Genomic DNA, 144,179 nt, shown 5'->3' on the forward strand with positions numbered 1-144,179 from the left:
GTCTCTTATGGTCAAAAAGGCTGTATTTATTCAATCAAAATACAGTAAACCAGTAATATGTTTTAAATATAAGTACAATTGTAGATAACCGTTTTCTAGTTGAATATATTTTTAAAAGTATGGTTTCCCTGTGAAAACTTCTCTCAAACACTTTTATGTGAAACCCATAACAATGAGACCCAAGGTTAATGTTTGTCAAGTGATGTAAATGTTTTATCCACAGTAGAGACCCCTGTCTCTGGCGGAGAGGACAATATGGAGACCATCGAGGCAGCTGAGGCCCTGCTAAACATGGAATCTCCCAATAACATCCTGGATGAGAAACGCATGAGTATGTGATGACTCACTGTCAGTTTACAGTGTTATTTTTTTATAGAAATGATTGTGGGAAGACCTCTTAAAGTCACTTACAGGTCCTTCTCAAAAATTAGCATATTGTGATAAAGTTTATTATTTTTCATAATGTAATGATAAAAATTAAACTTTCATATATTTTAGATTAATTGCACACCAACTGAAATATTTCAGGTCTTTTATTGTTTTAATACTGTTGATTTTGGCATACAGCCTAATGAAAACCCCAAATTCCTATCTCAAAAAATTAGCATATCACGAAAAGGTTCTCTAAACGAACTATTAACCTAATCATCTGAATCAACTTATTAATTCTAAAAAACTGCAAAAGATTCCTGAGGCTTTTAAAAACTCCCAGCCTGGTTCATTACTCAAAACCGCAATCATGGGTAAGACTGCCGACCTGACTGCTGTCCAGAAGGCCATCATTGACACCCTCAAGCGAGAGGGTAAGACACAGAAAGACATTTCTGAACGAATAGGCTGTTCCCAGAGTGCTGTATCAAGGCACCTCAGTGGGAAGTCTGTGGGAAGGAAAAAGTGTGGCAAAAAATGCTGCACAACAAGAAGAGGTGACCGGACCCTGAGGAAGATTGTGGAGAAGGACCGATTCCAGACCTTGGGGGACCCACGGAAGCAGTGGACTGAGTCTGGAGTAGAAACATCCAGAGCCACCGTGCACAGGCGTGTGCAGGAAATGGGCTACAGGTGCCGCATTCCCCAGGTCAAGCCACTTTGGGCTACAGAGAAGCAGCACTGGACTGTTGCTCAGTGGTCCAAAGTACTTTTTTCAGATGAAAGCAAATTTTGCATGTCATTCGGAAATCAAGGTGCCAGAGTCTGGCGGAAGACTGGGGAGAAGGAAATGCCAAAATGCCTGAAGTCCAGTGTCAAGTACCCACAGTCAGTGATGGTCTGGGGTGCCATGTCAGCTGCTGGTGTTGGTCCACTGTGTTTTATCAAGGGCAGGGTCAATGCAGCTAGCTATCCGGAGATTTTGGAGCACTTCATGCTTCCATCTGCTGAAATGCTTTATGGAGATGAAGATTTGGTTTTTCAGCACGACCTGGCACCTGCTCACAGTGCCAAAACCACTGGTAAATGGTTTACTGACCATGGTATTACTGTGCTCAATTGGCCTGCCAACTCTCCTGACCTGAACCCCATAGAGAATCTGTGGGATAGTGTGATGAGAAAGTTGAGAGACGCAAGACCCAACACTCTGGATGAGCTTAAGGCCGCTATCGAAGCATCCTGGGCCTCCATTATCACCTCAGCAGTGCCACAGGCTGATCGCCTCCATGCCACGCTGCATTGAAGCAGTCATTTCTGGAAAAGGATTCCCGACCAAGTATTGAGGGCATAACTGAACATAATTATTTGAAGGTTGACTTTTTTTGTATTAAAAACACTTTTCTTTTATTGGTCAGATGAAATATGCTAATTTTTTGATGGTTTTCATGAGCTGTATGCCAAAATCATCAGTATTAAAACAATAAAAGACCTGAAATATTTCAGTTGGTGTGCAATGAATCTAAAATATATGAAAGTTTAATTTTTATCATTACATTATTGAAAATAATGAACTTAATCACAATGTGCTAATTTTTTGAGAAGGACCTGTATATGCATTATAGTACACATACAGATACAATTTCTCATTTCAGTTCTGTTGTGAATGTTTAAGCAAACAAGCCTTCTAATTCTTGACCTCTGCCCTTCTGTAGTTCACACATATGGAACTATGCTGGAATCAGACCTGAGCTACATTTCCTTGCGTCCAGAGCAGCTCTCAAACGGCTGCATGGATGGTCCACTGGATGAGGAGACGTCTTCCATGGATGAGATCCCACAGAGGAACCTTTCAAAACCTGTCAGGAAAAGCAAAGGTACCACAGTCCTCCAGTAGAAGGCAGTCTACACCTTTTTTGATTTGTTTCTTTTTTGCTGCATTATATTAAAAACCTAAAGATTAAAGACCAAAGAATGCAAAAATGTTTTAAAAAACAACAACAACCAAAGATAAAAAAAATATTAAGTAGGGCTGTGCAATATTGAAGAAAAATGCTATATGCAATATCTAGTTAAATAATGTGATATTCAATATGCGATACGATATTGCTATTAGTGTGTAAAATCTATTTAAATTATATAACAAATATATATATTTAAAAACTGAGACTGATACTATTTATGCATTTCACATTGTTTCTGGGAAAGGAAAACGTCGCTACAACTTCTGAAAATGTCCAGCAGAGTTTCAAATCTGACAATATAATTTTAACATCAATGTAAACAAACAAAAAATGTAATGCAAATATTGAAATACCAAAAACTCTTTGCTTGACTTGGTAGTAATATCAACATAAGACTTAACATCAAGTCACCTGAACTAGGGATGGAGGAATATTTTTGTTATTATAATTTATCTTTGTTATTAAAAAAATAAGAACTAAAAACAGTAGTCTTCACATGAACAGGAATTAAATATACACTGATACATAATAAAGCTACAAAGGTTATTCAGCCAATAGCACTGAGTGATTTTCTCTTGTTCTTCTGTTGTTTGACAGACAGCGGTAGGTTTATTGTATTAGCTGCCTGTCACTTTAAGATCTAATGCATGGATCCTATTGACACACATTCGGTTTCTTTCCCCAACTGATATCGTTCACTTCAAGCATAACCGACTGGGTTTACATGAATACTCAAGACAGCCATTTTGACATAACTGTGTGTGTATTTGACAGTTCGAGTGTGTAATAGACACAAAACAGAACTGAGGGGATCACTCTTTCAGAGAGGCGGCTTGTGAGCACGTTTTGGTGTGTGTGTCTGTCAGACAGCACAAGTCTGCAAGGAGTGGTTTTTGCAAGTTATTGCATTTAATAACTCTTTTTTTACATCAAGTAAATCACATAAGTAACAGTCGGGTGCCCAGTCTATTCTCTGCTATATGCGTCGACCTAAAACGTACACTTTTCACAATGTTGAAGTAGCCTATTAAAATTATTCATATATTGCATGCCATTGCGATATGCATATTGCGATATGTACATTTGTGATATTTCGATATTTGCACAGCCCTATCTTAGAGGTAACTATTTTCTTGCAATTATCCTGCAGTGCGCAAACCAAGACCAGTGCGGCCCTGCTCTCCCATCACCAATCCAACTCTCCCACTTAAGAAGAAGAGCAAAGAGGGCAAAGGTAAGCGCAATATCGGATCACCGCACACTAGTAAATGATAAAAAGTTGGAAACTATTGCTTTTCTCTCTCCTGAATGCATCATGAGTCACTTCTGCCAGAGAGGCAGCGCTGCGACTGCTTAATTGATGAGGTGCTCTCAAAGTGCTGCGTTTGAGAGGGAACTAAAAGTGATAGCAGGCTGGAGGGCACATCGATGCTGTCCTGATAGAGGCCCCTTATGCATGCACCCCATTCCCAGCTCAGAGAGGAGGCTGGCCGCATACATATACATCACCTTGACACGCCGGTCTGTTCTCTCTCTGGCTCTCGCACTGCCGGGATAGCTGTTTTTAACCACTTCTGGCCAAAGCACATGACAAACAAGAATAATCTAATGCCAGGGCCCTCTAATTAATTTCCAGCTCAGTGTAAGGCTACCATGAAGGGAGAATTGATTTATTAAGGTTATGAGAAAGAGCATAATAATTGCACCTCTGCCTGTTCTGCTGGTTAAATAAGACCTGTGGATTTGCGTGTGAAATATGAAAGTTGTTTAAGCTTTTTATAAGTCTAAACTTTTAATGAGTCGACTGAGGAATATAAAAAAGACCCTTATTCTTGTAGGTAACACTATCTACCTGTGGGAGTTCCTCCTGGCCTTGCTGCAAGACAAAAACACCTGTCCCAAATACATCAAATGGACACAGAGAGAGAAGGGCATTTTTAAGCTGGTGGACTCCAAGGCTGTTTCCAAGTTGTGGGGCAAACACAAAAACAAGCCTGATATGAACTATGAAACCATGGGCAGAGCACTCAGGTGAGCCAATGGCTACAAACACTTCACCCAGAGGGACCAATTATGCCAGCGGAATTGCTTTTCCTGACCTCTTGCTTCCGCTTGTTCTCTTTTAGGTACTATTACCAGAGGGGTATACTGGCCAAGGTTGAAGGACAGAGGCTTGTTTACCAGTTTAAGGAGATGCCCTCAGATCTGGTTATTATAGATGAGGATGATGGCCAAGGGGACGATGCCAGTTCTGGCTATGGAGGGCATAGGTCTGCTCCTCACGGACGGGCAGTGGGCCGAGGTTCCTCGCGTGCGCAGGGAAAGAACGCGCCGTTGAAGTCAGTAAAGAGAGAGATGAGTCCCGGTCTGAACAGCAAACAAGCAGAACAGCTGCTGCAGACGGTCCATGTTCTTCAGCCAAATCAAGGAGCTGCTGTCCCAGCACCTACACACTCCATAAGGTGTGTGTGTGTGTGTGTGTGTGTGTGTGTGTGTGTGTGTGTGTGTGTGTGTGTGTGTGTGTGTGTGTGTGTGTGTGTACAAATACATAAACAGACAGCGTCACACACAAGCAAAAGCTAAAAACAAATGATAAACCACTGCTGAAACACTAGCTATCTAGTAAGCTGCCTTGTTATCTTTACTGCCTACTAAGGCAGCAGTATCATAACTAAAATTGTGATCATTTGTAACACTTTTCCACGGCAGTAACATGGATTGCAGAGCCTTGTACATGACAACAAGATATTGTTGCCAAGTATTAAGAATTTGTTCTCTCATTTATTTTAATCATGTTGCAATTTATCTAAAAAGAGGGAGCAGAGCTTTACACAGTGGCCACGATTAAACTAATATGAGGGAACAAATTAGCACATGGTCACAGTTTACCTAAATTAAAACGAGAATGATTTTGTACATCATAGCCATGATTTATCTAAAATGACAAACTAATGATATGTGGCCTCAAAATAATTATTTTTGTGAAGTTCTTATTATCTTTTTTTTCCACCTGTCATGTGTTAATTATCTTTTAATTCATAGCTACCATATTGAGTATATAATATCATTTCTCATAAATGTAATCTCCTCTATACTGTCTCTGGTTTCAGCAAAAGTCTTCTCGCTTTGTAACCCCATGCCCATCTCTCTCTCAGGACTATAAATATGCCAGGGTCAGTTCCCATGGTCCTCACATCAGGAGCTCAAGGAGGAGGTTCAGTCACCCTGCAGACCCTGCCGCTGTCCTCTGTTCTGACCAATGGAGATTCCTCCACTCATACCGCTCATACCACTCATACCTCACCGCCTCGGGTCATCCTACACACTGTGCCTTCCTCCAGCCCCGGGGGTAAAGATGTGCTCACCATTCAGACGGCCTCTCTGACGACAGACAGCATCCAGCACCAGCAGCTCCTCATGTCCACTCTGGGCTCATCTGGTGGAGGGGTCACCACAACACAGCAAGCCGGATCTCTTAACGGCATCACCCGCTTGGTCACCCTCAATGCCAACGGGCAGCCTGTAGTGGCCCAGCAGCCCGGAACGGTCATTGCCACTGTCCTGAAGCCCAGTGAACTTCAAGGCCTGCAGGTGAAGGAGGAAATCCTAGACCCACATTACCTCCAATCTCTGGTCAACAGCAACCCAAGCCTGGCCTCATTCTGCAAAGAGGAGATCGAGGATGGAGTGGCAGAGCTGAGCTACAGAACTGTGATCATCAACAATGCAGGACAGGAGCTGGGCCAGACCCTAAACGGACACTCAGACGTGGGCTTGCAGCTGGCCAGCAGCCCCAGTGAGGGCCTCACCCCTGTGGAGGAGCTGGAAGTGAGAGGAGAAGTGGCTCTGCATCCAGAGCCTGAGGACAAAGAGCTGTTGGAGGGCTCTCAAGGTCTGCAGGAACTGCCGGTCACCATACAGATACCTGCCTCCCACTTCATCCAGGTAAAATCGGAGCCGGCTGAGACCTAAACTGTCAGCCAAACAGGGGAATGTGGACACAATCGACCAACAAATGGAAAAAAAAATACAGGATATTTTCAGTGGAGCAGATGATCTGTAATTTATTGCTCTTGATTGTTTAGAATGAGCGTTTACTCAAAGTAAACTCAAACTTTTTTTGCAAAAGTTATTGTGATATTGTGCCTAAATTTGAACCTTAAGGGATACCGACCATGATGTCATGATGAAAGCTCTTTGGTTTGCTCTCCATCATCCCTAAACTTCCAACAGGAGAGCAGCCATTCTCCAACCAGGGATATTCCCACCATATGTGCCAGTTGAGATGTTTCTGTCTCTTCTCATCTCCACGGACAAATCCAAAGACTTGATCCAGCAGAGGGACCAAAGGAAGAGTTGGTGAGAAGCCAAAATGAAACCAACAACACACCATTGACTTTTGGATTAAAACAAACACACATACAAGATGGAGAATCATTTTAGGTTTTTTTTCCTATGCAGCCATCTCAATTGATTTCAAAAGGATGCCTATTGAAATAAGACTGAAAGAGTGCATAGGTGGTTAATGCTTTGTTTTGGAAGTGATGTTTTGATGGGGAAGATTGTATGATTCGCTCTGTTTTTAATACAGATTTATGACATTATCTCATCCCCTTCATACCGGCAGAACAGACGAGGTCATTATTTGCCCATTACACACAAATTTAAAAGCACTTCGCTTTTATGGAAATGGGCATTGCCTGTCCGAGAACACAGTTCTTGTAGACCTTGATTGTATATAGTAACAGTCTACAATATAGTGACAAATTCCAAGATCATTTGCTAAAGTATTTCCCCATTATAATCTTGTGCATATGAAATGGCACGCAGTATATATAAATATATTAAAATAATTATATATATATATATATATATATATATATATATATATATATATATATATATATATATATATATATATATATATATATATATATATATATATATATATATATATAAAACTGAGATTAAATTTATGGCCACAAATTTATTTATTTTCTAAATTCTGTATACAGTCTTTTTTAAACAAATGCAAAAATGAGGGAAAATATGCAGTATGTAGAGCTAATATTACCCATAAGAACCCGTATGTGTGTTTATTGCTGTATTTTTCCAATTTAAAGCGTTCCATGTAATCCGCACACCTTTCATATTTTATCTATTTTTCAATATAAGGGGATCCGAACGTAGCTTTATGAGATTGAGCTATCATGCTGTTCTTATTCACTGTGATGTGTTTAAAGCCATTTTTTTTACAGAACATGCTTTAATGCGATGTCCTTTGGTTTCTGCCTTTACGCTGTCATACTTTTACCCTTTGTCAAACATATCGTTTGATTGATGCCTTACACGTCAGTTTTCAGATCACAGATTGTCTCAGACACAGCCTGTGTGGTTTGTGACATTTAAGTCGATTTTTTAAATGTATTTATTTGTAGTTTATGTAGTCGAGTCTGTTTGTGGCCTCCATTCCCTCTTCGACCTCATTTATATCCAATGAATCCAGAGCAGAGTCTCCTAATAGCTGCATCTCCACAAGTAAACAGAGTGGATGTTGTAGCTATGTTGATCCGAAACTAAATTTGTGCTAAATTGGAAGAAGTGACTGAAGTTGTGGAGGGTAAATGTGGACCGCACTCCCTGAAGGCAAGCCGCTGTTCATGGGCATCAGGCCTCTGCCTCTAATTCACTTTGACTAACACCAGAGCTCTGATGCTGCTCTGACAATCATGGCTACAGCTTGAATTATGCAAGATTACGTCAATAAGACAATCGGTCTTCAGACCTGAAATTGTTGACTGCAGACTTTACACTTTGTAGCTTTGGGGTAAAGGTATGCCAGTGCTCTTCCTATAATTTCAGCTTGCCTTTTCTTGGGGCTTTCCTATTTTTCCAATTGTCCTAAAGTAGACTAGATTTTGTTTTTCTAAAAAAAGAGAGAGAACCAAAAGAGAATATAATAAAAAACAATTTTGCCTTAACGTAAACGTGTGATCTCCTGTTACCTTTTTGCAGTGGAAATTGAAAATTGGTACTGGTTAAACAACACAAAGCCCATAAGGCAGATGCTATCATTGTTCCACCGTATATTAACACCAGTACACCTCCCGGTGCATCTCTTCAAGCGTTTCTTCAGTTAACGTGAATTAACAGAGGTCAGATGCACTCCCAGGTATCTCACACATCTTGCTGTGAATGGAGGCTGCTGTGGGGAGCTCTGTTTCCAGCCATATGCGCTCTTATTCAGATTGTCTGCTCCTTCTGGAGACTACAGACGCTGCAACTTCGGCAAGGACGGAGTGAGTGCAATCTGTTAACTCCAGGAAGCAAAGCGCCTAACAGTTATTGACCAATCAGGCATGGGTAGCTAAATTATGCCTTTGTTTCAGTGTCCTTTGTGTCCCATGAAAAAAAAAAAAAAAAAAAACTGCATCACAGATTTGAAACGACATGAAGTTGTGTAAATTATGGGATTAACTATTCGTTTAACATATCCACGAACCCTCTATGATTTAATTTTTTGCTGCTGTCTTGTGGAAAAAATAATCTTTAAACAACTAACACTCACTGCAAGAGAACACAAAACAGTTTTCTCTCCTGCAGCTCTGTGTGCGTCGGGCTTGTGGTGAGGATAGAAATGATTGTGTGTGAGAGATTACTCTGTGGTATGGGTTTGGAGAGGCTTTCTCTAAGGTCTTATATTGTGTGTGTGTGTGCGCGTGCTGATGGAGCCATCTGGCAGCGGGTACATGCTGGAGCTCTTACCCCCAAGTCCACTATTCACACACAGCTGCAGATTACCCTACAGGCAACACTGAAAAATAAAACAATAACATATACAGAAAAACACAATGTTAAAGCTGTTAGAGGTTACTGTAGTATAGAAGGAGCAAAATGGCAACTGAAAGTGGTTGTTAAAATGATCTGCACAGGCTTACCTGTAAGAAAAACTTTTTTTTGACAACCACTACAAATTTTACGTGAATTGGAGTAGATATGCTTGTATGAACATTCGAATTCAAATACAGATGAAGGGGTTACAGGTACAATTTGTTTTAGAAAAGCAAAACAGTCTCGTGTTAGATATTTTTTTAAAGGCAATTTTTGTACTCTATGGTACTAATGCTCAATAAGCATAATGCTTACAGTCAATAAGCAGTCTATTTATAGCATTTTAAGTACACTGTAAAAACATATTTAAAAAATAAGTTACCTGTTTGCCTTAACATTTTGTGTTCATTGAAATGAAAAAAATGAGTTAGTACAATGAACATTTTTGAGAATTGACAAGCTTTATTCAAATATTATTAAAAGATTTTGTAAGCATATGGGTAATTGTTTTATTTGTGATGACGCGGTAAATATGCCAAATTGTGCTGTTTTTTAATGATTTAATCACATTTTTTATGTTATATAGATATATATATATATCTATATAACATAAGATATATATATATATATATATCTTATGTTATATAGATATATATATATATAACATAAAAAATGTGATTAAATCATTAAAAAACAGCACAATTTGGCATGTTTACCGCCAGGAACCTTGGAGTTGTGATTGATGACCAGTTAAACTTCACTGACCACATTACTGCAACAGCCCGGTCCTGCAGATTTGCTTTATACAACATTAGAAAGATTAGACCCTTCCTATCAGAACAGGCTGCACAACTCCTGGTTCAAGCTCTTGTTCTCTCCAGACTGGATTATTGTAATGCTCTTCTGGCTGGGCTTCCAGCATGCACTATCAAACCCTTGCAGCTGATCCAGAATGCAGCGGCGAGAGTGGTCTTTAATGAGGCGAAGAGAACGCATGTTACGCCTCTCTTCATCAAACTGCACTGGTTGCCAATGGCTGCTCGCATCAAATTCAAGGCTCTAGTTCTCGCCTACAAAACAACCACTGGTTCTGCACCATTATACCTAAACTCAATTGTTCAGACTTACACACCCTCCAGAAGCTTGCGTTCTGCGAATGATCGGCGCCTCGTGGTTCCTTCCCAAAGAGGCATGAAATCGCTCTCACGGACATTTTCCTGGACCGTTCCCACCTGGTGGAATGACCTGCCGATCTCAATTCGTGCTGCCGAGTCTGTAGCCATTTTTAAAAAACATCTTAAGACACATCTTTTCCAATTGCACTTTTCCTATTGCACTTGACCAATACAGAATAGCACTTACTGATCATATCTACGTCTCTCATCCGGATTTGTGCCTTCAGGCGGGTATGTTACATAGTTATCATAGCTACCAAAATCCAGTGTTCTGTATTTTGCGTACGTGAGTTTTTGCTGTCGATGGCTATTGCTGCGCGTTTAGCTAGAATGCCATACAAACCCAACCCATTGGGCCACTGAATCCGCATTAACGACAACAGTTGGGGCATCAGCCTTAGTCCTAATGGGTTGTTATCTTAGCTATCCAAATCCAGTGTTCTGTTTTTCCGTACGTGAGTATTTGTTGTAGCTGGCTATAAAAAAAAAAAAAAAAAAAAAAAAAAAAAACAGTTGTGTACTGTGCTAATTAATTGAGATTTCTTACAGCTCTTACAGGTTGTTGGCTTTGTTTGTTTCGTTGCTTCTATTGCTCTACCCTTTTTTGTAAGTCGCTTTGGATAAAAGCGTCTGCTAAATGATTAAATGTAAATGTAAATGTATATCTCCCCAATATATAATAATTTCTTAAATATGTTTAAAAATGCAATACAACTTTTTAATAATCTAAAATGTATTTATATTATGCTGTATAAAGAGAGAAAAAGGGGTACTTTATAGGGGGTTTTGGCAACCGGAAAGATTCGCCCACATTACTCATCTCTCATCCACCCACAATTAATTGGAATGTTATTTTTGAATTACTTGCCCTCCCGTGGGCCAGTGGATATAACCACGAACCGTGCATCACGAACACAAACGCTAGAGAATTTAAAACACAAAATGCAGACAGTTTTGAATTAGATGTTTAAAACCAAAAAAATGTGGTAGAGAGGAAACATCATACAAGTCAAAATTAAAGTTTCTTACTGAGATAACAGGCTATAGCTGTTGTGACAACTAGCCCCTCGTCTACTGTATAATGTGCATTTTAGATGCTGTAACTGGTCATCCTTTCAGTATTTTTTTTTAAATAATGCTCTTTGTAGTCTCTCAGTTAATATCATCATAAATGGATGTATAATAATTATACAAGAAGAAGAAAATGTTGTTTAACATAAAGCTGAAGTATAGCATATCATGCTGCAGAAAAAATACATGTAGCTGTTTGACATGTCAACTCTCCATTGGTAATCATGCAGCATTAAAAAAGACAGCTTGCTCAAACGTTTCACTGCTGAACATCATACAGGCTATATGACTAACCATAAGCTTCTCAACAGAAATAACACTTGTATAGATTATATATATATATATATATAAGCTGAATTTCTAGGCAACCGTGGTTCACCAGTGTCAAACTACGTCTTTACATCCACACAGCTGTACAAAATCAGCTCAAGGAACATTCTATTTTTAAAGCAAGACGACAAGTAGCTGGGGGCCAATGACATGCTTGAAGAGAGCGAGTGTTTATTGCATCATGGTGTCTCTAGTGAGGAGTGGCGGGACGGCTGAGGGATGGCGGTCATTAGAAATGTGCCTCTAGTCAGGGGCTGCACTAAGATTACTCACACACCAGGATACTGCCACCACACACGCGCACGCACAACAATGATTTTGTTCTGTTGCTGAACTAAGACTAATGACATCCACTCCAATTTATGTCCTTTGTTCATCACTTTATATTTACATCAAATTTTTAAAACAGCAGTCTCACAGCGGGAATTTATAGAAGCTAAAAGCAATACACTTACAGCCATTAAACTTCTCACCCTACATCTCTCAAATGCCTGAATTGATAAAATTCTTCCATTGACAAATGAAACAATAACCATGATTTCATATTTCCCAGGTCATAACCATAAAGTCAAGGTTTGGCTGATTATTATGGCCCCATTAGCCCCTGTTGTTTGCTGTGATCTACATCATCTGACTGAAAAACAGATCTTCCTCCAATTCAGAAATATATGGATATTCTTTACACACGCACGCACGCATGCACGCATGTGTGTGTGTGTGTGTGTGTGTGTTTACATACATGTTTTTACATTGTACTTATATTTAAAAAAATACCTGCATATAATTATGTCTGTATTTAATTTCAGTAGTTACATTTTTAATTACACAGTTGGCACTTCCCTTACACCTAACCCTACCCTTAAACTGACCCATCCCACCACACCTGTCCCTAACTTTACCCATATCCACCTCAATATCAGCAAAAGTGTTTTGCAATACAATTTGAACATAGTAAGTACATACTTATTTTTTGATGTAAGTACATATTCTTTCTAATTAATTATCTAATCAACCAATCACACAATCACATGGCAGTTGCTTCAATGCATTTAGGGGTGTGGTCCTGGTCAAGACAATCTCCTGAACTCCAAACTGAATGTCAGAATGGGAAAGAAAGGTGATTTAAACAATTTTGAGGGTGGCATGGTTGTTGGTGCCAGACGGGCCGGTCTGAGTATTTCACAATCTGCTCAGTTACTGGGATTTTCACGCATAACCATTTCTAGGGTTTGCAAATAATTGTGTGAAAAGGGAAAAGCACCCAGTATGCGGCAGTCCTGTGGGCGAAAATGCCTTGTTGATGCTAGAGGTCAGAGGAGAATGAGCCGACTGATTCAAGCTTATAGAAGAGCAACTTTGACTGAAATAACCACTCGTTACAACCGAGGTATGCAGCAAAGCATTTGTGAAGCTACAACATGCACAACCTTGTGGCGGATGGGCTACAGCAGCCGAAGACCCCACCGGGTACCACTCATCTCCACTACAAATAGGAAAAAGAGGCTACAATTTGCACAAGCTCACCAAAATTGGACAGTTGAAGAATGGAAAAATGTTGCCTGGTCTGATGAGTCTCGATTTCTGTTGAGACATTCAGATGGAATTTCAGATGGCGTCAAAATTTGGCATAAACAGAATGAGAGCATGGATCATCGTCCATTGTTACCACTGTGCAGGCTGGTGGTGGTGGTGTAATGGTGTGGGGGATGTTTTCTTGGCACACTTTAGGCCCCTTAGTGCAAATTGGGCATCATTAAAATGGCACGGCCTACCTGAGCATTGTTTCTGACCATGTCCATCCCTTTGTGACCACCATGTATTCATCCTCTGATGGCTACTTCCAGCAGGATAATGCACCATGTCACAAAGCTCGAATCATTTCAAATTGGTTTCTTGAACATGACAATGAGTTCACTGTACTAAAATGGCCCCCATAGTCACCAGATCTCAACCCAATAGAGCATCTTTAGGATGTGGTGGAACGGGAGCTTCGTGCCCTGGATGTGCATCCCACAAATCTCCATCAACTGCAAGATGCTATCCTATCAATATGGGCCAACATTTCTCAAGAATGCTTTCAGCACCTTCTTGAATCAATGCCATGTAGAATGAAGGCAGTTCTGAAGGCGAAAGGGGGTCAAACACAGTATTAGTATGGTGTTCCTATAATCCTTTTGGTGAGTGTATATATATATATACTAAATTGGTGAGTGAGCTATATTTCGATAGCACATAAAGGTAATGGTTGTGCAATTCCTGTATATAGTTTTAACATCAACAGTAGACTGCAAAGCATATAGCCTATATAATATATATGGATTTATGTGTGTGTGTACACGCGCACGCACACACACATTATATAGGCTATATGCTTTGCAGTCTACTGTTGATGTGAGTGTTAAAACTATATACAGGAATTGCACAACCATTACCTTTATGTGCTATCAAAAGAGTTTGTTGCAAGTTCTTTGTTCTCGGAATGAACAGGAATCACAGAGGAGACCAGGTTTATTCTTGCCTATTTATTGGGAAAAACCAATAGTCCTATGTAGTGTCCCATGCACTGACAACCATATAAACATTCCAAATATATCAGATAAGATCTCTTTCTGCCGATTCTGTAATTTCGGTCAAATACAGGCTATATTCGCTGTGTAGAACAATGTGATGGCTTTAAATGGTCAGCCGTATGTAAATATGAACTACATTACTGACAAGAAAAGATGATCTAGCTGTTTTGGGGAAAAACAAAAAAATCATATCCTACAGTAGTTCTTCCCGACACCATGTTTAAAGTTTATGGTACGCCCATCTCGGGAATTTGGGTATGACTATTATTTCCCATCTTCCCAGTGGTAAACACTACATCAGAGGGAATTCAGTGCAATTTTTACCTGGGAAACTCCTATTTATGATATTCCGATAGCATGTGAAGGCAGCATATAAGTGTGGTCAATTTATTAACGAAATCAATATAAATACTCTTAGAATATACTTTTTTTTTTTTACATCATTGATTTCCCGTGTGTATATAATGACATATAATGACTGCTGATATCTGAGTCCACAGATATAGACCTACTGCAGCTCGTATTAACAAATCACTGGCAGCTGTTAATGGCTGATTCAGGGTCCTGGCAGCTGTTAGTTACAGCGAACAGGAACCGTTAAGCTGAACTAAATTAATATTATTATAGGCTACCGGACATTTTATTGCCGGTTCCCAACTCCCAGCATGCACATGCACACACATCAGATGATCTGTCTAACTGTCATTGTACTGTAGCCTACGTCCGTGTTGAGTTATCTCATTCAATCTCACCAACAGTATTATGATACTTACTCGCACATGCAAACGTGGTCCGAGAAGGGCCTCATCTTCTTTCCGATCGAGTGATGTTCCGAAACGGCAGTCGCATCCTCTCAAACGGCCTAATGAATCACTCAATTCTCATTGGTAGATTGAGAGTGTTACCCGGCAATTGCAAATTTCACTTGCATTTGATCGTGGTCGGGTGTGTAACATGCTAGCGGAAATGTCCTATTTAAGAAGTTATGATTATGAGCTTGTTGCATTCAAGTGCTTTGTTGTCATGCAGGAAACCAGAGGGCTAGCCAGAAAAGGCACGGCTTGACCTAGTTTAATCAGCACATCCCGGCTTAGTCCGTTGCATGTTTGCTGAGCCTGGATGAGTATGTGCAGCTAAGTCAAGCCGGGTATAGTTGGGATAAAGTGCACATTCACAGCATTCTTAACCAGACCACGGGATCAAACAAGGAATCAATTATGCAAAAGTGGATAAATCCTGTGCGGCATACATCTTGTCACCTGAGAAACAGATTACAATGGAAAAATAATACGAAGAGGTGAAACCTATAATATGTAGGCTAAAAAGGGAAATACGACTGCTAGCTATAATAAAACAAAGAAAGCCTGGCAGACAATAGCAGACAGATTGAATGCATGACTAGTAAAAATAACCAGTGCTGAAACCATCATAATTACTTATCAAGGAGTTACTTGTCATTTCCACAAATTAACATCTGTACACTTTGTCTTAAATGTGACCAGTGGACATGCATGTTACTCGGGAAATGGGTCATGAAGATTAATTGCAAACACTTATCCACTATGCACATCTATTTTAACTCTATTATCTATCTATCCTTCTTAAAGAACACGCATGTGGCCAGAAAAAGACCTGGCAGCAAGTCAAGATTAAATACAAGAATACAAGGTAAGTGACTTGATTGCTGAAAAAATAAATAAATAAATAAATAGGTGAATAATGTCTGCTGACATATTTTATTGTGTGTACTGATTTTAGCATTAAAAAACGGCTAACTAATCCTGCACAGGGGTGGCTCTCCAACCCAAGGCTTCACCACAGCAGAGGAACTAAAGGTGAATAAAGGGAGTTCAGTGATGGAAGGGATCCAGGGAGGGACAGCCACTGACCCTGGCCCAGCAAGAGAAACTGGCCTCTTCATACAAGGTACATTATTGCTGTACTACTGCATATGGAAAACAATCAAATAATTATATTTTGTTATGTGGACTGACTGACTTTGCCTTACCCTGCAGTGTCTGGTAACACACTTCCACTTCTGGAGCCACCAGACTATGCGCCACTGGTGAGTACTCTTTATTAAAATCATAGACTTGACATGTCCTGTCAAAACTATCAATACAAGTTTTATTGAATAGGGCAGAGGGAAGGCACATCTGCAACAGTGGAGTTCACTTCTGCCGATGATGAGACGCTGTCGCTGGACTCCAGAAGGCTTGACGTGTCATGGCAATTTTGTGGAAATAGCCAAATTTTTAGTCCTAATGGATAAGAAGTTGGCGATGTGGTTGTGCTAATAGAACATACCATATTTGTAACAGGATCCAGATACTGTGCAGTCAGTGTTTTACAGAATTCACAAACTATCATACGTACACTATGCATCTGGAGACAAATTGAGCTGGCAGAAGTCAAGATCGAAGTGAACAAGAGAAACCTGCAAGACATGGACCTCGTGATGGAAATTAAATACAACACATTGATGAAACTGGACTTTGTCCAGTACTTTCACTGTGTAGTTATAAAACATACAATACAGTTCAAATGATTACTCGGATATGTAAATATACACTTCATTAATGACAAGAGAAAAACAAAACAAAACATACCTGTCACAGGCAGCTGTAGTTCTATGTTTAAAGTTTATGGCACGCCCATCTCAGGAATTTGGGTATCAAAATTATTTCTGAACTTCTCAGTGGTAAACACTACATCAGCGGGTGTTCATGTGCTTTTTTCCCCATAGGGAACTCCTATTTACGATAATTAAGATAGGACGTGAAGGCAGTATAAATTTCAGGCCCTGCTGCGTTAGATGTAACACACACGGTTTAAAACTTTCCAAACATGCTAGGATGACAAAACGCAGTTGCCATATCATTATTTAAAGAAAAAATTGCTTCACATTTTTTTAATAAAATAAAAAATAAATACATTTGGAAGATATCACTGAACATTTATTTAACATATAACGTTTATTTTTTATCTCATGTTGTCACATTTCACTTCCATTCTTTTGGGGTAAATCAAGAAAAAAAATACACACTGTATTAATGAAACAAAACCACATAATTGTGAATTTACACAGAGAAAGTCAAAAAGAGACAGGGTCATGGGCAGCCAAGGCTCATTGATGCACGTGGGGAGCGATGGCTGGCCTGTGTGGTCTGATCAAACAGACAAGCTACTGTAGCTGGTTAATGCTGGTTCTGATAGAAATGTGTCACAATACACAGTGCATCGCAATTTGTTGCGTATGGGGTTGCATAGCTGCATAGCTGCAGACCAGTCGGGGATGGCCACTGACGACCATGTTGATGGCCACTGCCGAAAGCGCCAACAGTGGGCCATCTTTGACATGTGAGCATCAGAACTGGACCACAGAGCAATGGAAGAAGGTGGCCTGGTCTAAGGAATTACATTTTCTTTTACATCACGTGGATTGCCAGATACATGGGCCTGTGTGTTACCTGGGAAACACATGGCACCAGGATGCACTTTAGGAAGAAGGCAAGCTGGTGAAGGCAGTGTGATGCTTTGGGCAATGTTTGCTGGGAAACCTTGGGTCCAGTCATCCATGTGGATGTTACTTTGATATGTAACACCTACCTAAGCACTGATGCAGACCATGTGCCATGGCCTCTTTTAGCAGGATAATGCACCCTGCCGCAAAGAAAAAAATGGCTCAGGAATGGTTTGAGGAGCACACGCACACACGCGCGCACACACACACACACACTCTCTCTTTTCTATATATTTGGTAAAACAGCCTACCGTTACAATGCTCCGTCAACCTGGACCGCACTACAAAAAGAACTGAAACTAAACATGTTTATCCCCATCTCTGATTTTAAGTTGTATCTTGCAGACACTTTACACTTTACATTAAACATGTGAGTGTGTCTAGACTTTATTGTTCACAGCCTGCATATTCTCACTGGTCAATTGTAATAATGTTTTTTATGTTTTTTACGCAGTGTTAATTGCCAACTTAACAAAAGGTTTGTTCAACTTGAAGTGGCGCTGTGGAGACAGAACGATGCTTGACCTCAAAGTACCTTGAGAGCACGTTGAAAGCATACAGGCTGCATCCGAAATTAATTATTAAGAATAATTAATTACTTCCCGATTGCTAAAAGACTGTTTTATAAAGTATTAATGTGTGTAGTGTAATGTAATCCGGATGCACTACATTCTCCATGTTGTCATCACCATGTGACCTATCAAACACAAAATCTTTACGATTTAAATCTCATTAAGGATCCAGACAGGCTCCGAGATGGCTAGCTGCCCCACTCTGAATCCACACCCTGATGCAAATTCACGCATTTCAAAGACACTTGGGCTGTGTTCTCAAATGAGAGAACAGTACAACCAACAGACAATCAATAATATCCTCTAATTCATTGACAATCTGTTTAATGAAGGAACATGATTTCTCAAAAATAATTTTGTTTATAATTTGTTTGTATAATGTTTGTATATTGAATAATGTTATACATGTTTGATGACATAATTACTAGCTAATATTAGCCCATCTAGCTGGTGTCGCCTGTCAAAATATTCCTCCTTTTGATGACAAACACTTTGGTGGACATCACTTTCTTATAGAATGCAGTTTTTTTTTTAAAGTTTTTTATAAATCAGAATACAAAATGAACACACACTTTCAATGCGAATAAGTCAGCCCTTTTGTTCAAAACAAAGAACTTCTCCAGCTGACAAGTGCACCTTCCTCTTCAAGACAAAACTCAAAGGTGTGTCCTCTGGAACTTAAGACAACACAAAGTTCCCTCCAGGAAATAGACGGCGTAGGCCTACTTGCTGACATTCCTTTCCCGAATGCTGTTTACGCAATACCTCCTCTGGACAGCCACACACACCAAGCCATGTGGACCTTCTTGTACATCTCAAAGTTTCAGCAAGTAAACCATCAATTCTTCACTCAATGCGGAAGAAATTGATCACAACTTTCTTCTGGCTATACAATCATGGGAAAGACTACTGACTTGACAGGTGTCTAAAAGATGACCATTGACACCTTCAACAATCAGGGCAAGACACAAAAGGTTATTGCAAAAGAGGCTGGCTGTTCACAGAGCTCTGTGTCCAAGTACAATAATAGAGAGGCGAAGGGAAGGAAAAGATGTGGTAGAAAAAAGTGTACAATCAATAGGGATAACCGCACCCTGGAGAGGATTGTGAAACAAAACCCATTCAAAAATGTCGGGGAGATTCACAAAGAGTGGACTGCAGCTGGAGTCAGTGCTTCAAGAAGCACTACTCACAGATGCATGCCAGACATGGATTTCAACTGTCACATTCCTTGTGTCAAGCCACTCTTGAACAACAGACAGCATCAAAAGTGTCTCGCCTGGGCTAAAGAAAAAAAGGACTGCTGAGTGGTCCAAAGTTATGTTCTCTGTTGAAAGTAGCTTTTCTATTTCCTCTGGAAATCAGGGTCCCAGAGTCTGGAGGATGAGAGGAGAGGTACACAATCCACGTTGCTTGAGGTCCAGTGTAAAGTCTCCACAGTCAGTGATGGTTTGGGGTGCTATGTCATCTGCTGATGTTGGTCCACTGTGTTTTCTGAGGTCCAAGGTCAACGCAGCCGTACACCTCATTTTAGAGCACTTCATGCTTCCTGCTGCTGACCAACTTTATGGAGCTGCAGATTTCAGAACAGGAATTATTTTCTTTGTATTGGTCTTAATATCCAAATTTTCTGAGATTTGGGATTTTCCTTAGTTATAAAATATATAAACATTTGAAATATATCAGTCTGTGTATAATGAATGAATATAAGATACAAGTTTCCCTTTTTGAATGGAATTAGTGAAATAAATTAACTTTTGATGATATTCTAATTATATGACCAGTGCTTGTACACTTCAGAATCTTGTAGGTAATTTGGGTACGTTTTGCTTACTCTTTTATGAGTACTGTCAAATTCAGACATACTACTTTTGTCACATACTGTTTTTCGCCTACAGTATAGTAGGGAAGTGTGCTATTTCGGATGCAGTCGGAGACGAATCGCTCTCACGGTTCTTTGATATCATACACCGATCTGTCTGCGAACATACTGTACCTACTGCTAAATCCGGGGCGGATGTGAGCCACTGTCCATGTCCATTTTCTCATGCAAACAGTGGGAAATACAGCATAGAGCAAAGAGGCTCTAAAAGAAAACACTGTACCAATCATTGTACCACATAAACATTGTAACATGGTCAGTAAACCAAATTAGATTGTGTCTGTCCCCTTCCCAGTGGATGCGGCATTCACCTTTTAATGTATGGTATGAGCTAACTTGCAAAAGAAGCCAATTGAAAACATCAAATGAGTCCTACATCTGCCGGGACACTCCAGTGAGTACTGTAGGCTGCACATTCTCTCTTATTTCATTTTCAATCTTTTAGATGCAACAGACCCCCACATATTATCACTCTCATGTGAGGGACACCCATCCTAAAATGTAAGCGATTTGTGTAAAACATCATAAGCAAAATATTTAGTTGATTGTTTTTTTTCTTTCACTACTATGTGTTATATTTTTATCCATGTATTAATATCAAATTTGAATTTCAAATTTATTTATTTATCTTTTAAAACATTTTTACACACGCCTTTCTCTAAACATTCCAAAGGGGCCCCTTGGGGGTCCCCGGACCCCAGTCTGAAAACCCTTGCCCTAATGCACAATGATATAGTTATATCCATGTAGCACCACTTGAGGGCAGTAGTGTCCCACCTCAGTAAAATACATTTAACAAGCAATTTGCTCTCTCTTCTTGTACATGGTGTACTGCTTTAAAGCAGATAGTCTGCCTGTAAAACACTGACTACCTGCTCCATGAACACGAATCTGCGAGTTAAATCCAGAGAACTAAAACAAACAGCTCGGAGGAAAATTACAATGCACTTTTGATGTGCTAACAAAAGGAATTAATTCACATGCCTACCTGCAATCTGCAGTCACCCTGCCTCCTTCACTGCTCCAGAATCACTGAATTTTTGCCCTCAGTCTTCTGCAGTCACTGTTGCTGCAGGCTCACTTTCTGCGTCTCGGCAATGAAATACAAGCAGCTCTGAGCTTTCGCAAATGAAAATGGCACTGTTAGGTTGTTTTAAAGCTAAAATCGTTATACAAGGCTCAGTATGGATCTGGCTCGGTATATACTATTCTTTAGTTAATTAAATTTATTGTCCTGAATCAGTGGTATATTGCTTATAGTTCTTTGGGTTCCTACAGGTTATGCATAATATACATGACTTGTTTTACCTGTCATATGAAATGTACATAAACACACCAGCTTAAGTATGTGTCTAGAAATAGCAATTAAAAACACACATGTATATGGATACAATGTGCGGGTGCAGTGACATTGTAAACAGCTTGGTTGAATTACATCAGTTTATTTTTACATCTGTTTCGTCGGTTGTACTCTTACTCTTTGAATATTATACTAGAAATACAATTATAATTTTGCTCAGAACATGCATATTAATAAAACATCCAAGAAAGTATATCAAGGCAAATTAAGAGTTTTAAGAACTAATAACATATCTTTTTCTTCCTCACACAAAGCTATCATAAGACTTCAGAAGTCTTGGAATAATGTCACATGGATCACTTTTATGATGATTTTGGTCTGTTTCGGAGCTTGATAGCCAATCGGTCCCTTTAAGGTAAGGACAAAAGCAATACGCAAAGAGAGTCAAACAGGATTTTAACAACATCAGAATGTGCAAATAGATGTTTATGAATTACGGTCTAAAACTATACATGCTAAATTAATTTGAATAAGTGCAATGATTTTTTTTGTAAATAGGTTATTTTACCCACAGTGGCTCTGTTGAGATCACTTATTTTAGCATTGCATCAATATAAGTGCTGGTGTATCACATGATTTTGGGTATTGTGATAACAGGATCCAATTTAATAAGCTTTCTATGTAGTATTGGAGTTTGTGCTTTGATCATTTACCTCAGGCTTCTAGTAAATTAGATCTTAGCATCTGCAGACGAACGAAGTGTTTTGAGGAAAGATATGGCTGATGAAGATCACATTTAGACAACTGACCATGGAAAACGAAAGAGATAAACATCAAGGTGAGTTTTAACTTTGATTTGTGGCTTTGCGTGGTTGTTTGTCACATATGGCTTCATTTGTTTCAAGATGAAAGCCCTGTGTTTTGCTCTTTTGTTGGTTTCTCAGAAAAGATGCATTTCATATGCTTTCAGTGTAATATCTTCCAAGGTTTTCTTTATGATAATTTAAAATAATGTACTGTGCCCAACTGTTATTAGGTCTTATAGCTCAGTCATGTAGTTGGCCGTCTTGAGATAAACTGGTAGAGCACGATGCTATCAATGTCAAGCTCATTGGGTTTGAGTCTCAAAGAACACACACTAAGAAAACGAGAGATTTAAATAACAATTGTGTCAGTGTCCCTCATTAAAATGATCAACATGTATTTCACAGTGTCTTTTTAAGTCCCTTAGCACATGTTTATTCACAGCAGTAAATTAGTAGCAGACACTAAAACTTTTACCAGTTTTATTCAGAAGTAAGTTGTTGGAAAAACACAAAGGAGCATTAGATTACATAGTTTCAATTTATAGAGCACCCATTTTCTTGGATGAAAGAATTGATTGAAACCGTCCCAGACCTGCAATTATGGTGCTAGCAATGTCACTTCTTAAATATAGCCGTGTGCTATGTGTACAGTATAGTTCTACGCCACATTCAGTTCACATAACAGCTTTTAAAAAGGCTTATTTTCAAAGCTCTACAGGGACTTGCTTAAGTGTACAGCAAATACATTAAAAATAATAGTTCATAATATAAACATGCAAATTAGTGTAAATGTACTTATGTTAACCTGGTTCCTCATAATGCCTCTGATCCACTATAAAAAAAGACAAATAAAGGGCCCCCAGAAAGGGTAACAATGTCATGCAGAACTTGACACGCAAACACCCAAAATCAAATGAAAACATTTTGAGTCATGTTTCATATACCGTGCAGACCTTGTTTTGAAAAGGTCTGCAAGGAATATGTAGACTACAGTAACCGCTTCTAGTTAGTATTAATGTATAGGTCAAGGATAGATCAAGAGACTGTTCATTGAAAAGAAGTCTTACTGAAAGCATCCATTTAAGGGAACACACGTGCACACGCAGTATATGTGGATAGTTGACATGAAATACTTTCTGCAGTTTGCCAAGATAGACTCCATTTTGTACTGTTTTAAACAGTTAATTATATAATAACAGTTTTTAAAACCATGATAACTGAGAGACTAATATTCCATGTGGTTTCAGAATTATTATGCTCATAAAAACTGCATGGATAATTATTACAAGCAAAATGCTCTTAAGAGGAAGTGTATTTGTACTAATAGAAATCCATTTGATGTGCCACAAATTTAACAAATGGGGGCAAAAACGTGAAATTGTGCAAAAAAGGACCTCAAATATGTAATTTCTCTTATGCATAACCTAAAATCTTGAACTTGATTATGTTATCAACTACCCACATATAATATGAAAAATAGTAATGGCAGTGACCAGGTCACTGAGGATGTTTTGAGCTATTGTTTTGCCTCACTTATTGTACATGAAGAATGGAAACCGTTGAGCACATGTGAAATTTCGTACAAATGAAGCTGGTCTACGCGTACCCCTGAGCAGCATAGCACCATTGGTCCCCCCTCCCGGGATCCTCAAATTCGTCCCAGCATCCGCGCTATCCACCAGTTGCAGGGCATGACAATCTGACAGATGACCCGTCCTCCCTGGTAATAGTAAGGATATGGCCAAAAGCCGCCCAGGGGCTCGTAGTATCGCCGACAATAACGGTACCCACGACGACAGTACTGGCAGCAGTAGCCCTGCTCATCTAGGCTGTTGTCCAGCTCCAGCCCCATTTCTCTCTGCGAAGAGAGTGAGTCAACAGGGTCAAATCCGCAGCCAAACAATACCTGCAATCTCACCACAGGGCGCGTGACTTATAGCTTGATTTTAGCAATAAAAAGGTGCACTGCTCTGAAGGGGGAATGAAGAGTAATTATAGGGTGTAGACATTCAATGACAAAAAACCCTGTCATGCTCGGATATGTCAAAAGGATCAGAGTGGCATTTAAAATAGATGCTTTTGATATGCCAAGCCAGGGTATCAGATATGATCTAACGCCCTTGACCTTTCCATTACACCGCCGGTGGCATCTCATGGCTTTGGCATCTCCGAATCAAGTCCCTTAACCCCACTGCCTGTCTGTTCTCAGTCAGAGCGAGTTTGACACTGGCAGACGCTGAGATAATTACACTATTTCTTTCATCCCAGCCCTCCCACTCCCATAAAAGCGTAGCATTGGTGCCTCGGTCCGAGCAGCGACCCTGGCCTCATTTGAGCTCGGAAATGAGAACCCTCCCCCACGCACTCTCGTGCCCTACTTTGACTTTGGCATAAAGCGAATGGCACGTTCCTACAACAATTAGTCGGGTAATGATCGCCCAACAAGGATCGCTTTATTTGCTCTCGCAGGCAGGGTGTGAATTGGTGTAAGGGCTAAATGAAAGCAGAGTGAAAGGTAAATTGGGTAGAATTAATGGCCCTTGGCCCTCTCCATTGTGATGGTGTACGCATGCCCTCTCCAGATTACCCAGGGCTGAGTGCCATGCCTTTGATCAGCCGCTACGGCGAGATGGGTTCCGAGAAGTGCCACTTAACGTTCTATCTCCTATAACTGTTGGAGCAGATAGCACCCTCGACTCACGCAGTTTCATTTGACTGCATTTCGATCTCTCCTGGCTTACGACACAGACAATACGACGTTATCCGGCTGATTAAAAACACCATCGTGGACCAAGTCACCTCTGATGATCTCACATTAGATCGGCAGATGAAGCCGTGCCTCTCTAGGCTGTCTGGCAACGCTTCAGAGTTCCTGTTTTGAATGACGCATATAAACACGACAGCAGTAATAGCTTTGAAACGTGTTGCCCGGAAGAAAACGATATTTATTCATGGTCATATGTGATGTTTGTATAGCATAAACAGGTATATTATTATCATTATCGATCTTTTTGGTTTTGAGATGAAGCGCAGTGAATTTTAATGTGCCGTGTGTGTGTGAAGATGCGTAATGGCGTGCGTTTCTCCTCTGGAGTCCCATCTCTCATTATGTTCTCCATAAATGAAGCATGTATGAGTTTTCATGAGCTCACTATGCAATGATGAATGGAGTGAAAATTGCATTCTCTTAATGATTGGACTAGTGCAAGAGAAAGAAGGGTGATGCCTGTACTCTTTGATTTATTACTCTCACAAACGCACAAAGACAATTACTGATTAATAATGTTTTTCAGGTTTAGGGTCACGAGTGTTGAGACAACAATTCATTTTGGTAACAGCACAAAGCCTGTCAGTGTAGCAATGTTTGATTTATCAGACTTGCACAGAAAAACCCACTGCCAGCATGAAAGGTGGATGTTATTTGGGAAATGAGTGAAATGATGCGTGATTAGTATAAAACAAGGAGACTATGAATGGTATTGTTGCACGGAGGCATATTAATCAAACTGATTAACCTGTTGCAGAATGTGAGTGTTCATTTTTGAGACTTTATGTCTGTTGCATGTGGTGATGACGAGAAGTGAAGTACTCTGGGACATGATGTCAGTCATTCATAATGTACTAAGAGTAATTAAAGGGTCTCTCATTAATTACTTACCCCAATGTGTTTTGACACCTGTAAAACCTCTTCAGACACTGATGGAGATTTTTGTGTTCAGGGCTCAGAAAGACCTTCATTGACACCAATGTAATTTCCTCTCTCAAGACCCATAAGGCACTAAAGACGTCATTACAAAGCCCATCTCACTACAGTGATTCTACAATCATTTTATGAAGCGACGAGAATAGTTTTTGTGTGCAAAAAAACTAAATAACGACTTATATAGTGATGGGCTGAATCAGAATGGTCATGAATCAGCGTATCGATTCAGGATTCGGATCGCGTGTCAAACTGCTGAAATCACATGACATTAGTGAATCCCGAATCTTCAATCGATACACTGATTCATTACCGTTTAAATCTTTGTTTTGAATTCGGCCCATCACTATATAAGTCATTATTTAGTTTTTTTGCGCACAAAATCTATTCTCGTGTCAATGAAAGCTTGTCTGAGCCATCGGAGTTCAACAAAAATATCTTAATTTGTGTTCTGAAGATGAACGGAGGTTTCACAGGTATCGAACGACATTAGGGTAAGTAATTATTGACATAATTTTCAATTTTAGGTGAGCTAACTCTTTAAGAACAGGTACCTATAGCCTTTAGCATTTTATATTAGCTTCACAAAGCCTGTCGTCGTTTAGTGTTACAGCCTGTCAGTGTTGTACTTGCGTTTAATGTGTGAAAGTATGAAGAATCCTCATTTATTATGGCATGGCACATCATAGAGCTGATTCTCAACTTGGCACCCTGTGGTATCATTTCATAGACTGTGATTGCAGAAGGCATAAATTATCTCGATGCTAACCAAGACACAAGAGAAACACTTTTTCCCAAACGATTTGTATTGATCATAAATTAATTTTGAGTAAAATCTTCATGCACTAAATTATTATAATTTTAAGTTAGTTAACTATTTGACATATTAAAAATAATTAAATATGATTAACACATTATTTGTTTATTTATTTATTTAAACTGTAACTGCATTTTATTTAATTTGACATGCTTTGTTCTGTTCTAAAAACTGACTGGAACATTTATAGCGATTGAAACTGCTAAGAGCACAGTTAAAAAAAGTCTTATGGTGAGAACCTGTTTATCAGTACATGATGGAGAAAGACCTCTTTACAGGTTATTTATTTATAAATCAAACCCAGACATACTATTTAGAACAAATGTAAAGCATTTGCATTCATTGTATGGTGGAATTTAATTATCGCTGAAGCTGAACCATCACTTATTTTAATGTGAACACCTGCAGAGGACTGCATCTTTATGCGTAAGCGATTAAGTAAGAAGAAAGTTGTTTTATTAAGTTATTACAAATTTGCATTTCCGGTGTGTATTGATATTCACTACCATTCAAAAGTTAAGGTTCAGTCATTTAAAAAAAAAAAGACGTCAACACTTCATTCAGCAAGTGGGCATTCAATTGATCAAGAGTAACATTTTAAATGTCTTTACTGTCACAAATAAATTCAAATAAACGTGCTTTTGAGCTTTATATTCTTCAGAGAATCCTGAAAAAAGTATAGCTGTTTTCAACATACGTATGTTAATAATAATAAGATTGTGTTTCTTGAACACAAAAAAGATCTTTGACACTTTGCCATCACAGGAATAAATTACATTTTGAAATATATTAATTGTAAAATATAAATTATATTAACATTTCAGAATATTACTGTTTTTAATGTACCGTTTTATATTTTTGATCAAATAAATGCAGCTTTGGTAAGCATAAGAGACTTCTTTCAAAAACAAATCTTATCTGATTGATAGTGTAGTTATAGAGAAATATATGCTATGTATTTTAATCTTCTTCCCTTAAAGGGATAGTTCACCTAAAAATGAAAATTACTCATGCTCAAGCTGTCCTAAGTGTATATATGACTTTCTTCTTTCAGACGAATACAATTAGCGATGCATTAAAAAATGATGATATATTAGCCCATAAAATGCATCCATTATAAAAACTATATTTATCATTTTATAAAATAAAATAACTAGCCTCCGGCAGATGGCCTACGCAAGTTGATTACAGCAAAAGAGTAACCCTTGACATGATGTAGGAGTAGCATAAGCTTTGACGCCTCTCGCGGTACAAAAACATTTTTGACTAGTGTTATGTTTTGGTCTATCCTCTGCGTTTCTGCGTTTGTCAATAGACCATGTTCCGGGCCAAGGGTTACTCTTTCGACGTAACACGATGCATACAGCCGTCTGTTGGAGGCTAGTATTTTTATTTATAACGTTTTAAATGTGGCATCGTTGAAACAAGTTTCAATTTCAGAAGGCCTTTATTAACCCCCCGGAGCCATGCGGATATGTTTGATGATGGATGGGTGAACTTTTTGGGCTTCAAAATCATATCCTCTATTCACTGCCATTATAAAGCTTAAAGAAAGAACCAGGACATTATTTAACATACACCTAGGATTGCTTGAGGGTTGAGTAAATCATGGGGTATTTTAAACTTATGGGTGAACTATCCCTTAAAAAGCAACTGCCTGTGTTAATATGTTAATTTTACACCACTTAATTGACTGACACCCCTCACTTTTTGTATTTATTTCTTATCACATATTTAAAAAGAAACTTGAAACTTGCATTTGATTCATTTTAGTATCCTAGGTTTAGAGTGAATTTATCTTCTTTGGGTCCTTGACTGGAAAGTGCATCTTAAGTTCAGACTTGGGGAGGGCGGTTCAATCGGCGATCTGCAAGCCAGAACGCTTTCATCTAGAACGCGGGGTCACAATGCCTACCATCAACAACTGCGACAGGAGCACAACTCTGAGATTCGACTGGACCCAATCATCAGAGGCTTATCCTTCCAATGTAGGTCAAGGACCATGATGCAATTTCTCAGCGCAGCCAGATGATAGTTATTCAGTTTGAAAGATATCCAGAGCGGTGCTGGCACACAACGCATCAGCGTGGCAGGACTGGGGAAAGGTCAGCCTCGTATATCTCAGGCCTTCTGTCACAGGAACTTTGATGATTATTTATAAAAAAGTGCACAACAGGAAGAGACCTGTAGCAAAATATGAATTCCCTCCTCAAGCTGCAGACGCCTGCCGGCGGGAGAGCTAAAAGAAGGAATTGCGTCTAGGATCCTCTGAAAGGTCTGAGATATCTGGCTTCCCAGCAGCATCTACATGACTCCAGACTCCAATTACCGGGAGCCACATCCCCTCTGACGTTCACAAAAGCCTTTGTTATCGCTCTGCCCACAAACACAGCCCGCCTGTGCTTAGCCTTGGAATTGGCTGGATGGGTATGTATTAACCAGCTGATATAAGGAGAGGATTTCAAAAGCGAAAGGTGGTTTCATCTGGGTTTGCTTTAATTATATGGAACGTTGCAGTCCGTATTGCTGGATGAGGTGGGCAGGCAAGTCGTTCCTGGACCTCTGCAGATAATGGTGCCTTTCCCCCCCAACCAAATGTCTTTCTTTGCGCCGTCTTCTCATCCTTGTGCTCAGAAACTAGAGGTTGCATACTAGATTGGGAGGTGTATATCGTAGGTGTGCAAAGCATTAGTGCGTATGACATCAGGATAATTAATCATTGAACATATGCTTCACATGATTCTTTATGTCTTGATAATTAAAGCATGATTAATACATTTATCTATTCATTAATAAGTGACCTTGGGAGGCTGTCTTTGTACATCACTAACTACATAAGAGAGGCAAGAAAAAACTGTGCAAAGCAAACTTGCTTCCTTTGAAGGCTAAATACTGCTCTCCATTAGCTGCAAGACATTAAGGGAGTCTTGGCCTGATTTAAGCAGATATATAGAGCAATTTCAATGCCCTGTGGTCCACATGGTCTGTTTTAAGTTCTGAAAGGGAACTTCGATTAATGAACGATTTATACCAAAAAGAGAGCATGACTATCCGGCTCAACCGCAGTCGAACGTGCCTTTTAGTAATGAACCTTAGGCTTTTACTTACATAGTCGTTGACTGGTAACTGGTCCATGACGTCACGGGTCTGACGTGGCCCTCTTGCCTCCAGCTCTGGGGTCTCCTCCACGTCTTCTACATCATGGAAGTCAGCATCTGCATCACAGAAGGAAAGACCCAGTCACGCTGCTAAACACCTGCTGCTACAAAATGGATATCGTGAAAGGCCCCTTTGATCTTCCTTAAGAACTTAAACCCCTACAGTGCTAAAATGCCCTCATTTAGAAAAATCAATAACAAGTTTTGGCAAAATATTTCTTCAAACATGGTTTCTTCATATCTTTGAATAGTTAATCAATGATTGCTTAGGATAGTGTTTCTTAAACTTTTTATACCAAGTATCACCATAATGACCAACATTAAAATACAGTAGCGTAGTAGGAATAACTATTCCGCTACAGCTTTGCACAGTTCAAAAACAAGCCAGTTTTTTTCCTAATAAGATTATTTATTGTTGTCAGCCACTTTATCATTGGAAAAACACAGTTTGTACATTGACACTACACTGTGCTTACCAAAGGTAAGAGGCTCCAGTGAATTATGAATTCACTGTTAATTCATATTAAATGAAATAATAAAATAATATTTTAATTAAAATATGTACTAAAATGTATGTACCTAAAATATGTACCTAAAAGTTAAATTAAAACGGTACTGTACTTGAATGCTAAAAAACTTTACAACTTTAAAATGTATTGCTTTAACCTTAATTTATATTTAAAGTCAAAATTAAATATTTGCTCTGAGCTTGTCACACCAAAGAAAAATGTGTTAACCACCCAGACAAATTTGAATTATAAAAAAAGCGGCAAGCAAAATCTTGAAAAAACAAAACAGCATTCTCTGCTCTCAAACGCTGGGTGCGTGTCCACTGTCAGCGCTGAAAATGATCGTAAACACAAGTTTCTAAGGTAAAGATTGCATGTGAATGCCCTCCCATTTCAACATTTGAATGAGACGAGCTCGTAATCAGGACTTCAGAAGTGGGAATTATCAAATTTCCGATAGCACATGAAGGCGGCATAAGCACTCAAGAAGACAACACTAGTGGGCACCTACGATGGCGGGACAGGAGGATAAAGGCCGAGGTGGGAGGTAGTCGGTTCAGCAGTGAATTCTGCAGTGGATCAAACTATCTGGAAAATCTGTTCTAAAACTATCACTACAGAGGCAGGTGTTGGTATTAATCAAGGTAGCTGTGCACAAAATAAATCCACCTCTTCTTGATATAAGTGGGTGCATTTACATGCACGTTCTTAAGCTGATTATGCCTAATAAGCCGACAATGAACATAGTCATGTAAAAGCGGTAACCCGTTTTCTTTTATCGGAGTAAGGTCATAAACGGCGTAAGCATAAACCGGTTGGGACAGGTAGTTTTTTGCTTCTTACCTCGATTTCGCGCGGCATGTAAACACATTAACCTGCTTTCTGTTGGCTTATTGAAGTGCGCGAATGTGTGATAGGTGACAAAAACCAAAACTTAGAGCAGATTTAAACGCATCCAGACAGAGCGACACTTTTAAGGCCCAGAAAATTGTAAAGATGTGTTCTTCTCATCTCAGGCAGCAGAAGTAGAATAGGTTCAGTCAAAACGCTGCATCTGTAACTGCATGAGGGATAATATGAGCTGTAAATCACCCGCTGATGCACGCTTTATTTAACATCACAATTGACGTAACATTTGAAAAACTCAGAGTCAGATATGGACATTATTATTTTTGACGTCACTACAAAGAAATAACCCGGTTTATTAATAAAGTCATGTAAACGCGGTTTACTTGCGTTGTCAGTTTACTGGTTTGCATGTAAACGGGGAAAACTGATTTTTTCAATAAGCTGATTTTTTGGAGTTATTAGCTTACTGGTGTGCATGTACCCATTGATTTTGTTTTATACGCTGATTTGTAATTTATCGCAACTTTATTGCGTTATATGGACTTGTGACTTATGACGAAGGCATAATATCTGTAGTCTGTAGTAACTAACGGTAGTGACAGTAACGTACGAGCACATTCGCACGTGCGATTGAACTGGCGAACTGATGCGAATATGCTCGTTATCAAGCCACCATTTTAGTACTACACAGTTCACAGCTTTTGTAATGTGATTTCTAACATTTATAATTATAATAATTTAGAAACAAATTTAAGAATTGCTTTATAGGGACTTTAATTTAGTGATTCCTCTGCGTACCACACTTGAGAACCACTTAGGACATTTTTAGCGCATTAGCCACACAATTCTGTGTTTGAAGGGAAAGGGTTGAATTGGATTTCGAGTTAGTAAGCCCCTGTTTTAACCTCTGAGAGGTGATGGGTGGATCCAGTGGATGGGTAGATCTTGGCAAATCTCCCAGATCTTGGAATTCAACAGGAATGTTTTGTTGGATATGGGCTCCTCAGCTGGGATCCATATCTGAGAGTCCACCATCTGCATATCCACTTCACCCGTCTCACTCACCTGTGAAAAGAAAATGCATTTTAATGCCTTAGTGTGTCTGCACAAAAATGCTTCGTCATAGATAGATGGTCTGACAAAGATACTATGCCAGGATTTGCCCATATCGATTCGTTGTGGATTTGCACAACAACTGCCTTTTGGATTTCCACTAAAATGTCAGTGCTATGTTAGCTTTCAGTATAGTATTTTCCCATAGCTGTCATATTTCTAATAACTGTCAATAACAACTGTATAATACTATGAATATATTTTACAGTCAAACAAAAATGTATTCTGACACCTTCAACATGTTCTCATATCACAGTTTATTTGCTTAAAAAATGGTAATACAACGGCAAGAACTTAAACTGTGTCAGAACAAATTCATCTTGATAATGTCAGATAACTTTGATAGAAAGGGATGTAATGGATTACAATCAACCAACAGCTGTCAGCTGTTACATTTAAATACACAATTAGATTATACAATTAAGGTCAACCAATGACCAAGCAATGCTTCATTTAGTTCAGTATGTGGTGTAAAAGGTCACAAAAGCAATTCAAGAAAACACTTAAGCAAAACACGGTCAGGTCAAAGTGCCTGAATAATTTTGGTTGCAAATTTTGAAATACATGTTACTGGTAGTCCACTGTATGAAGAATTTTTGGGTATAAATGTCACTGTTTACTTGATTTTGCTGTCCACACTTACATAAATGAACTATATTGTCCTGCATCCACCAGTAATATTTTATATACATACACACACACACACTTTTTAAATATAATTTAATAACAATTATAAAAATCAGTTTAAACTTTAAAATAATTTAAATCATTAAACAATCATCACACAAACCGATCATAATAAATGTCCCATTTACACTTTGAATTGAATGTGAATGATGTTTCTTTGTCAAAGCCTCAGTCTCCGTTTGATTGATGGCTGTGAGTGAAGTGTTAGCAGCGTGAGAAGTTTTGTGGCTGCTGCTTGGGTCTTTCAGCAGTTCTGTGTATAGTAAGATAAGAAATAGTAACACTTCTTATAATCTTACACAACTTGCTTACACAAGTCTGCATTTTCATTTTCAGAGTCCATTTTATGCATTTCTTTTTGTGCAAAAAAAAAAAAATGATTAAAACTAGTTAAACAATACACTTAGGCTATGTGTGGATCAAGAGAAAAGTACTTATACTTAAAGGGGTCATGAACTGCATTATTTTATGTTTTAATGTTTTCTGGGGTGCACTTATAATGTTAGTATTATTTTTACACCAAAAATGTAGAAATCTCATACCATACAGAATGTGTTGAAAAAGGTGAAAGTGAAACCAGAATATTTGACTGTACATGACTCTTTACTTCTGAACCATTAAACAGAAATTAGTAAAACACGTACACATAATCAGTATATATTAAATAATCTGTAACAAATAGTAAGATCTTTTTTACTCTCATAAGTGTTTTGCTTCGTTCCTGTTAGATACTGCAGTTTAGAAGGTTATTTTGGAAATGTAATAGGTTACAGATTACAAGTTACCAACACTTAAAAAAAAAAAAATCAGTTAAAAAACAGAACAGAACTGGCAGCACAGTTGCCAGCAAGTTACTGTTACTAATTTCTCCCTTTCTTCCTGTTGGTGAAATGTACAACTTCCTACTGGCTTTGCAACTTCTTAGTGCAAACTACAATACAATATACTGCATGCTATTGTATAAGTTATTGAGTAATACAGCTGGCAAACAATAATTTAATAAATAGCCCTAATGCAGTCTTGCTTAAAACACCATGTTTTAATGCAGTGTAAATGTACCCTTTGAAATAGTGACTTAGAAATGTAACAGAAGAAAAACAGCTTTAAAGCATGCCTCTTTATTAAACTTTTGGAAACTTTCTTGGGAAAAAAAAGCCTAAAGGATATTTACGGAAAAAACAAAAATGTAATCTAAGAGGTAGAAATGAACAATAAAAAGATTCCCAAAATAAATGTCTTACTTATAGACAAAATTAAGACAATGGTAAAACAAAACCCAAAGCTTATCATTTTTTTTAAAATTTCATTGGCAATGCATGTACATTTCGGCTGTTTAAAAGAAGAAGAAAAAAATTATAACAAGTCTTTAACAAATGACTCAAATAAATATTGCAGGATGTCCAAAATGTAACTCTGGACAAGAAACTATGTGTCTGTGTGTGCAATAAGGGTGTAACGGTTTGCGTGTGCACTCATCCAAAGTGCGCACATGGAAAGCCACATATCAGACAGCATGCAATTATTGAGTCCTCTTTCAAGTCTTTCACCTGAATGGACAAATTCACATAAAAGTTATGTCAATGTGCCCGTCTTAGCGAGTATCCTAGCAGACATATTAGGTTATGTCTTAAGTAAAATGTAAAGAGTCGAGAAAGACAACAGTGTGTATATGTATTTTGGATCCGTACATTACAGTGTGTCTTAAAGGGACAGCAGCCTAATATTCCTGCTGATGAATTAGGTGTTGATCTTCTGCCAAGGCAGTCTTTCACCTATCTATAACATCATGAATAGACATTCCAAAACGACTTGGTTGAAATAAAAGCTGCTTTTGGACTAACAAGGTTTTCAGTTCAGAAATTTACAGGATATTCTTAGAATGATGGCCTCTTATATGTCAAGAGAAAATTTGATCTCAATTTATGACCACTTTAAGTTGTACTTTCAGAAGCCCAATTGGCTTGAGTGAAACTGACCCAATTCCTTCCTTACCCTTTAAACTCATCTCTGTTCGTCGGTGCTTTCTTTCTATTGCATATCCTAAGTCTCTTTCGCACAAACCAAGCAAGCTAAAGCTGGGGTTTCTGCTTTATGCTATTGCTTTGGAACATTTCACTCTCTCTGCAGCCAGGGAACAACTAACTGCTGACCATGGCTAAAATCTTTATTTTGACCTCTCTAAAAGACCATAGAGGTACCTTCTTGTGAAACAGACTTATTTCTTCCCTGGCTATGAAAAAGTGCCCTTTTCTGCAGGCACTGGTGGTGTTGCATTTTAATTTTTACAGCAATAGGAGTGCAAAAATATAACTGACTTTAAGATGACTAAGACAGATTTACTGCCTGCTGTGTTGGTCTAAGGAAGGACTTAGGCGTTATTCAGTCCTGCAGGTACGATAAACGATAAAGTACACTGTGTTGCACTTACTCCATCACAATTATACAACTAATTATACAACTCATAATAATGTACTTAATTTGTTAGTTCTACAGTTCATAAGCTATTATGTAAATTATTGTTGCCTAATGATAGCGTTTACATGTCAGTGATCTAATTGAGATCCAGAAAGCGTCTTCGGGTAATATAATCATGTGAGGTATATGTTTGTTATGCTGTAGTTATGTGTAAACAGAAGTACAAACAAATTCTACCACGTTCCCTTGTTAATTAGCGCAGAGACCAGAGAAATGGCTCACATGACAAATATTTTTACAAGGTGATTTTCTCCCAGTCTAAAGCTTAATTGCACATTAGTTAAGCTTGATGTAGAATCCTGAGGCTATTGTCTGAATTACTATCATTTATATTAGATTCCCCTCTTTCTCTTTTATTTGCTCGTCTCCTCAACCCTCTTTTTTTTCATCCCGCTGCTCTTGTTTTATTAGAAGTCATTTTCTGTGCCATTTCTTGTTTGTTGGGAAGCGACACCGCACTGACCTGTAGCGGTTCCAGTTCCGCCTGATTAAAAGCTTCACTCTCTGCGCCTTTGAGAGTTTCTTTGCTCCAGCCCCCTCTCCCTGAAATCACACTAAACTAATGATGACTAGGAGGACAGCCTGCATGACTCAAGCAGTGAAGGATGCTGGTTTAGCCTAAAATTAAAACTCGAGCCAGCGGTGCAAGCAGACCGCTTTAATTGACCATCTCGCCTGCTCAAGTAAAGCGTGCCTTTCATATGAGTAAACAAAGGTTAGGGCACTGATCCTGTAATATTTTATAACAGTCTTTGAGAAATTAGCTGTATAAGTTTAAGGGTGGGTTCTCTTGAGACATCTAAAGGTTGCAGAAGAGGCCCTGAAAGGAAAAGTGCAAAGCTGAATTATGTCTTGACTGGTTAGCATGTTTGGCTGGTTAGCATGGCCCAGTTAGCATGACCCTAGCTGGTCGACGCTAAAAATACACCATCAAAATGGCTCTTTCTCCTTTGTTGGAAACATTTAATTTTAGGAAAGACTTATACACTCTAAAAAATACTGGGTTAAAAACAACCCAAGTTGGGTTGAAAATGCACCGACCCGACAATTGAGTTGTTTTAACCCAATGGTTGAGTTGTTTTAACCCAGTGGTTGAGTTGTTTTAACCCAGTGGTTGGGTTAAATGTTGCTTAAGACAACCCAATTGCTGGGTAAGAACAACTCAACCATTGGGTTAAAACAACCCAATTGTTGGGTTGGTGCATTTTCAACCCAACTTGGGTTGTTTTTAACCCAGCATTTTTTAGAGTGTATATACATGGTGCTTTCCGATTACTTACGAATAATATGGCGAATAAGCCCTGTCTTTTAAATGAAAGAGCCAATCACTGATTAATAAAAGCATTGTGTCCATGCAGCTGCGGTTAGAAGCTCCGGATGCTATAGAAACCGGCATTGTTCTGAGACGTGCATTTAGGAAAAAAATTAAATAATAATAATTTAGTCATGATTCAAGCATTTAGAAACAAATTGTTTTGGGTGATTTCAAATATAAAATTGAATCATAAGCTTGTTGAACAGTTTTGGAGAATGTGAAGTTTCCCCATTTAAAGAAATAGGAGCTGCACTTGCATGCCTGAGAGGCGTTCAAAGATGGCCACCGAGGTTACTTGTCTTAAATGTGCTATAAGCGATGTCATGCATTTTTTAAGGCAAACACATTTTTTTGTCACATACAGCAAACACTATCCGCTAGCTGCCTGTCCCCTGAACACACTGTAAACAACAAAAACAAAACCCGGTCTCTTTAGTCAGCACAAGCTCCACAAACAGCAACAAAACAAACTTGGGCAGTCTGGACAACGAAACATAATAAACAGTGCACCAGCCAATAACCGACAAGAATGATTGGAGGGGGGGTGGGGGGTGGGGGGGGGGGGGGTGGAGGTTGTGGGTTAGTGTGCGTGCACATGGGGTGTGTGTAGAAGAGGGAAGCATAAAGAGGGAAGTTTGAATTATATGATTTTGATATGGCCGAGACATGACCAAAGAGGCAATGTTCTGATGAACAACTTGCAACAAAAAGGAAAAAGCTTTGTTTTAAAATCGACCAATCACCATATAAGTGATTATTTATTTATTTATTTATTTATTTTTTTTGCCACAAAAACTATTCTTGTCGCTTCAAAAAATGATTGTAGAGCCACTGTAGTGAGGTGGGCTTTGTAACGACGTCTTTAGTGCCTTTTATGGGTCTTGGGAAATGACATTGGTGTCAATGAAGGCCTGTCCGAGCCATCGAATTTCAACACAAATATCTTAATTTGTGTTCTGAAGATGAACAAAGGTCTCATGGGTGTCGAACGACATGAGGGTGAGTTATTAATGACAGAATTTTCATTTTTGGGTGAACTAACCCTTTAAAGGGACTTTGATTTTAGCTGCCATCAGCCAATCAACACTGTCAGGACATCACTTTCCTGAGGCTCCAAATGAATGTAAAGTCACATGGTATGTGTGCCTGATTAAAAGCTTCATTTTTTGCACCTTCTTTCAAAAGTTTAGTGTTGGTAATATGTTTTAAATGATTTCAAAAAAAGTCTTATTCTCACTAAGGAATAGCATATATTTGATCAAAATTCAGAAAAACAGTATTATTGTGAAATAGTATTACCCGTTATTAATAGATAGCTATGCAGGAAGTAATGCAGGACTAAATAAGTAGCACTACATTAACACTTCAGCTACTACTATTAACTAATATAGAAACAAGCTTAACTAATCAGTAAGTATCATTCCATTTAGGAGATAGTTCCTTATTAAGTAATCAATAATTACTGACTGAGATTAGCTTCATTAATAACTATTAACTAACTGACCAATTATCACAGCATTATTGTGTCTGAGATGTAATTAATCATATTCTTTTTTGTTTACTCTGAATAAAGTAAGAAAATGCATGACTTATTACTTAAGTGTTACCTAGTCAATATGCAGGAGCTACTAGTGATCTGGACCATTATTTTAAAGTGGAAAATATGTTTTTTCACTTTATAATAATGGTCTAGATCACCAGTAGTTCTTGTAGAGTGATGCATTTTATTACTTTATTCAGAGTAACAAAGGGAGATTTTTAAGAACTACTAGTGATCTAACAATGTTTTCCTCTTTAAAATAATGGTCCAGATCACTAGAAGTTCCTGCACAATGACTAGGTAACACTTAAGTAATTAGTGATGCATTTTATGATCACATTGAGAGTAAAATAAAGAAAATTTCTCACATCTCAGACATGTTAATGTTGTGATTAGTAATTAATTAATAATTCTTTATATTTTTTCCTTGTTACCTATTAGTTATTAGTGATGCCAGTCTCATTCAGTAACTATTAATTACCTAATAAAGAACTTAGACCAGTGAGAACTTTCTTGGTTTGAGCCCTGATGTAACATCTCTGGTGTTTGGCAAAATGGATGCCCATGATGCCCTTGAATGACACAGATAATAATGACTTTATTCCACATTACTAAAAAAATTAGCTGTTGACTTTAAATATGTAAATATGTCTGACACCCAACAGCATCTGTTGTAATGGAATAATGTAAATGTCAGCAGTCATTACTGATTTGGTGATCAAGAATCATTTATTATCAATGTTGAAAACATTTGTGCTGCTTTTGTGGAATCTGTGATAGTTTTGTTTGCAGTTTTTGATAACAGCATTTATTTGACTTATACATCTTTGTTAATATTAAAATGTCTTTATTTCACTTTTGACTGACTGTCTTTACTGAATGAAAGTATTCATTACTTAAATATAATAATAAAAAAGGCTTGGTGACCCTAAACTTTTTAATAGAACTGTGTGCCTCAGGTTATTGGCTCATGTGTTGCCCATGAGCAAAAGGCAAATTCAAATCATGTTCTTCCAAAGAGATCCTGCAGCAGCTGGGCAAATGCCTTGAATGGGAATGCTAATGTATAAGTTTCTTTGGGCTAGACCAGGGGTTTTCAGACATTTTAATGCCAAGGATCTTAATGGATTCGATATTAATGCCAAATATGATGATTCACTTGCGACGGTCCCTCTTTCCAAAATATAAAGACAGCCATGTTGTCTTATCATGAAAGTTTTTACATTGTAAGGAGAGATTAACACTTATCTTCCCCCCCACCCCTCAATGTCTGTTCACACCGGGGCGATAATCTTGCGCGTTTAGGGTGCCAATGTGAGTCATAAACACCAGACGCAAAAGTGTAATGTAAAAAAATAAACGCCTCGGGTACTTTTTTTTTTTGGGTGATGCCCTGTTAAAAACGCTTTTGTTCACATGCCTAAAGCTGCTGAAATTACAGTAAAACACGACTTGGTGGCACTCAAGCACAAAATGGTCTTGCCGAGCACACATTTGCGAATGCCACAGCGGCTACAATAACCTCGATAAGAGGTAGCTGCTGCAGATCAAATAGGATTCAAAATCAAATCAAAAGGACCATCTACTCCTATAGGGAGTGATTTTGCTGAATTTCACTGTATTTGGACATTTCAGTGTGTACGAGGATTATGATTAAAACATGTTTTTATTATACTGTATAATTTTTTTCCACCTTGCACATCCCAGTTTGAAAACCCCAGGTCTGTAAGAAAAATAATTATAAAATTAAAATAAATACATACATTTTACAATAAAGCAATTAGCAAGAATTTTCTCTTTTTTTTAAGGGAACAAAGTATAAATAGCAACAAAGAAAGTGATACCAGGAAAGAGAGGATGCACAGAGTTACCAAAAGACCAAATGAATCCTGAGACTCAAGGGCTGTGTGCGGAAAGACAGGCCGTGATTTCATCTGAGACATTTGGGCAGTTGGAGACCAGTGGGAAGTTCAGGGATTACCGCTTTCATCATCTCCCAGACTGAATAAATTGAAAATGGTAAACAATCTGGCAGCATACAATTTATGCTTGTCACCTGGTCGTGCTCGCATGCTGCTTTATTTCCTTATCAGTGGCATGCAGTTTCTCCTCAGCCAGCATTGTTTTGTGGTGAAGCGTGTTAAGGCAGCTTGCTCTGGGACCACAGTCACATGCCCTGCGGCTCAGCTGCACTTGGAGCTAATAATGTGGATTTTAACCTCTACTTCCTTTACATGCTCACAACCTTGGAAAGAATGGCCCCTCTCTCTCTCTCTCTCTCTCTCTCTCTCTCTCTCTCTCTCTCTCTCTCTCTCTCTCTCTCTCTCTCTCTCTCTCTCTCTCTCTCTCTCTCTCTCATATCCACACACAAGTGGTCTTTGGTTTCAATAGCATCCTGATTTATCTCAGGCCTCCATGCTGGTATGTTTATAATCAAATCAAAGATTTAAAGAAACCAGGAATGTAAATAGACAGTCAGGGAGCCTGAATCATTCTATCGCATTCGTGTGAAGCCCACAGCTCGCATTTTTAGCATTTTACACTCCTTAGTCTGTTTATCCAATAAATGAGAGATCATTTGTGTGAATGTTCTCCTGGTTAGCTGCGTCTTTATGGTAGGAACAGCTTGCTCCATCTTGCACCATGTGTCCCCGTCCCCCCTCGAGAACCAGGCGCATCGCTCGTTCTCTTTCCATCTACCCTCTCTCTCCAGCCCCACTGCTTCAGCCCTGGCCAACTCTGATTGATTTCACATCTGTGAAATAAAGCTTAGCCGAAAAATCTAATTAGGTTTCACAATGAGCAAAAAAAGGAGAAATGGCAGCGACATATGGCGTTTGCTTCGCAATTAGTATCTGTAAACATGGATTAGACATTAAAACGATGAGGGAGAGAACATGCAGGCTGTTTCTGCCTATAATACCTTCTGTTCCAAAAGTCAAAGAGGATGTCTGGGAACTTGCGACAACAATGCATCTGTGTGTTTTTAATACAATTCAGAGTGGCGCAACACTTTGTCGCACACCCCCTTTTCAAAATGAACTGCGACGGAAAGAGTTTAGCGCATGCGAAACCGCCTGCCATTCTCCATGACACCGATAAATTGGATGTTTGATTGATAGAATTTTGCCCATCACTCTTGCCGAGCATCACAGACAGCCATTAGAGCAGGAGAACAGAGATGAATCACTTCAGCCCTGAGTCAAGTGAAATTTACGGAGCAAACATCTTCAAATACCATTTTAATGGCTTACCTTTCCCAAGGACCCCTCTCTCTCTCTCTCCTTAAGGCTATTTGGGCTGAGGCTTCAGAGGAGATGATTAAAAATTAATATTAGTTCAGGATTGACGGCAAACACCATTTGATGTGTGCCACAAAGGGGTTATGGGATTGTGGACTTTCGGATGGATTCACGGCCACAGGAGACCCAAGTTTATACTTTTGTGGAATATGCTGGAGGGGATGAGGGAGGGAGGGAGGGAGGGAGGGAGGGAGGGAGGGGGTGGTTGGTTAGTTTGATTGAGGATGGTGATGGTTGGAGTAAGTGTCATTTTCACAGTCTGATGAGCTCTGCTGCAAAAAATCATGATGTTTTTATCCCCTGTTTTAAAGGGTCATGCAACCCTAAACTAAATTTTCTGAGATTTTAACAGAAGTATGCATGTTGAAGATCATTGAAGGCAATGTTATAATCCATTAGTTTTGAATGTTTTAGAAAACTAGTTCATTTTAAACCTTTTTGCTCTAATTCCAACTTCCTGGTTTAAATTAGTCTTCAAATCAATGTCATAGGTTGTGACGTTTTCTTGTACTAGTATGCCGATGACTCATCTGTGTCTCATAATTATTCATGAGACTGCGTGTCTTTATCCTATGAGAACATGCATTGCTTAATTTACAACAGCATGCACTTAATTATTCATGACAGCACACGATAGGGATTTTCCTCTGATTGGCGCTACAAACAGTGAGATCACATACAGTAAGTGAGAGATGCATTAATGGATCAAAAACGAGTATGAGGTTCTGCGTTACCTACGTTCTCTCTTCAGTAGATCCTGAGTCTTCACACTAGCCTAATGTTGTCATGATACCAACATTATGACTTCGATACGGTACCAGATTAAAATACCTCGATTTCGATACTAAATTGATACCATGGTAAAAAAAGAAGAAAAAAAAGAATAATACAACAACATCACTTATTATTCATTGTTTTATTTTTTAAACTAAAAATCCACATGGCCAGCATGTTCCTTAGGGTTGGGCATCATTTTGATTTTAGGGATCGATATTCAATGCTATTTTCAATACCACAGGGGAAAAAACGCTGCATATACTTAATAGATATTTTTAATATAAGATTTCTTTTGTCATTCTATTGAAAGTCTAGGCAATCGAAAATTTCTTCTGAAGAGATCACTTAATATGATAATGCTTAAAAGCTTTTTCTCATATAAACATTGATCAATTACTATTAAAATTCTCACAAATATTTGCTAAATCAATGTATTTTTTTACAATGGGGTAATTGTGTTGTGCAATACCTAACACACAGTACAAAGAAGCTTTTTTTTCGAATAGTAAATTCAATTTAAAAAGACGAGTAAACAGGAGGCGTAATAAAATAAGAACAGATAAACAGATTACAAACAATAGCACAGAAAAATACAATATAATAAAAGATACAAATGAAATAGACTGCTTTATTTTTTCAGGTAGGTCTAACATTCAGGTAAGAAACTGAATTCAAAAAAATGCATAGTAATTAAATTTAAAACAACATTGGATAATGTTCTTTGTAAAAAATGAAATAGCTTACAGATGAAACCATTAAAGTTACACAAGTTGATCAGTCAAGAGCAGTGTGATCGTTTGTCTTTTTGTAGTTTGAATAACAAATAACTGCTGTCCCTTAAGACCTAATACACACATATGAATTCTAAACACTGTTCCTGTTTATGACTGTGTTTACGTTAATACTCTTCAAGATGTGCACTGAGAATTTTTTTGAGTGCATTTGACCAATAATAGGCTGGAAAAAGAAGCAAATTTGTACTTGTATGTCAGAGGCGGCTTTACGGTGCACTTCAGGTGTGAGCACGAAATCTGCGGGGATTAGTAGAATTATTTGCAATCCCGTTCGAAATTCAGACCGATCACACACTAACACGCTGTCATGAGAAGAAAAATCCAGCAGAACGCGCGTTCGCCGTGTTCAGAGGGTTAACCAGGCTGAATGAGAATGCGGGTGCGTGTCAACTCGCTAAACCACGGCCACTTTTATAGCCTTTTTCAAAACAGTCGTGAGAAGTGACGACTGCTGAAATGGGGTTTCATGACCCTTTAAAGAAGCAAATTGTTAATTAAGATTAGAATACCTCTACATCGATGGTCTTCGAGTCCAGCTTGGGCAGCTCCTTGGTTTGAGCCCTGATGTAACATCTCTGGTGTTTGGCAAAATGGATGCCCATGATGCCCTTGAATGACACAGATAATAATGACATTATTCCACAATACTAAAAAAAATAGCTGTTGACTTTAAATATGTCTGACACCCAACAGCATATTTTACAGAACAGCACATATAAATAGCAAATGATTGTTATATACAGTTACTAAAGCAACAGGAATCATTTCCTAGCCAATTCAAGATTATTGGTCTACAGCCCCAGACAGTATAGAGGGATACCGCCGAAGCCATGATTATATGTAAGCAAAGCCCATTGATTTGCAGCACTTATGGTCTGTGTTGCGAAGCTAATCTGTTTGGTGAAGTGAGGAGCTTTTTTCCTGAAAGCCACAGCTGATGGTCTGCCATACAGAATTTGTTGCTTTACACTTGAAAAGAGAAAAACCCATTTTAGAAGGAGCATCTGAAGAAAGTTTTCAGTGCTTTACTGTCTGAAAGTAGTCTTCGAAGGGAAATAAAGGCTATCGCGTTACAGACTCTTCACTCAGAAGGATAAAAAAACAATATCTCCTTGCATTCGGGAATACATTAAGTAATCCACAGTTGCTCTCGTTTTGCTGTTGTAGCATAAGAGCAGTGAGAGCGAGTATGATGCTGAATTATTTCTGCAATATTAATGAAAGCATCTTTTGCAATTCCATGTGTTTGTCCCTTCATAACTACAGTTAGACTGCATGCTAACAATCGTCATTTTCACCCAAGCTCACCGGTTAGTAAAGAAATGGTTATGAGAGTAGTGCATTGTTTGTGCCGAAAATCATTGTGACAAATTGCTCTTCAATTTCTGGTAATGGCTTGCTTTTGCACGCAAGAAGGACCTATCTCTTGATGAAATGCATTTATAGCTGAGCCTGGTCAACTGGAAAATGGAGAGACTCTTCATTACAAGGATAAAAAATAGGAAAAGAATGTCATTTAAGAAAGAGTGTTGAAGTACAGCTTTGCCATTAGCCAGATTAAATGTGTGCATGCACTGAGAAATTATTCGAATGGAAGCAATGAATGATGCAATTGGCAGAGAGCAAAGAAGTGCTGCTCCAATCATTGGCACATTACTTGCATGTAGATGCCCACACCTGTTTCCGCCAGTTATTGCTTTAAAAGAGACAACAAATACTGCTTCCTGAATGCAGGTGAAGTCAAAGCCTGCCGCTAAACCTAATTAGCACCAAAGAATCGCTGTTAACAACATTACCAGATCTAAGATCAGACTTAATCTGTGTCTGGGAAGCCGACCTTAGCAGTATACTATTTCTGTATTAGAATGTTATAAACGGACTTTGACTTTGTTAAGAAATTCCCCCTGCATCTTTACCGACCTCTTGTATCATCAAATGGGCGGTAAGATAGCTCATCTTGTCTTCCTGTAGGACAAACTAATCATTGTTATTCTCCACACTGATGGACAGAGACGGTGATTATTGGCAAAATCATTTGAAGCCTTTCTCTCAGCCACTTATGTAACTGCTTTTTACAAGACTACGATTGGAGACAAATGTGCCATTTGAACATTATGAAATGCTTATGTTATTGTCCAGCTCTTTTGCACTTAGCCTAATTTAAAATTAAGGTCACATTGACTTCATCAGTTACAAGAAACAAAGTTGTGCAATTGTTGAGATATACGTACGTGTACAGTTTAAAAATGTACTGTTTGTAACATTACTCCATTCTTCAGTGTCACACCATCTTTAGAAATCTTTCTAATATACTGATTTGTGGCTTAAGCAATATTTCTAATTATCAAGTTGGAAAGTTGGAAATCGTTGTGCTGCTTAATTTTTTCCCAGGATCTTTTAGTAAATATAATCTTTAAAAGAACAGCAATTTATTTGAAATGACAATCTAAAAGTCTTTACTGCCAGACAAAATCAAATCCTTTCTAAATATGAAATACTCAGAAAATAAAGTCTTACATACCGAGTCTTTGAACAATGGTGTATATGCAGTGGACAATAAATAATAATAAAAAAAAATATTAGAAATTCACTGGTACCTTGCTTTGTAGTCAAGTATATTACGAAATTATTCCCTATTCTCAAGCTGAAGAACACGTTAAGGCTTTTGGTTCATAAATATCTATACGCCGTGTCTCCTTAGCTTTCTCTGTAAGCTGCTGTTGTGGAATTCTCATTATTACTTTTACGTTTCTGGAGGACACTCTGAGAACTTGACTAAAACAATAGAGAAAGGATTTTGCTTGTGTTTCTGTTGGCATTACCGCTAGATTTCCATTCATGGGCTGTAGCCTTCAGGCTCTGTGGAGATGGTTTGTAGTTTTAGTGTGTGTAATGACTTGCAACATCCCTCCTTCACAAAAATCAATTCCAAAGTCTGCCCTAAGCCAGAAGTTGCAAGAAGTGCCGAAGAGGGCTCGGTGCTCAAACTCCCCTTTCATTTATATCAACATGTGATTTGAATGATTTTACCTATTCACTTGTTTTCTGCTTTCCCATGGCAATGCCTTGAATGAAACTAATCTCTTTTGTGGCTTTGCTCCACTGACCATAGTAATTTAGAAAGAAGATGGGGCCAGCAACAAGTGTGTCTGAATGCTGATGCGAGATGTCATCGCTGCCAGTTTGCTTTTGCTTAGCACAGTGTTTTTCAGAGATTCAATATCATCAGTCTGAGAGAAAAAGAAAAACGCTCTGTCTGTATTTTGACAGCAGTTCCTAGGCTGAGAGTCAGATTGCAGGAATGTGAGCTGAATCTATCACATCACAATGAAAATATTTCACTTGTATGTCATAAACCCTTACATTTTTGAAGTCGTGCACCTCCAGGACCTCGTTGGTGCCATTTCCCATCCTGAAGATCTCGATGCGTTGCGCTGGATGGATTTCCATCATGCTCTCCGTCTCCATTCCATCCAGCACAGCTTTATACTGATGATCATATACCTGTTTAGACACATACAACCCAGCATACAGAATTTAAAAAAACAGTTTTTTGCATGGGATAAAATATCAAGTGACATCTGCAAACAAATGACACTAAAGCTTCTTTTTTTTTTTTAGCTATGGAGCCCCAGACCTATGGGGACCTATAGTTGTGTGCATTCCCAGAGAAACTTTGCGTTTCCTCGCAAAATGTTTTAATGTAACTACATAAAACAAGAGGGTAACAAATAGCACTTCAATTTACAGCCTGCAGATGTCACACTTACCCTGCAACTACACTCTAAAAAATGCTGGGTTATTTTAACCCAATGTTCGGTCAAATATGGACTAACCCAGCAATTGGGTTGTTTTAACCTAGCGATCGGGTTGTTTTAATCCTGCGGTTGGGTTAAATATTTGCTTAAAACAACCCAATCGCTAACAGTCCAAATGCTGGGTTAGTCCATATTTGACCCAACATTGGGTTGTTTTTTACCAAGAATGTTTTAGAGTGTACATGGAATAATAAGCACCACTTACCCTGTAACTACATGGATAATTAACCCTTAATTAAAAAATGATTACAGTATAAATAATAGAATGACTGGGTCTTTATATTGCAATAATTGTGTATATGTCAACTAGTTGGGTTAAAACAACCCAGCGCTGGGTACGTCCCTTTTTGACCCAGCGCTATGTTGCCAAAACAACCCAATTTGGGTTGATTTTAACCCAGCAGTTTTTAGAGTGTAGCTACGCAAAATATTTGTTTTACAAATTATCCTCAAAGCGCTTTACATTTAGAAGGGGGAATCTCCTCAACCACCACCGATGTGCAGCATCCACCTGGATGATGCAGCGGCAGCCATATTGCGCCAGAACGCCCATTACACACCAGCTGATTGGTGGAGAGGAGATCAAGTGATTAAGCCAATCAGGAGAGGGGGATGATTTGGAGGCCATGATGGACAGAGGCCAAAAGGCGAATTTGGCCAGGATGCTGGGGTTATACCCCTACTCTTTTCAGAAGGACATCGGGAGTTTTAATGACCAAAGAGAGTCAGGACCTTGGTTTAACGTCTCATCCAAAGGACGGTGCTTGTTACAGTACAGTGTCCCCATCACTATACTGGTGTGTTGGGACCCACACAGACCACAGAATGAGCCGCCCCTGCTGGCCTCACTAACTCCTCTACCAGCAGCAACCTAGTTTTCCCAGGAGGTCTCCCATCCATGTACTCACTAGGCTCAGCCCTGCTTAGCTTCAGTGGGAAACCTTGGGCTACAGGCTGATATGGCTGCTGGCTAAATGATTTCTTCCTAGGCAACCAATACAGCAGATAACCAATACATAACAAACACAATGCAAATAAGCAAGCTTGAAACAAAGAGCCATAAAATCTCCAACAGATGAATCTTCCCGTTTGGAAGATTTGGCCTTCCTCATTGGTCAAGTCAGAGGTATAACCTTTCCCAGCCTTTAAAGAGAGATGCACAGATCCGCTCTTTCTCTTGTCCTTACGGCCATCATGTGTGGCATCTGCTGGCTCCCACCTGGCCAACGACATGTCCAGACATTCTTCAAGCATTCAGGCAAATGCAAGTAACGTACGATATACTAAATTGCGGTTTAGTTAAATTTGTGAAATCTTTTGTTCAAACAAATGAGCTTGCAGTAATAACTGATGGTTCTTCCAGGTGTTAAGACTCTTTTTCCATAGCTTCATTCTTTTTACTTAAATGATCGACTATTGTTACACGCTCTAAGCGCTAAGAATGCTAAGGAAGAATATTTTTTCTTTGGCCATGAAAAATACCCTATCCTTTAGTATTAATTAACAATCAATACTGAGTGTTCACAGGATGAACTGGTTGATTGATTGATTGTACTATTAATGTAGCTACATCAACTGGTTCAAATATTCATAATTAATCATAATGAATAATGAGTTATGAATAATTATTAATATTTCCCCTTTGAGCTAACTCTCTACATACGTTATAGTTACACCCTAATTACCGTATGTTACAGTGTAAATATGTTTTACTTACACATAACTTTCCGGGCTGCAATCTAAAGTGCTGATGAATAAAATTAATATTTTTTTATATATTTTGTTATACACCGTTTGGGCATAATATTATGTGTTCCTAATATAGTGTTGGTCCTTCTTTTGCTGCCAAAACAGTCCTGACTCATCGAGGCCTGGACTCCACAAGACCCCTGAAGGTGTGCTGAGGTATCTGGCACCAATATGTTAACAGCAGATCCTTTTAAGTTCTGTAAGTTGTGAGGTGGGGCCTCCATGGATTGGACTTGTTTGTTCAGCACATCCCACAGATGCTTGACTGGATTGAGATTTGGGGAATTTGGAGGACAAGTCAACACTACAAACTCATTGTTGTGCTCCTCAAACCATTCCTGAACTATTTTACTATGTGGAAAGCCAGCAGGGAATACTTTTGACCCTTTTGACACATAAGTGATATGTGTCAATGTAACATCCACATGGATGGCAGGACCCAAGGTTTCCAAGCAGAACATTGCCCAAAGCGTCACACTGCCTCTGCTTACTTGTATTCTTCCCATAGTCTATATTGGTGCAGTGTGTTCCCCAGGTAAGCAATGCATATGCACGCGGCCATCCACATGATGTAAAAGAAAAGTGATTCATTAGACCAGGCCACCTTCTTCCATTGCTCTGTGATACAGTTCTGATGCGCACAAGGCCACTTTTGGCACTTTCAGTAGTGGACAGAGGTCAAAATGGGCACCCTGACTGGTCTGCTGCTATGCAGCCTCATATGCAACAAAGTGCAATGCAGCCAATGTTCCAGCCTTTGCAGCCTTTGATGTGCATCAATGAGCCTTGGCCGCCCATAACCCTGTTGCCGGTTCACCACTGTTCCTTCCTTGGACAACTTTTGATAGATACTGACCACTGCAGACCGGGCAACCCCCACAAGAGCTGCAGTTTTGGAGATGCTCTGACCCAGTCATCTGGCCCAGAGTCCTGCAACCGCGGGTACCCGCATAAAAGTGGCTAAAACGGGTGGATTATGACATTTATAAAATTCACGGGCGGGGATGCGGGCGGATAATTAACTCTGTGCGGGCGGGTAGTAGCGCGGATGGGCGGATGAAAAATATGTGCAATATTTCTGTGGCAAAGTGAACGCGAGAGCGAGAGAGAGAGAGAGAGAGAGACCAGGGCGTGATTGTGAATGAGCGTCACCTGCGAGCCACACCGGTCTCGAGTCCTCTGAGGGAGCTCGGAAGCATATAAGGACGAGAGATCACCAGACCTGGATTTGACGTTGAGTTGTGTTTATGTTTTATTTTGCGTGTGCGCATGGGAGATGTCCATGAAGGGCTACTCACGTTACTTTCGTTTTGTTTGGTTAAAGTCTTTTAAATGTTCGCCGGTTCCCGCCTCCTTCTTCCCCCATCCAACATATTGTAGGCTATTACAATTTCTATGTCCAAATTACCATTACACATACACGCAACAATGATATACCATTTGACCCATCACGTCACCACCACTGCGACATTGAAACTTTAGTTGATGCCTCTCGTAGCACAGATGGAGCGAGCGTTGCAGGGGTAGCAATGGATGAAGTAAAAGTAAAGCTGGTGAGTGGAGTAGCTATATGAAATTGTTGACAATGAGTCTTTAAAGGCACTTTTGCCTGTTTCATTAGCCCATTCATGACGCTGTTGATGTTGAGAGAGGTGTAGGATAAAAAAAAAATAAAGCATTTTAATTTGAATGTTTTAGCGTGTGTGATTTATCGCGGGCACGGGTCGGGTAACGGGCCAAATATTAACGGGTCTGGGCGGGTACGGATTTAATTTTGAAATTTTCACGGGTCACGGGTCGGATCTGGTGCTAAACATTGCGGGTACGGGCAGGGGCGGGTCTCCAAAAATGGACCCGTGCAGGACTCTGATCTGGCCATCACATTTTGGCCCTTGCCAAACTCACTCAAATCCTTACGCTTGGCATTTTTTCATGCTTCTGCTTATTGATGCAAATCACAGACATTTTTACTTTAGTGTTCATCTACTGTCTAATATATCCCACCCACTAACAGGTGCTGTGATGAAGAGATCATTTAGTTATTCACTTCACGTTAGTGGTGTTATGGTGTATAATGCAATGCCATTTATACTTTTTAAGTGTCATCAAGATGATGCTGTATATAATCAGTCTGATCAAGTCTGATCAATAGGTCTGATCAAGTGTTCGTTGCCTCTTAATTGCCACTTTTTAAAACTTTTTTTATGTCAGTGCAGTCCATGATTGTTTTAGATATATTGAAAATTGTTATTTTCAATATATCTTCTTTTATGTTGCACATAACTACAGTAAGTCATACATGTTTGGAATGACATGAGGGTAAGTAAATGATAAAGTCTATTTTGCAGACATTTGCTTAGGCTTGATGGGCAGCATGACTATAACCTCTATTAATGGATGCGATCGGGCAGTTGCCCTTAGTTGCCATACATATGCTTTAAGAAGACTCAACAAATGTCTGATTTGTCTGAGGTCTCGGAAGCATTATATGGCTTTTCACTGTTGCCAGGCCTTGCAGCGCTGCTGTTTATCTCAGCGCTTTCTTAAATGCTGTTTTTGAGCATGCATGGGTGGCTCCTCTCTGTCTACAAAAATGATTCATGCCCACCAGCCAAAAACCCTGCTATTAATATTTATGTATGTGTTGTGTTATGATGAGAAATTACACTGCTGAGCTCACTCTCATCTGTCTCAGTAGCATTTCTGAGTAATATGTTATGCTTAGACGCAAGGCAAAAGATGCACACACACAAGTATTACATTACATTACACTACTACATTAAGATTAATGTCACAAATCAACGCGTTTTCTGATTATTAAAGTGCTTTATGCAGTGTAGCATAGAGCAGTAAACACATCATTTAATATCGACTTAGCTCTGTTGTGGAGAGTGTATTGAAATTAGCTTGATTAACTTCTGCACAGATCTGAATTTGTATTCATCCATATACAAAGAGGAAGTTATGTAGACATAAACATGTGAGTATGGTTATAGCAGAACTGATTGGACTAGTGTGTTTTAAATATGTTTAAATCCAGTACTGAAGTATGAGCAATACTTTATTCCTGTAGATTGGGTTTTATTGTTTGAAATGAATTTAAATCTGTCTGTCTGTTCACACACAATGGTACTAATAAACTTCAGAATAAAACTTCAGAATTGGAATATAGTGCACCAAGTCATGGAATATAGTGGAATATAGTGGTCCACTTATATTTAAAAGGAACTTTTGCACTCTTTTTGAAAAGTAACTACCACAGTTGCCTTTTTTATTATATGAAAACGAGCAGTCGACATGTTCTTCAGAAATTCTCCTTTTATGTTCAACAGAAAGAAAGAAAGTCATGGAATGACACGATGGTGAGTAAATAATAAATAATGACCTTTGACGAGTTAATTAACTGGTTGCCCTGTGAAGGTCCTCGTCGGTGTCAATCCAGCTCGAAGCTTCTGCAGGTGTTCTTATTGATTAAAAATCAGATCTTTTTAAAACCCCTTCCCTATTTTGTTGTTATTGCTCTTCTATTTTACGACAAACCTCACAAGACATTCCCCTTGACCTTTAACCTGTCTAATATTTTGCCTACTCCGTGCTTTGTTGAATCCAAGTTTCTCAAAATACATGACAAATGGGGCTAGATATTACTAAGAAATAATGATAATGAAAGTACATTTGGTCTCAGCACTACAGCAGAGTACTGGGGTTCAAGGCAAAACACAAAGAGTGTTTTCATTAGCACTTCATCATGGATACCTTGAGCATAGCATTGATTTGCGTGAGACAATGTTTGCTTTTTCAAATTTCAAAACTCAATAAGCCTACGTGATCATGCTATTGCCTGGCAGGTTTAAATATGATTTAACCATTGTCATACCAGAGTTTTCAAATAATACAAAAAATATCTGCAAACTGTTATTCTCCCTTTATATAGAAAAGATTAAAAGTGGCAACATTTCGGTCAAAGACCTTCATCAAGTGCGTCAAGTTTTTGGAACGTTCAGAAATTTAGCCACTTTTAATCTTTTCTAAATAAAGAGACACAAATGACAATGATCCAGCACAGGACTGCAAAGAAAAAGAGAATAAATAGGGAGCAAACAATGCAGGTAATGAGGGTGGACAGGTGGGGCAAATCAACAAATAATCAAACATGGGTGGTGTCAAGTCAATAGACATGAGAGCACATGGCACAAGGAAACATGACAAGGCATGTGCTCACAACAAACGTGACAAACACACAAGCATACGGCTAAGAGGGTATTCCAGAAAGCAAGGTTAACTAACCGTCACATATACCTTGAACTCTCGGTTGATTAACCCAAACCTTGCTTACTCAAGGTATGCTGGACCCAAAAACACATCCGTGAGTAAGTTCAGACAACTCAGAGTATGTTCCCAGTTAACACACAAGACATTCTCAACAGAGCAACGAATCAATGATTCACCATGGAACAGATGCTAAGAAAAAACATGCCGCTCTACTTCCTCTTCTTCTTTTGTTTAATGGTGATTTACATAACCTACTTAGTGCCGACGACGGTGGTTGTGCAATCATTTTTCAATCTTTTTATTTAATTAGTAATCTTCAAAAAAATTATATAGTTTGTTTCATGCTAATTAATTGAATGCAGGTCCATGACAATAATAATAAATATATTTTAATCAAAATAACATTTAAACACTATCTTGTTATAATAGTTATTTAGAATTAATATATAATAGTATGTTTTACAACTGTACTCTTTTTTCTAGAGATTTGGTTATATCAGTATAATCATTAATTATATAACACGTCTGAATAGTACCTCTTAAGCAAACTAACCCCGGAACATAACCTGCTCTGGAGATGTTCAGAGAGTGAAATGCTATGGCTACTTGAATACCCTGAAAGTTACCTTTTTGGAACCGATAGTTGAGGTTATCCGCTTACTTACCCTTAAACATACCTAGGTATGTCACATAACCTGCTTTCTGGAATACAGACTAGAAAACACAAATCACTAGTTATGTGCTCAAACAAAACATGACATGAACACACAGCCAATGAGAACTAAGCCGCATGTTCACACAGAACGGGACAACATGAAAGCACGCAGCCAGTGAAAAAAAAACAGCCGACATAAACACGAGCCATGTGCAACACAGAACACAACACAAACATGGACAAGAGTGCACGCCCATACGACAAGCTCACGACAGAAGACAAACACGTGAGCATGAATATCCGAATCCCAACACAAAACTGAAACCAAACTACAAGGACAGAAAACCACACAGCTCAAGCATGCTCAAACCTGCGTGATCACACAAGACAAACAATACAGGAGTGTCAGGGCTCTGTCACAAAACCAAGCATAAGCTAGACAGAACCCTGACATAAATGCTTTGGATGTACGTACCTTGACCCTTTTTATACCAGAGTTTTCACACAATATGTGACCCTGGACCACAAAACCAGTCATAAGTTGCATGGGTATATTTGTGGCAGTAGCCAACAATACATTGTATGGGTCAAAATTATTGTTTTTTATGTCAAAATTCATAGGATATTAAGGAAAGATCATGTTTCATGAAGATATAAATGTATTATTAGTAGTAATATGCATTGCTAAGGACTACAGTCGGACAACTTTAAAGGCGATTTTCTCAATATTTAGATTTTTTTGCATCCTCAGATTTAGTATTTATCTGAAATAAAAAGCCTTTGCAACATTGTTCTACCATTTAAATGTTTTGGGTCAGTAAGATTTAAAAAAAAAATACATTTATTTAGCAGGGATGCGTTACATTGATCAAGGGACAGTAAATATTGATATTTGTCAGTGATTCTCAATCTTGTTACTCCAAGGCTCTCCAAATAATACTCTGATCATTTTGCAGTCAGTAGTGAAATTATTAACTGTAATTTATTTTTGATTCCTGAAGTTTCAAGAACTGTTCAGTAAAAACAACAGCTGTTGAGGGGACAAATTAAATTATAATATTAAATTAGAAATGTGTGTTTCCATGCTGAATTAATTTTTAGTGATGACTTGAATGACAAAATCTTGTGGCTCATTAATTGGAATGCCATGCAATTAATTCAATTATTATTGTTTGGATTGACAGTCCTAGTTAAAAATAAAATAAATCAACTGGTCTTGTGCTTTGTCACTATCTCCTAGACATTTTTTGCCCATAATATTGATTTGCTTAGTTTGTCTCAAAACAGCACAAAAAAAGGACAAAAAAACACCTGTATTACATGGACAGAGAAAATTTAATAATGTATACCTTGGAGATCACAAGAATGTACTGACAAGTTCAGGGTCTGCTCAAGATATATTGTTAAAATCGCCCCTAGTGCCTAGGCCTTGATCTCTCAATTCCTGCCAAACTCATTACTTTATAAAAGAGGCATTTGAGAAGCGCAGTCTTTTGTTTACATTTTTGCAGGTATGTCATATGGCCACCACAGGAGCTTTTCAGACTTCTGACATTCTACACATTCAAGATTACCAAGTAATCTACTTCCCAGTGATGCCACCTGGCTTCAATATACTTCAAGTACTCATTAAAGATAACATGTGTAGAAGTTTTCAGAGTTCTCTTGTTTACTTCCTTTCATCTGCTGCGTGTCTGATCTCTAAGGTGGCTCTTGTCGTCCAGCTTACAGAGACTCTCCGAAGAGACCCACCTAGAGGAGAATTAATAACAGACAAGGAAGCCAATGAAGTCTGAGAGTGTTTTGCATCATCGTGCCCTACTGATCCCCTGAGGACGTGCGTTAAAGGTCGTCCAGACACTGTCACAGGTGAGTGGAGGAGAGAGGCTAGTATGCTCATGACAGCGTGTCCCCTTGTTGTCCTTAAGGGCCTAGAGATATGACCGGCCGTCAGAGCGCAACATGATGGCTGTCATTCAGAAGTGAGACGATGACTTCACTTGTGTCCTTACCCTGCTGAGAAGACCCGAGACGTACCAGGGTCAGTAGCACCGCCATGTTGCCAGCCTGTCTGTGGAGGAGTGTGATAAACTCAGGTAATTGAGCTGTTTTTCAATGTGTGCCTCAGGAATATCCATATTCCATTCAGAGTTGCTATTTTATTTCTGTGCATTATGGGTTTCGTATAGTTCTAGGCGTACAAAGTGAGTGAAAAAATCTCCACACTCGAGGGCTGACAGATGCCACCCGACACAATAAACACTAACTGGCTTTCAGTCGGCACTGAAATATAGTACTGTGACGTAGAAAGTATGAGTACAGCTGTAGAAATAGTTCTGGTTTGGTTGCAATACGTGAAGTACCTGCAGGGTGTGCGGTCGTCTCTTCTGCTCTGCTTCTCTCGAGCAACCCTGTTCTCCGCATGCTCCCTGAACTCCTGCAAATGATGATTTAACAACTACTATTCACATGGGTAGTCACATGTGCAGAGCAAATTCCTCCCTGGGGTTGAGCTCGCCTCTGAAATGTTGTTATGAGAAAAGTTTTTTCCAACCATCTTCTATATCTCTTTCCACCCCCACCCCACCCCCCAAAAAAGAAATACATGGGTGAAAAAGAAGTTCATTTTTCATACAGATTCGAAAAGAAACACAGCTGCAACTGTCACAACAGCCCCCACAGCAACACTGCCACTTTTACAATTTCCCTACTTCTTTTGCCTTTAGGAAAATTAAAGACACACTTCATTCGATCGACAGCTTGGCTTTCATCTCATAGAAAAGATGAAGAGACACTAGTGTATGAGCTATAATGAAAGCTGGATTCTCTAAAAAATGAGACACCCTAAAGAAAGAAAGAATAAAGAAACTCCAGGGTATATTGCTGTAAAATAAAGATCCCCTCAGGAAATAACTTCTCCAGATCAGCTGGAGACAGCGGTGCAGATGACATTCACATGTGCTCAATGCATGTCAAAAGCCACTGTGTGAGCTACTGTGCAGTTATTATTCTAGGAATTAAATGATATTCTCATTTCAATGTGCGCTAAAGATAACAATTCGCTCAATGATGGGCTCTTCATTACCACCCTGATCTGGTCTGACTCTATTTTATCTGCCCTGAATGGTGCAGATAACAGCGGGTTCATTTCCATCACAGGTTCATCTCTATGAAATGCAAATGGTTTTCCTGTTCCATTTATTTCTCCCATCAAAAGCCTCAGATATTAGATATTAGCTGCAGACCTCTCACTATTTTTTTGTTTGGTTTAGGGACAAAGGCAAATATATATATATTTCTGAGACAAAGGAATTATAGAAGCAGACACCGGTGACAAGGCTTGTCAGGCTGTATGATCATTACAGTTAAGATAAATGCGAAGGGAATGCTTTCAGGGCTGCCAGATGCATTTAGTACAGCATCTGGAGATGTCCGATGAAGACAAGCAGTTGCTTTCTCGACAGCAGCCTATTTTGAAAATGGGGAAAACGACGGTCACCAGCTAAGAGGTGACATTTATTCCTCAAGGAGCTCCATCCACTTTCGTTCTCAGGTTATAGTTCAAGAAATACCTCCAAAAGTTGGTCTACATCTGGCTCAATATCAACGCTAACCCAAAGGTCTTGTTTGTTAAAATGAAAGGCCCAGCATCAAGAGCACATCTGAAAATAATGGCTACCTCAGATGAGACTTTAGAAAACATGCAGTGCAACTACATGAAGTTGTTATTATGGTATGTTTAATTACAGCCATTTACATAAGGAACAGAGGCCAAGAGCATCTTGTTTTTAAGGCTCTTTTGTGCCTCGTTCAGTTCTTATTATAGCTCTGTCAACAGCAACTTTTACTTCACCCAAAGCCACAGCAAACTATTAAAAATAGAAGTGAGCTCCCTTGCGGACATTTTGGATGCAGAACAGAAGGGGTATGAATCACTGCCTGTCTATAACTAGCTACGTTTAATGTGCACCGCAAATAATAAACAATAGAGAGTGGGCTGGCACTCATCGCAGTACAAATCACATTAGTGGACGCAGAGTGATGCAATAATGCAGGACATATTTCTTAACGCTGTGTGCACTCTGATGCAGACAATACAAATGCAATTACTCACACGGTACACTACACATCTTAGAAGAAAGGCACTGTAAATTGTTCAATTGACTAAAAATGCCTCTTTATAGCTAGAACTGGACTCTCAGTGGAATTTTAAATGCATAATTGCAAGCAATTATAGAGAAGAAATTTCAGCAGCTCAATTGTTTGAGAGCTGCAAGCTCATTCCTCTATATTTATACTCCAGAGGTTCGCTGAGAATTCTTTCACAGACGAGGGCCTCTCCACGAAGGGAGTGCAATGACCCATTTTCTCTGCCTGGATCCCCTGCGAGTCTCTATCGTTTGCCACGTATGACCACCTTGCTGTGGTTGACTCGCATCTGCAGCTGCTTTTAATTTGCTGGGGCACCCCGGTCCCTTTCTTCAGAGCCAGCGCATACATGACTAATCGCACTAGCCATTTTAAACAACTTGAGCTCTCACTGGCGATAAATCACTTTGATCTGAGCTACTGTGTGGGTAATAGAGCTATATTCAGGAGGGAGGGGGGCCGTGGAGCATTGGGAGCAATTGCGTTTTCTCCCTAGTCAGCATGCAATTGTAAGTCTGGCTAAGGGACTGGGACATTGCACTTTGAATCATTGTTTGCTTTTATGATCCGTAAAAAATCAACATGCAAGTGCCATTTAATACCCATCTGGTTGGGTAAACTCTGGCTTAAAAGTGATATCAGAGTCTAAACTTGCAATTTCTGTTAAATTTAGACATTACATAGGTTGAAAGAGATCAACATGCATATTTTAATGTGATTTTGAACACTGTTATTCTTTGCAGAATTTTTAAATGTATCTGTTTTGCTCGGAAGCTTCCAACATTTGTCCCCTAGGAAATAAACGAAAGCCCTTTCAACAGGACGAAAGAACATTTTCAGGACATTGGGTGATGCAACACTCCCAAGCTTCTGCTCACAACCATGATTGATATCTCTGTGCTGAAGGGTGGAAACAACTGATGTGGAGTTTATAAATAAAACCTCCAAGAGGTGACAAAAGACCTTTGCCTAGAATACTAGTCTCACTTTTTTCACTCTTCCTCTTTCTCTCTTTTTTTTTTTTGCAAGGTTTGAGCGACTGCTGTTCGAGTGAAAACACACAATGATTCCAGTAATTGATCGTTTCTCTGAATGGCCTCGCAGTGTAAGAATGCAGGCCAATCTTCCGTCATAATAGAGTACAGGATACCACATGAAATATTCATCAAACACTGCTCAAAATGCCGGGACACTCTGGAACATCTTTGTGAATGTATAACAGATTTTGCTTGGCATATATAGAGCTAAATACCCATTGAAGCACCGGGTTTAGAGCCATGTAGCCGCAAAGGAAGTAACCTCTCCTGCAGTGAGAGAGGACATTACAACCCTGATTGTTACTCAGAATCACTAAAAATGACTAAATTGACTGAAGACATTCAATACTCCTGTGGCTAAGTGGCATTCAGACCGCTTGTGAGAGCAAACACTGTGTTTTCAAGCTTTCAGATGCACAGGATAATTTGATTAACAGCATTAGCTGCTAATGAGAAGAGAAATGTAGCTTGGCTGAGGAGAACTATTAAGGAGCTGTTTTCATTTAAAACCATTGAATAAGGTCCAGAAAGTAGGTTTTAATCGAGAACAACCATTTTAGTTCACTAATTTCTATGAAAAGGTTCCCAGCGAATGCAAAATATCTTTGATATGTGTAGCCAGCACAACAGCTTGACTGAAAATCTAACAAAAAAACTTGGAATTTTTAGGGGTAGATAATAAACAATGGTGTTTAGACAACATAATTTCCCCCCTAAAAGCATTTATTTTGTAAGCCTCTATTCAGTCAAAGTAGATCTCATAGGAACTCTTGTCTTGAAAGCAGAATTTTACTTATCACTCCATCCAATGTGGCAAGCAGGGAGACCTGAGGCAAGTGTTGACCAGAGAGCTTTAGAATCGCTCTCCTCTTAAAGTGTTTTTCAGGCATTACTGCTGCTGCAAAGCCCCAGTGATGGGAGTCATCATGTATCGCTCGCATAGTAACAACATTCTGGCCTCTGTGCTTTTGCCTTGGGTGAGCGGAGGGGCAGCGGTTTATTTTGGTCTCTAACGCTTAGCTCAAGATATAGATCTACATAAAAAGGATGGAATGAATGCTTGCCAAGTTAGCCCACTAAAGCTTATAATGTAAATGTACCAAAAGTTGTGATCTGAAGGATAAGTTTAGAAGTGGACAGAATAAAAACTGCAATAGAATGTCAAGATATTTGTTACAAGTTATTATCTTAAGCTCCTTATCTAGCCAGTGATTGGTTTTCCTTATTTCTTACATGGTAACCATTGTGGGTGGGCAATATACCGGTAGACACGATTAACCGGTAGAGATTTTACACAGTCGTCTCTATTGTGGTTATGGGCTCATGTGACGGTGTTGTGCGGCACAGTCACTAAAGCTTTATCGTGTGTTTTTAAGCCTTGCGGTTTAAAAACAGGTGATTTTAAACTGATGAATAGAAAAAGACAACTTATTTCAGCAAATGCGTGCGCTGTCTGAGAGATGTGACATGGAGCGCATGAGAACTGAACGGAATGCTTTTTGCCACCTAACATGGTTTCGAACGGTTAAATACTCATAACTATGTTAAAGTGGCAATGTATTTCCAAGTAAAGTCATTTTTCTCTTAAGTAAATGTTAACCGTTGAGAGAGAAAACACTCAAAGTTTCTTGGATCAGGGCAGTTGGTCTTAAAGTGATGGTCTTAAAATGTACCTGCAGTAGTTATCAACAAAAAAGAGAGAACCTCTCATTGCTCAATCACTTTTGTAACTATAATAAGAATTGTTTTTTAATTGCAATTTATACATCAAACACAGGCACCTTTTTCTACATTTGATTACTTCTTACATTTTATTTAGTATTTATAGTGCTTGAAGCTTTAAGGTAGGTCTTTGTTCTATTATAGCTTGTTTTATTTGCTCTTTCTTTATCACAGTTTACTTGTCTTCAGTAAGCTTAAGAGTTTTTTGGACTTAATACGGCATCCTCGCACCAACAGGGGAGGGAGGGTGGGCGCCCTGAAGCCTGACGAAGGGCTGGTGAGCGGTGTGACCAGGGTTCTGGTAAAACAGGAAGCCTCCAGGGTAGGATCGGCAATACAGGAGCCTGGGCATTGCTGGCATCACAGGAAGCCAGGGAGGTGCTGGTAGTATAGGAAACCGACAGGGCTTTATAGTTAGTACCGCTCAGCCTTCTTGGTCAAGACAAGGGAGCGAGAGGAAACCTATGTGACGGTAGCCAACTCTGGCCTGAGCTCTGGGGCGGGAGTGGATGTGGCCCAGACAAACATAGCAGCTTCAATATATAGGGAAAGGACTACATCTTTGATCCAGCCAGAACAGACAGGAAGAGTTGGCTCTAGATTTTCCCTCTCTGGACCCTGTAATTTTACTCTCTGGAGCGGACTCCTTTGGATCTTGAACATCTAGTCGACTAGGTGGCACTTTAATTGCAATTTGGCACATTTGCTTTGGCAGTGCTGCATTCAACTGGTTTCTGTGCTCAGGATCTGACTCTGGACAGTGCTCTGAGGCAGGAGCCGACATCGGATTTTGCTCAGAAAGGAGCAGGTTCTTGGGATGGAACAGGCTCTTGAATGAGTTCTGGGGTTGGAGTGGAACCTTGGAATGACTCCATACAGAAATGAATGTATTCTCTCCACAATAAATTTCTCATCACTGGTAAGTCCACTAATTGGTCACCCTGTGCGTCTAGGTCTTAGTTGGAGATTGATGAGGGGTTGGAGATTGATAAAGCCTGCTGCTCATGGTAATGTGACGGTCGGCACAGAGGCTTCAAAGCTTGTATAAAAACCACCCCGAAACATCTCACAAGGAAGCACTGTAGCAGAGCTTGATTCGTTTTTTGCCATAACCACATGAGTGAGATCTGTGAGTTCCAAAACGTCATTGTTTTTTTAGCGCACAACCACTTGACTGCTTCATTTTCTGCTTAAAAAAATAGCATGAACCCCTTGTGCTGCACAAGTGTCATTCGCTTCTTTGATAAGAATAAACAGTTATATGAACATTTGTGTCGTTTTGTGCATGTTCGATTTCAGTATTAATTCCCAGTTCACAGGCACGTCAACTGACCGTTTCAAAATGATCGTTATTTATATTGCTTATTTATTCCTACATAAGCCTTAGGTTTAGGACTAGGACAAAAGTTTATGTGAATAAGGCTGCTTGTGTTGATCGAAGCAGAACCCCACAGTACACAATTCGTTAATTTTATTAATTTGTAAATACTTTTTTTTCCATACATTTATTCACATTTATTAATACATTATGTAAGTAATGACACATGAAAGACTATTATTTATATAGATTAAACAGGTTGTATTCCCTTATCGTAGCAAAAACGGATGTATCATATAAAACATTCAATTAATGGCTGAGTCGTGAGGGCAGAAAGGCAGATTTTCCACCTTTTGACCACAAGATGCCGTTAGAATGAACAGTGTTGAAAAGCTGGACTAAATGAACTAAATGAATCAGACAATGCGACAAACAGGCAGGGAATGGAAGATGAACTGAACTAAATTACCATGCTAGAAAATCTAAAAATGAAACTCATGAACAGAAAAGAAAAACTACTTGTACTAAGATCAGAGTAAACCATATATATTGCATTACATTGTAAGATAAAATTAATTGCTATGAAAAAACTTTCAGTTTGCAAAATACAATATTACTTGTAAACAAATATTTATAGATCTAATTAGGACTGTCAATGTTAACACATGTGATTAATTAAAAATCGATAGCACATTATAATAATTTAATGCAGATAACTTGAAGGAATTACTGAACCATGCAAAATTGTCATTAACATAGTTTACATCACAGTTAGATGATCATAGAAGTTGAGAGCATCTACAATAGTGCAAGCACCTCAATTCAGAATTGCAATCAGGGTAGAAAAATGCAGTGACGTCAAGCGGCAGTTTCTCTTGAAGCCAATACAAAAGTGAATTAAACTGTAATTCATCAACTGACCGCTAGGAACAGGCTCCAGAAGAGAGAAGAATCGAAATGAGCGCCTTGTTAAATGCCCAAATTAAAGCAAAAAAAAAATAACTCTTTATTTTAAGGTTCAGATATTAACTATTAACTAGTTGTTTATTATCATGCATATTACTAGGATATTGGCTGTTTATTAATACGTATAAAGCTCATATTAATGCCTTATTCTACATTACCTTATTCTACATCCCTTAATCATACCCAATGCCTAAACTTAAATGCTACAAAAACTACCTTACTAACTATTAATAAACAGGTAATTAAGACTTTATTGAGGCAAAAGTCATAGTTAAGTGTTACTGAAAAAAACAAAACCCTTTGTTCAAATGTACAAATTGTGGTCTTGGTCTATATATTTAATTTTGCCCTTCATGACAATTGTGAGGGGGTGATTTTTTTTTTTTAAATAACTCATCTGTTTACATTATATAAAGCCTTAAAGTTCTGCATGATTAAGGGCGTGGCCACTTTGAGTGACAGGGGGATTGTCGTTTGTCTGCTGTCTGTTAGCCATCACGTCACCTCAGCTCTGCCCACATCCCGTCTCTTTGCCCATTGTCAGTTAACCCGGGAGTGATGCACGACCCTATTTTACGCTTCAAAATGGCTCTTCAGAATCCTGGGTGACGCCATGGACACTATGTCTATAGTCTTTTACAGTCTATGTGTGACGTACAGGAGTCGTACAGTAAGCACACGAGTCCGTTATGATGATGCGCAAACACGGTCTTGTTTGGATATCGCAACTTGACTTTTCTAAAATGTAAAAAAGCTCTTTGTTGTTACACTGTACACAATAAACTGTAAATTCTGTAATGTTTTATTTTTATTTTTTAAATGAGTGCTTTGGTATGCATAAATTCTTAAAGGATATGGACTCCTCATATAATTTGGTAAGTTGGTGGCCTTTTGGAGTCTCCAGATGTCCTTTTTTTAAAGACACGTACATTTACCTTGAAAAATGCTTACAGAAAACATTTTGTGAGATTATGATCAATATAAATGAATAAATAAATAATTTTTTATGCGATTTGGACTCAAATCTGATATTTCTGCCAAAATGCATAGTTTCTATAGTTAATGTTTGCAAAATTAAAGACATTTCTTTATTGATGCCTGTATTTAGTAAAACATTCATGGCCTACTTTTATCTTCATGATCACATACAAGTATGACGCATCCATTAATGTTTTCCCCTTTCATTTCTGTTTTATCTTTCAGTAAAAGCAAGGATTTCTCATATACTGACTATGCTTTGCATACCGTGTCACAGTCCTCCCTCAATGAGTAATAAGAACACATCTCTCCAGTCTTGACGATCAAGTGTTTGTACTCTTGCTTTCTTTTCTCGGTATTGGCTCGCGCCTCCGTTTGGCAGCTAGTTTTTTCCGGTATCATGGAGAGCAAGTAGGTTCAGAGCTTGGAGGTTTGTGTCAACAAAAAAGTTCTCAATGCAGAGATGGCTTTGAAGTTAACAGTGGCAAAATGGTGTTAACTTTTGGTGTGTAAATGGAAACACAAAGTATTTCAAGTGGATAAGGAAGCAGAGGGCTCTCTAAATGTTGCTTTATCACATATAGCACATATAATGTATTATACATGCATGCAGCTATTTTTCACATTCCCAATGCAATCAGATATCTTTTAATGTTTCATCAATTTGCCCCATTAAATTCTGTAAATTACATGCCCAGTTATTAATTGACGAGGCGTTTCAAAGCATGTTCAAAGCTTATTGAAAATAAGCTCTCAGCCAAGCTTTCTGGAGAGCTGTATTCAGTTGTAACCTTGGCGTGCCGAATACATCTGTGTTTACTGCAAATAGCGACACTGTCTGAGGGTTTTTTAAATTACTTTCTTTTAAGAGCTATATTGACTTGATTTTGCTGTCTGCCTTCAATGCCTCTATAAGCAGAGAGCAAAATTATAGACCTAGGTATAGTGCATGAGTGAATCAACACTTCATATTTACTCTTCTTACAGACTTTGGCTGTGTCATTAGTAGATGAATGAGCTTGACGTAGCTGATGAAAATCATTTCACATTCCAGCAGCTTGAGGAAAATATCTGCAAGGTCATTGGTGCTATTCAATGTACCTCATCTTTGCTATTCCACAAATCTAATTTTCCCTTTACCAGAAGCTCACTGGTGAGGAGTGAGATAAAAGATTGACATATTTAATTAAATCAATAATGTGCTAATCAAGCTTTTTGTGCATTTTGACTTCTTTATATAGCTTATTAGAATGCACACATGCATGCATGTAACAGTGTGAGTTATTATGTGCGTTTTGGTGTTTTGGAGCGTTTTATCTATGATTTGATGAGATGACACACTTGATATTATTTCCTGTATGAGCTCAAGGGCCCTCTATCATACACCCAGTTCAATGCTACACTAGACATAACGCAAGTGTTTTTTGCTAGTTTCAGCCTGACGCAGTTTTCCTTTTCGTGTTTGTTTAAATAGTAAATGCACTAGAGCATTTTCATTTTGATGCGTTTCAACCTCACTGCTGCTATCAATTTTACTACATTTTTCACTCTTTTTGAAAGTTGTGAAATACCGATTCTGGAGTTTTTCTTTTGCTAAATGAGCAAATAGGGACACAAACAAATATATTTAATGCATACTCTTATTTACTGCTTTAAAGGTTAACCCAACTATGACGACTTTCGCTCTGAGAAACCCGGAAATGTGAAATGATGAGAGAACGATGTGTTCAGGTGCATAGTTGGCGTGTTGCTATTTAGAGGAAACTGAACACGCCTGCACCAGTGACCAACAAAAATCTTGTCTAAAGTCAATGGCGCAGGATTTTTTTGTGTTATTTAAACGGTTAGTAATATGAGCCTATAGACAGGTGCACAACTGGCATACACTCTGCTTGTTACACACACAGGGATGCGCAGCAGCACACAAACATGGCAAGTATTAAAAATAAAAGGATTCTTCTCTGGAGAAGCATTCAGTCTTTCCTGCACGCAAATTGCACCATGTAAGTAGCGAATCCAGCATGGTGCAAGCGCAACTCCCAAAGTACACCCATGACTCATTAAGAGGTACAGCCTTGTTGGACCATGTGCCTGCCATGCAGATGTTTTTTTTTTTCCATCGTTAAACTAGCAAAAGTGGAATCGGACACAAGCCTAAGTGCACCTGCGCCATGTGCTTTAAACCATGTGTTTAGATCTTTAAAGGCCCACTGAAGTGCCTTGAAACGCGCCGCATTATTCAATGTGTTGACGTGATTTACCCTGAAAACAGCTCCAGCTGTTAGCAGCTCCTCCCCTTTTTTGAAACAGCCAATAGCGTTTCATTAATATACAGTTTGACTAGAGCGCAAGAGTGGACCTTCTCTCTCTGTTTTTTACATTTCTTAACTTATTTTGATGAGTTAAAACAATGTAAAAACAAATGTTGTCATAACTTATTGAACATATAATTTTTTACAGTGCAAGTATGTTGCTCCTGGTGATCAGTTGAAAAATGACTGTCTAGTATTTTAATGTTTGCAGCTTTATCGTTTTACCTTGTAATGAAAATATATTATAAATGTACTTAATATTTTGTAATAATCATTTAGCATTTAAAAAATAAGAAGAATGTGCATCGTTATGGTAGTTAACTCATTTAAAATAACACCACAACTGCACTAACAATTTTTGTAAGAAAAAAACATCTGAAAAGAGTTAATTGATTGAATGAATTTTGTTTATATACAAATGTTTGAATATTTGGTTTCTAACTAAAATGTTATGAATGAATATGACAACATATTGAACACATTTCTAATGCATTTTCATCACATCTTGTCATCATTATTGTTAAGGTAATCATCCTTTTGTTAAACATCACTGGTGTGGTCGTTTCTTTGAAACAAGCTGAACACATCCCCATTTCTTTAAACATTAAACAAGAATGAAAGTAGTTCATTGTTATGTGATAGACAGTCGCTTCTGGTTTTCTGTTTCATTTAAAAACTGTGGCAGTTTGCCTCGTATACAACATGTGTTGATATAAATTATGCACTGATCAATTTCAAGGTGTCTGTTGGTGAGATTGCTGCTGTCATGTGAAAAAGCTAGCTATGTGATGTTTTATTTACACACTGAGCCAATTTGATGCCCTTTGATGATGTCCGTTTTGTTTCTCTGGGTGTCATATAAATGCTTCATGCTTTCAACAGGTCAAGGAAATTCCATTATTTGCCAGCATTATGAACATTTTCTTATGCTATAATTTCGGTGTTGGCGATTTGAAAGACATGACTCTTAACAACATGCTGACCCCCGACCAGTATGCAGGTCAATACTTTGCAAGCATCGCCTCTCTCATTGGAAATCATTCAGCTCCCACTAGGAGATGCCAATCATCTTAGTGTTTAATATTTTATCACTGAATCAAGCAGGATCCCCCCAAAGGGCTGTTAACACTGAAAGCCTAACAGAAGCACATCTGCTGGGGTATTCTGGGAAGCTACCTATGACAATCGCTACGTTTAAGCAACACAACAGAACAACTGGTTGAGTCCAGTAATGATCGCATCACACTGATAGGTGACCGAGTTCATTTTTAAGCTTGTTATATTGATATAAATCAGAATCAGATCAAAATTCTCCTCAACTACGGTGTCATCTCAATGACTGTAAATTTAACTCCATATCTGGCTGATAGATTTAACCATTAATCTATTTGAAATAATGAGGCACATTCCGTGGATCTGCATGGTGTTAAGAGCATTTTCAGGAAAGTTAATCTGATGAAATTTCTTTCTCTTGTGAGAGAACTGTGTGGAAGGACTAGTTCTTGGCACCCTGCGTAGAATCGAAACAGGATGTGAAAGCTCAATCAGAATCTAAATTGTGCAAGAGAAAGAGAACTGATCTCTGTTCTTTTCTCTGATTTTCAGGGGACAGGGTCTTGATGGGAAAGAGGAGGAGGCAAAGGAGGGTAAGGGAAATGGGTCGCACACGTCCATAATGAAGTAGAGAATATTTTATGTGTTGCTTGCAAATACCAAGAACCGTCATTGTAATTGTATGTGTACTTTTAGAATCTCTATTTGTCTATCTAAAGTTCTATTTGGAGAATGATTAAATTTTACTGATGTTAATATGACTTTGCTATGGAGCTGCTGGCAGTCCGGCTGTTGCCAGAGCAACGAATGACCATGACATCATGCAATTACTGTCCCCAACCCCCCTTTTTATTCCTTTTCTCTGTTTGGAGCATGTGAAATTGGTATGAATCATCATAAAGAACAAGAAAATGTACAGTGAATAATATGCATGTGATAAAATTATGTGAATTAATTCGCCTCATGCATCAGCAGCTGTCTGCAAATAATGAGTTTAACGTTTTTATAAGAAGTTGCCAGTCAGCAACAGCGTTTTTAATAATTTTCACAAAAATGTAATGCCCCCCCCCAGATTTTTATTGTATGAACATGGAATATCAAAAGAAAGAACAGACAAAAAGAAAGCTATTCTTTTTTACCAAGACTTGAATATGGTTAAGTTTAATTTAAAAAAAGCAACATTTTGAGCAAAAAGCGGAGACATTTTTTGTCAAAAACTACATCCAGATCGTATTCAGAACGATGATCAAAAACAGATGGAGTCCATCAACACCCCTAAAGCTTCACAGTTCTACACTGTAAAACATTTTTTTTGGTTTAACTTAAAAAAGTAAGTAACCTGGTTGCCTTAAAATTTTGAGTTTGTTGAAATTAAAAATTTGAGTTGATACAATGAAGGTAATTGTTTTAATAAATAGAAACTCAAAATATTATTGTATCTGAATCACATAATTTTTTTTTAATAAATCATGAAAATAGCACAATTTGGCTGCGTCATCACAAATAAACACACACAATTACCCAATACTCTTTTAATAATACAAAATCTTTTAATAATATTTTAATGAAGGTTGTCGATTCTCAAAAAAAAAAAAAATATTGTATTAACTCAAAGTTTTAATTTCAATGAACTCAAAATTTTAAGGCAACTTATTTATTTATTTATTTATTTTTTACAGTGTATAGCTAGTCTTATAGTTTTGATTTATTTTCTGTTTTCTGTTTATTTTCCATATGTATCTGCTTACATAAGGGATTGTTCATTTCTGCATCTTCTTCGTCTGTATTTTGATCAGCAGATTCTGAACTCATTCAGAAGGTGTGTAATACTGCCCCCTAGCGCATAACAATAAAAACAAGGAAACCTGGAAAATTCTGTGTTTGGCAGGGAAGTGTTTTTTCACAAATAACAGAAAATTCCATGTTTGATGGGGAAAGAGTTACGGTTGAACCACTGTAGTCACATGGACTAGTTCATGTGCAATTTTTTTTACATAGGAAACTCGTATTTATGATTATTCCAAAAACACATGAAGACAGCATAATTAATGACAGAATTTTTATTTATGGTTAAACTAAAGCTTTATTTTCAAATTCAAAATGCCATTCTGCATCCTGTTTTCTACCTCAATTCAACTGTAATTGCCACACAACCACATTTGTTGTTTGAAGTGAAGCTGTTGAAAGAATTAATTGCATGGCTTTTAATGAATTATATGCTCTGCTTCATAAATTTTAATTTTAATTATTTTTGCTTGTCTTTGTCTATGAGGTCATTGTTCCTGATATAACATGTGCTAGCTTCAGACTTATTACCTTTGCACAGGCTCTCACTTTTTGTTCATAATAATTCACAGGAATCCTGGGGAGCACCTGAAAACATATAAAACACTTCCAGAGGCATTCACAGTCCACCTGAGAGCCCCTGACTGGGTCGAGCGTATGTGTCTTGTTCCCCTGCCTCTCCTTTACATGGGAACAGTTTGTTTCATCCAGGTGGAGGTCAGAGACTATTGTGCAAGCCCAGTAAAAACACAAGCTCATAAGTGAATAAATGAGTCTGATGAGTGAAATAAAAGAAAATTGCAAACTCGAAAGCACCACCCGTGTGGAGGTTCTTCCAAAGACAACTGCACGGATTGGCCAATCCGCTTCATTACTGTAATTATTCTAAGATCTGAAGACCTGAGGATTTTACATGTAGAGGGAGAGAGGGGGCACACAAAGATTAGAATTTTTCGAATGCAGACAGTGCCACCATCATGCCTTCCTGAATCTACCCATCTTTCACGTGAGGGGACCAACATGCATGTCCAGATTTTGCAGAATTAGACGTATTTCTGGGTCGACATACTTTGTTAACCCTGTCCAAAAATATGGTCATAACTCTATCCCTTACCCCTGAACCTAACCTATAAGTTATCCCTAAAATTAAAGAGAAATGATAGGTGAATAACACTGATGTAGAAGCACCTAACCCTGGTCGTAAGCATAACCTTGACATAAGCTGTAAACTTGTCCCTCAAATCTGATCTGTTCCAGGAACAACAAAGATGTTCATCCAGGAACATGCTGCATTTGGTAAAATCAGGTTCTGCGAGCAACACGACAGTCCAAAAGAAAAAAAGGCTGGTTGCTGGACATGGCTGGTAAACAAAGCTGCTCGGGGGGACCGTTCTTTGCCCTGCACCTGCCACTATTACTGGAGAGCAGGTGCAACTGTGTTCATTAAGATACACATCAGGACACAGAAGTCCTTAAGAGGCAGTTGGGGGCACATTTTGCAAGGCTGCCTTGCAAACACAACATAGCAACAAGGTGAGCAAAGTAATTTCAGCTTGAATAATGGGGGGCGTCTCGTGAGTCTGACAGACGTGTGCAGCGAAGGCAATTTCACAGCCCCTCTCCGTCGCTGTTCGTGTGATCTATATGAGGTGTTCTCCAACACCGCGGTCAATATGACAGACGCCAGTGGTTCGGGCATGATAAGGCAGCCTGAAAGAACGCGGCTTGGGTGCTGCACGTGTGTCTGACAACCACGGTTCCTTAAGCGACATCAGGCATTCAGAAAGGTCAGAAAAGTAGATAACATCAGTTAACTGCAGCAGATGTTTTTGGACATAGTGCAGCAGTGCTTCAATGTGCTTGATTTTAAAGGCATTTGCTTTACATTCGGTTCTTTTCGGTGATATGACAGGCGTCTAATCCCACAGGAACCAGGAGAACAATAATTAGGACATGAAAAACATGATGGCGACGTTGGACAACATACAGTCACACAGTTAGACGCGTACACGCCCTTCTTAAAGTAAAGAGTGATGGCTAACTCTTTATCTTCCCCGGGCTTCTGTAACAACATATGTTTGTAAGTAATTAAAAGAAGTTCCCATGCGGTTACCATGTCATATTGAAATACAATATGGAGAGCAAATTACCTTTCCACAACAGTTTATGCAAAAGCTAGACACAGGAGACCGCTTTGCCTCTCCCTGCTGCCACATGGGGGGATTGGCAAAGACAATCTCCTGCTCTATTGATGTATTGACTTCTAATTAGTTTGTCAGGAGCTGTACCTTTTAAGAGCATGGGAATAATTGATGATGGCTTACCTAACAAAATAAGGAAAGCGAGAAACATTTCATATTTCATCAAGTCTAAATAAGGGGAGGCGGGGCTTATGAAATATGCAGTGTTGGTCTGAAATATTCATATCTAAGCTGCAGAATTGTGATGCCCGGAGCTGCAATAGTTGCACATTCAGGTTTCATTGTTGATGTCAGCACTTGAGGCATAGTGTGTGGGTAACACACACACACACACACACACACACACACACACACACACACACACACACACACACACACACACACACACACACACACACACACACACACACACACACACACACACACACACACACACACACACACACACAGAGAGAGAGAGAGAGACAGCGAAGAGACCCCCTTACAGTTAGGCCTATCAATGTGTTTTAAAGCACCATTATATTGCTCGTTGCAGGATATCAGTGACTACACCAGCCTTTAGTTATCCGACCGCAGCAGTTTAAGAGTGTAAGCACTCGCTCTCGATCTCCACAGCCCAGACTTTCAGTGTCATTAAGCCCATTACATGCCCTGTGAGAATCTTCACTGCTTCGGCTGCTCAAAGTGATGACTCCTCAAGCAGGAGCGTGAAATATCTGATGCAGAAATTAGACTGGAGCTTCAGCAAATGCGCTAAAAGAATTGGCTGTTAAACAAGTTATATCCTGTGGGAGAATTTATGCATAATGTAGTATACCAAAGCGTAAAGTTTGCGTGTTTGTTGACACTCCGGTATTGCCAATTACTTACATGCTGTCCATTTCTGAGTATCAACCAGAATTGGGGAATTACGATGTTTAATATCTATGTTTTGCAGTTCTGATTATTAGAGCAGTCTTATTATGTAAAACGTACTATGCATTTATCTACTCATTCTGACATTTTCTCAAAATCTGTGATGTTATTGTTTATGCCAAGGAAATCAAGATTGGATTCAATCAGTTCCAAGAATACTAAACAGTGTGTGCAGATGTTTCCTTGTCTTTCATTTCCATTCCACGATTGTTATTCTAATCATTTCCTAATTAATCCACAGCCATGCACCATTCGCAGTAATATCTCTTGGTCTGCACAATATATTTGGATTTCTCTTACCTTCCCAGGGCTTGGGCTCCATATATATCTCAGGCTGAAGATACAGAGGGCCAGTATCAGGAATACCACACTCAGAATGATGGCAGCACACTGGTATGCTCGATACCTGGCCTTTCTTTCTTTCTCTTTCCCCAGCTCAACCTATAAAAACATTCACATTATTGTACTACTTTATATTTATATGATGTGATTCCATGAAAAGGTTTCACAAGTCGATTGTATTGCACCAGAGTGCTCAACTGCAAAAGAAATAATCACACGGGCAATTTGAATCCTTCTGAGATCAGAACAAAAGGTCACATTTATTAAAATTGTCCCAAATTAAAAGTTCGCCTGTTCGATTAAATTCCCGAAGCTTATGGCCGCAAATTAATAAAGAAAGGCTTTTGTTCCGGCTGAGTTCCAGGAGGGAGAGTCTAAAAGCTTACTATTCACAGTGGTGTGCTCCACTATCTCTCAGGACATGGCCAATCAGAATTATGAAATATGGAGGAACAAGCTTCAATTAGCAAACGTCTCTTGCCGAAACAGAAGCTTAAAGAACAGAAATAGCAGTGGTGACCATGTGCGGTTTTAGGCTCAGTGGATATTCAGACTCAGCATAGACCTATAGCCCAGACCTCTATCAATGTGTATGGTTTAATTGTTTTTTTTAAAATATTGACTGGTATTTTTTTATATATATATAATAATAATAACAATGTTGAAATGTTTCACATGTAACACTGTACACTCAAAAAAAGAGAAAAAAAAAACACACTGGGTTGTTTTAACCCAAATTTGGGTCAAATATGGACAAACCCAGCATTTGGGTTAAAATGTAACCTAATGGCTGGGTTTGTCCATACATAACCCAAAATTGGGTGAAAAAAAACAGTATTTTTTTTTAGAATGTACTTACAATAGTATGTAATATAAAATGCAATAGTTTTCCCTTTTAGCTTTTTATGATTCGATCTTCATGATCAATTTTGTGTTTTGTGTTTTGAGTTGCCAGTGTACCCAAGTTCTAATATAAAAATGTAGTCGCTGTATTAGCCTACAGTAAGTTTGTGAGGTTTATCTCATTATGTTTTAATAAAAGTGTATTTCCAAAATTACAAATGTCTTAAACATTTACACAAAATCAAAATAATCCAATGTATGTATGGTCTACTTTGTTTTCAGCGTTATGTCTCTAAAATATTTTCTACTTTGCCAAGATATCTGGCTGGACCAAAGTCAATGCTTCCTGTGATTACTATTGTTGTTGTCTGGAATGAAAAGTGGTGTCATCATTTCTTTCGCTTTGTGACAGAATAAATAACAAAATGCGGCAGACTTTATGCAAAACAGTCAAAATGTGGCTTGCAAGACCACGTCTGATTTATAGAGCAGCCTGCAGCTCTGAATAATTTTATTTATGACGAAAAAATGTAACAAGATGATAAAAATCATTTGGGGCAGAAATCTCAGAAGCCCACCCCTAATGCCACCCTTGGTAGTGACTAATATGATTAGACTTTAGCTCACTGTTTTGTCCATATCATTAAGGATATTTTTTTGAACAATGTACCGTGTATATGGATATGGATATGTATATATATATATATATATATATATAGGCTCACTGGCTTTCAAAGCAGATATTCTTGAAAAGTATACTCAAATAGAAATGCACTGAATAAGACAGTTTCACATCGAGTTTGTCATGAGCGCCCTGTTAAAAAAATGAAGGCATAAGCCCTCTCGCTACACATGACAGGAAACAGGAGGACAAACAATTAGAGAAGCCTGAAATTCCTCTAAAGAAGAATTTCCCCTTGCATGAAGCAAAAATATGAATACAGATAGTGCTGAAATCCAGAGGTTGTATAAGCAGTGGAAACTTGACTGGAGGACAACGTTCCATCTGCTTGGAATATAAATGGCTCTGAAAATATACCAACGGCTGCCAGCAAAACAGTATTAAACCGGTTTAAGGTTAAGAATCAGCGAGGCAATTCTGCTGTAGCGGGATTGAGTCTGAATCTACGGCGAAGAAGGGAGCCGAGGGCCCCCTGCTGATGAGAGAGAGCGGGGAAGGGCGAAGAGGAGAAAGAGAGAGGCAGAACGGGAGGGAGGGATCGAGAAACGAGACTGAGAGATGAGAGAGGAAATATGGAGGGAGAGAGAGAGAGAGAAGGAGGGAGAAGGAAGGAAAACAGACACTGGTTGTACTAAAACAATTTTTATCTGAAAGGATAAACCGAGTGGTATGTGCATAACATTATCTAATGTCTGTTATTTCACATCATCGATGGCGATGGAGATCTTTCTCCATTAAAAAAAAAAAAAAATGCACACAATTGCTCAAATCTATATTTATCATCACTGGCTCTATGCTAGTCCAAAATGGTATATTAATAATTGTGTAGCATTATTTTCTAAAAGAAAATCACCCACTTGATTTTCAGCAAAGCAGACATATAATTGCATATACAATGTTGAGAAAATTATCTTGATTGCTTAATTATAAATTCTGTGGAATAATTTGCACAGTAGAAAACGTCTAGCCATACAGTGTGCCACTAATCTGAACAAAAGGCACACAAGCACACTTGGAGTAAACAAGACCCACCTGACATTCACATCACAACCTTTTTTTTCTTCTTTTTTTTTAAAGAAGCAATTTTTAGATCATCCACTCCTACTAAACCTTTTAAACAATTTGTTTATTTTATATTTATACATTAAAATGTGAATCGTCATTACGTCTGCACATTGATTAACTAAAAGACATTGCATATTTACATTTTGGGACTTTTCTTTTCTTTCTTTTTTTTGCTTGCAATTTTTGATCTAAATGTATATAACAAATAAATGCACATGTAATACTCACATCTTTGCAAAGGACTTGTTGACTACTGAAGGAAGGGTTATTCTCCATAACTGTAGCTGGAGCAAAGGTAATCTCCTCTGGAAACCTTCTTTCACTCAGAAGTCCCTCTCACTGCAATCCAAAGAGCCAAACTTTTCATTCCATTGGTAATGTGGGAGCCTGTTCAAGAGGGAGGGTTCCTCTTTCAGATGGGATGGAATAACTACTGTGGATACTCAAAGCAGATGTCCTGAAATTCACCTATGAATGGAGATTACTCTAATGTGAGCTACAGTGAGCATTATTGGTCTCTCAGGTAATTCCCACTTTTCTTCTTTAGTGCCAGAACATTTAGTCAGGCAACGCATTTCATAGTTACTGTTATTTAGCTATACCTACATGGCCATCATTACTTATAGGCAACACAATAACATCTGGAAATGTCTAAGAGGGTTTCAAGTTTACAAAGAGGAGTTAAGCTCAGCAAAAGATTGCACTCTGCCTTCCTCGATTTTAACTGACTTTGAAAGCCCACATTTTAAGTCATATTTTATATATTATATTATATTTCATAAATAATAATAATAATAAAAAACACAAAGTTTAAGCAATATTTGAGTGAGGTTTGTTTATTGAACTATATATCTGAAGCCTGTGCAGTGATATTTATAATCTATAGCATCTGTTATAACACTTCTCAACAGAAAAAGCAACTTGAAATATTTTGAAGGGAACATAAAAAAGGACCACTTGCCTTCACCAGGAGCAATATTCTCACAAGTTACACGGCAAATTGTAACCGCTTTGAAAAGCTGTTCCATTTCTTATGCTGTAATGCTTCTCCCCACCTCAAGGGGGATCTAGGGTGGTTTCTAAAGGAAGGGATATCCTTTTAAGAGAAACAAGTAAGAGTGTTTAGTAGAGGTACAGAGGCTATGCATCTGCATCACTTTCCCGCCGGAACATGCCCCCTTAAGCCGGGACTAATGCTGCGTTCCAGGCAGGTTTTTGAGCCCTTCAAACCACGACTCACGACTTATTAGCGCTCCTGGCAAAGTCACGCCAAACTGCCTGAGTGCAAAGAATTGTGGTAACTAGATGTAACATCAAAGCATGGTGGACCATACGGGGCTTATGCTCATTTACAATCATTTCTATCGCCAAAGGTGCTTACTCCTTGATAATTTGTGGGAAACGGAGGGGGAAAAAAGCTGCATAAGGCAAGAGAAGCTGTTTGATCTTTTATTTTAAGTTATTTGAATATTTAGAAATGAATTTGGTATTAATTTATTCTTGTACTCAACCCCCGTAGAGGCTGCCATTGTTGTTTCGGAGTGACGTCAGAGCGCGTAACTGGGAGTACATCGATCTAGTTCACAGGTGGGAAGTCATGGGTTTGACTGCCATTCCAGTGCACTTTCACGGGTAGAAGGTTGGAAAAACACGGGTTATGGTTGCCTGGAATGCAGCATAAGTGACAGAAAAGCTGCTGCATGATTGGAGTTCATAGGGGAAAACACGAGTAAAACAAACATTTATCAGTTTAAACTAAAGGTTGGACTTGATATAGTGTCCCTTACAACTTACCAAACATCCAGTGATCCATGGATATTGGCATGCAGCCAGGAATCGTATTTCCTGACATTTATACGAGTCCGATTTCTATACATAAATATTTATCACTGTCAGTCATCACAATTTCAAGAGTGAATCCTGCATTTATATGCGGATGGGTCTATGTATAGAAGCGTATGTGGCCGCTTGTCAAGAATGGAAAACAAAAGTTTTATTGAAATTCTGTATATATTACAGGCCTGTTCATTATTTTTTATATCACCTAGACAGTGTGCAAAGAGCGTTCCCTTTATAATCATTAAAAGCTGTCACTCATTCAAAGAAAGCGATCTCACAAAAGTTCTGTTATATTAATCAGTGAGGCTGACGACACAATGAATCTCTTATTTGCATGATGTCTACACTTAGAGAGGGTTAGGATGCGCGCAGAACTCAGCACTGGACAAAATTTAAAGCGGTGAGTGGATTCCAAATTCAACACCTGTGATTGGCTGTTGGATTTTAGAAATCAACAAACATGTCTGCGATTGGCTACGTTACTCACTGAAGCGAAAATACATTGGAAATGTATTCATTTGACAAGCACAAATCCAGACACGCACTGGATCTTTTGCCAAACCCTTTTCACTAATAATATGCGATAATTATGAAGAAAACAGATCCTAGACCAGCAGTTATGGGCAGCTTTATCCTCTAAAAGCAATCATAACAGAAGCAGCAGCAGGTGGCAGTGCTTTGAGTGAGAAAATGACACACTATTATCAAGTCCATCTCCCTTGGTCTGGAGGGGGCACAGGGATATTCATGGGGTCCGTGGACAAGCCTCCCCCGAACCCCCCTCTGGCACCTGGCCTGGTTTTGCATGATTTTCGCTGCATTCATGCTGGAAACCAATGCTGCCTTTTAGTCTTTTTGCTACTCAGTCTTTCGTAATTCCGGTCACAACACCCTCTACTGGTAAATGGTAAATGGACTGCATTTATATAGCGCATTTAACAGACCCTATGGCTATCCATAGCGCTTTACATTTTGCCTCACATTTACCCATTTATACACCGACGGCGATGTCAGCCATGTAAGGCACCATCCAGCTCGTCGGGAGCAGCTGGGGTTAGGTGCCTTGCTCATGGACACTTCGACACTTGGTCAGGTGGAACCGGGGATTGAACCACCAACCTGCTTGGCTTTTTTGCATCACAAATGCCACAGGGCCCCGAGTTTTGCCACGGCAAGCACCACTCACAATTTCTTCAGGAATTGTACTTTCTTTGCATGCAATGCTTTGTTGAGATGTTTGTTTGGGTTATCTGCTCTTAAAAACTTAAATATGCTTTACTCTGCTCTTGGATGAATGTATCTGTATTTATACATGTGGCCAAAATAAGAGTGTCCTTCCCTTTGGGAAATTGACGTTGACCTCAATATATGAGCAGATATTTGAGGTGCTTGCATACCTTATTATTTCAAGTTTGACCCAACACTGTTGCAGAAAACTGACCCTGACTTCCTGATGAATATTTCTTTTACTTGAATATTTCACAAGGCCATCTCACAAAGATGCGTGTGAAAGCTTGCTGGAAATTACAGGAAAGGCTGAAGGACTCTGAGAGGTGCTCTATCAACAAGATGGTGAGGAACTACAGTTTTAGGTTAATATTTGTACATGTTGGTGCTGAGTTTGTTCTTTGCAACCAGCTTGACTAAATCTTTACAATAGCACTGGCATTTTCATTTTGCATAATTCATCTGTAAATCTGTTTCAACAGAAGAGTGGAGCTCCCATCGACAGCCATTCCAACTCAGCAGCACTCGGGACAGCAGGCATCTGATCCATAAAAATAAAACATAAACAACACTTCAGAGCACTGGAATGACATCGGAAGGCCAAAGAAAACAATGTGAAAAATCCAGCTAGTACAGAGGATGAAATCAAGAAGATGTATATAACTAGCCACTATAGTGAGGTGGCATACCAATTATTTCTGATTATGATGAAAAAATTTAATTTACTTTGCATTTCACATTTTCAGTTAGACAAATAAGGCTGTGAACCTAACACTTTCGTTTTACCTTGATGTACATTATTGCAATTTTTCAGATTCATCAAGAAAAAGAAATCATTTGATCACTATATCCACTGTTGTTTCATGCATTGTTACATGAACCGCAATCTTGTGTTGTTAATTAATAGGACTACAAACTCAACCGTATACTGTTTCTGAGTATTGCCATCTGCAAATGCCAGATATTATTATCCTTCTCATAAAAGTATGCTAACTTAAGTTCCTCCCAGAACTGTTGAATTTTGACTTTTTCCTCCATAAAAACTTAAATAAACTTTAATTACAAACACATTGTCCATGTCTGATTTGACTGTAAATGGAGTTTCAGCTTTGCTCTCCTACTCAACTTCATGTAACACAACAGCCTCCTCTTCTCATCTTCTCTTTTCTATTGCCAAGGCTGCCTCTGTCAAAGATTCACAAAAGACACCCACACACGCTGCCAACAGAGACCACTACCAGAGCCTGCTGTTTCTAAAGGACTTGGCTGGTGTCACCTGGTCGTGAGTTGAAGGGCAAGGGAAGGAAGATGAGCTTCTTCTCTGGCCAACAAAAGTGAACCTATTAACCACAGAATACATTTTGTTGTGTGCAGGATGCAGGAGAGAGAGAGAAAAAAACATATTTCAATTGCTTATGCGGCCATGAATCTGACGAGCAGCGATAGCAAATGATAAAACGTGTTTTATTTCGCCCATATTAGCACACAAGCCTGAATATAAATTTTTTATTTCAGATTAAAGCACCAACAAAACAAGACTAACCAATCTTTCTCTAACCTAATCAATAAAAGCATTCAAATGGAGATGGTATTTTTAAAATTGAATTAATTGGCATTAAACCACAATGATCTTAAGGGAGTTCTATAATTCATAATTCTCCATTATATTCCTTGATACTCAAGACATAGACCTGAGAGATGAATACAGGTATAGGCTGTCCCCAAGGTCTGCTAATTGTATTAGATTTCTTAGAGCAAGCAAAGAGAGTCAATAAATATTTGAGGGATAACACAGACTCAGTCTCAACGGAGACCCTTTGAACCGGCATACGAAAAAATGGAAAACGAATAAATAGAGTCAAGGATTACAGTGTTGCAAATCTCAAAGTTAGTGCAATCGTCTCCTGCTCCTTACCTTCAGGGAAGAAAGCTGTGCGCTGTGGGATTTTTGCAATTTCTTGCATGGCGGGACAGGTGTATTTACTTTGGTAATTGTATTCCATTTCCCAATTCATAATGTGATTAAATATTAATGCCATTCAGAGCACCAGAAAAAGCAGATCTCAGAAATTATCTAGGCAGCCATAATGCAAGACCTTTTTCTTCCAAGTCTTTGCAATTCTTCTTTAGGGTGTGAAAGTACTATCCAGCAATCTGGATAGCAACTATTTTTTGGATGTCTATCATGTACGTTTTACAAAGCTAGTACATCCCATAAAATGGAAAGAAAACAACAGCCTTTTTATGTCCAAGGACCCATAGTGTGCAATCAAAAACTATTTAACTATAAATGTTTTCCTAAATCAAATTGGCATTTTTTCCTCAAACGTGTCTTACTAAACCTTAGATGCCGTCCCAAATCAATAGGAGTGCTAATTGGACTTGTATAAACACAAAATACAGAATAGATGCTACGGGTCAATTTTAAAGTATTTTTATAGCTGGATTAGCCCAGAAACTGAACTATTCATTAAATCTTTTTAATGCAGGCATTAATTATTATTATTTTAGAAGAGTGTTAACTTTTACTGCAATACACCCATAATTCAATGCCACTTAAGAAAGAGGGGACAGTAATTTGGTTGTGTTAATTAGGGATGTAGTTCAAAATAGAATAATGAGTTTTATCTCACCTGCCTTTTATGTCCTGAGAAGTTCACACTGCATAACTGTTAGACAGCATGTTCTCAGCTCCTGTGCAGAAGAGTACACATTTATTAATAAACTGGTTTGAATTATACTAAAGAATTAAACGCAGTTTATTTAACATAGTCAATATACGATAATTAGAAAAAAGTGGGAATATAATCTGACAAATGCCATATGGTGAAAATAATAAATGTTAAATATATTTCAAAATATTTGCAAAAATGGATGTTAAATACTGCATATTACTTTATTGGCAATTGTTATATTTTCCGTCTGGCAAAATGAGTTGCAATGAACACATTTCTTCATCTTTTTTCTATTATACCACAATTGTTTGATTGACATTAATGAAACAGACAGTTCCTAAACCCGGATTTTGTGTTAATGAAACATTTTAATTACTATTATGAAATTATACATATTATAGAAACTACATATTCAACAAGTGGTCATTACTTATTGTTTGTTGTAAAAAAATAATAAAAAAAATAATAATATTGTCATTACTATTTCAGACGAAAATTTGACTGCAACGATCACGTTAAACTGAGATAACTCAGTATGTTACACTTTTGTAATGGAGAAGAAGGACCTATTGAAACATGTAACAGTGAGCAGAGAGCCTTACTGGCTGATGCACGCTAAACGTGGATTCTTGAAAGCAACGTGAAAACGTGAGTTTATAAATCTTATCTTTATGACAAAAAGGATTACCCAAAAACCAGGCCAATGTTCGTTGAATGCTGAGAAGTTAACGCAGTGTTAATGTGCGTTTCAACCTTAGTTTTTTTCTTCTTCTTCTGCCGGTTCAGAGATAACGTTAATATGTAAATGTGCTGTTTCAGTTAGGGCACAGTTTATAATGTCAGTGTGTTTCTGTATGTTCATAGTTTAGCAACAAGTTTTTTTTCCTGTCTGTTTATATCAGCACAGTGCATGTATGTATATGTATGTATATAATATGAGGTATGTTCAAGAGTGTTATTATTTTTCTTTACATTATTATTTGATATAATAATATATCAATTGTCAATATCAATACAATATCAACAATTGTCATTGTTCAATGTCTTTTACACACCCTCATGCTCTCCCATAAGACTTTCTATTACATTTTTTTAAATAAAATATTTAATCATATAATGCAAGTATACAGTACCCCCAATTTTTCATGTTTGAGTGAGGTAATAAGTTAATCTTTTGTAATTTAGTTTTGAAATGTAATGCAATGAGTAATGAGTTTTTTCCCTCCTTTTTTTCTTCTATTTAGTGTTCATGGAGCTCAACAGGACTGAGAGAAAAAAGCTCAAGCAGGAGTTCTATTGATCGCAGCAGTCTTTGTCTTATTGGGATCTTTCGATATAGGAGAGGGAATGTTGGACAGCTGTTGACAGTTTTCACAACAAACCACGGATGTTCCATATCATATATAAACTAGTTGCATTGTTTGTATTTGATATTTTTATTTTATTTTATAGTATATTATATTACAGTTTAAGTATTAAAACATGTCACAACTACATGACTATTAATACTTGGCTGTCCAATACAATCAAAATTGTGCTTTGTTGTTTCTGCTTTCTTGTAGCTCATTTCTTGTTATTCAATATTAACTGATATTAGCTCACTGGTGCTCAGAGGGCCTCAGATTGTCCTTTGTGACAATCCCACAGACTTCAAAGCATGCTTTGTAAGTAACTTATATCCTCAAAGGACCATGACCATCATAATTATTTAATTAATTGATAGTCCTTATGTTTGATAACGTGTGTATAGAAATTAAACCATTGAAACTTGGTAATAAAAGATCTTTCTAACCTCTTTCTAACATTGTCATCATTTACTCACCCTCATGTCATTCAAAACCTATTAGACTTTTGTTCATTTTTAGAACACATTTAAGGTATTTTTAATAAAACCTGAGACATTTCTGGTGCTCCGTTAAAATGTAAAGGTTTAAAAAGGTCATAAAGAAAACATAAAATAAATCCATATGAATCAAGCGGTATTAAGTCTTTTAAAGAGATAGGATGGCTTTATGTGACTTTGAATGGAGGGACAGAAACCTCAGGGTTTTATTATTTATATATATATATATATATATATATATATATATATATATATATATATATATATATATATATATATATATATATATATATATATATATATATATATATATATATATATATAATAAATGGCTGTGCAATATATCAAAATATCGCAAATGTACATATCACAATATGCATATTGCAACGGCATGCAATATCTGAATGATTTTAATAGACTACTTCAACTTTTGAAAAGTGTCTATATATTTATATCTTTATCCCTGTTTGAAAGAAGAACAGAACATAAGTCTAATTGGTTTGGAATGGCATGAAGGTAAATAAGTAAATATAGTAAATGGGAATGTACTCCAGCAGTCATAACCAATTCACACATTCCCTTTATGTGTCTGTCTCATTACAAGTCTATATTGTTTACCATTATTGATAGTTACATAATGAAAAATGTCATGAATGTGCTCTGTTTTTATGATTACTCATTCCACCACCTTGACTTTGGGATCCTCAACAAGAGCACACTGAAAAAAAAAACAATGAGTAGAATTTACTCAATTTGTATTTTGCAAGTTTTTGCACATTTTTTTTCAAGTAAATTTAACACCTAAGGAAATTAAGTAAATTTACTTAACTGAGCTGAGTACAATTTACAAAGTGCACAAGTACATATAACTTGGCCTGTTAAATGTTATTGAGTAATTTTTACTTACAAATTGGATGGTTAATATAATTAAGTAAATCTATTGACTTTTTTTAATGCATTTTACTTGTTTTATACAGCGCTGGTTTTTACCATATATTAATTTAAATCACTGATCCTTTTAATACATTTTAACTGTTTTATGTAGTGCTGGTTATTTTAAATTAAATTAAATGTTGCTTTTATAATGGGACAAAATTATACTGTGACAATGTGCAGTTAAGGGTAATTTATTGACAAGAAATAAAAAATAAGCACATACAGAAACATGTAGCTAATGCTTCACTCAGGTTTAAATGTTTAAGATAGCATCTTAATCTCTATCAAAACATTTTCATTTTTGGGTGAACTATACCTTTAACCAAGCCACCAAATCAACTGTACCACGGAGTGGACTTCAGGACAACCATAAGTTGGTCTCTCACTTCTGTCCCTTGCAACCAATTTACATCAAATGCTCAAAGGACTGGATGCACATGATAAATATTCTGAAATTAAGAAAAAAGACACAAAAAACAATAATCAGTAAACAGCAAATATTTTAATATTAATATTTGCAGTCACATCATTAATTTCACTAATTTGATGATGAAAAATAATTTTGAAACTGCTGAAACATCTCTTACATAAAAAAACAAGCCCATGCAGAGCGTCTGTGAGTTTTACATTTGTTTGCTGTTTAGTCTGTCGACCAGAATGTCATAACGCGAAGCGTGTTTAAAAAAAGGATCAAAAGAACTCAACGAAACGTCATCATAACTATCTAACGTACCAAATCAGATAAGACACATTAAAACTTCTTGAATTAATGTAATACGAGGTTCTCGTCGCCATTTCCTCACAATAATGCTAGCATGTGATGCACAACATGAGAAATATACCCTGACCACGAATTAAGGATTTGTTCTCTCGGTTTACTGTCGTGTCCACATTGTACTAATATGTTCAACTTAACAAAAGCTAAGTTAAAGGGGTGGTGAAACACTCAGTTTCAGTCAATCTCATGTCAATCTTGAGTACCTATAGAGTAGTATTGCATCCTTCATATCTCCGAAAAGTCTTTAGTTTTATCATATTTATAAAAGAAATATAGGCTGTACCGAGTCTTTTCGGAAAAAAATGAGCGGCCGGAGGCGTATCGTGTGGGCGGAGCTAAAGAATGACAAGCGCGCAAAGAGGTGACGTCCTCAAGCGTGGAGAAACCCATCTATCTCAGCTAATACAGATAATGAACCAGAATCAAATCTGAGGCAGAAATAAATTGAACAGGAGAAACGGCAACATCAGGACGTCCGTCTTTGTGGTATACTGTATTTAGTGGCCTCTCCACATTTCTGTGTCTTTACTCACAGTTTATGAGGACATGATTCGGTTTATGGACTATTGTATGCGACTAAACCTTAGCAGTAGCAATCAAAACGGTTTTGCACGTCAGACTAGTGAAACGTTATACAGAACAACAATGGAGTAACCGTTAGCGCATTTGAATGACGAAGCACGTGATCGTGTCGTTTACTGATGTTTACTTACGTGACGATAGCCAACAGCATAGACATTTGAAGCAGTTTTACTCACCGGCTGCTTCCAAAGCAGGACCGAACCTTTATCGCTGGGACCGCTCCGTCAAAAACACACTTCTTTGGTATGATTTGGTGAAGTCCTGTGACAGCAGTGGCATGTAAATCCACTTTGAGACGTGACTGAAGCGATGCTGTGAAGCTTCCCGTCATTTCTGCATTCAAATCGGTTCAAATGTAGTGCTGCCTTCCCATAATGCTGTGCTGAAGCGTTGAAGTCACTCGACGTCACCCGTAGGAATAAAGTGGAGCGTGGCGCGCCACATAAGTGTTCACGGACGACTGGATCTGCACCTGAGAGACTGTTTACGGCGTGCATTTCCTCTCTCTCGCTCTAGTCACGCGCACGCGCCGGGAGAAGAGCCCGTACGGCCCATACAAGGACCTTCCGATCTATTAACGTCAAGTAGACCCATACTCGAAAAAAACTCGCCGAAACTTGTGAGAAACCGGAAGGAGTATTTTTAACACAGAAATACTCCATCAAACGTCCAACATTAGTTTTTGAAACTTTGTCTATGTTTAGGATGGGAATCCAAGTCTTTAACAGTGTAAAAAGCTCAGTATGCATGAAACAGCATTTCACCCCCCCTTTAACGTTATAACGTTACTGCTAACGTTCTAGGAAGTTAGCTTATCATTAAAACACTCAAACTGTTGAAATTTACAGAATTAGGTGATGACAGCACAGCCATTGCATGAAATTACATTTACTGAATAAAATAAATCTAAAAATCGACTATATAATGCTGTTTATTGCTTACCTGTCGAGACCATGGACGAGACTTGCGTGCAGTGCAGATTGGATAAGCCATGGGATAAGCCCTCAGCGGTCACGGTTCTTTCCGCACATGCGCAGCTTCCTTGCTCCAAGACGATGTAAATTTTACTTGATTTTTTTTTAAATAGCTTCATGTACTTTATTAATTTGTGTAAATATGCCAGAAAGTCACAAGTGAAATTTACTTGTCTGTTGGATGTCTAATATTTACAAGTAAAAATTGAGTACATGTTTAGATTTTACTTTAAACTCAAGAGTTTTCACTTTTACAAGATTTTTCTAAGCAAAATATGCATAATTTTTCCTGTTTTATTTACTTTGCCATAAAACCATTTTTTACAGTGCATGAAGTGCTCCCATCTTCACTTCATCTAAATCCAGCATCGAGGGAGAAGCTGTGATGGAAGGTATTAAAGAATGGCTAAAAACTGTGAATTCTCCTTGGACATTCATATGCTCTGCATCTCAACTACCCACAATCAATGAAGAACACGTTCCAGTTTATCCAACAAGTACTTCTCACATTGGGCCACAAGAAACTTAAACTCAGGTTTTGAAAAAGAAATAAAAAAGAAATAAATAAATCGATTTTCACAAAGGAATTGTGAGAAGCTACCATCAGAAGCCATGACTTCTCCAGCTTAAACCATTCTCCAGTTTTAATGTGTGTCTACTCATTCACAAGAATAGAGCATTGCTGAATAGGCTACTGTGTGTTCTTGTTTCTCCACTAAACAATTTACAATTGTTATCAAAAAGGTTTGCATATGATGTGACACTGAAGTGTTACCTGTTTTGTTTTTGTCTACAATAAAAAAACAACAGCAATTGTTGTTTAATTTCTTTAATGTGTTACATTTATTAAATAATTAGGTAATATTGTATTTTAGGTAATGTTAAATGTAGTGTAATATTATATAAAATGTTTAGTAATTAATAATGTGAACTAATGATTTTCAGTATGTAAACCAGATTTGTCTACTGTACCCACGTAAGATGTTGATACAACTTAACCTGTTTAGTTTCACTTTTCGCAAAAACTAAAATGGTTTAGTGCAACGGGTTTCCACACAAACTTCTAGTAAATTCAACCAAATCGGGTTAAAAGGTTTCCCCCCAGCAGTTAATAAACGTTCACATAACAGAAAATGTTTGCATGGATACTCGCCAAGACATACTATTATTCATATGTGTATATCGGGATTGCGTGCTGCGATGCTGGAGGCATCTTTGTGTGCACGCTTTGGGTCTGTCAGTCAGTGCGAGTGAAATCCTTTTCATTGACAAAGGAAAGGTATTCCTCTCAGAAAATGGACAAATAAATACTTTTAGATGTTTAATTGCTATTTGGAGCACTGAGATCGCTAGACGAGGACCTAACAAACAACCTCACAATTGACCAAACTTAATTTTTTTTTAACTTGTTTTGGCCATAGCTTGAAATGATCCTGTGTGCAGTCTCCTTTTGCCAGCACAGGTCACATATTTATATTTGTCCAATTGTTTTGCCCAACATTTACCCAAAGATTGGAAACATTTTGCCCTTGAAGTACATTTTGTCATTTGAAAACATATTTTCAAAACTTTTTATGATAGATTTTTTGTTTTGTTTTGGTATAGACATATTAGGTATAGACCAGGGGTGGCCAATCCTGCTTCTGGAGGGCCACTGTCCTGCAGAGTTTAGCTCCAACCCCAATGAAACACAGCTGAACCAGCTAATCAAGGTCTTACTAGGCATACTAGAAACTTCCAGCAGGTGTGTTGAGGCAAGCTGGAGCAAAACTCTTCAGGACAGTGGCCCTCCATAACCGAGTTTGGACACCCCTGGTATAGACGGTTTCAACGGCAACAACATAAAAAAACGTTACTGCGCATGCGCACCTTTGTGGCCCAAAATTAACTTTCTGTAGACGTCTGCAAAACATCAATAACAACAGAGCTTATCAAAGAAAACATCTTTATTGTGTGTATTATCTTTCATTTTAATTGTGCAACATTATCTCAATTTATATGTTTTTTTTTGTTTTAGCATGTTTATTATAAATAATCTCCCATTTCTGTCTGTAATATGGGGGAAACGCCCCCCTTAAAGGGTTAGTTCACCCAAAACCAGTGGTGGGCTGTGCATTTCACACCTAGGCCTTCAGTGGTATCCTACCTGAATTAATCCACCTCTTAATAAAATCATCATGACGCCACGGTTATAGAAACCATCAATATTACACAGAAACGCAATATAACAGGGCGTTGCATCTCTCATGAAGCGATAATGGATTCCATTATTAAAGCAGGAAGCCCAATTAGCACAATTCAACAAGTCTGTTTCACTGCAGCCACAGCTGCGCCACATGCATCATATCTAACAGAAGCATCGATCCACTCAGGGTTTAACGTGCATTTTTATTTTAGGCTTCCTTTTGAGTTTTCCGAACAAGGAAACCCCAGCAATATATACGGTTTTCCCAGGGGATTGAAATGAAGGCAAATTATGCTTTTTGTGTGCAAATTCTACAAGAAAGAAAACGCAACAGCATAAATGGTTCTTGAAAAAAACTTACCAATTGTTTTGAACAATCAAAAGTATGACAAATTTATATTAGTTGAGGTTTAAATATAATACAAAAAAGAAAAACAAAACTCACGATTTACAGTATGAAAATGTTGAAAATAATATAACACAAATAATACAAAATGTATCATAAATTTACAATAAAAAAACACTTGATGAATCACATTCATCAAGGAAAAAACTGGGGAGGATTAGTCAGGGTTGACTGTAGGCTATAAAAAGTCGCACACACTGTTTTTGCGCTGGTGTCATGTGCTCTCTGCTTGTTCGTTAATATCTACATCATGTTATCTGAGAATAGTTTGTCAAAAATATGTTTCTACTGTGTACTGCACCATACTATCCACTAGCCAGATTGATTAACAAACACAGACCGGAAGTTAACTTTGGGCCAGGCGCGTAACTGTGGCAACACACCTGCGTCTGAGGAAACTGAAGAAAATCCATAAAACAAGGATTTGATTTCATAACTCACTGAAAAAACTATTAAATTAGCAATCATATTCTGCATGCTATACAAACACTGATGAGAGTCTAAATTTTAAATACGTCTTTTCTACGTGACCAGTGTCCAGAGGTCACAGCAAATGTCCAAGCCCTTGTAGTTATGGCTCCTCATGCCGAGCGCTGCGGGATCCAGGAAGAAATCCAAACCCTCACTGCCTTCACCATCAACACCCCACCCTGCCCTTAGACCAGGCACCAGATTTTTCATGTCAGCTGGCACACACCTTCGTCTCATAAGTAGGTGTTTGACTTTCACAAGTCTCTCTCCATCCTGGCAAATGGACTCTTTGCCAAGGTTGCCATATCCTTGGGCGGTGTGGTTGTCAGTTATACATGCAGATTTCTTCTGCTTCACATGATAATCCCACTGGGCTTCTATAGATGAATGTCTAATACAAGTTTGAACTTCTTTAAAGCAAAAAAATATCCCCCTAATTACTACAATTTACATAATTACTCCTCTGGTAAAGACTCAGATTAGAGTCATTGAAAAAAAGGCAATTTCACATGCAAATGTATTTTAACTGTAAGAAATGTTATAAATACTTTTCCTATGACGAACAAACATTTAGAGTTAAAATATTACACCTAAAGCGCAAAAAAGGTGTTAACATTTTCCACATAGTACTATCTGAATATTAGCACATATCTTTAAAACTCTAATGTGCGGTGGCCCAGTAGTGCACAACACAATGCAATTTAAAAGGCAAACATAAATTCACAACACAAAGAAATCAAGTCACAACACAACAGAATCAAGCCATAACACAACAGAATCAAGCCACAACACAACAGAATCAAGCCATAACACAACAGAATCAAGCTACAACACAACAGAATCAAGCCACAACACAACAAAACCAAGCCACAACACAACAGAATCAAGCCATAACACAACAGAATCAAGCCACAAAACAGAATCAAGCCACAACACAACAAAACCAAGCCACAACACAACAAAATCAAGCCACAACACAACAGAATCAAGCCACAACACAACGAAATCAGGCCACAACACAACAGAATCAAGCCATAACACAACAGAATCAAGCCACAACACAACGAAATCAAGCCACAACACAACAAAATCAAGCCACAACACAACGAAATCAAGCCACAACACAACAGAATCAAGCCACAACACAACAGAATCAAGCCATAACACAACAAAATCAAGCCACAACACAACAGAATCAAGCCACAACACAACGAAATCAAGCCACAACACAACAAAATCAAGCCACAACACAACAGAATCAAGCCACAACACAACAGAATTAAGCCACAACACAACGAAATCAAGCCACAACACAACAGAATCAAGCCACAACACAACAGAATCAAGCCACAACACAACAGAATCAAGCCACAACACAACAGAATCAAGCCACAACACAACGAAATCAAGCCACAACACAACAGAATCAAGCCACAACACAACAGAATCAAGCCACAACACAACAGAAACAAGCCATAACACGACGAAATCAAGCCATAACACGACGAAATCAAGCCACAACACATCGAAATCAAGCCACAACACAAATGAAATGACGCCACAACACAATGGAAACAAGCCACAACACAACAGAAATCAAGCCACAACACAACAAAATCAAGCCACAACACAATGAAATAACGCCACAACACAACAGAAATCAAGCCATAACACGACGAAATCAAGCCACAACACAACATAATCAAGCCACAACACAACAGAATCAAGCCACAACACAACAGAAACAAGCCATAACATGACGAAATCAAGCCATAACACGACGAAATCAAGCCACAACACATCGAAATCAAGCCACAACACAAATGAAATGACGCCACAACACAATGGAAACAAGCCACAACACAACAGAAATCAAGCCACAACACAACAGAATCAAGCCACAACACAACAGAAACAAGCCATAACACGACGAAATCAAGCCATAACACGACGAAATCAAGCCACAACACATCGAAATCAAGCCACAACACAAATGAAATGACGCCACAACACAATGGAAACAAGCCACAACACAACAGAAATCAAGCCACAACACAACAAAATCAAGCCACAACACAATGAAATAACGCCACAACACAACAGAAATCAAGCCATAACACGACGAAATCAAGCCACAACACAACATAATCAAGCCACAACACAACAGAATCAAGCCACAACACAACAGAAACAAGCCATAACACGACGAAATCAAGCCATAACACGACGAAATCAAGCCACAACACATCGAAATCAAGCCACAACACAAATGAAATGACGCCACAACACAATGGAAACAAGCCACAACACAACAGAAATCAAGCCACAACACAACAAAATCAAGCCACAACACAATGAAATAACGCCACAACACAACAGAAATCAAGCCATAACACGACGAAATCAAGCCACAACACAACATAATCAAGCCACAACACAACAGAATCAAGCCACAACACAACAGAATCAAGCCACAACACAACAGAATCAAGCCACAACACAACACAAACAAGCCATAACACGACGAAATCAAGCCATAACACGACGAAATCAAGCCACAACACATCGAAATCAAGCCACAACACAAATGAAATGACGCCACAATACAATGGAAACAAGCCACAACACAACAGAAATCAAGCCACAACACAACAAAATCAAGCCACAACACAACGAAATAACGCCACAACACAACAAAAATCAAGCCATAACACAACGAAATCAAGCCATAACACGACGAAATCAAGCCACAACACATCGAAATCAAGCCACAACACATCGAAATCAAGCCACAACACAACAGAAATCAAGCCACAACACAACAGAAATCAAGCCACAACACAACAAAATCAAGCCACAACACAATGAAATAACGCCACAACACAACACAACAGAAACAAACCAAAACACAATTAAATCAACCTACAACACAACGGAAACAAGCCACAATAAAATGAAATCATGCCACAACACAACAGAAACAAGCCACAACAAAATCAAGTCCCAACACAACTAAATCAAGTAACAACACAATGAAATTAAGTCACAACACAATGGAAACAAGCCACAACACAACAAATTCATACCACAACACAACAGTAACAAGCTACAACAAAACAAAATATATATTTTTAAATGTTTCAAATTTGATTTGCAATAATTCACCATCACCTCCCATCCTTTCTTTCTCTGTAGCACTATGAATTGAGCAAAGTCATTTTAAATAAATAGAGGCATTTGATACAGACACATAAAGCAAAATAAATTGCAATGGGGTAATAAAAGAAAAACAAATACAAGTTATCCTAAGTTGTGTGTGTTCGTGTGCAATTCTGCACAAGAACAAAGTAATCTGCATGGTTTTAAATAAAACATTCATCAGGCCTGTGTGAAAAGGGCATCTTCCTTGAAATGTCTCTAAATGCCTCTAAATGCAACAAAGAGTTGAAAAAGATTTTCAAATTCAAATATTCTTTTTTACTTTTGGCTTCAGCCCAAGAGCGACCCTCTTTAAAAATTCATCTCCCTGAATTTTAACCTGTGATTCAATAAACACATGCTTGAAATACTTCAATCACGTGTACACAAAGTATGAAGTCCCTGCCCTTGATCTCAAGTCATCATCTCCATCATTCCAAAAGCAATCACGACCTCTACATGAAAGAAGGTCGCCGTACAGTATGAAGCTTTTGAAATCTGAAGCTGAGAGATGGGAATAAGACTGCTAGGGATGGTAAGATTAAAAGCCATTAAGTATTTGAAAAAATGTTTTATGTGAACATGAATATACCAGAACAGATGCTTTGGACGCACCTACATTTTGTGAAATAGTATTAGACAAAATATACAATATGCATTGTTTGGTATTGTACATTTATTTGTAATACTATTATTGTATCTCAGGTCAAAGCAGGATAGATTTTTTAGTGTCTGTCTTACTGCTGAAGAAGTTAAGACTTGTCAATCTTCAATCTGATTGCTCACCAGATAATTCTCAAAGTTAATGAAATCAACCTTCCTAAAATATCTTAACTTCTAAAATATTCTGCATCAACTGGCCGATAATTAAAGCACAACTTTTGCCTGGATCGTAATAAATTGTCTTAGGTGAGATTGCGATGTTAAGATCTTCATTTTCATTTTGCTGACTGCAGTAGGTTTAGTAATTGAGTTTTTAAACAGAGTTATCCAGAGGCAAACTGAGGGCTTTTCTTTGGAGTTTGAGACACTCCTAACAGAACTATAGCTTTAATTAAATATTCTTATTTTTCTCAGTAATTTTTTTTTTTTTTTGCATGCAGAAATCACCAACTGTTTGTAATTACATCAAATGCTGATATTTTTGGCCACAAACAAAGTTTATTTATTTACCATTCAATGAAAAAGAGGCAGTGATCGATTTTGTACCTGTGCAGAAAGTTCAAATAAAAGACAGACAATAGAATTGAAAATAATAATGTATAACAAACATAATTTGCATTGCACTGGGTGTATAATACTCTCCAAAAAAGCAATATAATATATTCACCTGCACTACATCATTCTATATTTATTTTGTATTAGCAGGACTAATAATTCTTCTCTGCCTTGGCATTCACACTAGGTTTGAGTGCATGCTTTGATTCATCTACATAATAAAGGATGGACATATTTATAGAACTAACTTATTATAATTTATTATGTGGACATCAGTCCAAGTGAAGAGAGGGAAGAGTGAATGTCAGTTTGCCTGAATGAAATTTGTTTTCTTGTCATCAATGCAACCAGAATAGCTCGCTGTTTGGAAGAGTGAAGTTTCACTGGTGAAGGCTGCTATATTTAAAATTAAACTAAAGTATGGAGCTTTTTTATTTCTCATACCGTGTCGATATAACTGACATGACAATCTGAATGTACAACTGATGCAATCAAAGTCAATCAGAATATATTTAATGTAAAGTATACAGATATGTGGAGCTGGTATTTTGGACCAATAATGTCATACTGGCTACCCAACGCAATGCCATGGTACAGTTTGACTGCACCATTGGCCATAGCTTTTGAAAATCACAAATCAGATATTGTCGGTAAGAATTATGTCATTTTATCTGGAAAAGGAATACATTTTCATGTTGCTCAAAATTAACGTTCTACAAGAAAACAAAACAAAACTTTGTTGTATATAAATTACAGCAGTGCATAATGCATGATATCATAAAAAGGTGAACAATTATGAATGCATGGATGAAACTCACCCAGGATGGTGACAATTTCCCACACGGTTTTCCATGCAGCATTATGTCTCTGCATGTGGTATCAGACAGATCATACGGAACAGTGAAACTAACTTCTCTATCTTGTATTTAACTGCAGCATTTTGCTTTCATCTGTAGCCACCAACTACCAATTATACATGTTGGTCATATAATAACGCTCCTTATATGAATTTAGGGGGACGTTCCATTTTGGTTATGGTTACATAGCAACATTACAAACAGGACATTTGGGGCGCTAACAGAACATTACCACATGGTCCTCTGTTGGTCATATAATGCTCCTTATATGAATTTAGGGGGGCATTACATTTTGGTTATTCTATGGTCACATAGCAATGTTACAAAGAGGACATTTGATTCACCGTTGTGAAGCAACTTTTATACAAATGCTGCGTTTTACTGACCCTCATTGGCAAAGCATCCCAAGATTCACATAAACATGTTCAGTAAATGAGATAGAAGGACCTAAATTGTCCAAAAAAAATACCATTCTAGGCTGGTCCCCTAAAGGTCCTGCAAACATTATGGGAAGGTAGTGTAGAGGAAACATCCTAGAGTAATGGTCCCCTTAATATTCCCAGAATGTCCTGAATGTTTCCCAAAGGTCCAGCAAATAACACCCCCCAACCCTTAAAAGAACACTTTTTGCACATCGTGACCGTCTGAGAACGTTCTGGGAATGTAACCAGGCAACGTCCTTGACACTAGCATTGTATGAATCACTGTTCTGCAAGTCAACAGAAATCACCTCCTCCATTGAAAATGAATGACTTCAGGTCACTTTCGATGCTGCATGTCAGTGTGAGCGCCCCTTTAAAAACAGAAATTCAGATTAACATAAGAGATAACTTTTATTGCCTGTCATTTCAAATTTGGTTAGGACAGAGAACATGTAACAACTCTGTATTAAAGGGGACATCAGATTAATTTTTCACATTTTCAGCATTTTTTTTGTTTTGTTTTTTGCATTTAGTTATGTTATTGTCTGCCAGCTCAAAAATGTTAAAAAGAAAACATGCAACCAGTCTGTAATGCACTGAGTCTGAATTAAAAAAGAAAAAAAAGAAAAAAAAGAATCAAAATAGCAAAGCCAAATCAAATAGCAAAGCCCATTGTGATAATGTTCGTTGTATGCTCAGGAAGGAAGAAGACATGGGGTCGGCTTTGACTGGGACTCACTTTCTTTAGTCAGCCTTTCAATAATCAAACACAACAGTGATTCTCTTTCCTCGGGATCGCTCCTTTTTAATGATAGGCATTTTAGTTTCTCAGGTTCTCTCCGGTAGTCAGCCGCGAAGTCCCAGTCCAACTCTCTCTCTCAACGCTCTCACGGCCGCGTCTTAAATGCGCTCTCCACGCCAATCACTGCAATCAGAAACAGGTGTTCGTCATCTGTGCTTGACCTACTTACCTGCCGCTCCACTCTCTCTCTCCCGCCGCAGACCTCGCAGAACCACGCCCCCTCCGCCACACCCATATACCAAAATTCGAACAATTTTACACCAGACTTCATTGTGAACGAGGGTCAATACAAACGGACAAAACAAAACACGCTCTATGGATTAGAACCAATTAGTGATCCAGTTTATAGTCTCCAGAGCGACAGAGTTGTTTTACGGATATAAAGTTTACCTGTTTATTAAACACCCCCGAAAAGGCATGGACTTGTTTACTGTTGTAACAAATGCTTTTGTATAATTTGCTGTGTATGATTCTGAAGCAAATGTGAGAGAGCGCTTATGGACAAGACATTAATCCTGTAAGAGCAGAGATTTTCTGGAGTGAAAACGAATGCTTCATCTTTTGTGTGATGTCCAATAAACTTCATAAAACTCATCAGTAAAGTTTTGGCCATCATACAGACAGGATCCGCTACAACAGGCTTGTACTAATAGTGGATAAAAGCAAAATGACAACGTAATTTATAACTGTAATTAAACTAAACTGTTCTATCTCCATGCCGCATATATTCTGGTACTGACAGTTTCTGAATAATGTTTTGATTATTCTGTTATGTTGCCAGAGCATGATAGAGATGGTAGTGGCTTTAAATAAGAGTTCTTAAAGCCCCGCCCTCTGTGCCTGGAGCACCAGCTCATTTGCATTTAATGTGACAGAGACAAAAACAACATGTTTTTACTCACCCCCCAAAAGTGTACATTTTATCATGCTATAAAAATTATCTGTGGGGTATGTTGAGCTAAAACATCACATACACACTCTGGGGACATCAGAGACTTATTTTACATCTTCTAAAAGGGACATCCAATGTTCCCTTTAAAGAATTTAACAACTCTAACAACTGCATTAATAAAAGAATGGGAAAAATATATGAAATAGTCTTGCAAATGGAAAGACTGTGCTGTTTCACAGAGTCCCAAATTATGATTTGTCATATTTTATTTCAATTCATCAAGTGAGGTAGACAATGCAGGGCTGAGGTGCTGCCAAGTCCTTGAGAACTCATTTATTTGATGGCTTTGCTATTTGATTGCCCTTATGTAACTTCCTAACCTAATTTACATAACACAGTACATTAGTCTTGGACACAGGCGCAATGAGTATGTGCATAATTAGCCTTGTATTAGTCCATTCTGAGTTCCATTTCAGCTAATCACTCTCAGCATTTTATTAAGGATTTTCTGGGTTCCGTGACTATTATATTTACATGCTGTAACAGACCCCCATGGTGGTTGCTCTTGATTTGAGAACAAGATATCTGAAAAATGACAGACAGTTAACGTGTATAGATTTTTTCCTTTCAACGTACTGTAGCTCCTATATTTACTAGTCATACATATTTTAGTAGAAAGGTACAATACATTAATATTAGTTCATGCATTAGGTTTTATTAATTAAAAAATGCTTTAATAGCATATGTTAATGTAGGTTAATGATCATGTCTGATGTTTGTGAGTTGCTGAAAATCTAGTAATTTAATCATAAATCGTAAAATTAAGTTAAATGTAAAATACAGCGAAACACATTAAAACAATATAATACGCTTAAATAAATGTAATAAATGTAATAATTTATTAAGCATTAAAAAAATTAAAATATTTAATTTACTTTTCATTAACAGCATTAGAGAACTTTGAACGTGCTATTGTGTTGTTAAATTATTGAAAAATCGGGCTTTGTAAAGTGTAAAGTGTTGTTGTGTCAATGATGACACTTTTAGGGCAAATTAAATGCTCATAAATGATTAAAGTAATAAGTAAATTAGTTTACAAAGGTGAAAAACTAGAAAGATGACAGCAGCTTTGTTGGAGGATAAATGCCTATCCAACAGTGAATATAAGCAACAGATGCGAATGGTCAGGAGAGTAGAAGATTTACCCTCTCTGGCCTTAAACTGGAGTAGAAACAGATGGAAGACTCCCCGACTCTCCACGGGCACTGAACACATTAAAACACCTCTAAGCTGCAGATGCTATAACGCTACCTGTGACGCCGAGCTAAATGACTCTCATTTGAGCACTTTCTCCTTGAGTTCATTACCCCAGTTTCCGTTCCCTCCCTTAGTTTGTCTTGTCAAAAATTATGCAGAGTTTTTGTTCTAGGATTTGCTTATGATTGTTTGAATTCTCCATTATGTCCAGGTGATGGCAATGTTTCAACTGGCTGTGGCCAGCGTGTGCAACTGAACTGCTCAAGGCATTGTAAATATGAAGTCTGTTCCAAAACTGATAAAGCCAGTCCACAGCTTCTGTTTACACCGGGCTTAAGCACTGACATATGTTTTGGAAATGAACATCTGCTGAAGCAAGTGTTAATCCTATAGACAGCCTATTTGACACCCCGGAATCTCTGATATGAAGCATGTTCCCCCATTTACCGTGTGATCCAGCAAACTGGTTTTCAATAATATGTTGAACTTCTAAGCTCCACCACCACACTAAATCTATTTATCTGGACTAAAACGTTAAGCAAGGCTTTTTTTGAGGCCATATCTCACAGATGACAAGAGGCAAATCTTTAATCATTGCACTTAGTGTCAGCAGATGCATTCCTACTTATCTATCAAATCCTGTATATTTGGCTGCCTCAACGCTGATGTAATACTCTGCCCTGATGAAAGGACTTCAAGATGATTGCATTTATTTACTTGAATGGCAGAGCCGAGCAGAGAAGGAGGGCTGTTGTGGTGCCACCATGTGGTGCATGGGCTGTCTGAACCCATCTTGAATGGAAGAGCTTATGCAAAGCCATTTGTTCTGGCCTGCTTGGGATGGTTGTTACAAAAGCAGTTGCAAACAAACATATAAAAAAACGAATGTACATCAGAGGAGAACAAACCTTGAACTAAACTAAGCTGCTTTATATATAGCTATATCGAATTTGCTTTATGATTGAGGACTTTTGAATGATCTACACTGTTACTAAACTGAATTTATTTAACATTGAACTGACTTGAGCTGAAAAACACTTGAATAGCACTCTGCAGAGCTACTGAAATGGTCTCATATTTGATCAAGTTTGCATCATTGATTCTGTTATATATCATTTATTTATTTATGACAGATGTAAAAGCCTCAGATTAAAAGGCATCAGACATTAAGGCATCGGGTGAAATGGCCTTAGACATTAAGGCATCAGACATAAAGGCATCGGATGAAACGGACACAGGTGGAAGCAAGCGTGGAAGTTTCGCACTGGCCTGCAGTCACAAGTATGCAGCTCAGAAGTGGTACAGAATAGATTCAGAATGGCAGTGACAGGTAGAGAGCGAAGCTGTACCTGACCTACATATATTTTATTCTTACTGTTTTAATTAGAAACTGGTTGTATAGAAAGTTGTATAGAACATATCTGTGATTATTATGTAAATTTGTATTATTCAAAAGTTTTGTTCACGCCAGGTAGCTTGTATGTTGGCAAACGTCTCGGTTACGTATGTAACCCTCGTTCCCTGAGGAGGGAACGGAGAGGTAACGCCAGTGACTGACGAATGGGGGTTTCGCCTAGAAGCCAATCATCTTCGAGATCTTAGAAAACGCCCAATGGCAGTGCCAATGCCATGGGCATGCAAGATTTGCATGCGTAACTCCGCCTACCCACATGGGTATATAAGGAAGTAGCTGGCATGATCGCATTATGTTTACCTGCTGAGGAGCCAAGACTGAACTCTCGGCCGTTCCAGCGGTACAGCGAATGTGGCAGCGGGACGTTACGTCTCCGTTTCCTCCTCAGGGAACGAGGATTACATATGTAACCGAGATGTTCCCTTTCATTCAGTCACTCCGACGTAACATCAGTGACTGACCCAATGTAATCACGCCACTCGGTTGTCTTCCAGTGCCCTGATGCAAGAAGTACGGTCGAAGGCCTCAACTTAACGCAGGAATACCAAGGTAGACTGGGAGGCATATTCCAGGTGGAGATATGCGCCATAGTGCCTACCCGTAGGGAGGACTTAAGAATACACATATGACCCGCTAAGGTCTGCATACGGAAGATCACTGGGGTACCAGCTGGAGGTGGATTTTTAACCCCAGGGGTTGGCAGGCTTGCCAAGGGAAGACACCCGATCAGGGAGGCTTACGGTGGAAATACCCATGTGGGGGTCATCAGAGGGAAACCATGCACATGGGGCACCTGGCCAGACACGAGTGTCTGGGCTGAATAGGGCAGACTTACTGGCGTCGGTGATCCCCCAGTAAAATGAAGGGATCGGTTCAGGACGCGAAGGTCCAGGATAGGTCGTAACCCACCGGATTTCATCAGTACAATGAAGTAAGGGCTGTAGAAGCCGAACTTCATCTTGGCTGGAGGGACGAGCTCAACCGCGCCCTTCGCCAGTAGGGTAGCGATCTCCGCATGCATGACAGGGGCATTGGGCCCCACCATGGTGTACCGGACACCCCGGAGGCAGGGAGGAGCTCGCGCGAACTGATGCCGAGCCTGATGGTCCGCGCGACCCAGCGGGACAGTCTCGGAAGCTGAAGCCAGGCTCCCAGGAAGTGCACCAACAGGGTCATACCGAGCACCGGCGTACCCGCGGTGGGGCAGCGAAGCAGCGTTACCGGCCCGTACGTGGGGGGCATAGTGGCCCGGTGTGGGGGCACTGGTAATGGCTGCACCCTGACAGAGGAGACCAGGGAAGGGCTTGCGTTCCACTGGGGTCTGCTCTGAGAGGGGGCTGGTAGAGCGGCGTGGCCCGGGGGTGGCGCGCACTGCCGTCACCGGTCTCTGGGTGCTCAGGGATGGGTTAATCAGTTCTTTCTTTACAAAGGGTGCTGCTGACCCCTCGGCCAGCATCTGGACAAAAGATTCTTCCCCTGCCCTCCACCGGGGGAAGGAGCGGTCCTGCCACCGTCCCCTGAAAAGAACTGCCCATCCCAGAGCTGTCTGCGTCAGGAGTGGCGCTTAACCTGGTGTTCAGCAGGCTGCGGGGCTGGCGCGGACTGGGGCGGCTTCCTGTGGCGCGCTCCGCTGCGTGGCCCGGGTGAAGGCTGCTGCTGTAGCCACGCGGGAGGGGGCCGCAGGAGGTCGCCCTGGCGGCGAGAAGGCTGAGGCAACTGTGCCGGCGCTTTAGGTGCAGCAGCGGGCCGCCGGGACAGTAAGTGTTTGATGGCCTCAGTCTGCCTCTGGGGACGGCCAAGAACTGTTGGTATCCAATCATAGCAGTGGGCCTTTACTTCCAAGTCTTCAATGCGGCACATATTTAAGGAGCTAGGCTCAAAACCAGGGTAGAAAATATCCCATTACTTATTCATGATGTTTTTGAATGTAAAACTACGCAAACATCATAAGTTGACCTCAGACAACAGTAAAACATTTATTAGCCAGTTCATGACCCCTTTTAACAATCATCTGTCAATGTCATGTACTCTTTATTTTGAATCTGCCGCATCTATTCCCACCGGACTGTACACCACTGACTGCTGCTCTCCAATAAGCAGAAGGAGTTGATGCTTTAAGGAGGAGGAGGAGGGGGAGGAGGTACTAGTGCTAGTAGTAAAAGGCTAGAAATATATAATGAATAATATAGCATTTTAATAAATTAATATTATAAATGTTGTTTAATTTATAAAAAAATAAAATAAAATAAAATTGTGTGACCACAAGTGTGACCCAGGACCGCTGCCTTTAAAGTTGTCCAAATTAAGTGCCTAGCAATGCACATTACTGTTAATAATATATATTTTTATATATACTTACGGTAGGACAGTTACAAAATATCTTAATGGAACTTTACTTAATATCTAATGATATTTGGCATTAAATTTAAAAATAAATAAATAATAAACGATCATTTTGACCCATTGTTGGCTTTTGTCACATATATACCAGTGGAAATATACCTATACATAGAAATATTAGATGATTATACATGGTCCTGATCGAAATTAAATCAAAAGTATTATTTTTCCATCATCTCCATTGGCAAGCTAAATGTTGCACTTTTTTGCAATTAGATTTTTTTATTTTTTTTTTAATAAAATGTTTAATGTTCATAAAAAAACAATTCTGTGAAGTTAATAAAATGTGGTTATTTTTTAAAACATTTTTATCAGTTTTATGCAATTTAGAAGAAAAATAAGTCTGTTAACTACATTTAAGAAGGTAACTCTGAAATTATAAGATCATCTTTTGCAAAAACTCAAAAGAAATGCTAATACTTTGTTTATAAACACTTCAATTACTGAGAACTTGTATAAAAAAAAAGAATAAAAAAAAAAAAGCATGTTAAGGAAATAAATACATTTTAAGATAAATCACCACCACATTATATTTTTTAAGGCCACGGCCAATTCATCTAGAGAAAAAAACAGTAATCAATATATATTTTTTATTTTAATATGGATTTGTGTCTACATAACATTCTTAATGTTTGAACAATTGCAATAGATATTATTAGATTTTGTATTTTAAAATTGGCCAGTTGAAAATCATAATACATATACCAATTTATATATGAAGAAACGACTATTGCAACTTCTAAACCCACTTTATATCCTTAGATTTGTACACTGGTACAACTTCGGTATAGCTATGGAATAGAAGTTTGTTTACAGCAAAGGCACTGTGCTTTAATATAAAACCTAGGTAATTAATGTCATGGAAAAACTGTTTTGGAGCAACACAGAATTATATAATTTCTTGTCAAAGTGTTCCATACCACTACGTGGCTAAACAAAGAGTGCAAGAAATTGTACAGAGTCAACATGCAACAATGGTGAGTTAATAATGAGATGGTTGCTATGGCCACAAATGCTTTAAATAGTTGTGGAGAAAGTTTTTATAAGGAATATGTGTGGACCATAAGTAAAAGAATCACTTGAAAGTGTACTATATCAACTAGGGCTGTCGCTGATTAATTGCACAAAGGCAATTGTCCGAGGCAAATGATTTATAAAGTGAAAGAAAGAGACACATCTGAACACCAACAGTTCTAATAATGCAAGTTTTTGAGTTGAGAGTCTTTCAAGTCAAAACTTGCATTATTAGAACCATTGGATTTGGTGCACAGAGCAGGGTTGTTTTTCCTTTGTTCACAGTGGCATTTTGGTATTTTCTTGGAGAAACATCACTTTCTCCAGCAGGTGTGTGAAAATTGCTTCGGTGTTCACCCTTTTTTAAGAAAAACATCTTTGACTCCAGCTGAACATAATGCAGAGAAAAGAATGACCCACCTGTGACTATAAAGACATTTACAAGTTCACACCTTCAAATGATCAGAAAAGAGTATGTGGATTTGGCATACTCTCCGATGGAGGGCTCCGAGATTGGAATGTAGACCGAACCCAGAGCCCTCCCACCTTATATAAGGTTAGCATGTGAGGAGATGGGGTGGTGGAGGGATGCAGAAAAAACGGTCGATGAAAACATAGGTGAGTTGGCCATGTATTTATAGGCCTCCTCTTGCTAATTGGATGGATCATTTGAACGTGCTCCTTCTGGACTTTGTTAATGAAACATCATTTTTACAAGTTCACATTTTACACAAATGATTAGATTAAACAGTACACATATTTATTGTGCTGGGGGAGGGCTCCGAGCTCTGAGGCCTGAACCCAGAGTACTCTATTCTACACTGTAAAAAAATTGTTGGTTTTTGTTGGTTTAACTTAAAAAAGTAAGTAACCTGGTTGCCTTAAAATGTTGAGTTTATTGAAATTAAAAATTTGAGTTGACACAATGAAGGAAATTTGTTTAATAAATAGAAACTCAAAATATTTTTGTATCTAAACCACATTAAAAATTTGATAAATCATGAAAATAGCACTATTTGGCATGTTTCACCGCGTCATCAGAAATAAAACACACACAATTACCCAATATGCGTACAATAATCTTTTAATAATATTTTAATAAAGGTTGTCGAATCTCAAAAAATGTTAATTTTATTAACTCAAAATTTTAATTTCAATAAATTCAAAATTTTAAGGCAACCAGGTAACTTTTTTTTCTAAATAATTTTTACAGTGTATGTACTTCCCCTCAATTTTCATTTTCCCTTAGTACTACATCTGGGATTGCGGTGTAATCTTAAGTATTCTCCGAACACATTTTTACCGGTCCAATCAGCGAACAGAGGGATTGGCTGAGAACAATGACGTTGACGTCGTGTGCTAGTTTGAGCTGTAGCTCAGTTATGGCGGCGAAGAAAGATGCGAACGAAACCATTCATTCTGTTGTGGCACCGCTGCCAAATATCCAGAAGTTAAAGCCGGAGCAATAACAATCTTTACTGGGGTTTGTTGGTGGCCATGATGTTGTGGATCCTCCTCCCCAACAGGGGGAATTCGGGAAAAGTTTGATTTTCCAGCTGGCTCCGTTAGTGTTGAAGGAGTTGGCTGGAGCCCTATTTGGACGATAATTGTTCCTCGTGGGGTTGGAAGGTATTGCCATCATTTACAGGGTCTAGTCAGTGATTTAATTGCCATTCGTTTCCCATCACCCATGTAAAAATCCCCAGCTGAATTACCTACTGCGTTTGACAAACACCAAGGTCGTGTGGTAATTAGCTGTCCGAATCCACATCTCTGAGTTTTCAAAAATATATCACTTCAAAATTCACTGTTTATAATCATTTTTGACCACTGCAGAGCACCATACAGTTGGGCTTTGCTGTTATTTGGATGCATTTCTAGACTTGTATTTCTTTAAAATGCTGGTAAGTATTTGCAAGAGCAATATATTTCATCATCGCCTAATCAAAATAAAATAAAAGCACTTAAACATTTGAATTGGTCCGTTATTTATAGTAGCATTTATTATCATACCAAGAATATAACATTTTATTTACAGCATACAATCATGTTACAGACCACGACCGGCGCGTTCCCGATCACAAAACTCTCCCCTCCACCGTGGCGTGAATAAGTCACAATCCGAATGCACGCGTTTTAGGTTTTATCCTATGGTTTTATCACTGAGGTGGCCTGCACAAGTGCACATTTATTTTGATGGATTTGTGTGAAACAGGTGAAGGGCGTGTGACATACATCAGGACAAAATGTTAGCGATTGGTTTTGGCAGATCCAGAGAGGCTCAGGGCATATCCAATAGTTTTAAACTTCAACAGAGTACCTGCCTTCGCGGAAGTGAACGCTTGTTAATGGAAAGTGGCCGACTCTATGTACAAATGAAATGTACGAGAGTCTGGTAAGACCAGGCTAAGAGTACTCCCCAAAAAGCCAATGAACTTGGCACAGCAGCCAGGAATGTATTAAAGGGGTGCTTCAGCGCTGGGAAGTTTAATCTGTATTTAAACTGCGTCATCAATGTAGTAGAAATGTGAAATTATTTTTGAATTTGGTGCCTTCTAGACTGAGAAAAGACAGAAAATGTATTTTTGTCGAATGGGGATGAAAGACTACAAATCCCAGAATGCGTCGCTGCCCTGTGAGGCCATTCCCAAAGCCACCGCTACTGGATTACAGTGACTGAGTTGAAGACACTAGTGTCTGTTAAAGGGATAGTTAACTTTGAAATTAAATTTTGATATGTTTTAGCTTACCTCATGGGCATCTGAGATGTAGGAGTATTTGTTTCCCCAGCAGTTTCAATTTTGATCATTTTAGGTCAAACCATTCTTGTCTGTGCCTCACACAATGCAGGTCTATGGTCACCACCTCAAAGAGCATACACAGAGAAGTCCAAATTAAACAATCCCCCATCGTAAGTACACACTGATGGCCTAAGACATGAAACGAGCGGTTTGTGTGAGAAAACGAACAGTATTTATATCGTTTTTACCTCTTGTACACCACTACGTCTGACTGATCCGAGGGCGCGCGTGCGTGTTTCCTGTTTTGACATTCGCGCGTTCTGGCTTTAGTCTGCGCAAGTGCGGAAAGCGCCGGAAGTGGTATCACATTCTTGATCAGTGTATTCTGGTTCAAATAAATATGGTTGTGAAAAAAAAAAATTAACGTTGTCTGTTAATATAACGAAATCTTCCATGGCGATGTCCTGTACGTCTAAATATGTTTAGATCTTCACAGTGAAAGGTAACACTTCCCAAATTTCTGTGTAAACAATGAGAGACGTACATGCGCGAGAGATCCACTTCCGGCGCTTGCTCAGACTAAAGCCAGAACGCGCGAATGTCACAACAGGAAACATGCACACGCGCCCTCAGATCAGTCGGACGTAGTGGTGTACAAGAGGTAAAAACGATATAAATACTGTTCGTTTTCTCACACAAACCGCTCGTTTCATGTCTTAGGCCATCAGTGTGTACTTATGATGGGGGATTGTTTAATTTGGACTTCTCTGTGTATGCTATTTGAGGTGGTGACCATAGACCTGCATTATGTGAGGCACAGACAAGAACGGTTTGACCTAAAATGATCAAAATTGAAACTACTGGGGAAAAAAAATACTCCTACATCTCGGATGCCCATGAGGTAAGCTAAAATATATCAAAATTTAATTTCATAGTGAACTATCCCTTTAAATATAATAAGTAAGTCACCGCGCGTGTATCACAGAACTGAGCACTAACTGCAGGAATGAGATAAATGAGCTGATGAGCTCTTGTGATGAGAGCTGAGGTAATCGCGACTACACCCGCGGCATACATTCACAAGGCGAGTTCAGTCTGGCGCGTTTCAGTTCATGCCTTTGCAAGCATAACTTTCATAGAAATGAATTTAAGAAGTTAAAAGACTTACATTGCTCACCATAGCTCCGTTTAAATGAGTGCCTGCAGCTGCCAGCTGAGCTGTGAGTGTGATCTCCCATCCCTCATGCGTGGGTTCAAAACATGCGAAAATGTCTCCCTCTGCTGGCTGTAGTCTTTAGCCTTATTCCAAAAATTCCTCTTATGATGCAAATATCTTCAATTTCCATCATAAGAGGAATTTTTCCAGAAATAAAATGCATAAATCTCTCGTCTCAGTGGGATATGAGGGGGAAAAGCACAATCATTTGAATATACTCCAGGGTTTCTACTGATACAAGGCCATATGCTAATCACTGAAGTAACCCTTTAACTAACCCCAAAAAATGTGTGCAACGAAGTTGGTGGGGGACAGCCTGGTTGCTTGGCCAGGAGGGCTCATTCAGGATCGAATAGGAGCCTGCAGCTTAAAGAATCTGATGGGCAAGCCCTGCCGACAGTTGAAAAGGAAGCAAGCGATTACAACCGCCTGACCGGGAAGGCTTACATGGCATCCGATGGGAGCCTGCAGCTTGCAGCATTGGATGGGTAAGCCTCGCCAGCCAAATGGGGGTTGTGAGTGATTCCAACAGCCCAACCAGGGGTCCAACATCCGATGAGAGTCTGCAGTCCACTGCATCGGGTGTTTGAGCCCCACCACCAGGAAGACGGTGCATACATGATTCTAGGCGCCCAACCAAGAGGGACCATGCAGCATCCGACGGGGATGTGCAGCTCAAAGAATCGGATGGGTGAACCCTTCCGGCAGCCGTGGGTGTTATGAACAAATCCATCTGCCAAACCAGGAGGGCCCACGCAGTGTCCAACGGGAGCCTGCAGCTTTCACCATCAGATGGGTAAGGCCTGCCAGTTGGTTAAATGGGCTGCAAGCGACTTCAACGCCCGACCGGGAGGGCCCGTACACACCCGACAGGAGCCTGCAGCTCAAGCCATCGGATGAGTGAGCCACACTGGCAGAAGTATAGCACAAACATGATTCTAGCCGTCTGTCCAAGAGGGCCAGCACAGCATCTGACAGGAACGTGAAGCACACGGTGTAAGACGGGCAGGCTCCACCAGGGGCTGGAAGGGTGCATGAGACGCCAACCAACCTACTGAAAGGTCTACATTATTTGACAGGAGCCTACAGCTCACATCATCGGATAAGCGAGCCATGAATAAGGCTAAGATGAACATTGCATTGAGTGTGTGGGCGGTTCTTATAGAGTAATAATCTAAGAGAAGGGTGGAGATACTAAGTCAGAATGTCCAAAGTTATGGGTTTTCTAGCGTCCGTACAAGTAGGTTGAGGTTTCTGAATATATTTGATAAGGAGGGAGGTCTGTGCTTTGTTTAACTCTGGAAAAACTTGAACCATTAATTCATTTATGAAAGAATTGGATACAACTTGCAGCCTCAAATAAAACCAGCTTGGAGATTCTTGATGCTGTTTAGATTTAAAAAATAACAAATAAGGTGATGGAAAGAAGTGAAAAAAACGGGAAATGGCAAATTGTCTAAGATATGGAGCGACTTGAGTGCTTGTCAGCTAAAACTTCAAATCAGTAAGACTATGATAATAAGCTCATGATTCCAAACAGAGGTGAAATGATTTTTTTAGAAGGATAATATAAATGTAACAAAGAAATGGAGGCAGCAATTTATAATAGTAAAAACTGCAATATTATCAATCATATAAATGCTGAGGTGCTTAAGTGCACCTTCCCAAGATTTAAATGCACCTAATGCTATCCAATATGTCTGGACTGAGCTTGTACATCCCCGTTTTAACTATGGGTATGCCTAAAAAATGAAATATTATCAGATATTATCCTAGAAATTAAAAAAAAGAGATCACATCACAATCTTATTTCATTCAACTCAAGGATCTAAAGACCATTATCTGAAGTTCATCAACTCTATTATCACAGCCCTTCTCTAGTATTAAAAATAAATCAATACGCTCACCGAGAATCAGTGAATTTTCAGCTGAACCGCTAAAGTAGCAATCAGAGAAATAATGATGAAGAAGTCGGTGGAAATATTGTAGTCCCTGTCTGCTGTCTAGCACTTCCTATTGATTTGGATCCCCACAAACCAGGATGGGCGAATATGTGAACGTCGCACAATGGATTCCATCTGAGAGCGGTACAAAAGACAAATGGAAATTGCCTTACAGTATTCTCGATGCTAGTTCCCTTATTATCCTGTGTAATTCATTCAACAGGATTAGCCCGACTGCATTCATTTTCAAGGCTTTTTGCTGAGGCACAATCATATACATTCACACTCATCTTTTTTATGATTAATTTCTAATAGATTTTTATTCTTCTTGAGTTTCGCATCTTTGGCATGAAAAATAATGTCAAATATAGATTGAACTCGTCCTAGTCTGCAGTCCTCCAAGAGCTGTTTTAATCATGTTCTTGACAGTCAGAGTAAATTGGATGAGCTGGAGGCTTGGAGATGATACACACAAACTGTGAAGGTCACAGGCAAAAAGCATGTTAGCACTGAGCTTTGATGTCCTTTAAATTTGAGTGAAATTGACGATGTTTTCATATTCAGATGAACGGACCTTGTCAGTGCAAACACATCTATTACCGTCACAAAACATCAACCAATTTCAGCACAGCTTCAATGAAATAAAACACTTTCAAATAAAGTTTAAATCAAGAAGTTTTATTTGTTTAAGCTTAAGATATGGTGTTAAATAGGCTTTTCTTTAAAACCATTTTCACAAATAATTACAAAGAGACAGCAAACACATTGAATTAAACGTGAAATTTAAAAGATTTAGCATTAATATTTTTTACTATTAAAATAGTCATTTTCTAGTAATATGTACTTTCTTTGTTTTCAATTCACACTTTCTTTATTATAGTTTGAGCTGGATGAAATTGTACACACACACACACACACACACACACACACACACACACACACACACACACACACACACACACACACACACACACACACACACACACACACACACACACACACACACACACACACACACACACACACACACACACACACACACACACACACACACACACACACACACACACAGAAATGAAACAAGGTGCATCCAGCAGCTGTTACTGCCACTTCCAATCTCAGGAAAAGATGACCATCTGAGTGGTCAAAGACACTTCCAAGCTATCCACGGAACTATTTAATCATGTCTAGCTTCACCGTGACAAATCGGCACCCACCGATTGGTTTGGGTTTAACTACTTTAACCATATGGCGGATGGTGATATATGTGGCAGTTATCATGCTCTGACTGATGCTTCCTGTAGAGATGATTGCTTCATTTAGCCAGGCTTTATTGTTGGTGGTGGGAAGGGTGGGAGCTGGGATTGTGTGAAAAGGCAGCGGTTTATCAGGGCTCTGTGTGTGGCCGCGCACCTGTGGCTTCAGACAGTTGCAAAACCCTGGCTGTATGATCCCAAAGTAAACTGCATGAAACTGACTTTTTCCTGACATTTTATACCCCACTAATTTAGTCATACTGAAGACAATTATTCTAATTATAAAGGCAATCTACAGTGTAATGCTTACAGTATAACTATATCCACAGCAGGCGCTTTAGTCAGAAGCAACCACATCATTAATTAAACAACTTTGTGTCGGATGTACAGGAGGGAGGGGGTATTGTTACCCACAGCTGGATAATAAAATGAAGGAATTGTTCATTACACCATTATTCATTCATTGTCTTTTCCCCAAGATGATCCAATATGTGAAACAGACCCTAATTATGAGGCACATGATATTTAATGGCTAATTTGTACGATGATATGGACGTTGATATTAACATACTGTGGATTAGTCATTGCTAAAACCATGTGGATATGTGGCATTTACAAAAATGTCAGCTAAAGGAATAAACAACCTACTGTGTCTTCCCCTTTCACAGAGAGGCACTCATTAGCTTGGAATGTCAGTGTATGTGTGTGTGTGTTTACAGTAATCCACAGCTTTTACTCAATGAAGGAACAAATTGTAAAAAGGTTAATGTCCTCTGACTTCGGCACTTGTGGCAAATTATGGTAATGTAGGATATCATTTTGGAATTATTAGTATATGCCAGGAGTGAGAATGAAAGTACACACCACTGACTAATTTGTTCATTAAATTGGCGAATCTAATCACATGGTCATTAGTAATGTGCTTGTGGAAAGGGTGGGCTGATTTTATGACACCCTGTTGCTCCGAGCCAGTGACACAGTATCAATGCTCATAAATTGGATTATCATATTAGGTCTCAGCAAAGTGAATCTTAACTAATTATTTAGAGCACACCATATAGCACAACCAACCCGATCACACATAAATGCGTATAAATAGTACGAGTGTGCATGCCGTGGAATATATACGCCAAAACTCATTTTGGCGTGCATATGATACGCTGTTTTTCGCGTGCAAATGATACACACTTTATGGCATATATATGACACGCTCTTGGGTAGGTTTAGGGTGGTGGGGCGTATATATAACACGCTCTTGGGTAGGTTTAGGGTGGTGGGGTGGGGGGTTCGTATGTATAATACGCCATAAAATGCGTGTCATATGGACGCGAAAAACAGCGTGCCATAAACACGCCAAAATGAGTTTTGGCGTATACATTCCACGACATTGCACACTCGTACTATTTATACGCATATTTGTGAGAATACCCTGATTTACATACAAAAAAAGGTACAATTTTAATAATTAATTCAAAATAATTATTGTATTTTTGTTAAAAAATATTTTAAATAAATAAATAAATATGATGGCGGGTGCCAACATGCATATTCTATATGCGTCTGTGAGCATATGATACCTGGGCTAACTAAGCAATGTGACTCATACACATACACAACACATGCACCATAAAATATATATATAAAAAAATAAAATAAAATAAAATGCTTATTATTCAATTGTCACTCCTTGGTGTTAGTTCTTGCAAGAATAGCCTACTGTCGTTTTCTCCATGCAATGGTGCGCTTGATTTATTTATTAAACAAAAGTTATTAGAGTCTTGTGAGGAGAAATGCACTGACTGTAAATACATTACCACCTAAAAAAATATTCAAACAAATGAACAAACAAATATTCTTTCCATGAGTCAAGAGTGCCTTTGATGATTTTGGATTTTGCGATGGTTTTGCAATTTATCATCATGCAAAAAACAGAACGCACAAGCTTGCAGTCATTATTATCTGTTTTTATTCCTATTATTATTATGATTAGTGCTGTCAAATAGATTCATCGTGATCAATCACATCTAACATACAATTTTGTGTTTAAATATGTGTGTGTGTGTGTGTGTACATATACAAAAGATGTGATTCCTCATGATTAATCTGTGACAGCACTAATTATTATTATTTATTTTTATTTTTTTCTTCAGTCCTCGAATTTGATTGTTCCTCACTTTGCTTGATTATACATTTTAGACTCATATTGTATTAGTGTTGAACAATGAGGACGTTGTCATGTCACCAGAAATAGAGTCATCAGTGTCCTAATGTGTAGTGTTCCCGGGTCCTTACTGTCCTTACCAATTACTGAATTTATATTGATTCACGACCTAATAAGGACACATACCTTCACTCCTTCAAGTGGACTATACAGCAATACTGTCCATTAGAACCGTAGTTTACTCCAGCTCACACAGGATATGGAAGGATATCGCGGACAATTTTCAAAAGGAATTGCAAACTGTATTTGCAATTGCGTTTTCAATTTGTGGTATCCATAAAATGTGACATAATCCAAACGCAATTGCAAATCGTGCATTTCTGTTTGCATTTACGTTTACGCGAACGCACAAGGACTGCCATATTTCAAATGGAAAAACAAAGTCTGTTTGCAATTGCATTTCCAATGTCTTACAAGTAATGACCCTGCCATTTTGGAATAGTAATAGAAAAATCACCTATTTGCTATTTAATTTCCTCTGTGTCCTGCAACAACCTGCACAAAATTCAAACGGAATCGCAATCCCCTTTGCTTTTGCTTTTCCGATATCAATAGGTGAATAACCCTCTCTTTTACTGTCTATGGAATAACTTGAACAATGGGAGGAGTTGGTGAAATTGTGGAGGACCTTATGATACTCGCGCAGCAAGTTAAAGATAGTTAGTGCTCAACAGATTCTCTCTTACTCAGAAGCCATTTAGTTTTGAATCATTTAAATGAGTTTGTGGCCTTGACCGACAGCAACATCAGTGATGTTGTCTTCTCCAACCTCAGGGAAGTAGCAAACAGGCTTTTTTGAAGGACAGGACAACTAAAGGACCAGGGCATCCTTTGTTAGACATACCACAGGGGATGATTGAGTACTACGTGACATGTGCTTACTTATGTGTCCAGCTTGCGCGCCTGCTTGGAGTATCTGAGCGAACCATACTTTGCTTTTCCATTTGAAATATGGCATTCCTCGTGCGTTCGCGTAAACGGAAATGCAAACAGAAATGCACGATTTGCAATTGCGTTTGGATTATGTCACATTTTCTGCGTCTACAAATTGAAAACGCAATTGCAAATACAGGTTGCAATTCCTTTTGAAAATTGTCCGCGATATCTTTCCATAGGAAAAGCCAAGGTTAGGATTATCATTAAATAATAGATTTCAGTTTGTCTTATCATATGCCCAAAGAGCAAGCATCCATCCATCCATCCACACAGGGGCTGGTCATATAATTTGAATATGATCAAAAAGTTTATTTATTTAACTAATTCCATATATTATACGGTTGGAGTTAAAAATCTTCATTTGTGTTCTACTGAAGAAACAAACACACCTACATGATGGATGCACTGGAGGTAAGCAGATAAACATCTCATTTTCATTTTGGGGTGAACTAACTCTTTAAGACAATATACAAATACACAGAGGTATATCACTGTGTATACCAGGAAGTTTTAGAGCACACATACACACACACACACACACACACACACACATAATATTATATAATAATAAACAAATAAATTCTCCTTTTTGTGGTAAAGGAAAGGGCATATGGCATTAGAACCAGGGATCGGCATTATCAAACTTTAAACTTTAAATTAAATACAATACCAATACTTTATTCGTACAAACAATACCGATAATGCTAATACCAACATTTTTATATTACATGACACATATCATTAATAGCAAATATATTAAAGTGTAAAAAAATCTTTTTACAGAAATATTTTCATCAAATAGAAATGTATTATAAATATGAATCAAACTAAAATACCATGCATCATATAATGGCATCTAGCTGTGTTTTCTACAGGTGAAAAGTAGCGCCACCACATACTGCAGTTTCTGCTATTCTCTCCATCTCTCTCTGATTAATATGGAAGTAAGCGTTTCTACGCATGGGACTTTGCGTGGCTGTCCGCTCTCACAGTCACGTGACACAGGTCAGCTAACAATGTTTTGGAAAACTAAACAAAAAATACTGAGAACGTGATGCAGGAACCCAAGTTTTGTAGTAATATAATTTTAATATGAATATTTTGAAAGGGATTGATACCAAATGTGCCCATCCCTATTTAGAACAACAGGAGGACTAATTCATTTCCTTTTTTTATTTTTATTGAGAACTATCCCTTTAAGGCTTTTAGATGCATTTTGGTTGGAAGCTTACATTACATAAAAATTGGTTCTAATTGACCAGTTTTGTAATGATTCCATCAGCCTCCTTTAACATTTGTACAGTGATTAAAAAAACTTGACTGAAATAGCGCATATGGGAAATATACTGCAAATATTTCAAATATTTTGCATTCCTCAAAATATTAAATCTCTCTCTCTCTCTCTCTCTCTCTCTCTCTCTCTCTCTCTCTCTCTCTCTCTCTCTCTCTCTCTCTCTCTCTCTCTCTCTCTCTCTCTCTCTCTCTCTCTCTCTCTCTCTCTCTCTCTCTCTCTCTCTCTCTCTCTCTCTCTCTCTCTCTCTCTCTCTCTCTCTCTCTCTCTCTCTCTCTCTCCAGATTGAATACCTATACGTACTGGCTGCTGGCCTGATTTAAAAAAAAGGGGGTGGGTTTGAAAGAAAAAAATTGGGATTCTTGTCTTGAGGCATTTCTTGATCAGACTCCAGAGCGTGTGTGGGCTTTATTGACTTTGTATTAGTTTTGGAATGGATGTACAGTTGCTTAATTTTTCTCTACCTTGTTGCCAAGCAAGCGTACAATTTAATTTACTCTGTAAATAATGAATAATTCTTTGTAAATATTGTAGTTTTCCATATGCCAGCAAAAAGAGTGATATGTTTGATATTACCTTTTTCTACTGTTTGGATTAGACGAGAGAGCCAGATTTTCATTTTGCTGTCCTGGTTATGTTAGCTTCCTGAAAATTCATTCAATTAACGTTGAGATTTAGTATTTTCATTCTTCTAACCGTCCGCACTGCAGAAAGCAAACAAAATAAAAAAGAAAACTCACTTACAGGTGGTTTACATTTATGCTGCTTGCTCAAAAGAAGAGCAAGACCTGGACGGATGATTTATATCTCCCTTGGGTCACAACACAAGGTGGAGAGCCATTTCATATTAATGCCATCTTATGGCCATGTGTGAGGCTATTTCATGGCCATTTAAAATCCCTCCAGAAGGTCGATTATATTTGTTGTTGTGCTCATATCCATAATTCATGGAGGACAGGGACCTCTTTTGACCAGTGTTTATATCATGTCTTTAAACACCTCACCTGATCTGAATTCTTCACCACACACGCAATTTGTTTGTTTCCATTCGGTTTTTGTTAAAACGCCACTAATATCAATTACACCAGAGATTGCATAGCATCTGCCTGCCTATATGTGGAATATAAGACTGAGGCAGACAGAAAAGAGGCATAACCACTAAGCACAGGATATCTAATTGCCCTGACATTGCTAACACTTCTGGGGCTCATTTGAATGTTTGAGTGAAGGAGTAATTAGACCAATTCATTTGTACACTTCATTTCTTGTGCACCTTTTCTCTGCTCTCCTTTATCACTGAAGGGAAAGGGAGAGAGAACAGAGTGAAGAAAGTTATTTGCTTTACTCATTGCCTAACCTTGTCAGAACAAATTTCATCATCAGAGTTTATTGAGCATGTAGCATCTGAGGTGTTTGCTCTCATAAAGGTAGAAACAGACAGTTTAAGTCGAAGGCAAAAACATAATAATGGAGCTCAGGTGTGGTTTCATAAATATACCAAAAAGCTTCATGTAAATAATTTGACCTGTTTTCCAAACTCTGAATATTAAGTACAATGATACAAAACCTCAGCGAAAGATTAAAATGAAACCCCATAGGGTTTAACTGAGAATATTAGTTTTAGTATTTCATATGAATATTTAGGGCCACATATGGGTGAAGCGCTAATTAAACTCTAGTTAGCAACATGAACCAACATTAAAGCCCAAATGGATTTCAAATGTGAACCTGGGAGCATGTAATTACACGGTTAACTTCAAACTTTTAATTAGGTTACCATTTTGTTTGTAGCACATTTGTGAGATAGTAAATATGGTAGCATTTACTGAAAGCATTTCCAATTTGGGATTTCTGTTTCTAATGACAGTAATTATAGTAATATCTGAACAATGGACTTAACAAATAATAATTTTTTATAATGTTTGTAACAAAATATATGATAGTGCTTTTAGATTTCAGCCTTGGAAAGTACTGTGCAAGTTAAATGGATTTAAAGCATAACTTCTGGTAATAGTGTACCTGAAGTATGAGCGTGTATAGGTATACAGGAACAGTTTGTACATTTTGGGGAATGAAGAGGTAACTACCAGGAAAATTTAAGAACTATATATACTTTAGGTATTTTAGAAGTAAGGGGCAATTATTCTACTATTATGATAGGTAACAATCATACGTTTGGGAGCAATTTAGCGAGAACATACACTGCGTACCTTTTTGTAATAATACTGTACCAATACATAAAGTTATTTTCAAATTATAGAGTACATAGTGGATGGATAGCTGAACAAAACATTCCTTAAAGATTCTTTCTTAAGATTCATCAGTTGAAAGAATGAAAAATAAGAGAAACAAGAGGAGGAAGAAGCCAAGTGAGATAAACCAATATATAAAGTTATTTTTTAAATGACAGTACCAAATGAATGGATGGATGGATGGATGGATGGATGGATGGATGGATGGATGGATGGATGGATGGATGGATGGATGGATGGATGGATGGATGGATGGATGGACGGACAAAACATTCCTTATAAGATTCATCAGTGGAAAGAACAAAAAATAAGAGGAACAAGAGGAGGAAGAAGCAAAGCAAGATAAACGAATAAGAAGTGTTGTAAATCTGTTTTGATCCGTTTCTTCAAACAAGGTTCAGATGTGGGGGTCTGACTGATATCAGATTGTACTTACCCTGTAACTTCATGAAACAAGAGGATAACAAGCACCACTTTAATATACAGCCCGCAGATACAAAAAGGTATGCAGTTTATGTTCTCGCTAAATTGCTCCCAAATCATAATAGCAGAATAATTAGTTAGTTCTAAAACTTAGAGTAAATAATTAGTAAATTGTCCAATTGTCCCTTTATTCTGCAAACTTTTCAAATTTCTTCCGTATACCTACATGTATGTACTTAATAGTTACACTATAATTACTGAAATTCATTTTACTTACACTACAATCTGGGCTGCAATTGAAAGCGTTACCAAAAATATATACAACATTTTTTTTTTTTTTGACTTGTAGATAATATGTTTCTTAGATCACGGTTTGGTGTCTGGCTACAAACAGTATGGTTTGGTACAATATCAACTGCGATTTGGAATTTAAAAAGGACCTGCTTTGGCATGGTCCCATGCCACAGGGTTACTAATATATAGCCATGCTGCACTTTTAATGGAAGTAGTCGAGTGGCTGCCACTTCAGATCTAAATATACCGCTTTCCATGGCCCATACTGTATGACTAATTGAATAAAGCTATGATTTAGGCTACTAAAATAATAAACCATAGTTGACTTCCATTCTTTTGCGGTGCCAGGAGGATCTGCCATTTATTCCTTCACAAGGGGTCACTTGTATGTTCAATAATTCATTCAGCATATGTTGAGCTGTCAGTTAAAGCGCTTTGATCTCTCCTGGCCTGTCTCTAGCACTGCCATCAGCCTGCACAATCATTGTCATACATCAATAGAAAGGCTGTGTAATTTGGTTAAATCTGGCTGGCATTACTACATTGATTCAGTGTTGTTCATGCAATCACAACACCTTTAAAAAAGCAGGGTTTGATAGATCCACAGTATTTTATAAACAGCCCGATTTTTGGAGCAAGATATAAAAAATGAAAACAAAAACATGCTGGAATAGTAGAGACGCCCTGATGACAACAATATATTCTGAGTGACAGAACCCTGCATGTAGAAGAGGGAGGAATTCTCATAAAGAAGGAGCAGCAGCGTCAATCTGTCAGAGTAGCAGAATCAGCGCAGGGAAATCAGGTATGGGGCACATTTGAAGTACAGGGATGAGGTGGAGCACCGCTGAATTAAAATGTCTCTAAAAATACCCGCAGAGAAGTTGAAAGCCAAAAAAGCCAATTTTCAGACAAAAATCATTTTAGACATGGCACATATGTCATGAAAAAAATCATTAATCATACAAATTCAATAAAAAATACATTATAAATAGTATATTTTGATGATTATTTATTTATTTTTTATGATTGGATATAATCTGCATTTGTTTCAATGGGTCAAAGTTTAGCTGATGGTCTGAGGTCCATTTATCTCCTGCTGGTCTTCTCTACACAATATTTGTTCTCTATTGATAGTTAGTTACTGCGATTTTGCAAAGTAAGATATGTTACATTTTCCTGTTCCTGGAACAAATTTTCTGTCCGAAAATGTAGTCCTATCTCTAACCCTATATCTCTACCCCTAAACATAACCCAACATCCATAAAACCGGAGAAAGTAATGATCAAATGATAGGTGAATAACACTGATGTAGAAGAACATGAAATTTAAACTTGTGCTTCAAATCTGATTGGTTGATTGAAATGTTGTTCCAGGATCAACAAAAATATAGACCCAGGACCATGTATTTGGTGAAATCACATTCACCAGATAACATACCTCTGGATGGCGTGATTGACCAATCAGAAGTCATCCACAGAGCCATTTAATAAATAAACGTATATACAGTATAGTTAAACAAAGAAAGAGAAGATAATTAGAATTCACTTCTATTTTTCAATCATCTGATCAAAATCTGATAACACAGGCTCAGGTCACTGTCACTCAAGTCTGGGATTTAGTTTTACTAGAAATGTTTTTTTATGTTGAAGTGTTGTGAAGTTTTGTTGTTGGTGAACTAATAAAATACTACAACTTAAATCAATATTTTTTGTACAATTATTTAAATCTGTCATCCGGTATAACAGACTCGCTCTCTCATTTCATATAAATGCAGACGAAAATGCACTGTAATGGATAATAAGATAACAAAAGATTTAAAAACGGTTTCATCGCAAATCAATCTCTCTTATCCCATAATTATTTATATGATAAAATAGAGTGTAATGACTGGAATGACTGTACTGTAATATGACATTTAATATCCCTTAAATGTCGCTTGCTAGCAACTGCTCTATCTGCTTTGCGTAACTCTTTTAGGGTCAAAGATTGTAGAATATCTCAGATTACTGTTGTTCAACATTCACTGCACGTTAAAACATAACATTCTCACTTGATCTAGACAAACTGAGTATCATTAGAAAGATTAAAGTCTCCAGCTGTAATATTAGACAACTGTTTATGATAAATTAAGAAATGAATGTTACTGCAACCCCGTTTTATGTCAGGAGTGCAAAATAATCAAATCACACACCTATGAATTTGTCAACTGCGGTTATTGTGTGTACACACAGTTGCCCTAAACAGTGTTCACTCTTAGTTCAAAAGTGAGCCTATTTAGAGAAATATTGATTTATCATCACATTTACAAAATATTGTGTCATACATAATACCATTTATATTCATTGCCCACTGAATTGTGCGGTCTGAAGAGCTGAAAGAGTGTTCACAAGGAGCTCTGTCTCTTCTCCCTAGTTTGAGTCAGATATGACTCATTGCACGCTTATTCGATATCTACATCTGTCAATCATCTTACATGACCATATCTCCAGCCCTTCTGCATGACGCTACTTCCTCATCCAATTCCAAGTGAAGAACGAAAAGAACGAAAAGTAAAGAAACATTTCTACACGTGAAATAAGAAGCTAATAAACACAATAACTATGGCATGTTTTGTGTGTTTTCATGTGATTTTGGCTATTTTAATATCAATAATGAATGTTAACATTATAAATGCTAAGAAGGTGTAGCTATTAGCTCCATATAAATAGCTAAATATAACTTTTTAACATCATATATGACTGAAATCCGCATTAAGTCATGACCAGAAGGTAATGCAAGCAGTTGATGGTGGTTTAAAGAGAGTTGAGCGAAAGTGTGATTTTAATCTTTTAAATTGTGTTATGTACCTTGATGTTAAAGGGTTAGTTCACACAAATATAATGTCAAAGTAGTCCATACGTGACATCAGTTGGCTAATTAGAATCTCTTGAAGCATCGCAAACACATTTTGGTCCAAAAATAACAAAAACTACGACTTTATTCAGCATTGTCTTCTCTTCCGCGTTTGTTTTCAAACCTCAAATAAAGATTCAAACGGTTATGAATCAGCGTATTGATTCATGATTCGGATCGCCAGTGTCACGTGATTTCAGCAGTTTGACACGTGATCCGAATCATGAATCAATACACTGATTCATGACCGTTTGAATCTTTATTTGAGGTTTGAAAACAAACGCGGAAGAGAAGACAATGGTTTGTGCTATTTTTGTACCAAAATGTATGAATTCTGTGGCACCTCAACAATCCACATTCACTTTAATGTATCGCCAGTTCATAAGCGGTGACATCAAATAAATAGCACCAATACATGTGATGGATTATGTACATTATGTATTTATTGCAGAAAAATAATAATAATTCTGTGGTTACAACCAGCTGGATGTACATTATCCCACTTATTACATGGCTACTCACCACATAAGTAAATAATTTGACCTAAAATATTGATCTAAAAAAAACAATCATTAGCATTTTGGCAAGTGGGTCATGAATGACATACCCAAAATATAAAGGCTGCTGCTCATAAGTCATTCTGAATAGATCAACATATATTTAGAAAGCCAACACTTAAGAGTTTATAGCTCAAGACTGTATACATGTATGTATGAATGTAACAACTTATAATCACAACTAAAGTGAAGCCACAAGTGTGGTCAAGCTTTACTTAAAATCTGTGGATCTCTAAAAGTATTTATTCTAAAACGTATTTTCATGTCAGGGGAGTTTTTAGAGAAGGCTGATAAGATGCTAGTCAAATATATTATTGGCCTGAAAACACTCATTTAATCTTTTATCATTATTCTTTTGTTTGTAATCACCCATTATAGCCTTTATTTTGGCATAATGGCTTGGCCATTAAAACCACACTTCATTAATCCAAGTCTTTCTAGAAAACAAACACTAAAAAGCGTATTCTAAGGACCTTATGTGAATTATTGTAACAAAATTGATTGTAAAAGAGATTTGCTCCTGGTGCATTAGAGCTACAGTTAAAGCCTCAGTTCACCCAAAAATGAAATTGTCATTAATGACTCGCCCTAATGTTGTTCCACACCCATAAGACCACTGGTCATCTTTGGAAAACACATTTTTTTATATTTAGTCCGACAGCATATCTAAGTGTATGCACACTATACTGTCCATGTCCAGAAAGGGAATAAAAACATCATCAAAGTAGTCCATATGTGACATCAGATAGTTGCATGTATACAGTCTGGTGCTATAAACTCTTAAGTTGGCTTTCTAAATATATGTTGGTCTATTCAGAATGACTTATGAGCAGCAGCCTTTATATTTTGGGTATGTCATTCATGACCCACTTGCCAAAATGCTAATATATATTTTTTTTAGATCAATATTTTATGTCTAATTATTTACTTATGTGGTGAGTAGCCATGTAATAAGTGGGATAATGTAGGCTACATCCAGCCGGTTGTTACCATGGAATAAACCCTGTTTTTTCTGCGATAAACGGTTGGATGTGCATAATCCATCACGTATTGATGCTATTTATTTGATGTCACAGTTTATGAACTGGGAATACATTTAAGTGAATGTGGATTGTTGTGGTGCCACCGAACTCCAAATTATTCAGTCATATTACAGCTCAGGTAATTGGATGAAAACACACACACACACACACACACACACACACACACACACACACACACACACACACACACAGTTCGGTCTAGAATCAAGCACTAATTTGGCATGTTTCCCATATTAAAGCGAAATATACCCCAATTTTGTAATCATTTACTCACACCCTAAATGGGTGTTTTTCGTCTGATGAATACAAAATGAGACAAAAGAAAGAATGTTGGTTGACAGTAGCCATCGACATCCCACACTATGGAAGGTAAGCTTCCATCAACTGTCTGGTTACCAGCATTCTTCAGAATATCTTCTGTTTTCACCAGAAGAAAGAAACCTGTATAGGTTTGGAACGACATGAGGGTGAGTAATTGATGACAGCATTTTTTTAGGCAAACTATCCGTTTAATGTAGCTATGACTAACAAACGGTCTAAAATGTAAAATTGGGTGATTTAGGAGTATGCTCATATTTACAGTACCACCAGATAGTTAAGGGCAGAAAGCTAATAAAGTTAGGTTGCCATGGAAACACGTCATGTCTAAAGAAGGGGAGGGGTGGGGGTGGAAGAGGAGCTTGCAGTGCACCGTTTCTTTCTCTTGCGTTTCCCTTCTCTGCCTCTCTCTTTTGCTATTCAAATCTTTTGTTATTGAATTCAAATCAGTCTATGAAAAAGTACAAAAACAACACAAACAACAGCAAAAATAAATATATAAAGAAAGAACATTTCGGCTGTGCATTTTGCTCAATTGGAGCCTCTTTTTTTCCCCAGTGTTTTATATGTAATATCAACACTATTAAAATAATGCTGCATTTTAGACTTAAATTGTGACACAAATCTGTGGTTGATCAGCATGGAAGCCAGTGGCATCACTATCTACTGGGAAAAATACATTTGTTTCTGTTCATAAAAGCCCCCTTGGTGAAATGCAAACAATGTTGGCCAGGTGGTTGTTGCATAGTTTTGTATAATTGGCTACTTTGTGTGGGGGTTGATGAATTAGATAATACAAACGGAGGTTAATAACCCTAAATCAGTGCCCAGCCCAAATGTGGGGCACACCTGTGTGCTTTCTAAATATACCTGACACACAAAACTAGCACACAGCTAGTTGGCACACTATAAATCTGAATGTTGTTTTGACACCCCACTATCGCACCCCAAGAACAGTGCAGGGAAATGCACATACAAATTATATATTTTGATTGTTTAGTCACCCAATATAATAGAATGGATTCTTCCCTGAATTTGTGTGATTGCTAAATCATAATCCAAATGCAATTGCATGAATGCAACAATCTGTGGATATTTTCATGCACTTATCTTTTTTCGTCTTTTTTTCACAATTGTCCATTCTCTCATTGCTCCTCTTGTTTTCATTAATTAACAGGCTGTCCCACTTCACAAAGCCAAGCTTAATCAAACTAACAATTAGCTGCAGGCACTTGTAGACCCTTTGATTGATAGTCACAATCCTTGGAGTTTAATTTGAGCGATTGAGTGGGTGCTTACCAGCGCTCCAATCACCCTCAGGGATGTCTTCACAAGGACATTTCAACTGTGATGTGTCAAAATTCTGTCCTATACATATCAAGTTTCTGAATGTTGTAAGCACATTTCATTTTTAGAATAAGGAGTTTAAACATCAGTGCGTGTATTATTTATATATAGTTATTTAGTTACATATATTTCTGGTGAAGAAATTTGTTCACTTCATACAGCCAGTAACAGAGATTTTGGGCCAAGTACGATATTAATATTTCCCTCCATATATTTTCTGCATCTCCTGTGGGCTCTCAAAGCATATCCTCTGTTTAATAAGATAACATTTTTTCCCCTCTGAAAACTGAGAGCACTTAATGTCAAAAAAACTGTGTTAGTTTAACAGCTGTCTGCACAACAATGTGAATGTGCCCCAAGCCTGCACCTGCCCCAAGAGAAGATCCAAACAGGGTAGAACGGGATATGAGACCATGCTGCTTCAGAAATCTTTGCATTCAGCATTATCTAGTGCTAGGTTTGACGCAATTCTGAAGACATTTTGTGACATTTCATATCCTAAAATAATTCTGACCTGTTGCCATCATCCCATCACACAAATTTCTAAAAGTAATTAAATTTCTCATTTCATTTTATGAAGAAATTTCAGAAAGACCTTTGGGCAGAACTGAGACATTTACTTATAAGGACCAACTAAGCAGCTTTCTAAAGACCAAAAACAAAATACTTTTTGGAATATGTACTTAAAGCAATAACTTGTGCATAAAAAGCACAACGTTCATTCTTCATAAGCAACTTCTTCAAAAATAAAATAAAAGAATAGTCTGCCATGCACCAGAATAAACATGACTGCAACCTCAGTCTAAAATGTGATTAAAAGATGTTCTCTAAAAACAAAACAAAAAACTTTCACAGCTATTATGTTTTTGTTTTGCTATTTCCTACACTGGTTTTAACATATCATTTAAACATATATTTGAATGCTTTAAGTTGCAAAAAATAAATTAAAATGTATTACATAAATTGTAAAATTGTAAGCAAAAATTGCATAAATTACAAAAGATACAAGCAAAAATTGTAGCAAAATGATCATTTAAAATAAAATAAAAGAATAGTCTGCCATGCACCAGAATAAACATGACTGCACCCTCAGTCTAAAATGTGATTAAAAGATGTTCTCTAAAAACAAAAAAACAAACTTTCCAGGTATTATTTTTTGTTTGTGTTAAGTACTGGTAGGATTCCATGATGTTTCAGACTGAACAGTACAATAAGAGAAGGTGTCTTGGCTTGCAGACTTCGTCCAAACAGGTTTCACTCATTTCCAACACCTGTAAATTCACTATTTTGTTATCTCTCTACATCATCTGACTGTAAAAATAAATAAACACAAATATTATATATATATATATATATATATATATATATATATATATATATATATATATATATATATATATATATATATATATATATATATATATATATATATACATACATACATATATACACTCTCCATTTGATCCAAAATACAGCAAAATATTTTTACAATTTAAAATAGCTGTTTTTTTTGTTTTTTTTTATTCAACAAGGCTGCATTTTTGATACAAAAAAACTGTAATATTGTGAAATATTATTAAAATGTAAAATAACTTTTCTATTTCAATATATTTCAGAATGTAATTTATTTCTGATCAAAGCTTAATTTTTAGCATCATTACTTCAGTCTTTAGAGTCACATGATCTTTCAGAAATCATTCTAATTTGATGATTTGCTGCTTAAGAAACATTTAGTGTTATTATCAATGTTGAAACAGTTGTGAACAATTTTTTTCAGGATTGTTTAATGAATAGAAAGCTGAAAAGAAAAGCATTTATCTGAAATATAAAGCTAAATATATTGTCACTTGATTAATTTAATGCAAAAAGGGGACTTCAGCGCTGGGAAGATGAATCTGTATTTAAACTAGGTCATTAATGTAGTAGAAATGTGAAAAAATATTTTTTAATTTGTCTTTTTAGATTTCTATTTTTGTCTCATGGGGATGAAAGACAACAATTCCCAGAATGCTTTGCTGCCCTATGAGGCCACTCCCAAAGCCTCCACTATTGAATCACTTTCACTTTCCCACCGCGTTCATTTTCATAAAAGCAGTTCAGTTAGACACTACAAGATAGATACTACAAGTGTCTGTTCAATATGTGATTTAGCTGCTGACGGAGTGTCACACAGCATAAACGCTGCAGGAGTCAAATTACATACATTCGTTATGAGCTGAATGAGCTCTTGTAATGAGAGCTGAGGTAAACGCGACTGCACTCACGGCATAGATTCACAGTGTTCAGTCTGTTGCATTTTCAGTTCATGCCTTTGGAAGGTTAACTTTCATAGGAATTAATTTGAGAAGTTGAAAGACTTAATTTGCTCCGCCGGCTGCTCCGTTTATATGAATGCCTGCAGCTGCGAGCTGAGCTGTGAGTGTGATCTCCCATCCCCCATGTGTGAGTTGAAAACATGCGTTAAATGACTCCCTCTGCTGGCTGTAGTCTTTAGCCTCTGGCCAAAAATTTGCGTCAGGGGAATTTTTCCAGAAATGAAATGCATAAATCTCTTGTCTCAGGGGGATATGAGAAGAGGGAGCACAATAATTTCAATATACTCCAGGGTTTCTACTGATGCCATATGCTAATCGCTGAAGTAACCCTTTAATGCATCCTTGCTGAATAAATGTATTAATTTCCCAAAAGTTATTAAATTAAAGGCAGAGTATGGAAGTTTATGTGTAGCAATTTTCAATTTGCAATGCAATATGTAAAATTTCCTATAGCTCAAACAGTAGAGCATGGCACTAGCAACGCCAAGGTCATGGGTTCGATTCCCAGGGAAAGCAAGAATTTACAAAAATGTAAAATGTGTACCTTGAATGCAGTGTAAGTCGCTTTGGATAAAAGCGTCTGCCAAATGCGCAAATGTAAATGTAAAATGGCAATGCAATATGTAAAATGACAATGTATTTCAGTTTTTAAATTTACATTTTCCATACCCTGTGTGCAACATTTGGAGCAAAATGATAATTCAAATTGAACAATATAATTTACATTTGCCATTTCCTACACTGGTTTTAACATATAATTTAAACATATATTTGAATGCTTTAAGTTGCAAAAATTAAATTAAAATGTATTACATAAATTATTAGATGTGTTTAACATGTTCAAGCAAAAATTGTAGCAAAATGATCATTTAAATGTTATTTATCTTAATTGCATTTACAATCCCAGTTAAGATATTCGCAATTGCATTTTCATATGTCCCATGGAATTGAAAATGCAATCCGATCAAGTCTCCGCCCCCAGCCTGTCAATCACCGCATAAAGATAGGAACAGGTGCTGAGACATGGCGGCAGCAGAGCTATCTGAGGCGTTTACTGCCAGATCAAGAGGAGCAAGAACACAGAAATGATTGTGCGCGTCTCTCAGTCACTTCTGTTAGACCAGTATGTTTTTAGAAGATATTTATGGTTAAAACATCTTACAGAGAACGCGCCTGGCGCTCGTGCACCATGAGTGCAGTCGCGTGTCTGCTGAAGTGAGCTGTGGTTACAACAGATTATTTTTATTTAATATCATCATAAATACACTTGCAAATTATGGTGGAAAATAAGTATTTGATCAACAACAAAAGTTTATCTCAATATTTTGTTATATACCCTTCATTGACAATGACAAAGGGTCAAACATTTTCTTTAAAGCTACACTGTGTGATATTTTCCCCCATCTAGTGGTGAAAAGGTATATGACCATCCAGTGTATAATAGTTTCTGTTCCTCTCAATTTCGATTTCGTTTCAACTCCTACGGTGGCCGATTTAGTCATGGCTTCCAGTTCGACCTCTTCGGTGAGTGTTGCTTCAAGTGATGAGGTTACTTTTGAAAACTATTATAATTTGCAGTTATTTAATTTGCCAAATGATCTATGATCAAATTAATCTATGTAAAATGAATAATAGTTTTACATTTTTGTTATTTTTTACCATTTCATTGCTAACATCAGCTATCAGGTTCCCAGATGAATGCAAGCTAATCTAAGTAATTGTAATGCAATTAAAATATTAATCTCATATTATCCGTCATAGAACACAGATTTATAAGGTAAAAAGTACCTGTTATAAGGTACTTTTTCATCATTGACACGAGGAAAACTATCCTAGATGTCGTTCTAGTGTTATGCACCGCACACCATGATATTATTAGCCAAGCAACAATAAAACTTCCAATATACACAAATAGGCTGAATTAATATTACCTGTTGAGAAGAACGCAGGCAACGTCGGCATTAATTCTTTTTAAAATCGTTGCTCCTCATGAGCTCTTTCCATCTTGGAAAGGCCACTCCAATATTTACTTTTGTCTTGTTGATTTGCCTGTTGCGTCGCCGTTTTAATTCTCTTTTCTGCTTCCTTGGCGACTCTGATACATATCCCGCAATGTTACTAGGTCCCCGACCTGGGTCGAATTCGGTAATCAATTCCGGGACGTGGTTGCTTTCACACAAAAGGCGACCCGGCAATGTTCCGGGAATATTGCAGGTCCGACGTGCAGTGTGAAAGGGGCTTAAGAGTGATCCTCCATCATCATAGCAGCCTCAAGCAATCCTCCTCTTCACATTCGACACGGTGCCATCGAGTGTAAAAACGCGAAAAGCGAAGCTTGAATTTACGGGTATGTCCCTCTTTGGCAAATGTACTTTCAAGATGGAGGAGCAACATGGCCACCGCCATCCGAACCTCACCCGTATGTATTTTCAATGGTATATTATAAAATTACGAGAATACATTATTACTTGAAAGAAGTAAATATACATTAATGAGCACATATATTTTTGAAAGAACTAAGTGATTTTAGCTAAGAATAAACTAAAAAAGTTACACACAGTGTAGCTTTAAGTTGTCACAAGGTATTTCACACTGTTGCTGGTAGTTTCTTCAAATACAACAAGTTGAGTTTTTACCAAAAAAAGTTCTATTTTTATTTTATCTGACCATATGAAATTCTCCTAATCCTCTTCTGGATCATCCAAATGCTCTCTAGCAAACTCTACCATGTACTGGCTTAAGCAGGGGGACACGTCTGGTACTGCAGGATTTGAGTCCCTGGCGGCGTAGTGCGTTACTGATGGTAGCCTTTGTTACTTTGGTCCCAGCTCTCTGCAGGTCATTCACTAGGTGTCAGGACTCGCAAAATTTAAAACATCTCCATAAGGCTGGAAAGGGCTACAGGGAAATTGCCAAGCAGCTTGGTGAATAAAGGTCCACTGATGGAGCAATCATTAGAAAATGAAACAAGCTAAACATGACTGTCAATCTCCCTCGGACTGGGGCTCCATGCAAGATCTCACCTTGTGGGGTCTCAATGATCCTAAGAAAGGTAAGAAATCAGCCCAGAACTACATGGGAGGAGCTGGTCAATGACCTGAAAAGAGCTGGGACCGTTTCCAAGGTTACTGTTGTTAATACACTAAGACGTCATGGTTTGAAATCATGAATCGCACGGAAGGTTCCCCTGCTTAAACCAGCACATGTCCAGGCCCGTCTTAAGTTTGCCAATGACCATTTGAATGATCCAGAGGAGACATGGGAGAAAGTCATGTGGTTAGATGAGAACAAAATATAACTTTTTGGTCATAATTCCACTAAATGTGTTTGGAGGAAGAAGAATGCTGAGTACTATCCCAAGAACACCATCCCTACTGTGAAGCATGGGGTTGGTAGCATCATGCTTTGGGGGTATTTTTCTGGACATGGGACAGGGCGACTGCCCTGTATTAAGGAGAGGATGACCAGGGCCATGTATTGCGAGATTTTGGGGAACAACCTCCTTCCCTCAGTTAGAGCATTGAAGATGGCCGAGGCTGGGTCTTCCAACATGACAGTGACCCGAAGCACACAGCCAGGATAACCAAGAAGTGACTCTGTAAGAAGCATATCAAGGTTCTGGCGTGGCCTAGCCAGTCTCCAGACCTAAACCCAATAGAGAATCTTTGGAGGGAGCTCAAACTCTGTGTTTCTCAGTGACAGGCCAGAAACCTGACTGCTCTAGAGAAGATCTGTGTGGAGGAGTGTGCCAAAACCCCTCCTGCAGTGTGTGCAAACCCGGTGAAAAACTACAGGAAACGTTTAACCTCTGTAATTGCAAACAAAGGCTACTGTACCAAATATTTACATTGATTTTCTCAGGTCTTCAAATACTTATTTGCAGCTGTATCATACAAATAAATAGTTAAAAAAATCATACATTGTGATTTCTGGATTATTTAGAGTATGTCTCTCACAGTGGACATGCACCTACGACGACAATTTCAGACCTCTCCATGATTTCTACATGGGAGAACTTGCGAAATAGCAGGGTGTTCAAATACTTATTTTCCTCACTATATAATATAAATAGTATATATATTAGTGATGGGGAAAATTAATCGTGATTAATCGCATCCAAAATAAAAGTTTGTGTTTACATGTGTGTACTGTGTACAATTATTATGTATATATGCGCACAGGCGTATATATTTAAGAATGTTTGTATATTTTTATGAAAAAATATATATTTATTTATAAAATAAATTACATATACACACATGCAAACTTTTTTTGGCCAAATTTCATTTCCTTAATAAACACCATCTTAAATGGTCACTGTTGCCATCACCTCAGCTTCCCGAACCCAGAAACACACGACACTAAATATGTTCATCCCAAGCTGAGACTGGATATGCTTTGTTAGCTTACTATCATATACAGCGTTTTTTAGAGTTGCCAAAGTTATTAAACAATATTTTGTGCAGGTTCCTTTGTGTTTTAATTAATGACCACTAGGAGGTGTTCTAGGCTTATATTTTCCTTGATTGCTTTTACCTAAACAATTGAAATGAAATTAAAATCGTTAAAAGGTCCTGTTCTTCGCGATCCCATCTTTCAAACTTTGGTTGGTGTTTCAAACTAATGTTGCTATTAGAGCATAAATAATACCTGTAAAATTATTATAAAGCTCAAAGTTCAATGCCAAGCGAGATATTTTATTTAACAGAAGTTCTCTTTCAAAGCCTACAGTGAACGGCTGGTTTGGACTACACCCCTGTACTTCCTGCTGTAATGACGTCACTAGAACAGTTTGTTGACTAACCCTCCGCCCACAAGAATAGGCAAAAAAGGAGGCGTGGTCTTGTTGCTCTCCCACGTGGAGAAGTGTGCACATTGAGCGCTTGCCGCGTGCATCTCCCCGTTATGGTAAGAGGCGTGACCTTTCCGGACAACGTGCGCTCAAAATCATCAGGCTGTTTTTAGGACAGAGAAAACAGCGGTATATACAGATAAGTAAATTGTGTGAGAAATACTGTTTTTTACACACGAAACATGAACTCATGTTATAGGCCTCCGTAACACTTCCTGCCTCCGGAACGCGGAGTAGGGAATCATAACTTCCGGTCATTTCTAGCAACAACAACAATGGCAGCCTCCGCCCACAGTTGTTCTTGTAGTGTACCGGGTTGTTCTACATCAGGACGTAGACAGCCATACCTCAGCTTCCACGCTTTCCTGAAAGATGAAACACTCCGCAAATCTCAGGTGAGATTAATAAAGAGGGATGAGGGCCGTTCTTTTAATAATATTCTCCGGGGCAGCACTTTCGTTTGCAGTTTGCATTTAGATACAGACAGCTTATACGTCTCAGAAAGTGGTCGGAAGAGACTTAAAGTCAATAGTAGACCTACCCGGTTTCCTTGGAATAACTGGGGTAATGATCAGCCCGCCGCTGGTCAGTTTTTGACTGTGTTAACACACACCTAGGAGTAGTGCAGGTTGTTCAGGCTAGTGCTGCCGCGTCTGCGGCTGAAGAGGACGAACAGTCTACCGCCGGTAATCCCGAACCTGCCACACGTTAACAAAGCATAAGCAGCGTTTATTTTTTCTGGCGCCCATGTTAAAAGATCACAGCATTTACACCGCACAGAGTCGTTTGAATGATTAAAACTAAAGGCAGACCTCAACTTTAAGGTTACTTTTATCCTGTAAACTAGCCATTTACAGCATGTTATATGCAGTATAAGCATGTGTGAGGGGAACACGGTTGTATTTGCAGCAGATATATGCTGCCCATCATAAATAAAAGCACAAGACAGACAGGGGGCAGAGGAGAATGCCGGGAAAGTGAAAGAATGGAAAATATTCGCCTGTATTTGCAGTACACAAGCTGCGGTTCAGCTGCGCAAGGCAAACGCTGCCTGTGTGAAGCACAACGGTTCCTGCTCTCCAAACGCAAAGCTTCTGCGAGTGCAGTGTGGATCAGCAAAACTTTTCTGTGGTGAAATCAACACGATCTTCTGCGATCACATTTTTCCTTCAGATAACAAGTTTTAGAGTGTCAACAACGCACACCAAGAAAGTATTATTTCAGTGTAAGATTTGGTTTAATTTTGGTAGCCGACTGGAAAACACATTAGCCCCTGGACGTTGTGCATGCGATTTTCCGAGCCGTGGGTGTGGTTCTGGGATTTTTGCTCAGCGTCCTTGTGATCATTTTGACCCCACGGGATGAGATCTTGTGTGGAGCCCCAGATCAAGGGAGATTATCAGTGGTCTTGTGGTCTTGTATTTTCTAATAATTGCTCCCACAGTTGATTTCTTCACACCAAGCTGCTTACCTATTGCAGATTCAGTCTTCCCAGCCTGGTGGAGGGCTATAATTTTGTTTCTGGTGTCCTTTGACAGCTCTTTGGTCTTGGCCATAGTGGAGTTTGGAGTAAGACAGTTTGAGGATGTGGAAAGGTGTCTTTTATACTGATAACGAGTTCAAACAGGTGCCATTAATACAGGTAATGAGCCTCTTACAGGTGAGAGCAAGAAATCTGGCTTTTTTTTTGTAGGTGACCAAATACTTGTTTTTCATCATAATTTGCAAATAAATTCTTTAAAAAAAATCAGACAGACATGATTTTCTGTATTTTTTTTTTCTCATTCTGTCTCTCATAGTTGAAGTGTCTGAAAATTACAGGCCTCTCTCATCTTTTTAAGTGAGAGAACTTGCACTATTGGTGGCTGACTAAATACTTTTTTGCCCAACTGTAAACCTGATTAGTGAAAAAGGAGGTGTATGCCACAGAAAGAGTTAAAAGAAGAATTAATGGTGCATTTCTGACAATCCTTAAATGGGATTCTGTTAATTGTAGATCTCTAAAATCAGGTGGTATTCAAATATCAAGTCTTTTAATGCCAGGGATATTATTTCTTTTGATTGAGTCATTGTTCCAATTTCAGTCCCTCTGTGAGAATATCACGATCAAGACACATTTCAGTGACAAAGAGGTAAAACTTTTTTCTCTCCAAACTTGGTAATGCGAAGAGATTAATGTGGCAAATCCCAAGGGTCTGTAGAAGACTCCGGCATTGTTCCTGACGATGCCCTTTTCAATCCCCACACTTTTGAAATTTATTAGGGGATTTGTATTCTTAATGACACCTGGCCCTTGCCACTGGAGCAATGTAAATAATCCCATCACCCTGCCCAAACTCATCAAGCGCGAGCTAATCCCTTGTTTAAGGCAGTTACACTGGCTCCACCCATTAATTCCCGCTTCATAAGGACACAGCTTTGCATATATTACACCGCTATGATCTGGTGAACACTTCCAGCATGTCTTGCGGAATTCGCACAAGCTCTGAGAGTCAATGTCACTTCCTCCAACTGCATAAAGACCTCTGCCACATGATATCAAAGAGCCTTCTAAAACATGCACTTTTAAGTTTAAAACTTCCCATTTGTGACACATTAGTATGAGGTTTAGGCAATGGGATTTGTGTGTTCGGAGAACACAGAAGTTGAATTTAATGCCAGAGACCTCTGGCAAACCGTCAGGCACCAAGAGAGGAATCAGAAAGAAGTTAGAATGTGTGTTTTAATGCTTTGGGTTTAAAACATGTCCTCCATGATAAGGAATCAACATGTAAGCCACTAAATATTATTTTCAAGGGCAAGGAGTTTAAAACTGTCCCTGACATGGATACATCTAGAAATACTGTTCACTGCAATATCTAATCTAACCATACATACTACTGTGAACATCCAGCTAACACAATAAGGCCTTTAATATGTGTTTACATTGAAAGTATTACTGTAATATAACAAAATTGTAGAAAAGTTTTGCTTCTGTTAATAAAGTGCATGATTTGAAAGGATGGCGAGCAATTAATGTGCAAACACAGTGACTTTTTCTGAGGCAAACCAATTACAGACTGAACTACTTTCAGATATAGCAATAGAGACATTTAAGTATCTATTTTAAGTAGCTATAAATTATGCGAGTAATTAAGAGTGAGAATTAAAAGTGAGAATAGGATTTAAGTCAGTGCACACCCCACATAAATGAGACATCTAGAAAAATAAACATTTATTGGCATATGTTCTACTTAATAAAAAAAAGTAGTCTATATACTAGATTTTAGGCTGGACAGTTATCAATACACTGTACAAATTGATCCTTACATATTGGCCCAATAAATTACTTCTAAACAATTATGCCCATGCAAAAAGATGCATTGTACTAATCATAGCTTAAGGTCCTAAAACCTGGTATTTCAGTTTCATTGTGCAACTCCAACAAATACACTACTTAAAAAGACATTGCAGTCTCAGAAAAAAAACATCAAAGACAGAATTAAGTTTTTGGTTGAATATGGGAAGTTGTGTGTGGAGTGAAGAATCACAATGAAAAAAGTTGCATAGTGATGCAGAGAGTGATGTTTTAATGTGACTAAAATATCATTGCTACCGTCAACTGTTTGGTTACCTACATTATTCAAAACATCATTGTGTGTTCAGCAGAAATAAAAATACATTTATACAGGTTTGGAAAAGCTTTAATTTCATAATTTTCAGTTTTGGGTGAACTATCATTTTAACTATTACTTTCTCAGGTAAGTGTTCCTGTACAGTCACATGTTCATGTAGAATGTTCAAGACTTTAAAAATAATTCATTTAATGAATAATGTCTTGAATGATACAGTGAACCCAACATTGAACAAGGAGTCAAAGGTATCACGCATTGATACAACATGCCAATACAAAAAGCCATCCTCTGTGCTCATTTAAAAAAAAAAAGTGTTTTCAAGGCTGAATGAAGAGAGCATGAAAATATGGAAATTGGATGAGTAATTTCAATGAGTTTGAGCTGGAGCCCGGTCAGAACTCATTAAGAACCAGAAAGGGTCTCCAGCTTTACACTTTAATTAAGCGTCAATCTCCTCCAAATTTGATTGTGGGAGACATGCCATTATGTGTGGCTTGTCATATTATTCCTCTTATTCAATAATGGAGTTTAAATACGTTTCTTCACCTGTCTCACAGTGCCGACAGACTTGCCACATGAGAATGGATTACACAAAATGAACACAGTACTGCTTCACTTGCCTACTGCGCAGTACTGAGAGGTTGTGCACATCTCTCGCCTGAGTGTTCAAACTCCCTGAAAGATTAAATGATAGAAAAAGAAGAGATGAATCTTGGGGCTAGGAGGGAGGCTGGGTGAACTTGATTGCCTAGGAAATGTGCAATGAATATATCAATGATCTCTGCCACAGCATCCCACTAAAAGATACTGCTGGTGAATTTATGAGTCACGAAACATGCAGGATAAGCTCACATTAGAATCTTTGCTTGGGGAGTCTGAGTCATTGAATGCTACTGGTATTAATGAAACAGGAAACAATCATTACTGTAGCAGCAGGTAGCTTTGTTTTTCATTAACATACATGGATACACTGCATTAAAATGGTGCTAAAAAGAATAGGAGATTCTTTAAATAAACAAGTTTTAGTTGTGGAGGAATAAAAGTGACGTGTTTGTGATGGCTTACTTTGTGCGAAACCATGCTGCAACCAGCCAACAGTACCATTTTTCGGTAGTTAAGAGACATACATCAATAACTGTAAATAAACTGTAAGTCATTTATAGAAGTATTATTGACATTTTGCAAGAGCTGCCTTGGTCTGCTATTGTCTGTGATGTTTGTTTACGGTTTAATATTCACCAGTAAAGAGTAGGCTATAGCTACTTAATTAATTGAATTCATAAAAACAACCAATTTTTTTGTTTTCTTTTTAATTCAATTTCTATGAAAATATTTACCACAAATTCTGTGTTGTGTATTTTCTGGTAATCAAATGAAGACAGCCTTTAAGATTTATTTATACTTAATGAAAAAACTTTTGAAACTTAGCTTTATAATGTTAAAATAAAAATTTAAAATGGAAGAAAAATTTATATATTAGTTTAAAAAAAACTGGGTTTTGATAGTTTATAATTATAACATTAGTGTATTAGCATTTGTACAACAGTGATATATTTCTCAAGTAAAACCAAACTTTTATTTTGACGGGTTGCCGTGAATACCTTTGCGTTTCTTTGTGTTTATGACATGACGGTGGTTTTTCTCAAAAGAAACGGTAAAATACTCGTAAAGTGACTCTCAGTGCGGCTCTGGAGATGACAGACATGCGTTTATGTCCTCGTATGAGATGGAAACGCGTAATTGTCATGCGCAATTCTATGTAGGCCTGTGTTTGAGGTAAACTGCGGGTCAAGCCATTCATTCACACACACACACACACAGGACACTCAGGATTCGTAGCCTAAATAGTCTTTTTTTGTTGTTTAATATTCACATACACTATCACCAGATATGTTGTTCTAGCAACAAGCGCAAGCCACTTCACAGACCTATAACACAATCAGAGCGTAAAAATACGGAATATTTCACAGGAAAATACTAAAACGGGAAGAGCTAAAATACGTGAGAAACCCAGAAAAACGGGAGGGTTGACAGCTATGGCTCAGTTACAGGTGACAATACCACCATCCACACTAAAGACCCTCTCCGACACGACTTTGAAGAGCATTTTTTGGAAGGAGCTGCTCTCTTTCGCCGGCTGTTTTTGAGGGCTGCGCCGCAGGGAGCGTGCTACGGACACCATGAAGGAAGATTTGGCGAATGCAAAATGTATGTATTGCGCTCAAGCGGCAACCTCCCACGATCTCTCTTGAAGCCAATACAGAAGTAATGTAAACTGCAATTCCTCAACTGGCCACTAGGGACAGGCTCCAGAATGGAGCAGAATCTCATTGAGCCCCATGTTAAAATTCTCAACTTTACAGCAGAAAAAAAACATGTTTACAGCCTGGTACAAATTGTGGTTTTTCCCTATAAGGCTAATTTTGACCTTCATGACAACTGTAAGGGGGGTTAATTTTTTTTTTATAACTCATTCGTTTACGTTATATAAAGCCTTAAAAATTCTGCATAATTAAGGGTGTGGTTACAGGAGGATATTTATCTTCCATCTATAGTCATTGCGTCACCTAAGCTCAGCCCACATCCCACCTTTTTGCCCATTTTCTGTTATCCAGTATCTCTAGTATTGGTTAACCACTAGATTTCCTTTTCAATTATTTGATTTGTGATGAAAATGAAGTTCTCTCTCGTCACCTTTTCTCATGACCCAGAACACACAATCAACACCTTCGCACATATGGCTGCCTACCCAAGATTTGCCATCTGTTCTCAATGCCTACAGAAAGAAACTAAAATGTCTTAAGAATGCACAGAGACATTGTTCAAGAAAGATACAGCATAAAATCAAACCCATCACTCTTTGATGAAATATCTAAACATAATACCTCTGCTGTGTCTCAGCTCCTGAAGTCACACCTTGATTTTGTGATAAAGCGAAAGATAACAGTCTCGAACTTGAGCTTCCCAGCAGTGCAGATGGGTGGCTTGTCAGATTTCAAGCCTGTCAGAGATTCATCCAAAGTGACAAGGTCTGGGAGAGCAGCGGAAATGGGGGCACTATTGAATTAGAGTGTCAGATATGCTGATACACACCAGTGACTAACTCAATTTCACCACCAAAGTGAAAACATTATTAATGAAACTGCATTTTACTGAAAAATGAAATGGACAATTGGGTTCCTCTAGTACTGACTAACAATGAGATCTTCCAGATTTAACTCAAATTGACTAGCTTAAGGAAAAGATGGTCAACTGAAACATGACTTATCAAACATTATACTGTATTTGCAGCAGTACAGTATACTGTAATAATGTTTTCAGTAAGAAAACAGTAACATCCACAATGAACATGAAAAAGCCATTTACACTTAAAGGTGGGGTAAGTGCTTTCTGGTAACCATTGTTGTCCTTTCAAATCACCAAAACAAACACACCACTAATCCCAAAAGGGTCTCGACACCCATTTTGATATGGTCCTAGGTTTGACTAATCCAGGTTGAATATTCAATGAAAAAGTCACCCCTTCCGTCACATGAACAACCCGAAAGTACACAAGCAAGACAGTCCAACTATCGACATATTACAATTATGACCAGAGTTATAGCGATCACAAAAACACAAACCATTCTCATCAGACAACTCAACAGTAAATCAATTGCATTTATATAGCGCTTTCAATGGCCATCCAAAGCGCTTTACATTTTTGCCTCACATTCATCCATTCATACAGCGACGGCGATGTCAGCCATGTAAGGCACCATCCAGCTCATAGGAAGCAGCTGGGGTTATAGGCGTCTTGCTCGACACCTCAACACTTTGTCAGGTGGAACCGGGGATTGAATCTCCAACCTTCCAGTTTGTAGGCAACCTAAATGAACCACTGAGCTACTGCCACTCAGCAGGACAGTCCAGCTAACGACATATTACAATTATGACTGGATAAGGGTTATATAGATCATGAAGAGAGGAAACAAACATATATTATGAGTATAGTATCTTACTTGTCGGACACATTTTGTGAGCTGACGCTTGAAACGGACAGTGAGTTGATTTAGATGATCCATACGGTGTGGAAATTAACGGGTCTTTATCATTGCTGAAGTGAGCCATAATATAATCGCAAATGAACAAACAAGGGAACATGACACACAAGCATATTAAAGCAAAAGCCAGCATATATTAGTTCTCGGCTAATGTCCATTATGTGTGTCGTGTGTTTTGAATAATGATGACGTGCACCGAGTGCTCTTTTTTCACCATCAATAGCAGCCACACCCCTTACCTGCTGATTGGCTACAAGTTTGTTGTTGGACTCAGCCCAAGTCCGTTTTGTAAAACAGTTTTGAAATAACACGTACCCAACCTTTAAGCTAGGAAGGTTTTTGGCCTTTTGGCTGAGAAACATAATATTTTTAATCAATCAATGTTTTCACACACCTGAAATATGTTTTTTTTGGATTGAAAGATTAAACTGACAAAGTCAATGGCTCTGGAGTCAGACCCAATTAATGCATAGTGCTCACTAGAAGAAACCACTAAAATTAATTATTTAGACATTAGCTTGATAGTTTGTAACTAATTCTTGGCAATACCTACAAATGTTTCTGTAACTGAAATGGTTAAACCCTGTACTTTCTCTGCTATACATATGGTTACAGATTTATGAATTTAACTTCACGTTTTATTAGGGTCCAGTGGTCGTGAACACAAGTCAAATAAAACGAGATAAACAGTGGGTGAGCACAGTGAAATGAAAATGTTCCAGAGCACAATGTTTTAGAAGATGTCGCTCACCCTGGTGGCACACAGCTAATTCTCAATCTTATAAAGATGCGTCCTGCTTTTCATTCCACATAAGACTGAAGAAACAAGCTGAAGAGCTGAATAGCCTCTTCTTGATTATGGAAATAATTGTTGTCATCTCCATATCACAGAACCTCACTCACGCTTGTATTCACTGTACACCTGCTTTATCAACACTGTGTTAATGTTGTGTCGTGGCAGAGAATGTGGAATTATGGAGAACGTAAACACTTGAATCAGGATTCACATCTTGCAGAAAAGTGTTTCATAAGCCACTATGATTCTGCTGCATTTCTGACAATATCTCATTTAGAAGGCAGGTCCTTTGGGAGAGTCCTTCCAATGGACCCTTGGTTTACACCTCTGGTTCTGAAATGCATAAGTGATTCTAAACCCTATTTGGGAGGGTTCAACCACTTGTCTTTTATTTCAGACCCCTACAAATCTGTGACTACCTGAGTACCCTTAACATCTGTGATTATTTGATTTCTCTTCTTGTTTTATAAAAACACCAGCTGTATCCAGCTTTTTTTTTATAATGTATTGTGAATTTCACCACCCCCTTTCCTTTACCAGTCATTTAAAGGTTTGCTATATTAAGCATAGAGCACTGCATCAACCTGGTTTCTTCAACAAACAAAAAAACATTCACTTTTGGATTATTGCAGAAATTCAGCTCTGTGACCAATAAAAGTTTAACTTGCACATTTTGTTCATTGCGGTAATCTTCACAAATAAACAACTTATATTAAAAAACAATCATCATAAGTAAAAAAGATAAACGTAGGCTATAAATTACCCAAACGACCACTGGATCAACATCCACCATTAAGCTTCTAACCCTTTCAGTCTTCAATTGTATAATAATAATAATATTAATACAAAATAAAAGTTAGCAAAAATGACATTAGAAAGACAACAAGGATGTAAAAGCAGACGAGTGAGAGTTTAACTATTTGGTGTGATGATATATAATGTTTTCACAACCCCGATCACACATAAATGCGTATAAATAGTACGAGTGTGCAATGTCGTGGAATGTATACGCCAAAACTCATTTTGGCGTGCATATGATACGCACTTTATGGCGTATATATGACATGCTCTTGGGTAGGTTTAGGGTGGTGGGGCGTATATATGACACGCTCTTGGGTAGGTTTAGGGTGGTGGGTTCATATAATACGCCATAAAATGCGTGTCATATGCACGCGAAAAACAGCGTGCCATAGACACGCCAAAATTAGTTTTGGCATATACATTCCACGACATTGCACACTCGTACTATTTATACGCATTTATGTGAGAATACCCTGGTTTACATCAACCTTGTAGTCCTATTAAGCCACTTTACACCTTTTTCAAAATTTGGTTTTGACCAAAAAAAAAACATTTCCAGGTTTTGGCATACAAAAATACGTCGTCTCTTCTATCATGTTAAATCACATTGATTTACTTAGTGCTTTATAGATGGTTTCAAAGTAGTCAGAAAACTGAAGCAGAAGTCAGTTCAGTGTTGATTCAGTTCCATGGAAAAGATAATCAATTATTAAATTAGTTAAAATAAAGCGGTTTGGCAAAAAATAAATAAAAATAATAATAATTATGACCAGCCATATCTGTTCAGTTCTCATTTAACAGCATTAGTACAGCAGCCAAATCAATAATACTGTTGAATATTAAGTATCCCCAACTAAGCAAGCCAGAGGCGACAGTGGCACGGAACCCAAACTCGATCAGGGGCATTCGCCATATTGGAACGATCCATCTGACTGTGCCTCTGCAACACAGTTACTCACATGTATGAATATCTATCTGCAATAGACATTAGCAGATGATTTTCACAGCATTTAGTTTATCATTAATGTGATAATTCAGCATATGGATATTGCATATTGAGAAAAAAAACTAACCAGCACACTCACTTTTAAAAGGTTGTCCTATTTTGTCTGGAATTATAGCCTCTGTGGATTTTACAGCCATGGGCTGCAAAATGCTGTGATATTTTCAAATAAAATTAATTGATTTGTTAGATTGAGTGATTTTTCTTCTTGTTAAGCTTTTCAAGATAACGGATGCATCAACGTATCTGGAGGCAGTATTTAATGGCAGTGATGTCAGTGTCCAGCATTCAGAGTTTTATGACAATCAGTTACAGTTTACATTACACACATTTTCTTGTGGACTAGTGCGTTCATCTTGTGAATAATTTTAGATATTTGGTGTCACTAGTAAATGTACAGCAGGACTGCAAAGATTGTGGAATGTGCTTTACTGAGTGGACAATAAGTGCAAATCGCATTGTTAGCTGCAGAATACTGGTCACTACAGTGTGCATGAACCACATTTTAGATTAGATTTGAATTTGGTCATAAAAAAGCTTTATTGGGCATTCATAGCAATGATACTAGTCACTAAAAATGTACAGTGGGTATGGAAAGTATTTAGACCCTCTTAAATTTTACACTTTTTGTTTTATTTAAAAAAATATATATATTTAAAAAAAAAAAAAAAAAAAATCTCTCATTAATATACACACAGCACCCCATATTGACAGACAAAAACACAGAATTGTTGACATTTTTGCATTTTCATCTGATTTATAAAAAAGAAACACTGAAATATCACATGGTCCAAAGTATTCAGTATTTGGTCCCTTTGCTCAGTATTTCGTAGAAGCACCCTTTTGATCTAATACAGCCATGAGTCTTTTTTGGGAAGAAGTCTCTCCAGAGATGCTCAAACGGGTTTAAGTCAGGGCTCTGGCTGGGCCATTCAAGAACAGTCACAAAGTTGTTGTGAAGCCACTGCTTTATTATTTTAGCTGTGTGCTTAGGGTCATTGTCTTGATGGAAGGTAAACCTTGAGCACTCTGGAAAAGGTTTTCATCCAGGATATCCCTATACTTGGCCGCATTCATCCTTCCCTCGATTGCAATTAGTCCCGTCCCTGTAGCTGAAAAACACCCCCACAGCATGATGATGCCACCACAATGCTTCACTGTTGGGACTGTATTGGACAGGTGATGAGCAGTGCCTGTTTTTTTCCACACACACCGCTTAGAATTCACAAATTAAGTTCTATCTTGGTCTCATCAGACCAGAGAATCTTATTTCTCACCATCTTGGAGTCCTTCAGGTATTTTTTAAATGGAAGGGGCTTTCAGGTGTCTTGCACTGAGGAGAGGCTTACGTCGGGCCACTCTGCCATAAAGCCCTGACTGGTGGAGGCCCCGACTCAGCTACAGTGATCTTCGAGTTCTTCTTTACCTCTCTCACAAAGGCTCTTCTCCCCCGATAGCTCAGTTTGGCCAGGCGGCCAGCTCTAGGAAGTGTTCTGGTCATCCCAAACGTCTAACATTTAAGGATTATGGAGGCTACTGTGCTCTTAGGAACTCTAAGCATACATTGTGCATACATTAATGAGACAAAACATTAACTTAAAGGGGTACTTCAGCACTGGGAAGATGAATCTGTAGTTAAACTAGGTCATCAAGTAGAAATGTGAAATTATTTTTTTAATTTGGTGCCTTCTAAAATGAGAAAAGACAGAAAATGTATTTTTGTCTCATGGGGATGAAAGACTACAATTCCCAGAATGCTTCGCTGCTCTGTGAGGCCATTCCCAAAGCCACCAACTGGATTACTGTGAGTTGGAGAAGACACTACAATTAAAAACTGAACGTGTCTGTTCAATATAATGAGTGAGTCACCGCGCGAGTATCACAGCACTGAGCACTAACTGCAGGAGTGAGATAAATGAGCTAAATGAGCTGAGCTCCCGTGCTGAGAGCTGAGGTAATCGCGACTACACTCGCGGCATGCATTCACAACGCGAGTTCAGTCTGGCGCGTTTCAGTTCATGCCTTTGCAAGCTTAACTTTCATAGAAATTAATTTGAGAAGTTAAAAGACTTACATTGCTCACCATAGCTCCGTTTAAATGAGTGCCTGCAGCTGCCAGCTGAGCTCTGAGTGTGATCTCCATCCCCCATGCGCGGGTTCAAAACATGCGGAAATGGCTCCCTCTGCTGGCTGTAGTCTTTAGCCTTTGGCCAAACATTCCTCCTATGATGCAAAAATCGTCAATTTGCATCATAGGAGGAATTTTTCCAGAAATAAAATGCATAAATCTCTTGTCTCAGGGGGATATGAGGGGGGAAAGCACAATCATTTGATTATACTCCAGGGTTTCTACTGATGCAAAGCCATATGCTAATCGCTGAAGTAAGATGTAAGTAAGAAGAAAAGAAAAATGTAAAGGGGTCTGAATACTTTTCGTACCCACTGTAATTATAATTTAATTGTGGAAATTTGGAAGACACAGAAATAATACATTTAATAATTTAAATATTTATATTTTGTCCACCTTCCTTCATTTTTTTGTCCCTGAAACGTTGGAGAACCCTTGTTCTAGGGCACACAATTTAGATACAAACTGATCTACACAGGTACGGAAGTATTTTACCAAACTTTATTATACACAGTTTAAAAGTTATCCTTGCCCCTGCTGAACAAGTTCTGATAATCACTGTGAGCTCTTTTAGCTCACATTAGTCATTAGTTGTCCCTTTATTGAGACACGCTTGCTTATATATCATTTTGCACATTAATTAACGGAGGAATTGAATTTAAAACTTTAACAATAATCTTACAATACTGCTAAAAGCAAACTTGACTAATTTTAATTACCTAAATTAAAGAGTGTTTCATGCTTTTTAAGGGCAAACAGTATTTCGCATTTACCATACCTTAGCACATAGATATTTTGTTTGATGTATTAAAGACTCTTTTGCCACATGTAGAGTGGGCTCTGGGTGCACAGTGAACAAATAACAACTCTCAACCAATTGGAGTTACATGCGTGAATGAATCACAGAACAATAGATTTCTTCTCCAAGGTGTATATTGCGTTTCATTTTGTGTGCAGATACCTCATGCACTCATGCCGAAAGTACTTGAGCTGCTGTCAAAGCACTTTCAATGTGTGCAGACAGCAAAATAAGCAATTTTCATAGACAGTTACCCTAGCTGTCTCTACAACAAGCCCAGTCCTCAGGTTTTACATCAAGGATCACAATCATTACACTTACATTCTTTCTTACAGCTCAATTTTACCCAGAAAGATTCATGTATAAAGTACGGTACAAAGACATGGGGAGCCTTATTTGATCTGAATCAATTGTCAA

General features: G+C 38.2%; 2 protein-coding genes across 6 annotated transcripts in view; one reads left to right on the forward strand and one right to left on the reverse strand.

The window, feature by feature from the left end:
• Positions 1 to 7,182, forward strand: part of elf1 (E74-like ETS transcription factor 1) — a 50,230-nt gene extending 43,048 nt beyond the window's left edge. For all 5 annotated transcript variants that reach the window (XM_067457361.1, XM_067457360.1, XM_067457364.1 and 2 more), the window contains 6 exons: positions 224 to 331; positions 2,082 to 2,243; positions 3,481 to 3,564; positions 4,169 to 4,361; positions 4,457 to 4,792; positions 5,486 to 7,182. In XM_067457361.1, the coding sequence (XP_067313462.1) occupies positions 224 to 331; positions 2,082 to 2,243; positions 3,481 to 3,564; positions 4,169 to 4,361; positions 4,457 to 4,792; positions 5,486 to 6,302 (1,700 nt within the window). In that variant the 3' untranslated portion in view covers positions 6,303 to 7,182. The remainder of the gene's footprint in view (positions 1 to 223; positions 332 to 2,081; positions 2,244 to 3,480; positions 3,565 to 4,168; positions 4,362 to 4,456; positions 4,793 to 5,485) is intronic.
• A 15,688-nt stretch (positions 7,183 to 22,870) lies between these two features.
• On the reverse strand, positions 22,871 to 81,009 carry tnmd (tenomodulin). The gene is made up of 8 exons (XM_067456540.1): positions 80,988 to 81,009; positions 75,517 to 75,756; positions 72,657 to 72,797; positions 46,790 to 46,930; positions 43,936 to 44,034; positions 32,329 to 32,488; positions 30,016 to 30,122; positions 22,871 to 24,248 (listed from the first exon to the last, which is right to left on the reverse strand). The coding sequence occupies exons 2-8, from the start codon at positions 75,562 to 75,564 to the stop codon at positions 24,039 to 24,041; spliced, it is 906 nt and encodes a 301-aa protein (XP_067312641.1). The 5' UTR covers positions 75,565 to 75,756; positions 80,988 to 81,009; the 3' UTR covers positions 22,871 to 24,038.
• Between the last annotated feature and the right edge of the window lie 63,170 nt (positions 81,010 to 144,179).

Source organism: Pseudorasbora parva, chromosome 11, assembly GCF_024679245.1.
Source record: "Pseudorasbora parva isolate DD20220531a chromosome 11, ASM2467924v1, whole genome shotgun sequence".
Lineage (NCBI taxonomy): Eukaryota > Metazoa > Chordata > Actinopteri > Cypriniformes > Gobionidae > Pseudorasbora > Pseudorasbora parva.

Excerpts from the sequence above, each read along its gene's own strand:
- tnmd (XM_067456540.1), bottom strand. The coding sequence starts at position 75,564 with ATGGAGAATAACCCTTCCTTCAGTAGTCAACAAGTCCTTTGCAAAGAT. Across the intron at positions 72,798-75,516 it reads AACAAGTCCTTTGCAAAGAT|GTTGAGCTGGGGAAAGAGAA; the intron begins GTGAGTATTACA and ends ATGTTTTTATAG. Across the intron at positions 46,931-72,656 it reads GGAGCCCAAGCCCTGGGAAG|GTATATGATCATCAGTATAA; the intron begins GTAAGAGAAATC and ends GTGTCTAAACAG.